At 43.9% G+C, this 144,179-nt stretch overlaps 1 long non-coding RNA gene across 10 annotated transcripts; it reads right to left on the bottom strand.

The window, feature by feature from the left end:
- Positions 1-30,957: 30,957 nt before the first annotated feature.
- On the bottom strand, positions 30,958-115,942 carry LOC139747922 (uncharacterized). Of its 10 annotated transcripts, XR_011712469.1 has the most exons (7): positions 115,780-115,896; positions 114,016-114,115; positions 107,109-107,208; positions 77,729-77,828; positions 37,627-37,788; positions 35,621-35,754; positions 33,716-33,847 (listed from the first exon to the last, which is right to left on the bottom strand). It is a non-coding gene; the product is annotated as an uncharacterized lncRNA (long non-coding RNA). The 10 variants fall into 10 exon arrangements; XR_011712475.1 differs by lacking the exon at positions 77,729-77,828; XR_011712472.1 differs by lacking the exons at positions 33,716-33,847; positions 35,621-35,754 and adding an exon at positions 36,071-36,586.
- Between the last annotated feature and the right edge of the window lie 28,237 nt (positions 115,943-144,179).

Genomic DNA, 144,179 nt, shown 5'->3' with positions numbered 1-144,179 from the left:
TATCCTAGAAAAACGATTCCTTATGTTTTCAGAGCTGTATTGACCGAAAAAAAATTGCCCTGAAATATTCCCTGCCATTTTTTTTTTTTAATGAAAGTTTTATTCCTTAAGAATTCCCTAACTTTTTTTCTTTCTCATTTTTCATATTTTAGAAAAACGATTCCTCATGTTTTAAGAGCTGTATTAATTAAAAATAATCCCTAAAAATTCCCTGCCTTTTTTGTCACTACGCGTAAAGATAGATCTTAAAAACGAACATTTTCCAATTTTACATCGTTTAATAGTGTTTAGAAAGTTGTATTGAAAACTATTTAGAAAGAATTCCATACGTCTTTTTGTTTCTCTTTAGCGGTAACAGATAATCTTAAAAACAATAATTCTTCATTTTCATATCCTAGAAAAAGGATTCCTTATGTCCTAAGAGCTGTATTGATCGAAAAAACGATTTCCCTGAAAAATTCCTTGCCATTTTTTTGTCGTTTTTTTGTAACATCTTAAAAACGAACATTCTCAATTTTCATATCATTTAATAGTGTTTTGAAAGCTGTATTGGAATCGATTTCAAAACTATATTTTATCCCTTAAGGATTCCCTGCGATTTGTTTTTCCTTTTTTACTGGTAATAGATAATCTTAAAAACAAAGATTTCATATCATGGAAAAACGATTCCTCATGTTTTAAGAGCTGTATTGATTGAAAAAAAAATTTCCCTGAAAAATTCCCTGCCATATTTGTCATTACTCGTAATGGAAGGTTTTAAAAACGAACATTCTCCATTTCTAAATCGTATAATAGTGTTTAGAAAGCTGTATTAAAATCTATTCAGAAAATATATTTTATCCTAGAAAAACAATTCCTCATGTTTTAATTGCTGTATTAATCGAAAAAAATTTTCCATGAAAAATTCCCTGCAATTATTTTTCATTACTCGTAACAGATCTTAAAAACGCACATTCTCCATTTCTATATCATTTAATAGTGTTTAGAAAATTGTATTTATTTCTATTTAGAAATATTTTATCCCTAAGGAATTCCCCACCATTTTTTTCTTACCCTTTTTCATTTTCATATCCCAGAAAAACGATTACTAATGTTTTAAGATATTGATATAAATAAAAAAGACTCCTGAAAAATTTCCTGACATTTTTTTTGTCATTACTCGTAACAGATCTTATAAACGAAAATTCTCTATTTAATAGTGTTTAGAAAACTGTATTCAAATCTACTTAGAAAGTATATTTTATTCTTAAACAATTCATTACTTATTTTCCTTTCTCTTTATCGGTTATAGATAATCTTCAAAACGGACATTCTCCATTCTTACATCATTTAGTACTGTTTAAAAAGTTGAATTAAAACCTATTCAGAAAGCATATTTTATCTAAAGAATTTCCTGCCATTTTTTTCTTTGTCTTTAACAAAGATTCTTCATTTTCATATCTTAGAAAAACGATTCCTCATGTTTTTCAGAGCTGTATTGACCGAAAAAAAAAATTGCCCTGCCATTTTCTGTTATTACTCGTAATGGTTCTTAAAATTGAACATTTCCCATCATTTAATTATGGTTTAGAAAGCTGTATTGAAAGTATGTTTCATTCCTAAGAAATTCCATAATTTTTTTTCTTTCTCTAGCGGTAATAGATCGTCTTAAAAACAAAGATTCTTCATTTTCATATTCTAGAAAACCGATTCCACATGTTTTAAGAGCTGTATTGATAACAAAAAGTTTCCCAAAAAAATTCCCTGCCATTTTTTGTCATTAGTCGTAACGGAAGATCTTAAAAACGAACATTTTCCAATTTTACATCGTTTAATAGTGTTTAGAAAGTCGTATTGAAATCTATTTAGAAAGTTTATTTTATCCCTAAAGAATTCCACACCTCATTTCCTTTCTCTTTATCGGTAATAGATAATCTCAAAAACAAAGATTCTTCATTTTCATATCATGGAAATACGATTCCTCATGTTTTGAGATCTGTATTGATCGAAAAAAGAAAAAATTCCCTGAAAAATTCCCTGCCATTTTTTGTCATTACTCGTAACGGAAGATCTTAAAAACGAACATTCTTCATTTTTTACATCATACTTTCAGAAAGTATATTTTATCCCTAAAGAATTCCCTGCCTTGTTTTCTTTCTCTTTAGCGGTAATAGATCATCTTAAGAAGAAAGATTCTTCATTTCTATATCCTAGAAAAACGATTCCTCATATTTTTTAGAGCTGTATTGACCGAAAAAAATAATTGCCCTGAAATATTCCCTGCCATTTTTTTTTTTAATGAATCAATCTATTTAGAAAGTTTTATTCCTAAAGAATTCCCTAACTTTTTTTCTTTCTCATTTTTCATATTTTAGAAAAACGATTCCTCATGTTTTAAGAGCTGTATTAATTAAAAAAAATCCCTAAAAATTCCCTGCCTTTTTTGTCACTACGCGTAAGATAGATCTTAAAAACGAACATTTTCCAATTTTACATCGTTTAATAGTGTTTAGAAAGTTGTATTGAAAACTATTTAGAAAGAATTCCATACGTCTTTTTGTTTCTCTTTAGCGGTAACAGATAATCTTAAAAACAATAATTCTTCATTTTCATATCCTAGAAAAAGGATTCCTTATGTCTTAAGAGCTGTATTGATCGAAAAAACGATTTCCCTGAAAAATTCCTTGCCATTTTTTTGTCGTTTTTTTGTAACATCTTAAAAACGAACATTCTCAATTTTCATATCATTTAATAGTGTTTAGAAAGCTGTATTGGAATCGATTTCAAAACTATATTTTATCCCTTAAGAATTCCCTGCGATTTGTTTTTCCTTTTTTACTGGTAATAGATAATCTTAAAAACAAAGATTTCATATCATGGAAAAACGATTCCTCATGTTTTAAGAGCTGTATTGATTGAAAAAAAAATTTCCCTGAAAAATTCCCTGCCATATTTGTCATTACTCGTAATGGAAGGTTTTAAAAACGAACATTCTCCATTTCTAAATCGTATAATAGTGTTTAGAAAGCTGTATTAAAATCTATTCAGAAAATATATTTTATCCTAGAAAAACAATTCCTCATGTTTTAATTGCTGTATTAATCGAAAAAAATTTTCCATGAAAAATTCCCTGCAATTATTTTTCATTACTCGTAACAGATCTTAAAAACGCACATTCTCCATTTCTATATCATTTAATAGTGTTTAGAAAATTGTATTTATTTCTATTTAGAAATATTTTATCCCTAAGGAATTCCCCACCATTTTTTTCTTACCCTTTTTCATTTTCATATCCCAGAAAAACGATTACTAATGTTTTAAGATATTGATATAAATAAAAAAGACTCCTGAAAAATTTCCTGACATTTTTTTTGTCATTACTCGTAACAGATCTTATAAACGAAAATTCTCTATTTAATAGTGTTTAGAAAACTGTATTCAAATCTACTTAGAAAGTATATTTTATTCTTAAACAATTCATTACTTATTTTCCTTTCTCTTTATCGGTTATAGATAATCTTCAAAACGGACATTCTCCATTCTTACATCATTTAGTACTGTTTAAAAAGTTGAATTAAAACCTATTCAGAAAGCATATTTTATCTAAAGAATTTCCTGCCATTTTTTTCTTTGTCTTTAACAAAGATTCTTCATTTTCATATCTTAGAAAAACGATTCCTCATGTTTTTCAGAGCTGTATTGACCGAAAAAAAAAATTGCCCTGCGATTTTCTGTTATTACTCGTAATGGTTCTTAAAATTGAACATTTCCCATCATTTAATTATGGTTTAGAAAGCTGTATTGAAAGTATGTTTCATTCCTAAGAAATTCCATAATTTTTTTTCTTTCTCTAGCGGTAATAGATCGTCTTAAAAACAAAGATTCTTCATTTTCATATTCTAGAAAACCGATTCCACATGTTTTAAGAGCTGTATTGATAACAAAAAGTTTCCCAAAAAAATTCCCTGCCATTTTTTGTCATTAGTCGTAACGGAAGATCTTAAAAACGAACATTTTCCAATTTTACATCGTTTAATAGTGTTTAAAAGTCGTATTGAAATCTATTTAGAAAGTTTATTTTATCCCTAAAGAATTCCACACCTCATTTCCTTTCTCTTTATCGGTAATAGATAATCTCAAAAACAAAGATTCTTCATTTTCATATCATGGAAATACGATTCCTCATGTTTTGAGATCTGTATTGATCGAAAAAAGAAAAAATTCCCTGAAAAATTCCCTGCCATTTTTTGTCATTACTCGTAACGGAAGATCTTAAAAACGAACATTCTTCATTTTTTACATCATACTTTCAGAAAGTATATTTTATCCCTAAAGAATTCCCTGCCTTGTTTTCTTTCTCTTTAGCGGTAATAGATCATCTTAAGAAGATTCTTCATTTCTATATCCTAGAAAAACGACTCCTCATATTTTTTAGAGCTGTATTGACTGAAAAAAATAATTGCCCTGAAATATTCCCTGCCATTTTTTTTTTTAATGAAAGTTTTATTCCTAAAGAATTCCCTAACTTTTTTTCTTTCTCATTTTTCATATTTTAGAAAAACGATTCCTCATGTTTTAAGAGCTGTATTAATTAAAAATAATCCCTAAAAATTCCCTGCCTTTTTTGTCACTACGCGTAAAGATAGATCTTAAAAACGAACATTTTCCAATTTTACATCGTTTAATAGTGTTTAGAAAGTTGTATTGAAAACTATTTAGAAAGAATTCCATACGTCTTTTTGTTTCTCTTTAGCGGTAACAGATAATCTTAAAAACAATAATTCTTCATTTTCATATCCTAGAAAAAGGATTCCTTATGTCTTAAGAGCTGTATTGATCGAAAAAACGATTTCCCTGAAAAATTCCTTGCCATTTTTTTGTCGTTTTTTTGTAACATCTTAAAAACGAACATTCTCAATTTTCATATCATTTAATAGTGTTTAGAAAGCTGTATTGGAATCGATTTCAAAACTATATTTTATCCCTTAAGAATTCCCTGCGATTTGTTTTTCCTTTTTTACTGGTAATAGATAATCTTAAAAACAAAGATTTCATATCATGGAAAAACGATTCCTCATGTTTTAAGAGCTGTATTGATTGAAAAAAAAATTTCCCTGAAAAATTCCCTGCCATATTTGTCATTACTCGTAATGGAAGGTTTTAAAAACGAACATTCTCCATTTCTAAATCGTATAATAGTGTTTAGAAAGCTGTATTAAAATCTATTCAGAAAATATATTTTATCCTAGAAAAACAATTCCTCATGTTTTAATTGCTGTATTAATCGAAAAAAATTTTCCATGAAAAATTCCCTGCAATTATTTTTCATTACTCGTAACAGATCTTAAAAACGCACATTCTCCATTTCTATATCATTTAATAGTGTTTAGAAAATTGTATTTATTTCTATTTAGAAATATTTTATCCCTAAGGAATTCCCCACCATTTTTTTCTTACCCTTTTTCATTTTCATATCCCAGAAAAACGATTACTAATGTTTTAAGATATTGATATAAATAAAAAGACTCCTGAAAAATTTCCTGACATTTTTTTTGTCATTACTCGTAACAGATCTTATAAACGAAAATTCTCCATTTAATAGTGTTTAGAAAACTGTATTCAAATCTACTTAGAAAGTATATTTTATTCTTAAACAATTCCCTACTTATTTTCCTTTCTCTTTATCGGTTATAGATAATCTTAAAAACAAAGATTCTTCATTTTCATATCATGGGAAAACGATTCCTTATGTTTTAAGAGCTGTATTGATCGAAAAAAAAACGAACATTCTCCATTTTTACATCGTTTAATAGTGCTTAGAAAGCTGTATTGAAAGCTATTTAGAAAGTATATTTAATCCCTAAAGAAATCCCTACCTTTTTTAAAGATTCTTCATTTTCATATCCTAGAAAAATGATTTTCCCTGAAAAATTCCCTGCCATTGTTTGTCATTACTCGTAATAGAAGATCTTACAAATGAACATTCGCAATTTTCTCATATCGTTTGATACTGTTAACAAAGCTGTATTGAAATCTATTTAGAACGTATATTTCATCCCTAAAGAATTCCCTGATTTTTTTTCTCTTTAGCGGTAATAAAACAAAGATTCTTCATTTTCACATCCTAGAAAAACGGTTCCTCATGTTTTAAGATCTGTATTGTTCGAAAAAACAATTTCCCTGAAAAATTCCCTGCCATTTTTTGTCATTACTCGTAACGGAAGATCTTAAAAACGAACATTTTCCAATTTTATATCGTTTAATAGCTTAAAAGTTGTATTGAAATCTATTTAGAAAGTTTATTTTGTCCCTAAAGAATTCCACACCTCTTTTTCTTTCTCTTTATCGGTGATACATAACCTCAAAAAACAGATTCTTTTATTTCATATCATAGAAAAGCGATTCCTCATGTTTTGACAGCTCTATTGATCGAAAAAAAATTCCCTGCCATTTTTTGTCATTACTCGTAAGGAAAAATCTTCAAAACGAACATTCTCCATTCTTACATCATTTAGTACTGTTTAAAAAGTTGAATTAAAACCTATTCAGAAAGCATATTTTATCTAAAGAATTTCCTGCCATTTTTTCTTTGTCTTTAACAAAGATTCTTCATTTTCATATCTTAGAAAAACGATTCCTCATGTTTTTCAGAGCTGTATTGACCGAAAAAAAAAATTGCCCTGCCATTTTTGTTATTACTCGTAATGGTTCTTAAAATTGAACATTTCCCATCATTTAATTATGGTTTAGAAAGCTGTATTGAAAGTATGTTTCATTCCTAAGAAATTCCATAATTTTTTTCTTTCTCTAGCGGTAATAGATCGTCTTAAAAACAAAGATTCTTCATTTTCATATTCTAGAAAACCGATTCCACATGTTTTAAGAGCTGTATTGATAACAAAAAGTTTCCCCAAAAAATTCCCTGCCATTTTTTGTCATTAGTCGTAACGGAAGATCTTAAAAACGAACATTTTCCAATTTTACATCGTTTAATAGTGTTTAAAAGTCGTATTGAAATCTATTTAGAAAGTTTATTTTATCCCTAAAGAATTCCACACCTCATTTCCTTTCTCTTTATCGGTAATAGATAATCTCAAAAACAAAGATTCTTCATTTTCATATCATGGAAATACGATTCCTCATGTTTTGAGATCTGTATTGATCGAAAAAAAAAATTCCCTGAAAAATTCCCTGCCATTTTTTGTCATTACTCGTAACGGAAGATCTTAAAAACGAACATTCTTCATTTTTTACATCATACTTTCAGAAAGTATATTTTATCCCTAAAGAATTCCCTGCCTTGTTTTCTTTCTCTTTAGCGGTAATAGATCATCTTAAGAAGAAAGATTCTTCATTTCTATATCCTAGAAAAACGATTCCTCATATTTTTTAGAGCTGTATTGACCGAAAAAAATAATTGCCCTGAAATATTCCCTGCCATTTTTTTTTTAATGAATCAATCTATTTAGAAAGTTTTATTCCTAAAGAATTCCCTAACTTTTTTTCTTTCTCATTTTTCATATTTTAGAAAAACGATTCCTCATGTTTTAAGAGCTGTATTAATTAAAAAAAATCCCTAAAAATTCCCTGCCTTTTTTGTCACTACGCGTAAAGATAGATCTTAAAAACGAACATTTTCCAATTTTACATCGTTTAATAGTGTTTAGAAAGTTGTATTGAAAACTATTTAGAAAGAATTCCATACGTCTTTTTGTTTCTCTTTAGCGGTAACAGATAATCTTAAAAACAATAATTCTTCATTTTCATATCCTAGAAAAAGGATTCCTTATGTCTTAAGAGCTGTATTGATCGAAAAAACGATTTCCCTGAAAAATTCCTTGCCATTTTTTTGTCGTTTTTTTGTAACATCTTAAAAACGAACATTCTCAATTTTCATATCATTTAATAGTGTTTAGAAAGCTGTATTGGAATCGATTTCAAAACTATATTTTATCCCTTAAGAATTCCCTGCGATTTGTTTTTCCTTTTTTACTGGTAATAGATAATCTTAAAAACAAAGATTTCATATCATGGAAAAACGATTCCTCATGTTTTAAGAGCTGTATTGATTGAAAAAAAAATTTCCCTGAAAAATTCCCTGCCATATTTGTCATTACTCGTAATGGAAGGTTTTAAAAACGAACATTCTCCATTTCTAAATCGTATAATAGTGTTTAGAAAGCTGTATTAAAATCTATTCAGAAAATATATTTTATCCTAGAAAAACAATTCCTCATGTTTTAATTGCTGTATTAATCGAAAAAAATTTTCCATGAAAAATTCCCTGCAATTTTTTGTCATTACTCGTAACAGATCTTAAAAACGCACATTCTCCATTTCTATATCATTTAATAGTGTTTAGAAAGTTGTATTTATTTCTATTTAGAAATATTTTATCCCTAAGGAATTCCCTACCATTTTTTCTTACCCTTTTTCATTTTCATATCCCAGAAAAACGATTACTAATGTTTTAAGATATTGATAAATAAAAAAGACTCCTGAAAAATTTCCTGACATTTTTTTTGTCATTACTCGTAACAGATCTTATAAACGAAAATTCTCCATTTAATAGTGTTTAGAAAACTGTATTCAAATCTACTTAGAAAGTATATTTTATCTTAACAATTCATTAATTATTTTCCTTGCTCTTTTTGGTTATGATATATCTTAAAAAAAAAGATTCTTCATTTTCAATTATGGGAAATCCGGATTCCTCATGTTTTGAGAGCTGTATTGATCTAAAAAAAATTTCCCTGAAAAATTCCCTGCCATTTTTTTTTTATCATTTCTCGTAACAGATGATCTTAAAAACGAACATTCTCCATTTTCATATCATTTAATAGTGTTTAGAGAACTGTATTTATCTATTTAGAAAGTATATTTCATCCATTAAGAATTCCCTACCTTTTCTCTTCCTCTTTATCGGTAATACATAATCTCAAAAAACATATTCTTTTTTTTTCATATAGAAAAGCGATTCCTCATGTTTTGACAGCTCTATTGATCGAAAAAAAATTCCCTGAACAACTCCCTGCCATTTTTTGTCATTACTCGTAACAAAAAATCTTCAAAACGAACATTCTCTATCATTTAGTACTGTTTAGAAAGTTGAATTAAAACCTCAGAAAGTATATTTTATCTAAAGAATTTCCTGCCATTTTTTCTTTGTCTTTAGCGGTATTAGATCTTAAAAACAAAGATTCTTCATTTTCATATCCTAGAAAAACGATTCCTCATGTTTTTAAGAGCTGTATTGACCGAAAAAAAAATTGCCCTGCCATTTTTTATTACTCATAACGGTTCTTAAAATCGAACATTTCCCATTTAATAATGGTTTAGAAAGCTGTATTGAAATCTATTTAGAAAGTATGTTTCATTCCTAAAGAATTCCATAATTTTTTTCTTTCTCTTTAGCGGTAATAGATCGTCTTAAAAACAAAGATTCTTCATTTTCATACTCTAGAAAACCGATTCCACATGTTTTAAGAGCTGTATTGATAAAAAGAAGTTTCCCCCCAAAAATTCCCTGCCATTTTTTGTCATTAGTCGTAACGGAAGATCTTAAAAACGAACATTTTCCAATTTTACATCGTTTAATAGTGGTTAGAAAGTTGCATTGAAATCTATCTAGAAAGGTTATTTCATCCCCAATAATAATGGTATTGAAATCTATTTAGAAAGTATGCTTCATTCCTAAAGAATTCCATAATTTTTTTTCTCTTTAGCGGTAATAGATCGTCTTAAAAACAAAGATTCTTCATTTTCATACTCTAGAAAACCGATTCCACATGTTTTAAGAGCTGTATTGATAAAAAAAAATTTCCCCAGAAAATTCAACGCCATTTTTCTCATTACTCGAAAAGGAAGATCTTAAAAACGAACATTATTTTCATCTTTAACAGTTTAAAGTGTTTTGAAAGTTTATTGAAATTGTTTATCCTGAAAAAAAATTATCCAAAAATTCCTGCCACATTGTTTTCTTACTCGTAATAGATTTAAAGAAATTCGCTAATCTATACGTTTTCTATTAAAAAGTAGATTTATCCTGATCTCTTTTTCTCTCTATAGTGCAATAGAAAATCTTAAAAACAAAGATTCTTCATTTTCATATCCTAGAAAATTCCTGAAAATTCCCTGCCATTTTTTGTCATTAGTCGTAACGGATGTTAAAAACAAGCATTCTCCATTTTCATATCCTTTAATAGTGTTTAGAAAGCTGTATTGAAATCTAATTTGAAAGTATATTTATCCTAATACTTAATCGGTAATACATAATCTCAAACAACAAAGATTCTTCATTTTCATATCATGGAAAAGCGATTCCTCAAGTTTTGACAGCGCTGTTGATCGGAAAAAAAATTCTCTAAAAAATTCCCTGCCATTTTTTATCATTACTCGTAACGGAAGATCCTAGAAACGAACGTTCTCCATTTTTATATCATTTGATAGTGTTTAGAAACGTATTAAAATTTATTCAGAAAGTATATTTTATCCCTAAAGAATTCTCTGCCTTTTTTTCTTTCTCTTTAGCGGTAATAGATCATCTTAAAAACGAAGATTCTTCATTTTCATATCCTAGAAAAACGATTCCTCATGTTTTTCAGAGCTGTATTGACCGAAAAAAACATTGCCCTGAAATATTCCCTGCCATTTTTCATTACTCGTAACGGAGGTTCGTAAAATCGAACATTGTCCATTTTTACATCATTTAATAATGGTTTAGAAAGTTGTATTGAAATCTATTTAGAAAGTATGTTTTATTCCCTACCTCATTTTCTTTCTCTTTAGTGGTAATATATAATCTTAAAAACAAAGATTCTTCATTTTCCACATGTTTTAAGAGCTTTTTTTTTTTTTTTTATACTATTCGCCATTTCCCTTTGAGGGAATATCCTCACCTGGCCCCCTTCTCTGTTCCTTCTTTTGGAAAATTAAAAAAAAAACGAGAGGGGAGGATTTCCAGCCCCCCGCTCCTTTCCCTTTTAGTCGCCTTGTACGACACGCAGGGAATACGTGGGAAGTATTCTTAATCCCCTATCCCCAGGGTTTTAAGAGCTGTATTGATAAAAAAAAATTTCCCCAAAAATTCCCTTCCATCTTTCGTTGTATTTAAGAAAGGTTATTTTATCCCTACAGAAGTCCATACCTCTTTTTCTTTCTCTTTAGCGGTAACATATAATCTTAAAAACAATGATTCTTCATTTTCATATCCCAGAAAAACGATTCCTCATTTTTTTAATATCTGTATTGATCCCTGCGATTTTTTTGTCGTTTCTCATAGCAGATTTTAAGAACGAACATTCTCCATTTTTACATCGTTTAATAGTGTTTAGAAAGCTGTATTAAAATCTATTCTTATCCTTAAAGAATTTCCTACCTTTATTTCTTTCTCTTTAAGCGTAATAGATAATCTTAAAAACAAAGATTCTTCACTTTCATATCCTAGAAAAAATGATTCCTCATGTTTTAAGAGCTGTATTCATCGGAAAAAAATTTCCCTGAAATATTTTCTGCCATTTTTTGTCATTACTCTTAATGGAAGATCTTAAAATCGAACAATCTCCATTTTCACATCGTTTAATAATGGTTTAGAAAGCTGTATTGAAATTTATTTAGAAGGGATATTTTATCCCTAAAGTATTTCCTATCTTTTTTTCAATCTTAAAAAAACTCATTTTCATAAATAACGCCCTACCTTTTTTTCTTTCTCTTTAGCGGTAATAGATATTCTTCCAAAGAAAGATTCTTCATTTTAATATCTTAAAAAACGATTCCATATGTTTTAAGACGTGTATTAATAAAAAAGAAATTTCCCTAAAAAATTCACTGCCTATTTTGTCATTACTCGTAACGGAAGATCGTTAAATGAACATTCTCCATTCTTACATCGTTTAAAGAAAGCTGTATTGAAATCTATTTTGAAAGTATATTTTATTCCTAAGAAATTCCCTACCTTTTTTCTTTCTCTTTAGCGGTAATGAATAATCGTAAAAACAAAGATTCCTCAATTTCAAATCCTTGAAAAACGATTCCTCATATTTCAAAATCTGTATTGATTGAAAAAAAAATTCCCATTTTTCGTCATTACTCGTAACAGATCTTAAAAACGCACTTCTCCATTTTTATATCATTTAATAGTGTTTAAAAAGTATTTAATTCTATTTAGAAATGATATTTTATCCCTAAAGAATTCCCTATCTTTTTTTCTTTTCCTTTAGTGGTAATAGATTTTTCATTTCCATGTCCCAAAAACGATCACTAATGTTTTAAGAGCTTTATTGATAAAAAGTGAAAAATTCCATGCCATTTTTTCCCCATTACTCGTAACAGATCTTATAAACGAACATTCTCCATTTAATAGTGTTTAGAGAACTGTATTCAAATCTATATAGAAAGTATATTCTATCCTTAAACAATTCCTTAATTATTTTCCTTTCTCTTTGTCGGTAATAGATAATCTTTAAAACAAAAATTCTTCATTTTCATGTCACGTTTTAAGAGCTTGTTGATAAAAAAAATTTCCCTGAAAAATTCTGCCATTTTTTGTCATTACTCGTAACGGAAAAACTTAAAAACGAACATTCTCCATTTTTACATCGTTTAATAGTGCTTAGAGAGCTGTATTGAAAGCTATTTAGAAAGTATCCTTAAAGAATTTTCTACCTTTTTCAGTCTTAAAAACAAAGATTATTCATTTTTATACCCTAGAGAAATGATTCCTCCTGTTTTAAGATCTGTATTAATCGGAAAAAAATTTCCCTGAAAAATTCCCTGCCATTGTTTGGCATTACTCGTAATTTTCATATCGTTTAATACTGTTGACAAAGCTCTATTGAAATCTATTTAAAAATAATATATTTCTTCATTTTCATATCCTAGAAAAACGATTCATATTCTAAGAGCTGTATTGATCGAAAAAAAAAATTCCCAAAAAATTCCCTGCCATTTTTTTAATTAGTCGTAACGGAAGATCTTAAAAACAAACATTCTCCATTTTATCCCTAAAAGAATTCTATTAGTATTTTTCCTCCTATCGGTATAGATAATCTTAAAAACAAGATTCTCATTTGTACCTAGAAATACGATTCCTCGCGTTTTAAGATCAATATTGATCGAAAAAAAAATTTCCCTAAAAAATTCTCTGCCATTGTTTTGCACGGAAAATCTTTAAAACGAACATTTTCCATTTTTACAATCGTTTAATAGTCTTTAGAAAGTTGTATTGAAATCTATTTAGAAAGATTCTCAGAAAGATTCTTCATTTTCATATCATAGAAAAACGATTCCTCTTGTCAAAAAGCTGTCAAAAAATTCCCTGAAAAAATTCCCTGCCATTTTTTTTTGTCGTTTCTTGTAACAGATTTTAAAAACGAGCATTCTCCATTTTCATATCGTTTAATAGTGTTTAGAAAGTATATTTCATCCCTTAAGAATTTCCTACCTTTTCTTTTCCTCTTTATCGGTAATACATAAACTCATAAAAACAAAGATTTTTTCATTTTCATATTCAAAAACGATTCCTCATGTTTTAAGAGCTGTATTGAACGAAACAAAATTTCCCTCAAAAATTCCCTGCCATTTTTATTTTTTTGTCATTACTGGTAACGGAAGAACTTGAAAACGAACATTCTCCATTTTTATATCGTTTAATAGTGCTTAGAAACCTTTATTGAATGCTATTTAGAAAGTATATTTTATCCCTAAAGAATTTCCTACCCTTTTTTTGAATCTTAAAAAGAATGAAAATGATATCCTAGAAAAACGATTTCTCATGCTTTAAGATTTGTATTGATCGGAAAAAAATTTCCCTGAAAAATTCCTTCGTAATTACTCCTAATAGATCTTACAAATGAACACTCGCAATTTTCATATCGTTTAATACTGTTAACAAAGCTGTATTAGAATTTCTTAAAAACAAAGATTCTTCATTTTCATATCTTAGAAAAACGATTCCTCGTTTCCCTAAATTTCCCTAAAAATTTCCCTAAGAATTCCCTGCCATTTTTTGTCATTAGTCGTAACGGAAGATCTTAAAAACGAACATTCTCCATTTTTACATCGTTTGATAGAGTTTAGAAAGCAGTATTGAAATCTATTTAGAATGTATATATCATCCCTAAGGAATTCCCTACCTTTAGCGGTAATAGATAATCTTAAAAACAAAGATTCTTCATTTTCATATCCTAGGAAAACGATTCCTCACGTTTTAAGATCTGTATTGATAAAAAAAAAAAAGAATTTCTCTGAAAAATTCGATGCCATTGTTTTGCCATTACTAGCAACGGAAAATCTTAAAAACGAACATTTTCCATTTTTACATCGTTTAATAGTGTTTAGAAAGTTGTTTTGAAATCTATTTAGAAAGTTTATTTTATCCCTAAAGAATTCCATACCTCTTTTTCTTTCTCTTTAGTGGTAATAGATAATCGTAAAAACATTCATTTTCATATCCTAGAAAAAGGATTCCTCATGTTTTCAGAGCTGTGTATTGATCAAAAATAAATTTCCCTGAAAAATTCCCTGTCATTTTGTTGCCATTTCCCGCAATGTACCATAAAAACGAACATTCTCTATTATCATTTAGTTTGTGTATTCTGAAATCTAATTCGAAAGTGTTTATTGAAATCTATTTTTTCCAAATAGATTTCAATAAACACTTTCATCCCTTTATACGTAATACATAATCTCAAACAACAAAAATTCTTTATTTTGATATCATGGAAAAGCGATTCCTCATATTTTGACAGCTGTATTGATCAAAAAAAAAAAAATTCCCTGAAAAATTTCCTGCCATTTTTTGTCATTACACGTGACGGAAGATCTTAGAAGTGAAAATTCTCCATTTTTACATCATTTGATAGTGTTTAGAAAGTTGTATTAAAATTTATTCAGAAAGTATATTTTACCCCTAAAGAATTCCCTGCCTTTTTTTCTTTCTCTTTAGCGGTAATAGATAATCTTAAAAACAAAGATTCTTCATTTTCATATCATAGAAAAACGATTCCTCATGTTTTTCAGAGCTGTATTGGTCGGAAAAAAATTCCCCTAAAAATTCCCTGCCATCGTTTGTCATTCCTCGTAATTACACTTACAGATGAGCAATCGCAATTTTCATATCGTTTAATACTGTTAACAAAGCTCTATTGAAATCTATTTAAAAAGTATATTTTAGTTTTTAGTCTTTCTCCTTAGTGGGAATAGAAAATCTTAAAAGCAAAGATTCTTCATTTTCATATCCTAGAAAAACGATTTCTCATGTTTTAAGGAGCTGTATTCATCGGAAAAAATAATTTCCCTAAAAATTCCCTACCATTTTTTGTCCTTTAGAAGATCGTATATCTTATCCCTAAGAATTCCCTTTTTTTTCTCTCTAGATAGTCTTAAAAACAAAGATTCTTGATTTTCATATCCTACTAAAACGATTCCTCACGTTTTAAGATCTGTATTGATCGAAAAAAAATTTCCCTGAAAAAATTCTCTGCTATTTTCCCATTACTCGTAACGGAAAATCTTAAAAACGAACATTTTCCATTTTTACATCGTTAAGAAAGTTGTATTGAAATCTATTTAGAAAGTTTATTTTATCCCTAAAGAATTGCATACCTCTTTTTCGTTCTCTTTATCGGTAACAGATAATCTCAAAAACAAAGATTCTTCATTTTCATATCATGGAAAAACGATCGAGAAAAAAATTTCCCCGAAAAATTCCCCGCCATTTTTTTTGTCGTTTAATATTTAGAAAGTATATTTCATCCATTAAGTATTCCGTAAATACATAATCTCAGAAAACAAAGATTTTTCATTTTCATGTCATGCAAAAACGATTCCTTATGTATTGATCGAAAAAAAATTCCCTGAAAAATTCCCTACCATTTTTTGTCATTACTCGAACTTGAAAACGAACATTCTCCATTTTACATCGTTTAATAGTGCTTAGAAAGCTGTATTGAAAGCTATTTAGAAAGTACATTTTATCCCTAAATAATTTCTTATCTTTTTTTTCAATCTTAAAAACAAAGATTCTTCATTTTCATTTCCTAGAAAAAGGATTCCTCATGTTTTAAAATCTGTATTGATCGGAAAAAAAATTTCCCTGAAAAATTCCCTGCCATTGTTAGTCATTACTCGTAATAGAAGACCTTACAAATGAACATTCGCAATTTTTATATCGTTTAATACTATTAACAAAGTTGTATTGTAATCTATTTAAAAAGTATATTTTTCCCTAAAGAATTCCCTACCTCTTTTTCTTTTTCTTTAGTGGGAAGGGAAAATCTTAAAAATAAAGATTCTTCATTTTCATATCCTAGAAAAACGATTCCTCATGTTTGAAGAGCTTAATTGATCGAAAAAAATTTCTAAAAATTACCAGCCATTTTTTGGCATTAGTTGTAACGGAAATCTTAAAAGCGAACATTCTCCATTTTTACATCGTTTAATAGAAAGAATTTCATACCACTTTTTCTTTCTTTAGTGGTAATAGATAATCTTAAAAATAATGATTCTTCATTTTCATATCACAGAAAAACGATTCCTCATGTTTTAAGAGCTGTATTAATCGAAGAAACAATTTCCCTGAAAAATTCCCTGCCATTTTTTTGTCGTTTCTCGTAACAGATCTTAAAAAAGAACATTCTCCATTTATACATCGTTTAATAATATTTAGAAAGCTGTATTAAAATCTATTTAGAAAGTATATTTTATCCCTAAAGAATTCCCTACCTTTATTTCTTTCTCTTTAGCGATAATATATAATCTTAAAAAAAGATTCCTTATTTTAATATCTTAGAAAAACGATTCTGCATGTTTTAAGAGCAATATTGATAAAAAAGAAATTTTCCTAAAAAAAATTCCCTGCCATTTTTTGTCATTACTCGCAACGGAAGATCGTTGAAATGAACATCCTCCATTTTTTACATCGTTTAATAGTGTTTAGAAGGCTGTATTAAAATCTATTTTGAAAGGATATTTTAATCCTAAAGAATTTCCTACCTTTTTTTCTTTCTAACGGTAACAGATAATCATAAAAACAAAGATTCTTCATATTTTAAGATCTGTATTGATTGAAAAAAAATTTCCCTGATAAACTTCCTGCCATTTTTTGTCATTACTCGTAACATCTTCAAAACGCACATTCTCCATTTTTATATCCTTTAATAGTGTTTAGAAAGTTGTATTTAATTCTATTTAGAAAGAATTCCTACCTATTCTTCACTTTTTTTCTCTTTTTATCGGTAATAGATAATCTTAAAAACAAAGATTTTTCATTTTCATATCCCAGAAAAACGCTGTATTGATAAAAATAAAAGACAAAAATTCTCTGCCATGTTTTTGTCGTTACTCGTAGCAGATCTTATAAACGAACATTCTCCATTTAATAGTGTTTAGAGAACTGTATTCAAATCTATTCAGAAAGTATATTCCCTACTTATTTTCCTTTTTCTATCGATCATAGATATTCTCAAAAACATTCTTCATTTTCGTATCATGTTTTAAGAGCTGCATTGATCGAAAACAAATTTCCCTGAAAAATTCCCTGCCATTCTTTGTCATTACTCGGAACGGAATTTAAAAACGAACATTCTCCATTTTTACATCGTTTAATAGTGCTTAGAAAGCCGTATTGAAAGCTATTTAGAAAGTATATTTTATCCCTAAAGAATTTCCTACCTTTTTTGAATCTTAAAGACAAAGATTCTTCATTTTCATATCCTAGAAAAACGATTCCTCATGTTTTAAGATCTGTATTGATCGGAAAAAAATTTCCCTGAAAAATTCCTTGCTGTTAACAAAGCTGTATTGAAATCTATTTAAAAATTATATCTTATCCCTAAAGAATCCCTTACCTCTTTTTATCTCTTTAGTAGTAAAAGAAAATGATTCTTCATTTTCATATCCTAGAAGAACGATTTCTCATGTTTGAAGATGTATTCATCGAACAAAAATTTCCCTAAAAATTCCCTGCCATTTTTTGTCATTATTTGTAACGAAAGATCTTAAAAACAAACATTCTCCATTTTCACATCGTTTAATCGCATTTAGGAAGCAGTATTGAAATCTGTTTAGAACGTATATTTTATCCCTAAAGAATTGCCTACCTTTTTTTCTCTCTTTAGCGGTAATAGATAATCTTAAAAACAATGATTGTTCATTTTCATATCCTAGAAAAACGATTCCTCACGTTTTAAGATCGAAAAAAAAATTTCCCTACCATTGTTTTCCCATTACCCGTAACGGAAAATCTTAAAAATGAACATTTTCAATTTTCACCTCATTTACTAGTGTTTAGAAAGTTTTATTGAAATATCTAAAAAGCTTATCTTATCCTTAAAGAATTGCATACCTCTTTTTCTTTCTTTTTATCGGTAATAAATAATTTCTAAAACAAAGATTCTTCATTTTCATATCATGGAAAAACGATTCCTCATGTTTTAAGAGCTGCATTGATCGAAAACAAATTTCCCTGAAAAATTCCCTGCCATTCTTTGTCATTACTCGGGACGGAACTTAAAAACGAACATTCTCCATTTTTACATCGTTTAATAGTGCTTAGAAAGCTGTATTGAAAGCTATTTAGAAAGTATATTTTATCCCTAAAGAATTTCCTACCTTTTTTGAATCTTAAAGACAAAGATTCTTCATTTTCATATCCCTGAAAAATTCCTTGCTGTTAACAAAGCTGTATTGAAATCTATTTAAAAATTATATCATCCCTTACCTCTTTTTTTATCTCTTTAGTGGTAAAAGAAAATGATTCTTCATTTTCATATCCTAGAAAAACGATTCCTCATGTTTTAAGGTGTATTCATCGAACAAAAATTTCCCTAAAAATTCCCTACCATTTTTTGTCATTATTTGTAACGGAAGATCTTAAAAACAAACATTCTCCATTTTTACGTCGTTTAATCACATTTAGGAAGCAGTATTGAAATCTAATTAGAACGTATATTTTTTCTCTCTTTAGCGGTAATAGATAATCTTAAAAACAACGATTGTTCATTTTCATATCCTAGAAAAACGATTCCTCACGTTTTAAGATCTGTATTGATCGGAAAAAAATATCCCTGAAAAACTCCCAGCCATTGTTATTCTTCATTTTTATATCCTAGAAAAACGATTCTTCGTTTTAAGAGCTGTATTGATCGAAAAAAAAATTTCCCTAAAAATTCCCTGCCATTCTTTGTCATTAGTCGTAAAGGAAGATCTTAAAAACCAACTCTCAATTTTTACATCGTTTGAATATTTTTAGAAAGCAGTATTATAATCTATTTAGAACATATTTTCTCCCTAAAGAATTCCCCCTTTTTTTTCTTTTAGATACTAGATAATCTTAAAAACATATCCTAGAGAAACGATTCTTCACGATCAAGATGTATTCATCAAAAAAAAAATTATCCTGAAAAATTACTGTATTACTGTATTAAAATCTTCCTTTTCAAGATGTATTACTGATGCATCTTGAGATGTATCGGTAATACAGCTCTTAAAACGATTCCTCATGTTTTAAGATGTGTATTGATCGAAAAAAAAATTTCCCTGAATAATTCCTTGCCAATTTTTATTTATTTGTCATTTTTACATCGTTTAATAGTGCTTAGAAAGCTGTATTGAAAGCTATTTAAAAAATATATTTTATCCCTAAAGAATTTCCTACCTTTTTTTCAATTTTAAAAACAAAGATTCTTCATTTTCATATCCCTGAAAAATTCCTTGCCATTGTTTGTCATTACTCGTAATAGATGATCTTACAAATGAACATTCACAATTTTCATATCGTTTTATACTATTACCAAAGTAATATTGAAATATATTTAAAAAGTATATCTTATCCCTAAAGAATTCCCTACCTCTTCTTCCTCTTTAGTGGGAATAGAAAATCTTAAAAACAAAGATTCTTCATTTTCATATCCTAGAAAAACGATTCCTTACGATCAAAAAAAAAAATTTCCCAGAAAAATTCCGTCATTTTGTGTCATTACTCGTAACGGAAGATCTTAAAATCGAACATTCTCCATTTTTCCTTCGTCTAATAATGGTTAAGAAAGCTGTATTGAAATCTATTTAGAAGTATGTTTTATTCGTAAAGAATTCCCTACCTTTTTTTCTTTCTTTTAGCGGGAGTGGATAATCTTAAAGTCAAAGATATTTCATTTTCATATGTATGGACGATGATTACACATGTTTTAACAGCTGTATTGAAAAACAAAAAAATTCCCCCCCAAATTTGTTGTCATTTTTTGTCATTGCTCGCGACAGATCTCAAAAACGAACTTTTTCCATTTTTAAATCGTTTTTTAAGATATATTTAAAGAATATTTTATCTCTAAAGAATTCCATACTTCTAGTTCTTTCTCTTTAGCGGTAATAGATAATCTTAAAAACAATGAATCTTCATTTTCTTATCATAGAAAAATGATTCCTCATATTTTGAGAGTTGTATTGATCGAAAAAGCAAAATTGCCTGCCATTCTTTTTTTTGTTTATCGTAACAGATCTTGAAAATGAACATTCTCCATTTTCATATCTGTATTTAGAACGTATATTTTATCCCTTAAGAATTCCCTACGATTTGTTCTTCCTCTTTATCGGTTATATATAATCTTAAAAACAAAGATTCTTCATTTTCATGTCATAGAAAACGATTCCTCGTATTCCTGTATTCCTGTATTAATCAGAAAAACAATTTACCTGAAAAATTCCGTTATTTTTTATTACTCGTAACGGAAGATCTTAAAATCGAACATTCTCCATTTTAACCGTTTAATAATGGTTTAGAAAGCTGTTTTTAAATCTATTAAGAAAGTATATTTTATCCTTAAAGAATTTCCTACCTTTTTTTCTTTCTCATTAGCGGAAATAAATAATCTTAAAAACAAAGATTCTTCATTTTCATATCATGGAAAAACGATTGAAAAAAAATTTCCTTGAAAAATTCCCTGCCATTTTGTCATTACTCGTAACAGAAGACCTTAAAAACGAATATTCTCCATATATACATCGTATAATTCTGTATTCAATTCTATTTAGAAAGTATATTTTATCCTTATAGAGTTCCCTAACCTATTTTCTTTCTCTTTAGCGGTTAATTGGTAATCTTAAAAGGAAAGATTCTTCATTTTCATATCCTAGAAAAACGATTCCTCGTCTTTTAAGAGCTGTATTCATCGGAAAAAAAGATTTCCCTGAAAAATTCCCTGCCATTTTTTGACATTACCCGTAACGGAAGTATTGAAAGCTATTTAGAAAGTATATTTTATCCCTAAAGAATTTCCTACCTTTTTTCAATCTTAAAAGAGATTTTTTATTTTCATATCTTAGAAAAACGATTCCTCATGTTTTAATATCTGTATTGATCGGAAAAAAAATTTCCCTGAAAAAGACCTGCCATTTTTTTTCATTACTCGTAACGAAAGTTCTTAAATTCGAACATTATCCATTTCTACATCGTTTAATGATGGTTTAAAAAGCTGTGTTGAAATCTATTTAGAAAGTATGTTTTATTCATTTTTCTTTCTCTTTATCTGTAATAGATAATCTTAAAAACAATGATTCTTTTTTTCATATCCTAGAAAAACGATTCCTCATGTTTTAAAAGCTGTATTGATGGAAAAAAAAATTTCCCTTAAAAATTCCCTGCCATTTTTTTGTTTCTGGTAACATCTTAAAAACGAGCTCTCAATTTTCATATCATTTAATAGTGTTTAGAAAGCTGTATTAGAATGTATTTAGAAACTATATTTTATCCCTTAAGAATCCCCTACGACTTTTTCTTTCTCTCTCTTCATTTTCATATCCTAGAAAAACGATTCCTCATGTTTTTCAGAGCTGTATTCCCCGAAAAAAAAAATTGCCCTGAAATAATCCCTGAGATTTTTTGTCATTACTCGTAATGGAAGTTCTTAAAATCGAACATTCTCCATTTTTATGTAGTTTAAGAATGGTTTAGAAAGTTGTGTTGAAATCTATTCAGAAAGTATGTTTCATTCCTAAAAAATTCCGTACCTTTTTTCTTTCTCTTCAGCGTTAACAGATAATCTTAAAAACAAAAATTCTTCATTTTCATATCCAAGAAAAACGATTCCACAAAAAAATTTCCATATAAAAAATTCCCTGGCATTTTTTGTAATTATTCGCAATGGAAAATTCAAAAACGAACATTCCATGGTTTAATGGTTTAATAGCCCTATTGAAATCTATTTAGAAATGTTATTTCATCACTAAAGAATTCCCTGCTTTTTTTTCTTTCTCTAGCTGAAATAGATAATCTTAAAAACAAAGATTCCTCATTTTCATATCATGGAAAAACGATTGAAAAAAAAATTTCCTTGAAAAATTCCGTGCCATTTTGTCATTACTCGTAACAGATCTTAAAAACGAACATTCTCCATGTTTACATCGTATAATTCTGTATTCAATTCTATTTTTTCTTTCTCAGCGGTTAATGGGTAATCTTAAAAGGAAAGATTCTTCATTTGCATATCTTAGAAAAACGATTCCTTGTTTTTTAAGAGCTGTATTCATCGGAAAAAAAAATTTCCATGAAAAATTCCATACCATTTTTATGTCATTACTCGTAACGAAGTTTTTAAAATCGAACATCGTCCATCGTGTTGAAATCTATTCAGAAAGTGTTTTATTCCTAAGAAATTCCGCACCTATTTTTCTTTCTCTTTATCGGCAATAGATAATCTTAAAAACAATGATTCTTCATTTTCGTATCCAAGAAAACGATTCCTCATGTTTTAATTTCTGTATTGATGGAAAAAACAATTTCCCTTTAAAATTCCCTGCCATTTTTTTGTAGTTTAGAATGCTGTATTGGAATGTATTTAGAAACTATATTTTATCCCTTAAGAATTCCCTGCGACTTTTTCTTTCTCTTTACTGGTAATGAATAATCTTAAAACCAAAGATGCTATATTTTCATATCATGGAAAAACGATTCCTCATGTTTTAAGAGCTCTATTGATTAAGGAAAAAAATTCCCTGAAAAATTCCCTAGAATTTTTGGTCATTACTCGTAACGGAAGGTCTTAAAAACGAACATTCTACATTTTTACATCGAATAATAGTGTTTCGAAAGATGTATTAAAATCTATTCAGAAAGTATATTTCATGGTTAAAGAATTCCCTAACTTTATCTCTTTCGCTTTAGCCGTAAAAGATTCTTCATTTTTCATATCATGAAAAAAAGATTCCTCACGTTTCAATTGTTGTATTGTTCGAAAAAAATTTCCATGAAAAATTCCCTGCCATTTTTTGTCATTACTCGTAACGGAACGTCTTAAAAACGAACATTCTCCATTTTTACATGGTTTAATAGTGTTTAGAAAGCTGTATTAAATTCTATTCAGATGGAATATCTTATTTTAAAAGAATTCCTTATCTTTCTTTCTTTCTATTTAGCGGTAATAGAAAATCTTAAAAACAAAGATTCTTCATTTTCGTATCCTAGAGAAACGATTCCTCGTGTTGAATTGACCGAATAAAAAAATTTCCCTGAAAAATTTCTTGCCATTTTTTGTCATTACTCTTAACAGAAGGTCTTAAAAACGAATTTTTCTCCATTTTTACATCGTTTAATAGCTTTCTTAAAATCTCTTTAGAAAGAATTCTTTACGTTTTTTTCTTTCTCTCTAGCCGTAATAGGTAATCTTAAAAGGAAAGATTCTTCATTTTCATATCCTAGAAAAACGATTCCAAATGTTTTAAAAGCTTTTTTTTTTATCAATATTTCACAAAAAAATTCCCTAACATTCTTTGTCTTTATTCGTAACGGAAGATCGTCAAAATGAACATTCTCCATTTCTACATCGTTTAATAGTTATTAGAAAGTTGTATTGAAATCTATTTTGAAAGTATATTTTTTTCCTAAAGAATTCCCTACCTTTTTCCTTTCTCTTCAGTAAAAAGAAAGATTCTTCATTTTTATATGGTAGAAAAACGAATCCTCATATATGGAGATCTGTATTGATTGAAAAAAATTTCCCTGATAAAAACTGATAATGGTTTAGAAAGTATCTTTTATTCATAAAGAATTCCCTACCTTTTTTCTTTCTCTTTAGTGGTAATAGATAATCTTAAAAACAAAGATTCTTCATTTTCATATCATGGAAAAACGATCAATTGATCGAAAATAAATTGTCCTAAAAAATTCCCTGCCATTTTTTTGTCATTGCTCGTAACAGGTCTTCGAAACTAACATTCTCCATTTTTACATCGTTTGATAATGTTTAGAAAGCTGTATTCAAATCTATTTAGAAAGTATATTTCATCCTTAAACATTTCCCTACTTATTGGTAATAGATAAACAAAGATTCTTCATTTTCATATCATGAGAAAACGATTCCTCATTAATTATTCATTGATAATGAACATCTGTCTCTTGAAACTACTTTACGATGAGATAATTGATTAACAAGCCAACTACCATTGCCTTGCCTTGCACAATGTCACTACGCGTGTAGAATCATGGCTACCTCCGCTAAGGCTTGACTAACTTTGGCGTCTAGTTATTTTTATACAGACAAATAATAAAGTATTTCTTACATTTAAAAAAACACTTTTCACTGTTAACACTTTGAGTAAAAACACTCCTGCAAGTTAGTTAGTTAGTAGACAAATTTTCAAGGCTACAAGAAACAGCACTTAACATATATTTACACTGAGAAACATAAACCAAAAATAATCATATATTAATAATCCAAAGAAAGTAAAGTAAAATGGCATCCAAGCTAGAAGTGCAATTCTTCCTAGAACATTTGTATAGGAGAAAGGCATATAGACAATGCAATGTCGCAAAATAGTCAGACTTACCGAAAAGACATCAGAGGACATACAGAGCATAAGAACACATCCGTCTTTGGAGACGACACATACAAGACTAAATACAAATGGCGGCCATGATCAAGTAAAACAAATACAAAGAAACGCAATTAAAAGAATTTGTGATGCTTGCAATAACGCCATCTGGAAGAGCAATTGGAAAACGGGAAATGTCTTATCCATCAAAGAAACGGTAATTTTCTTTTAGGTATTCAAATGTGCCATAATATTTGCAGGGAACAAAGTTCTTTCTTTTACTTTGTCTAGTATTAATGTTATCTTTTGCTTTAGCAAATGACAGAATTCTCTTCAAGAAAGATATGTTTCTTATTTTCGTTGCTAGATCATATTTAGTAATTTAGATGTCCGTACATTTCACTTTAATTCTAAATAATGTAATAAAATGACACAAATGATGGTGCAATACTTTATTGATCATATCCAGTACAAGCAGTCACATATCTACCACGTCTTTAAAGAACGTCAAAACGATATAAAATAATGAGCAAGTCTTCAAAATAAATCTTTTAAAACTGATATAAAAAGAGTATTTCTATCTACATGGAAATATATTGTCACAATCGTTGAAAATGAAAACAAGCAATATAAAACAATAGAATAATATCAAATAATAATAATATCAAACATATCCAAAATTGATATTGAAATAATTGAAGACATATCATTTACGATTTTAAATTGTAAAAATCACAAATCTGTTCAAAGACCAGAATCAAAGTCTTCACTGTTCATTCGTAGCTTTGTCCCTTTTCTCGTGCAAAATTCGCCCATTACCCAGAGGAGGGATGTTTTACGCCCTTCACGTTGCCTGTGCCGCTCATGTTCTCTGCCAAAAATAAAACAAAACCATCTTTACAGGGAATAGACACATTTGCCTAAAATGAAAACTTGAATTTCAATTATCAATCATATACATAATGTACAATGAAATTCTACATGATGGATATAGTGTGTAGATACATTACCTAATCTGATACAGGTATTTTTATTCTTTACGCATAATTCATCTTTGTTGCACGTTTAAGTGCTATCAGCTTTCACAGTCAGCATGAAGAAACCAGTGATATGTTAGTCTGTATATTTCAAACTTAAAGCAAAAAACGTCATTCTAATGAGCTGAATCATCAATTTAGTAAAACCATGTGAAGCTGTAACCTGAGTGAATAGTAATATACTTTGAAGTCTCTATACCGATTTCAACGGATCTCCTTACTAAAGGAATGGTTTTCTTGTAATAAATGTATGAAGTATATCCAGCGATGACCAATTGCCCAGTTGGTAGTCTGGTCATCACGATTCCCACAACAATTCTTCAGAAGAAACTACTTTACGATGAGATAATTGATTAACAAGCCAACTACCATTGCCTTGCCTTGCACAGTGTCACTGCTCATGTAGTTATGGTTACCTCCGCTAAGGAGGAGTGGTGGCTTGACTAACTTGGCGTTTATACAGACAAATAATAAAGTATTGTATTACATTTAAAAAAAACACTTTTCACTGTTAACAGTTTGAGTGAAAAACACTCCTGCAAACACTAAATCATTGTTAATAGACAAATTTTCAAGGCTACAAGAAACAGCACTTAACATATATTTACAACGATAAACATAAACCAAAAATAATTATAGTAGAATGGCATCCAAGTTAGAGGTGCAATCCTTCCCAGCACACTTGTATATGAGAAAGGCATATAGACAATGCAATGTCGCTAAATAGTCTGTCTTACCGAAAAGACATCAGAGGACAGAGTAAGAAATTCAAAGCGTAAGAATCCATCTGTCTTCGAAGACGACACATACAAGACTAAATAGAAATCGCGGCCATGATCATGTAAAACAAATACAAAGAAACGTAATTAAATGAATTTGTGATGCTTGCAATAGCGCCATCTGGAAGAGCGAAAACGGGAAATGTCTTATCCATCAAAATAAACGGTAATTTTCTTTTAGCTATTCAAATGTGCCATAATATTTGCAGGGAACAGTTCTTTCTTTTACTTTTTGTGGTATTTATGTTATCTTTTGCTTTAGCAAATGACAGAATTCTCTTCATGGTTCGACATATATCTTTCAAGAAAGATGTTTCTTATTTTCGTTGCTAGGTCATATATATAGTAATTTAGATTTTTATTTACATTTGACTTTAATTCTAAATAATGTAATAAAAGGAAACAAATGATGGTGCAATACTTTATTGATCATATTTTGTTTTCACCTTATAGTAGACATTTAGAAAAGCATGCATTTTGATAGTCACATGCAAGTACAAGCAGTCACATATCTACCACGTCTTTAAAGAATGTCAAAAAGGATATAAAATACTGAGCAAGTCTTCAAAATAAATCTTTTAAAATTCAATAACCTGATATAAAAAGAGTATTTCTATCTACATGGAAACATTATTGTCACACTCGTTGAAAATGAAAACAAGCAATATGAAACAATCGAAGACAACTATTAATAATATCAAACATATCCAAAATTGATATTGAAATAATTGAAGACATATCATTTACGATTTTAAATTGTAATAATCACATCTCTGTTCAAAGACCAGAATCAAAGTCTCACTTCAGTGTTTATTCGTAACTTGTCTGTCCCTTTTCTCGTACAAAATTCGCTTATTACCCAGAGAAGGGACGTTTTATGCCCTTCACGTTGCCTATGCCGCTCATGTTCTCTGCCAAAAATAAAACAAAACCATCTTTACAAGGAATAGACATTTTCTTAAAATGAAAATTTGAATTTCGATAATCAATCATATACATTATGTACAATGAAATTCTACATGATTGATATAGTGTCCAGATACATTACCTAATTTGATACAGGTATTTCATTCTTTGCGCATAATTCATCTTTGTTGCACGTTTAAGTGCTGTCAGCTTTCACTGGCAGCAAAGAGAAACCGGTGATCTGTTACTCTTTGTATATTTCACACTTAAAACAAAAAGCGTCATCCTAATGATCTAAATCATCAATTTAGTAAAACCATGTGAACTGTAATAACATTCCACGATGAACAATCATAAGCTGTGACCTGAGTAATATACCTTCATGTCTCTCTATACTGATTTCAACGGTTCTCCTAACTAAAGTAATTTTTTTCTTGTAATAAATGTACGAAGTATATCCGGCGATGACGAGGATACACCAATTGCCGAGTTGTTGGTCATCGATATCCGATACAATTCTTCAGAAGTGAGGCTGGCATTGATCATTATATCGACCACTTGTTCCTTACTGGCGTCTGCCCATATACTTATTCATTGTTAATGAACATCTAAGTCTCCTGAAACTACTTTACGATGAGATAATTGTCACTGCGCATGTAGTTATGGCTACCTCCTATCATTGTTTATACAGAGAAATAATAAAGTGTTGCATCACTTTGAGTGAAAAACACTCCTGCAAACACTACTTTATAGTACACAATATATTTTCCAGGCTACAAGAAGCATTACTTAACATATATTTGACACTGGTAAACCTAAACCAAGAATAATTATAGATGAATAATCCAAAGAAAGTAAAGTAAAATGGTATCCAAGCTACAAGTGTAATCCCCCCAGCACACTTGTCTAGGAAAAAGGTAGATAGACAATGCAATATCGCTAAATAGTCAGACTTACCGAAAAGACACATAAAAGACTAAATACAAATGGCGGCCGTGCTCAAGAGAAATGAATACAAAGAAGCATTAACATCATCTGCAAGAGCGATTGAAAACTATTAGAAAACGGGAAATATCCTTCAAAGAAAAGGGGAAATTTTTTTCTTAACTATTCAAATGTGCTATAATATTTGCATGGAAGAGAGTCCTTTGTTTTTCGTTGTGTGGAATTAATGTTATCTTTTCCTTTAGCAAATGACAGAATTCTCTTCATGGTTCAAGATATATATCTTTCAAGAAAGCTATATGTTTCTTATTTTCGTTGCTAGGTCATATATAGTAATCTAAATGATGTGATAAGAGACAAATTATGGTGCAATGCTTTATTGATTAATAAAGCATTAATCGTATGGAGGACAGAAAAACATACTTTTTGATAGTCATATGCAAGTACAAGCAGTCTTTAAATAATGTCAAAAGGATGTAAAATAATGAAAATTTAAAAACCTGATATACAAGAGTATTTCTATCTAAATGGAAATATATTCAGTCACACTCGTTGAAAATGAAAACAAGCAATAATATGATACAAGAGAAGACATTAATGATATCAAACATAGCCAAAATTGATACTGAAATAATTGAAGACATATCATTTACGATTTTAAATTGTAAAAATCAAATCTCTGTGAACACTGCTTCAGACCATAATCAGAGTCTCACTTCAGTGTTCATTCGTAGCTTGTGTGTCCTTTTTTAAGTGCAAAATTCGCCTATTACCCAGAGGAGGGACGTTTTATGCCTTTCACGTTGCCTCTGCCGCTCATGTTCTCTTCCAAAAATAAAACAAAGCCATCTTAAAATGAAAATTTCAATTTCGATTATCAATCATTTACATAATGTACAATGAAATTGTACATATTTGATGATATGTCCAGACACATTGCCTCATTCTTTAAGCATAATTCTTCATTCTAGCCGCGTTTAACTGCTGTCAGCTTTCACTGGCAGAATGAAGTTGTAAAAGAAACCGGTGGTCTGTTACTGTTTGTATATTTCATACTTAAAACAAAAAGCGTCATACTAATGAGCTAAATCATCAATTTAGGAAAACCATGTGAACGATGAACAATCATAAGCTGTAACCTGAGTGAATATGTAACCTGAGTGAACTCTAATAATTTTCACTTAACCTGGGTGAATTTATTTTCAAGTCTATATAGAGTTCAACGGTTCTCTACGTTTAATGCAGCGATGACGAGGATACACCAATTGCCAAGTTGTTTGTAGTCCGGTCATCACGATTTCCACAACAATTCTTAAGAAGAATGAGTATGGTATTAATCATTATATCAACCATTTGCTCCTTACTGGCATCTGCCCATATACTTATTCATTGATAATGAACATCTAAGTCTCCTAAAACAACTACCATTGCCTTGCCTTGCGCAATGTCACTGCGCATGTAGTTATCGCTACCTCTGCTTGACTAACTTAGCGTCTATCATTATGTTTATACAGACAAATAATAAAGTATTGCATTACATTTAAAAAAAACACTTCTACTGTTTACACTTTGATTGAAAAAAAAAACACTCATGCAAACACTACTTCATAGTTAGTAGACAATAAATTTTCAAAGCCACAAGAAACATTTTACACTGATAAACATAAACCAAAATTAATTATATACGAATAATCCAAAGAAAGTAAAGTAAAGTAAAGTGTAATCCTTTCCTTGTCTTGAAATATTGCTAAAAGGTCAGACTTACTGAAAAGACATCAGAGGACATCCGTCTTCGGAGACGACACATACAAATGGCGGCCGTGCTCAAGAGAAATAAATACAAAGAAGCGCAATTGAAAGAACTTGTGATGGTTGCATTAACACAATCTGCAAGAGCGATTGAAAACTATTAGAAAACGGGAAATGTCATCCTTCAAAGAAAACGGGAAATTTTTTTTTAGCTACTTAAATATGCCATAATATTTGCATGGAAGAGATTCCTTTGTGTGGTATTAATGTTATCTTTTCCTTTGGCAAATGACAGAATTCTCTTCATGGTTCAACATATATATCTTTTAAGAAAGATATATATATTTCTTATTTTCGTTACTAGGTCATATATAGTAATCTAGATTTTCCAAATACTCTTATATTTCACTTCATTTCTAAATGATGTGATAAAAGGAGACAAATTACTTTTTTGATTATTAAAGCATTCATCGTAGAAAAATATTCTTTTTGATAGTCACATGCAAGTACAAACAGTCTTTAAAGAATGCCAAAAGGATGTAAAAGTCTTTTCAAAATAAACCTTTTAAAAACTTAAAAACCTGATATACAAGAGTATAAAAACAAGCAATAATATGAAACAAGAGAAGACATATTAATGATATCAAACATAGCCAAAATTGATACTGAAATAATTGAAGACGATTTTAAATTGTATAAATCAAATCTCGGTGAACACTGCTTCAGACCATAATGAAAGTCTCACTTCAGTGTTCATTCGTGGCTTGTGTGTCCTTTCTCACGTGCAAAATTCGCCTATTACCCAGAGGAGGGACGTTTTATGCCCTTCACGTTGCCTCTGCCGCTCATGTTCTCTTCCAAAAATAAAACAAAGCCATCTTTATAAGGAATATACACTCATTTGCTTAAAATGAAAATTTCAATTTCGATTATCAATCATTTACATAATATGATATAATATGTCCAGATACATTGCCTCAATTTTACGCATAATTCATCACTCTTGCCACGTTTAACTGCTGTCAGCTTTCACTGGCAGCATGAAGTTATAAAAGAAACCGGTGGTCTGTTACTGTTTGTATATTTTACACTTTAATACAAAAAGCGTCATACTAATCAGCTAAAACATCAATTTAGGAAAACCATGTGCACTGTAATAACGTTCGACGATGAACAATCATAAGCTGTAACCTTAGTGAATATGTAACCTGAGTGAACTCTAATAACATTCACGTAACTTGGGTGAATATATCGAGTTCAATGGTTCTCTACGTTTCATGGGTGTGGAATGTATTTCTTGCAATAAATCTATCAAGTATATGCAGCGATGACGAAGATACACCAATTTGCACAACAATTCTTAAGAAGAGTGAGGAAGGCATTAATCATTATATCAACCATTTGCCCCTTACTGGCATCCGATAATTAACATCTGTCTCCTGAAACAACTTTACGATTAAATAATTGATTAACAATTGCCTTGCTTTGCGCAATGTCACTGCGAATGTAGTTATGGCTACCTCTGCTTGACTGACTTAGCGTCTATCATTATGTTTATACAGACAAATAATAAAATATTGCATTACATTTAAAAAAACACTTCCACTGTTAACACTTTGAGTGAAAAACACTTCTGCAAACATTACTTCATAGTAGACAATAAATTTTCAATACCACAAGAAACAGCACTTAACATACATTTAATACTGATAATAAAATTAATTATATACGAATAATCCAAAGAAAGTAAACTTAAATGGCTAGAAGTGTAATCCTTTCCTTGTCTTGGTAAAAGGCAGATAGACAATGCAATATCGCTAAATAGTCAGACTTACCGAAAAGACATCAGAGGACATCCGTCTTCGAAGACGACATATACAAGACTAAATACAAATGGTGGCTGTGGTCAAGAGAAACAAATACAAAGAAGCGCAATTAAAAGAATTTGTGATGCTTGCAGTAACGCAATCTGGAAGAAAGATTGAAAACTACTAGAAAACGGGAAATGTCATCCATGAAAGAAAACGGGAAGTTTTTCTTAGCTATTCAAATGGGCCTTTGTTCTACTTTGTGTGGTATTAATGTTTTTTTTGCTTTAGCAAATAGATTTCTCAAGATATATATATATATATATTTCAAGAAAGATATGTTTCTCATTTTCGTTGCTAGGTCATATATAGTAATTTAGATTTTCCTAATACTCTTAAATTTCACTTCATTTCTAAATGATGTGATAAAAGGATTGTGCAACACTTTATTGATAAACATATACCAGGACATTTTGTTTTCATCGTATAGTAGACAGTTAGAAAAACATGCATTTTGATAGTCACATGCAAGTACAGCTAAAGAATGACAAAAGGATGTAAAATAATGAGCAAGTCTTTTCAAAAATAAATCTTTTAAAACGTAAAAACCTGATATGCAAGGGTATTTCTATGTACATGTGAATATATTTAGTCACACTCGTTGAAAATGAAAACAAGAGAAGACACCTATTAATGATATCAAACATAGCCAAATTGATATTGATATAATTGAAGACATCATTTACGATTTTAAATTGTAATCACATCTCTGTGAACACTGCTTCAGACCAGAATCAAAGTCTCGCTACAGTAATCATTCGTAACTTGTGTGTCCTTTTTCTCGTGCAAAATTTGCCTGTTACCCAGAGGAGGGACGTTTTATGCCCTTCACGTTGTCTCTGCTGCTCATGTTCTCTTCCAAAAAAAAAACAAAATCATCTTTACAAGGAATAGACACGTTTGCCTGAAATAAAAATTTCAATTTCAATTATCAATCATTTACATAATGTATAGTGAAATTTTACATGATTGATATAATATGTCCAGATACATTGCCTAATCCGGTACAGGTATTTCATTCTTGCCACGTTTTAAGTCTCTCTATACCGAGGTCAACGGTTCTCTATGTTTTTCTTGTAATAAATGTATCAAGTATATCCGGCGAAGACAAGGATACACCAATTGCACAACAATTCCACAACAATTCTTAAGAAGAGTGAGGCTGGCATTGATCATTATTTCAACCATTTGCTCCTTACTGGCGTCTGCTCATATACTTATTCATTGATAATGAACATCTAAATCTACTGAAACTACTTTACGATGAGATAATTGATTAACAAGCCAACTACCATTGCCTTGCCTTGCGCAATGTCACTGCGCATGTAATTATGGCTACCTCCGCTAGGGAACAGTGTTGGCTTGACTAACTTGGTGTCTATCATTATGTTTATACAGACAAATGATAAAAATAACAATTCACTTTGAGTGAAAAACACTCCTGGAAACACTACTTCAGAGTTAGTAGACAATATATATTCAAGGCTCCAAGAAACAGCACTTAACATATATTTAACACATAAATATACTGCCATTTAATAATCCAAAGAAATTAAAGGCATCCAAGCAAGAATCGTAATCCTTCCCAGCCTACTTGTGTAGGAAAAAGGCAGATAGACAATGCAATATCGCTAAATAGTCAGACTTACCGAAAAGACATCAGAGGACATCTGTCTTCGGGGACGACACATACAAGACTAAATACAAATGGCGGCTGTGCTCAAGAGAAACAAATACAAAGAAGCGCAATTAAAAGAATTTGTGATGCTTGCAGTAACGCCATCTCGCCATCAATGAAACTATTGGAAAACGGGAAATGTCTTATCCATCAAATAAAACGGGAAATTTTTCTTACCTATTCAAATATGCCATAATATTTACAGGAAATAGAGTCCTTTGTTCTACTTTGTGTGGTATTAATGTTATCTTTTGCTTTAGCAAACGACAGAATTCTCTTCATGGTTTAGTATATATATCTTTCATGAAAGATATGTTTCTTATTTTCGTTGCTAGGTCATATATAGTAATTTAGATTTTCCTACTGCTCTTGCATTCACTTAATTTCCAAACGATTTGATAAAAGGAAACAAATGATGGTGCAATACTTTATTGATAAATATATATATGGACATTTTGTTTTCATCTTATAGTAGACAGTTAGAAAAACATGCATTTTGATAGTCACATAGCAGTCACATATCTACCACGCCTTTAAAGAATTTAAAAAGGATGTAAAATAATGAGCGTCTTTTCAAAATTAATCTTTTAAAACTGAAAAACCTGATATACAAGAGTATTTCAATCTATATGGAAATATATTGTCACACTCGTTGAAATTGAAATCATACAATAAAATGAAACAGGTGAAGACACCTATTAATAATATCAAACATAGCCAAAATTGATATTCAAATAATTGGAGATATCATTTACGATTTTGAATTGTAAAAATCACATCTCTGTGAACACTGCTTCAGACCAGTAAGACTTCAGTAATCATTCGTAGCTTGTGTGTCCTTTTTCTCGTGCAAAATTCGCCTATTACCCAGAGGAGGGACGTTTTATGTCCTTCACGTTGCCTCTGCCGCTCATGTTCTCTTTCAAAAATAAACAAAACCATCATTACAGGGAATAAACACTCGTTTGCCTGAAATGAAAATTTCAATTTCAATTATCAATCATTTACATTGCCTAATCTAATTCAGGTATTTCATTCTTTACGCATAATTCATCATTCTTGCCGCGTTTAACTGCTGTCAGCTTTCACTGGCAGCATGAAGTTTTAAAAGAAACTGGTGGTCTGTTACTGTTTGTATATTTCACACTTAAAACAAAAAGCGTCATACTAATGAGCTAAATCATCAATTTAGGAAAACCATGTGAACTGTAATAACGTTCGACGATGAACAATCATAAGCTGTAACCTAAGTGAATAGTAATATACTTTCAAGTCTCTCTATACCGAGGTCAACGGTTCTCTACGTTTAATAGGTGTGGTCTTTACATCTAACTAAAGGAATGTTTTTCTTGTAATAAATGTATCAAGTATATCCGGCGATGACAAGGATATACCAATTGCACAACACCAATTCCACAACAATTCTTAAGAAGAGTGAGGCTAGCATTGATCATTGTATCAACCATTTGCTCCTTACTGACGTCTGACTTATTCATTGATAATGACCATCTAAGTCTCATTGCCTTCCGCAATGTCACTGTGCATGTAAATATGCAGTCAAGTAGTGGTGGCTTGACTAACTTGGCGTCTATCATGTTTATACAGACAAATAATAAAGTATTGCATTACATTTAAAAAAACACTTCCACTGTTAACAACTTTGATTGAAAAGCACTCCTGCAAACACTACTTCATAGTTAGTAGACAATATATATTCAAGGCTACAAGAAACAGCACTTAACATATTTAACACTGATAAACATGAACCAAAATTAATTATATATGAATAATCCAAAGAAAGTAAAGTTAAATGGCATCCAAGCAAGAAGCGGAATCCTTCCCAGCCCACTTGTCTAGGAAAAAGGCAGATAGACTTACCGAAAAGCCATCAGAGGACATCCGTCTTCGGAGACGACACATACAAGACTAAATACAAATGGCGGCCGTGCTCAAGAGAAACAAATACAAAGAAGAGCAATTAAAAGAATTTGTGATGCTTGCAGTAACGCCATCTGGAAGAGCGATTGAAAACTATTAGAAAACGGGAAATGTCTTATTCATCAAAGAAAACGGGAAATTTTTCTTAGCTATTCAAATGTGCCATAATATTTGCAGGAAATAGAGTCCGTTGTTTTACTTTGTGTGGTATTAATGTTATCTTTTGCTTTAGCAAATGACAGAATTCTCTTCATGGTTCGATATATATCTTTCATGAAAGATATGTTTCTTATTTTCGTTGCTAGGTCATATATAGTAAATTAGATTTTCCTACTCTTACATTTCACTTCATTTCTAAATGATGTGATAAAAGGAAACAAATGATGGTGCAATACTTTATTGATAAATATATATCAGAACATTTTGTTTTCATCTTATAGTAGAGTTAGAAAAACATGCATTTTGATAGTCACATGCAAGTACAAGCAGTCACATATCTACCACGTCTTTAAAGAATGTAAAAAGGATGTAAAATAATGAGCAAGTCTTTTCAAAATAAATCTTTTAAAACTTAAAAACCTGATATACAAGAGTATTTCTATCTATATGGGAATATATTCATTCACACTCGTTGAAAATGAAAACAAGCAATAATATGAAACAAGAGAACAGCCATCAATAATATCAAACATAGCCAAGATTATATCTAAATGATTGAAGACATATCATTTATGATTTTAAATTGTGAAAATCACATCTCTGTGAACACTGCTTCGGACCAGAATCAAAGTCTCACTTCAGTAATCATTCGTAGCTTGTGTGTACCTTTTTCTCTTGCAAAATTCGCCTGTTACCCAGAGGAGGGACGTTTTATACTCTTCACGTTGCCTATGCCGCTCATGTTCTCTTCCAAAATTAAAACAAAACCATCGTTACAAGGAATAGACACTCATTTGCCTAAAATTTCAATTTCAATTTCAATTATCAATCATTTACATAATGTACAATGAAATTGTACATGATTGATATAATGTGTCCAGATACATAACCAAATTTGATACAGGTATTTCATTCTTTACGCATAATTCATCATTGTTGCCACGTTTAACTGCTGTGAGCTTTCACTGGCAGAATGAAGTTTTAAATGAAACCGGTGGTCTGTTACTGTTTGTATATTTCACACTTAAAACAAAAAGCGTCATTCTAATGAGCTAAATCATCAATTTAGGAAAACCATGTGAACGTTCGACGATGAACAATCATAGGCTGCAACCTGAATGAATAGTAATATACTTTCAAGTCTCTCTATACCGAGTTCAACGGTTCTCTACGTTTAATGGCTGTGGTCTTTACTTCTAACTAAAGGAATAAACATTCCTTTAGTCATCCGGCGATGACGAGGATACACCAATTGCCAAGTTGTTGGTAGTCCGTTCAACACGATTTCCACTACAATTCTTCAGAAGAGTGAGGCAGGCATTGATCATTAATCAACCATTTGTTCCTTACTGGCGTCTGCCCATATACTTATTCATTGATAATGAACATCTAAGTCTCCTGAAACTACTTTACGATGAAATAATTGATTAACAAGCCAACTACCATTGCCTTGCCTTGCGCAATGTCTGCGAATGTAGTTATGGCTACCTCCGCTAGGGAGCAGTGGTGACGTCTATCAATATATAGACAAATAATAAAGTATTGCATTACATTTAAAAAAACACTTCCACTGTTAACACTTTGATTGAAAAGCACTCCTGCAAACAATACTTCATAGTTAGTAGACAATAAATTTTCAAGGCTACAAGAAACACTGATAAACATAGACCAAAATTAATTATATGTGAATAATCCAAAGAAAGTATAGTTAAAAGCATCGTTCCCAACCCACTTGTCTTGGAAAATGGCAAATAGACAATGCAATATCTCTAAATAGTCAGACTTACCGAAAAGACATCAGAGGACAGACTTGAAATACAGAGCGTAAGAACACTTCCGTCTTTGGAGACGACACATATAAGACTAATTACAAATGTCGGCATTGCTCAAGAGAAACAAATACAAAGAAGCTCAATTAAAAGAATTTGTGATGCTTGCAGCAACGCCATCTGGAAGAGCGATTGAAAACTATTAGAAAACGGGAAATTTCTTATCCATCAGAGAAAACGGGAAATTTTTCTTAGCTATTCAAATGTGCCATAATATTTACAGGGAATATCTTTGGCTTTAGCAAATGGCAGAATTCTCTTCATGATTCAAGATATATATTTAAAAAAGATATATATGTTTCTTATTTTCGTTTCTAGGTCAAATATAGTAATTTAGATTTTCCTTATACTTCATTTTATTGATATATACATCATGACATTTTGTTTTCATCTTATAATAGAAAGTTAGAAAAACGTGCAAGTACAAGCAGTCACATATCTACTACTGAAGGCTTGACGACGAGGGTGGGGACAGCCTGAAGGTGATGGTGTGTGAGGAAAACGGATGAAAGCGAAGGATGAAAGGAAGGCGGAAGGCTGGACTCAAGTGGGTGCTATGTGCCTGAAGGCACAATGGCGAGGATGGGATGGCCAGAAGGCATAGGTGGGATGGGATGGATGAGATGGCTGATTGGTTTTGACGAGGGTCGGCTGGGTAAGAAGGCGAGGTCATGCGAGGGCAGAATGCGAATGAGAGTTGTGAGTGAAGGCGATGGTAGGCTGGGACTGAAAACGAGAGTAGGTTAGGGCAAATAGCGTAGGGATGCAGGTCTGAATATGTGGGTGGGATGAGGGTAAAATGAGCTTTTAAGTGGGATGGGCCAAAAGGCAAGGGTTGTATAGGCTTGAAGGCGAGGGTGGGATTGGGTTTGAAATGAAGGGTGTGATGGCTCTTACTGCGAGTTTGGACGGAGCGGCGAAGGTAGGCTAGGCATGAAGGCGAGGGCTATCTAGGACTGAAGGCGTAATGGCCTGAAGGTGTAATGGACCAAAATACGATAGCAGTATAGGCTTGAAGTCGGGGACAGGCCGGTCTTGAAGTAGAGGGTGGGGTGAGTCTAAAGGTGAGATTGTGCTTGGCCTGAAGGCAAAGGTGGTATGGGCCAAAAAATGATGGTGGAATGCGTTTGAAAAAGAGGGTAGGATAGCCTTGAGGTGAGGGTAGGCTGGGCCTGAAGGGGAGGATGAGCTTGGGGATTGGCCAGAATATGATGGAATTTGCTTGAAGGTGAGGATGGAATGGTCTAGAGGGTTAGGGTGAGTTTGGACGGAAAGTGAATGTGGGATGGGTCTGATGGCGTGGGTGTTACGAGCCCGACTCTTAGGGAGAAGTGGGACACAAGGCGAGGTGAGTTTGATCTGAAGGCGAGGGTGAGATGGGTATGAAGTTGAGGCTGAGATGGGACAGAAGATGGAGGTGAAGGCAAAGGTTAAATGGTCCTCAAGGAGAGTGTGGGCTGTTTCTAATGAGGTTGCGCTTGGCCTAAAGGCGAGGTTGGGATGGGCCTGAAATTGGTGGTGTGCACGGCCTGAAGACGATGATGGACTGGGTCAGAAGGCAAGGATGGAATGGGCCTGAAGGCAAGGTTGAGCTAGGTTTGAAGGCAAGAGTGGGATGGGTCGGAATGAAAGGGTGGGGTGATTTGAGCATGAACACAAGGGTGAGATAGTACAAACATGAGGGTGAGATGAGCCTGAATGCTAGTGTGAGGTGAGCCTGAAATCGAGGGTGATTTGGGCCTGAATACGAGGGTGGGATAGGACAAAATATGAGAGTGAGCTCAAACCAAGGGCGAGACTGGAATAAGTAAGAAAGTGAGGGTGAGCTAGGCTTGAAGGAGAGAGTGAGCTGCGCCTGAAGATAGGAATGAGCTGAGCCAGAAGGCGAGGTGGAATGGGCGTGAAAGCAAGGGCAGTGTACTGGGCCAGAAGGCGTTGATGGAACTGGTCAGAAAGCAAGGGTGGGATGGGTTTGAAGGCGAGGTTGAGCTAGGTTTGAAGGTAAAAGTGGGATGGGCTTGAAGGTGAGGGTGAGATAGGCTTGACGTGGATTGTAGGCTTGGCCTTAAGGCGAAGATGGGCTGTCCTTGAAGGTGATTATGGGCTGGAACTGAAAGCGAGAGTGAGCCGAGCCAGAAGACTAGTGTGGGTGGGATTTTCCTGAGGACGACTGAAGGATGAGCTTGTATGCGAGGGTTGGATTAGGCATAAAGAGAGGATGGGATGGTGCGATTAGCCAGAATGCGATGGTGAGGTGGTATACGCTGGACGGCGAGGGTGATTTGGGCATGAACACGAGGGTGTTCTGGAACTGACGGCAAGACTGGAATGCAAGGGTGAGCTAGGTTTGAAGGAGAGAGTGAACTGTGCCTGAAGATTAGGATGAGCTGGGCATGAAGGCTAAGGTGGGATTAGCCAAAAGGGGAAGGCATGCTGGGCCTGGAGGCCCTTGATGCGAGGGTGGGTGGGCCTTAAGGGGAGGGTCACATAGGCCTATAGGCTTGTGTGAGCTACGCCTGAAATGGGGAGGGGTGGGCCGTCAAAAGGCAAAAATAGATGTGGCCTGAATACGAGGTTGAGCTAGGCGATGGTGGGATGTGCCTGAAGGCGAGTTGGCCTAGGCCTTAAGGCGATGATGGGCTGTGCTAGATGGCGAAGGTGTGTTGGGTTTGCAAGTGAGGAATACCTGGATCTGAAGGCGAGAGTGAGCTTAGCTTGTCGGTGAGGTGGGGATGGGAGGAGTAGGAGATAATGAGTTGGCCCTAATGGCGAAGTTGGTATGAGATAGAAGTCAAAGGTGGGATGGTGAGTTGGGCCTGACAGAGTCAAATGGGACTTCAGGGGATGGTGAGCTTGACCTGAAGGCGAAGGCGAGTTGGTCCTGAAGGTGTGGCTAGGATGTTCTAGAAGGTGAAGGTAAGATGGGGCTGATGACGAGGGTAGAATGGACCTGAAGGCGATGGTGGGCTGGTTCCAATAGCGAGGGTGTGCTTGTCATGATGAGAGTTGGGTTGGCCTGAAGGCGTGGATGTGCTGAGCAAGGGTGGGATGGGCCTGAAGGCAAGGTAAATCTAGGTTTGAAGGCAAGAGTGTGATGCGCCAAAAGGCCATGGTGGGATGGACATGGAGACGAGGGTGGGCAGAGCTTGATGGCGAGGTTTGATGTTTGTGGGCTGGGGACATGAGGACGAGGATGGGATTGGCCTAAGGTGATTGTGAGATTGTTTTTTAGGCGAAGATGGGATGGGCCAGAAGGCGTGGGTAGGATATGTTAAATTCGAGAGTGGGATGGACTTCAAAAAAAAGGATGGGCTTGATATGAAGGAGAGGTTGGGTGGGACTGTGGGCTATGACTGAAAGTGGCAGTGGGCTGGGCTAGAAGGCGAAAAGGGGGCGGGCCTAAAGGGGTGAATGGAAAGGGCCTGAAGGCGAGGGTGAGATGGTCTTGCAGGTGAGGGTTGGATGGGCATAAAAGTGAGGCTTGGATGGTCCAGAAGGCGAGGGTGAGGTGGGTCTGAAGGCGAAGGTTGAATAGTCCTGAAGACGATGGTGGGCTGATCTAATTGCAAAGGTGTGCTTATCATGACGACGAGGGTGGGATGGGCCTGAAGGGGTGGTTAGTTGGGCCTGAAATGAAAGGTGGGCTGAGCAAGAAAGTGAAGATGGACTAGGCCTGAAGGCGAGGTGGAACTCGGTTTGAAGGCATGGGCCTGAAGACGAGTGTGGTCAGGGTAAGAAGAGCATTGGCTGGGTCAGAATTCGGAAGAGGATTGGGCCTGTAGACGAGGATGAGCTGGGCCTGAAGGGGAGTGTCAGCTTGACATGAAGGCGAAGATGGGATGGGCCAGAAGGCAAAGGTGGGATGGGCCAAAAGTCATGGGTGGGATATGATGAATGCGAGGTTTGACGGGGTTGAAGAGGGTAGGTTGCCTATAAAGGCGAGTTTGGGTGGGGGCAGAAGGCGAATGTGGGTTGGGAGTGAAGTTGTTGTTGGGCTAGGTCTGAAAACTAGATTGCGCCAGAGGGCGAAGGGGGGTGGGTCAGAATATAAGGATGTGATGGGCCTGAAGGCGAGGGTAAGGTGGGTCAAAATATAATGGTGAGATGGTCTTGAAGGTGAAGGTGAAGTCGAGGGTGAGATGAGTAAAGTTGTGATTGTGCTTGGCCTGAAGGCGAGGGTGGTATGGGCAAGAAGGTAATGGTGTAATGGGATTGATGAAGAGGGTTGGGCCTGAAGGCGAGGATGAGCTTGGCTTGTCATCGCGGTAGGAGATAATGGAATGGGCTTGAAGGCGAGGGTGGGATGGGCCAGAGGTTGAGAGTGAGTTGAGATTGAAAGCTAGTGTCGGATGGTTTTGAAAGCGAGGGTGATCTGTTAAGAAGAGATGGAACAGAAGGCGAGGTGAACTTGACCTGAAGGCAATGGTGAGCTAGGCCTGAAGTCGATGGTGAACTGGGCCTGAAGTTGAGGCTGAGATGGGGAGAGGATGGGGAGCTGGGGGTGAAGTCGAAGGTGAAATGGACCTTAAGGAGAATGTGGGCTGGTTATAATAACGAGGTTTTGCTTGGCCTGAAGGCGAGGTTGGGATGGGCCTGAAGTAGTGGGTGGGCTGTGCCTGAAATGGATGGTGTGCTGGGTCAGAGAGCAAGGGTGGGATGGGTGTCAAGTGGAGGGTGAGCTAGGTTTGAAGGCAAGACTGGCATGGACTTGAGCTGGTCCCTAAGGAGGCGAGCTGTCCTAGAAGGCGATTGTTTGTTGTGACTGAAAGCGAGAGTGGGCCGAGAAAGAGGTGAAGAGGGGTGGGCCTGAAGGAGTGGGTGGGATAGTCCTGCAGGCGAGTGCGAGATGAGCTTGTAGGTAAGGTCAAAAGGCAAGGATGGGATGGTCTTGAATGCGAGGGTGGGATAGGCCAAAACGTGATGGTGAGGTGCACCGGAATGTGAGGGTGAGGTGGGCCTGAAGTTTAGGGCAGGATGCGCTAGAAAGTGCGGATGATTTGGGCCTGAACACGAGGGTTGGATGGGCCAGAGGTAAAGGTGGGCTCGAAGGCGTGGGTTAGATGGGCCTGAAGGCGAAGTTGGTCGGGGCCAGAAGGCTAAGATAGGTTGGTATTAAAGGTGAAGTTGGGCGAGGCCAGAAGGCTAAGGTGGGCTGGTACTGGAGGCAAGGGTTAGCAAGGCGTAAAGGCGAAGGTAAGATGGGCCAAAAGACAATAGTGGGATGGGCTTGAAGGTGAGGGCGTGCCGATCGTGCAGATCTAAAGACGTGGGTCGGCTACGCCTGAGACGAGGATGGTATTGGCTAGAAGTCGATGGTGATATGGCCTTGATGGTGAGGGTAGGCTGGGCCTGAAAGCGATGATGAGCTTGGCTTGTTGGTGAGGTGAGGATGAGAGATAGTGGAAAGAGCCTGAAGGCAATTTTTGTATGGACTAGAAGGTAAAGGTGAGATGGGCTTGAAAGCGAGGAAGAGCTTGACATAAAGGCGAGGGTGAGCTGGGCCTGAAGGCGAGGATGAGCTGGGATGGTCTAGAAGGCAAGGGTGAGGTAGGGCTGAAGGCAAGGGTGGAATGGGAATGAAAACGATGTTGGGCTGATCTAATTACGACGGCGTGTTTTTTAGGACGGCGAAGGTGACGTGAGACTGACAGTGTGGTTGACGGCCTGAAATGGAGGGTGAGCTGGGCAAGACTGACTAAGCCTGATGACAAGGGTGGGATGGGCCTGAACGTGACGTTGAGCTAAGTTTGAAAGTAGTAGCAGGATGGACCTGGAGGGAAAATTGATACGTTCCTGAAGACGAGGATGGGCTGGGCCAGAAAGCGAGCATTGGTTGGGTCAGAAATCGAGGATGGGTTGGGCCTGTAGACGAAGATGAGCATTGTCTGAAGGGGAATGTGAGCTTGACGTGAAGGCTAACGTGGGATGGTCCAGAAGGCGAAGAGGGGATGGGCCTGACGACGAGGTTTGGCAGAGCCTGAAGGTGAGATTGTGATATGTTTGAAGGCAATGGGACGGGCCAGAAGACGAGTGAGGGCAGAGCCTGAGGGCAATGATGGTTTGTTTTGAAGCTGAATGTGAAATGCAACCGGAAGCGAAAGTGGGCTGGGACAGGAGTAGTGGGAGGGTTGTACTGAAGTCGGGTGGGATGGACTTAAATGTGAGGGAGAGAGAGTGTAGTAGACGAGGCTTTGATGGGCAGAAGGCGCGGTTGGGATGGCATGAGTGCAAGGGACGGACTGTCTTGAACAGGGTGGGCTGGGTATGAAGGCGAGGTTGGGCGTGTGCAGAAGGCGCATGTGGGGTGGGAGTAAAGCCGAAGGTGGGCTGGGACTGAAAGCAAAGGTAGCCTGGTCCAGAGGCCGAAGGGGGACGGGCCTGAATATGTGGGTGGGATCGGTCTGAAGGCGAGGGTAAGTTGGACTTATAGGCGAGGGTGGGTTGGGCCCGAGGGCAAGAGTGGGTTGAGCTTCAAGGAGAGGGTGGTATGGGCCCCAAGGCGTGGTTGGGCGGAGCTAGAAGGTGAGGGTGGGCTAGGTGTGAAGGCGAGGGCAAGCTAGGCCTGAAGGCGCGGGTGTAATGGTCCAAAATACGATGGTGGGATGGGCATGAAGTCGATGATGAGCCGGTCTTAAAGTCGAAGGTGGGATGGGTTTAAAGGAGAGATTGTGCTTGGCCTGAAGGCGAGGGTGGGATGGGCCAAAAGGTGATGGTGGAATGGGCTTGAAAAAGAGGGTTCGATAGCCTTGACGGTGAGGGTAGGCTGGGCTTGAAGGCGAGGATGATCATGGTCTGTCATCGAGGTGGGGATGGGCCAGGAGATGATGGAATGGGCTTGAAGGCGAGGGTGGGATGGAAAAGAGGGTGAGAGTGAATGGGGACTGAAAGAGTGTGTGGGATGGGTCTGAAGGCAAGGGTGATCTGGGCCTGACTGTTAGGGAGAAATGGGACAATGCGAGGTGAGCTTGACATGAATGCGAAGGCGAGCTGAGCCTGAAGGCGAGGGTGAGCTGGGCCTGAAGTTGTGGCTGAGATGGGACAGAATGCGGGTAGTGAGCAGGGGGTGAAGGCGAAGGTTGAATTGGCCTGAAGGAGAGTGTTGGCTGGTTCTAATGACGAGGTTGTGCTTGGATTGAAGGTGAGGTTGGGATGGGCCTGAAGGAGTGGGTGGGCTGTGCCTGAAATGGATGGTGTGCTGGGCTAGAGGGCGATGATGGTCTGGGTAAGAAGGCAAGGATGGGATGGGCCTGAAGGCGCAGGTTTGAGGCCAGAGTTGAAGGGCAAGAAGGCAAGGGTTGGATGAGCTTTAAGGTGATTGTGGATGGGCTTTAGGTTTCAGGGTGGGCTGAGCTTGAAGTTGAGGGTGGGTTTGGGGCCTTAAGCGGAGGTGGGCTTGTTCAGAAGGAATAGATGGGCCTGTACTGAAGGCGATTGTGTGGCTAGTACTGAATGCGTGTGTGAGACGAAGCCAGATGATTAAGAGTTAAGAAGTTTGTAGAAGTATGAAGGTAGTCGGTGGGGGGGTGGAGGGTTGTGTTTGTGATGGGTAGATTTGTGTGTGTGGTGGGGTGTGGTTAGGGCAGAAGAAAAAGTTGTGGGTTGTTTGTTAAGAAGAGAGAAGGAGTGGCGGTTATAAAGAGAAGGAAGGAAAGAGTCAGAGAGTGGGTTTTAGATGTTGAAGAAAAGATTTAGGCGAGAAGCGAGAGTTGAATTAGGGTGATAGTGATAGAAGTGATTTGAGAGTCGAGCCGAGCCAGGAAAAAGAGAACCGAGCCAGTAGGGAGTGGGGTTTGTGATGAAATAGATGAAGAAAGAAGAGGAGAGTGATAGTGAGGGTAAGTAGGAGTGTTACGAGTAGGAATTGTTTGAAGAGGTGCAAAGGGAGTGTTTGGAGGAGTTGAGAGCCGACGCCAAGGAAAGGTGTGGGATCATGAAGACTATAGACGAGAGTGGATGATGTGGGTTAGTTGGTAAGGATATTTAGATGGTTTTTAGTTTGGGGTTAGAGTGAGAGCTGATAGAGTGGGGGTTTTGTATGTTAGATGTTGTTTTGTTTAAGTGTGGGGAAGAAAGCGAAAGCCAGATAATGTGTGGGTCTTGTGATTGCAGGACAAGATTGAGGTGGGGTTGTGTGTAGCTGGGGGTTTTGTTGTTTGCGTAGATAGGAAAGCAGTTAATAGAAATGAGAAGAGACAAAGTAAGAGGAGATTAGGAGAGAAAGAAGAAGTATGAAGATGGAAAGATGGATGAGGCGTGGGGGAACAAGAGAGTAAGGGGGGGTGTATTTCCTTGATGGTTTTGGGGCGTTAGATGAGTGGTTTTTGGGGAGATTGATATAGTGTGGGTTTTTGGTTTTTTAGAGGGAAGTAAGTAGAGTGGGTGTGTTAGATGGGTTTAGATGGTTGGTTGGTTTGGTTTCAGTATGTAGCGAGAGAGAGTGAGAGAGAAAGAGTGATGAGTGTAGCCGGCCGAGGAGCTAAAAGGGAAGGATAGAAAGAGAAGAGTGGGGGTTAGTAGTCGAATGGTTTTTATGTGTTAGAGGGGTTAGTATTTGTTCTTATAAGCAGCCAAGAAGAGGTTAAGAAGGAAAAGTAAGAGGTGCGGTTTTCGAGAGCAGAAAAAGAGTGATAACAGATGAAAGAAAAGAGGGAGAAGAAGAGTGTTAACCCGAGACCAGAAGATGTGGGGTTATTCATAGAGTACCATGGAGGAAGGAGAGAAGAGTGGGTGTTTAGTGGTTGTTTAGATAGATCGTGGGTTGTTTGCTTGAGTGGGGTTTAGGTTGTTTTGTTTGGTTTTTTTTTTTTTAGTTAGAAGAGTGGGTTTGAAAAAGACGGAGCTACGGTTGGGGAGTAGAGTGAAGCCGACGCGATGAGAAAGTGACAGTGAGCGAGCCAGATAGAGAAGGTAGAAGACTAAAAGAGAAAGAAGGTATAGAAGAGAAGAGGTGGAAGAGAAGAGAAAGAAGGTGGGGTGTTAGTTTTAGATGGTTTAGAGTTCAGGGAAGACGAGTGAGTGAGAGAGTGAAGGGCCGGAGGAAGCCCAGAACGAACAGAAGTGTGGGTTTATTAGTTTGGTTAGATGTGTTAGAGCAAGAAATGAGTGAGAGAATGTACAGAAGAGGTGGGTTAGATTGGGGTGTTGGTTTTAGTAGAAAGCGAAGAGTTTGCGAGCACAGAGAAGAAAGAAGTGGGGTTGTTTTTTTTTTAGTGGTTTCTTGAGGAATCTACGAGAGGGACTCGTGCTCTGAGATTAGATTTTTATGTGAACAAGCGGAGGAATAAGATCGGCATTTGAAAATGAGGAGGGATTGTTGACCTTCCCTTTTTTGTTTCGTTCTTGAATATTTATTGCAGGGGTCGGGATTATTAATGGGGATTGGGGATAATTTGTTTGTTATCTTCCTCTTGATTATTTCATTTCTTGTTGGATTGATTTTCCTTGAATGATTGTAGGGGAGGGGAATAAGCCAGGGAGGGGAAGCCAGCAGCAGAAAAGGGATATGCGGCGAATGGTGAGGATAATAAATGGTGTTGTTAAGAGAAATGGAATATCAGGAGGATTGCGGGATATAGAGGGGGGAAAGGAGAAGGGAGAAGCAGAATCAGGGGAACAGAGAGAATGAGGGGAATTGCGGGAAGACCGGGGGAACAGCGGAAACTGCGAGATTGGTGAGGTGGAGGGTGTGAGTGGTGGGGGGGTGGTGTTGGATGAGAGTGAGGGTGGGGGTGCTGGTGAGGTGGGTCTGTGATCATATATCTATGGTGCGTGGTTTGGTGCGTGGGTTCTGAGTCTTGACTCTGAAGTCTGAAGGCGAGGGTGGTGGGCCTGAAAATTCTGAAAATGATCCACTGAATGAGCTGAATTCCTGAAACCATGAATGTGAATGAACTGAAACTGTCTGAAAATCTCTGTGATGCTGAAAATTTTGGTGAAATGGAAACCTGTATGAGGAATGACTGAAATTGGGGTCCCTGGAAAAATTGGAGTGAAAACTGTGGAACCTGAAATTTAGGAAATGGTGGGTCAGACGAAGGCGAGGTGGGGGCCCTGAATGATGGAGGTTTGGGCCTGGATTTTTTTGGATGGGGAGGATGTTTTGCGCTAGACTAGGATGAAGGGCAGGCGGCGAGCGGAGCGGTTGTTTTTTCGAGGGTTGTGGGTGATCTGGTGTGTGGCCGATGGGTGTTTGGATTGGTCGGTGGCTTGCCAGGGAGGTGTGCTGGAGGTGCGAGGGTAGGGTTGTGATCTGGGGGGGACTGGAAAAAAAAACGAGGGGGGTTTGGGGGCTCCTGGGACTGAAAAGAGGGGGGGTGGTTGGGGTATTGTGGTATGGGACAAAAGATTTGAGGGGTTGAGTGAGATGAAAAATGATGATTGAGGGGTTGTGTGTTGAGGGGGTTGAGGTGGGTATGAGGGTGAGGTTGCGGCTTGAAAGAGGGACGGTTTTGGTTTTTTTTTGTGTGGTTTTGTTTTTAGGTGAGTTGTTAAATTGGTTCGGGTGGCGCGGTGAGAGGTGGTGGGCTTGTGTGAATGGGGGCTTGAAGACGGTGATTCCCGCCTGGGAAGGCACGAGAGGGAGTAGGTCGTGGGAGGGATGATGGATGGGGGGAGAAAAAGAAAAAAGGAAATAAGAAATAAGTGAGGTGAACTGAAAACTGCGATAGGAGAGGAGGACTAGGAACATGGGCCAACAAAAAAATGCAAGGGAAAAAAGGGTGGGTGGGCTAGGGCGGGGAGAAGAAGGGAGAAAGAAAAGGGGAAAATAGCTGTTGATTTTGTGCCTGTTTGATCAGGATGATGAGCTAGGATTTAAGGCTAGGGTTGGAATGACGCCCCCGCCAAAAGGCGTAGGTTATGCTGGGACATGTGGGGGCGAGGGTTTGGAGAGTGTGGTGTGGTTGTTGGGAAATGGCCTGTGCTGAATGCTCATAGGATGATGTATAGGAAGGATTGATATGGGCCTTAAGTAGAGGAGGTTGTCTCTGCAGACGATGGGTGCGGGCATGGTGGGCCTAGGGCATGGAGTGCATGGGTCTTAAGGTTGAGGAAAGGGCCCCCCGCCCGCCCCGGCGCCGCCCGGCCAGATGGCAAAGTGGTTTTGCTTGGGCCTTGTAGGGCGGAGGATGAGATGGACCTATAGAGAGAATGAGCTACCAGCTTTTTCTCGGTAAGGTTGGGGATGGGATAGAAGATGACGGGTTTGTTGGTGTGGTGGACCTCATAGGCGAAGTGTGGGATGGGTTAGATGGGAATAAAGGAGGGCCTGGGCTTTTTAAAGGCGAAGGAGAGGATGGGCCTTCCGCCTTTGCCTTGTCAAATACAGTTGAAGTGGAATGGTTAGGGGAAAGGTGAGCGTGACCCGAGGCAAAAGGTGTGGGAAGTAGAGGAGGCCGAGGGATGGAGAGGGGTTTTGGGATGGATTGGACTATGGAGGACGATGGTGGGCTGGGCTTCTGGGGATAATGGCCACGGGCGTATGCTCGTTCATAAAGTTCGAGAGAGGATGGACATTGTTTTGGATGGGTAAGTACGGGCTGAAGGGCGTAGATGGCCTTGGTCTGAAGGCAAGGGTGGGTTTTTGGGGTAGCCCGAAGCGCCGACGCCCGACCCCGGTCCGCCGACCGAAGGCGAAGTTGAGATATATTTGAAGAGAGGAAGCAAGATGGGCCTCTCAAAAGAAGGGTTGTGGCGATGTTTGTGCCTGAAGACGAGGGATGAGCTGGGCAAAAGAAGGCGAGCATGGGGATGGGGCAGAAGTTGATGAATCCGAACGTATCCTTTGAGGTATGGGGTGGGTTGGGTCTGTTGACGAGGATGAGCTGGTTGAAGGGGAGTCGTGAGCCTGACATGAGGCTTATGGTGGGATGTGCTAAAAAAGAGGTATGGGCAGAGCTAGCTTGAAAAACAGGAATGGCAGAGGCCAGACGGCGGATGGTTGAATTTAAGCTGGAGACGAGTTGTGGTCTTCAGGGCATAGATAAGGGGGGGGGGGGGGGGGGGGGGGGGGGGGGGGGGGGGGGGGGGGGGGGGGGGGGGGGGAGGGGGGGGGGGGGGGGAAAGAGAGGATGGTCTCGGCTGGAAGCGGAGGTAGAGGTTATGCCTGTAGCCGTGAGGATGGATAGCTCGGCCTGGCTCTGGATGAATGTTGTGAGCTTGATCTGTAGGCTAAGGTCGTATGGGCCAGAAGGCGATAGTGGGATAGGTTGAACACGTAGACGAGTGTGGAATACGAATGAAACCGAAGAGGATCTGGGGACAGGGGGGGGGTGGAGGAGAGGGGAGGCGTAGGGGAAGAAGGGTTTAGATATGAATTCCTGGATTAGGACGGCCTGCATGACGAGGCAAAAAACACAATACAAAAGTTAGGCCAGAACAGGAAGGCAAGGCAAGGTTTAGATGGATGGATTTGAAGGTTGCGGGTTGGATGGATGGAATGAAGAGTTGGGATTTTCTTTTAAGGCAAACACAAAGTTGGATGGAGCTTAAAAGGCCTTGAGGGGGTCTGCTGCTGCATTTGTCTGAGGTTTGAGGATGTGATGGGCCAAAACTATTATGGGTCAGGGATGGGCTTTAAAGGCGGGGTACAGGTGGGGTTTTTGTCTTGTTGAAGTTCTCGAGGGTGGGATGTGACATGGTGTTTGGCCTTGGAAGGCCGAGGGTGTGATGGACCAGAAGGCTTGATGGTGGAATTGGAATGTACTGGAATGTGCATTGTGGGTTGGAATGAGCTTGAAAAAGGAGGGTTGGATAGACTTGCTTTGACGGTCAGTGAGGTTTGAGGGTAGGCTGGGTCCCTGAAGGCAAAGGAAAAGGATGAGCTTGCCTCCTGTCTATCGATGGGTGGGATGGGGATGGTTGCAGAAGGAGTCTATGGAATGGGCTCTTGCTGGGGGGGAGGGTGAGGGTGAGGTTATGTGGAAGGGAGGGTTGGTAATTGGTGCTCTCTGTGGGTTTGAGGGTGCGTTGAGCTCATGGGTGATTGTTAGATGAGGGTGAGTTGGGGAAATGAGTGCGGTGAAAGTGAGTTGTTGGGATGGGATGCGTTATATCTCTTCTCTGAAGGTTTTTTCTCGAGGGTGGGGTGATTTGAGGCCTCCTCTGACTGTAATAAAGAAGAAATGGGACAGAAACAAGAACAGACAGTCGAGGTGAACTCTTACTGAAAGCACAAGGTGTGAGTGGGGGGGCCTCTCTTTAGATTGAGATTAAATAGGGAGGTAGGTTTTGAGCTTGTGGGTGGTTGAGTGAAAGGCGCGAAGTTTATATGGGCTCTGCTCTGAATATGGAAAGTGTTTGTGGGTTGGTTTGGTTCTAATGACGAGCGAGGTTTTGCGCTCTTGGCCTGGAAGGCGAGGAGGGAAGGCGAGGAAATTGTGGAGGAAGGAATGGGTAATGGGGGCCTGATAAAAGGTTTTTATTAGATGGGCTTTTAGGATGGGATGGGCCGATACCCAGGCGCGGGGCGTTTAGGCTTATAGGTTAAGGCTTGAATAGGCCTTGAAAAGGGTTATGTACTGGGACCAAAGATGGAGATGCATGGATAGTGGTCACAAAGGCAAAAGGTGGGGAAGGCGGATGGGCCTGACTGATGAAAACTGCTGGTGCTGGAAAGCGAGGTTAGAGGTCTAGAGCTGGGTTAGAGTAGTGTTGTGAAGGCCAAGATGGTGTGGGATGGGACAGAAGGACAAGGGTTGTGGGATTTGGCCTTTTTTTTTGATATGAGGGTGGGGGTGGGTATTTGGGGGGGCTTGATGGTAAGGGTGGGATGGGTGGATGGGCTCCTCAAAGTAGTGAGGAGGGTTTTTTTGTTGAAGGGTTTTTGGTTTTGGTGGGCCTTTGGGCGAAGGCTGTTCTGGGGTATTCCAGAAGGAGGAAGATGGATTGTTCCTGAATTCGAATTGTGGTCCGAGACTGAAAAGCGATTGAGAGTGCCGAGCCATAGGGCGAAAGTAAGGTGGGCCTCTCCTTCAGGCAGTGGATGGGTATTGACATGGTCCTCCTATCCTAATGGACGTAATTGTGCTTGAGGAGCTTTGTGCGTAGGTGAGGGTGGGATTGACCAGAAGTCAGGGTGGGATTTTCTAGACATGCGAGGGCGGTCGGGATCGGGAGATAAGCCAGCGTGCGATGGTGAGGTGAGCCTTATGTGAGGGTGGGGTGGGCCTTGAATGACTGATGAAATTTGAATTTTTATGGCTTGGGATGCCGCCAGTAAGGTGTGAGGGTGATTTGATCTATGAAAACACGAGGATGGGTTGGGACAATGGGACGGCGACGAGAGAGATTCGGAGATTAGATGTGCCTTGCCTTGATGGGGGTGGGGGGGGTGGGGTGTTTGCGGGGGGTGCTGCATTCATGGGGGTGCTTTGCATTTTTGGGGGGGTGCGATGAAGGCGATTGATGGTTGTTAATTTGGGCTGAAGAACGAGATTATTCCGGATGGGCAGGAGTCGAGGTTTTTTTTGGAAATGGAAAACATTATAAACGACATTTTGTTTATTTGAATTCTCTTCTGGTTTAAGACAGTTTGAGGAAAGAGAAACATACATATTGATAAGTCAACATGCTAAGTACAGGCAGTTAAGTCACATATTTACCATGACTTTAAAGAATGTAAAAAATGATTTTTTTTATTTCGATAATGAGCAAGTCTTTTCAAAAAATATAAATCTTTTTTGATATACCCTTGATAATACAAGGAGTATCTATCTACATGGAAATAATATTCAGTCACACTCGTTGAAAATGAAAACAAGGAATAATATGAAACAAGAGAAGAGGAAACGCCTATTTTAATATAAATACATAGCCAAATTGATTATTGAATATTCAAGACGCAACACATGCCATTTACGATTTTAAATTGTAACATATCTCATCTTCTTCTTTGAACACTGCTTTAGACCAGAATCAATTGTCTCTCACTTCGGTGTTTCATTCGTTAGCTTTTCTATTGCAAAAATTCGCCTATTTCCAGAGGAGATGACGTTTATTGCCCGTCTCGTTACCTCTGCCGCTCTTGTTCTCTCTGCCAACAATAAAACAAACCATTATTACAAGGATTTGAAGATGGACATCATTTGCCTATAATGAAAAATTTCAATTTCAGATTTTCAATCTTTTACATAATGTACATGAAAATTGTAATAAATTAGATATAAGGGTGTCAGATACATTGTTGCTCTTATCTGATACATCGGTATTTATCTTTACGCATCATTTATCATTCTTGCCCACATTTGTTACTGGTGTCAGCTTTGTCAATGGCTAGCAAAGAAAGGAATTTCTAAAGGGAGGAACGGTTTGGTTGCTACTGTTTTTGTATATTGCACACTTAAAAGAAAATGCGTCATTCAAATGAGCTAATAATCAATTTAGTAAAAACCATGTGAACTGTAATAATGTTCCAGCTGTACCTGAGTGTATGGTATATCTTCCAAGTTTCTGTCTTTTCAGATTTCAATGGTTCTCCAAGTTTTATGGTTGTGGTCTTTACATCTAACTAAAAGAATGTTTTTTCTTGTAATAAATGTATCAAGTAATCCGGCGATGAGGATACACACACTGCCGAGTTGTTGAGTTAGTTCCGGTCATCACAATTTCCACTACACATTGTTTCAGAGAGTGAGGCTGGCATTGAGATGGGCTGACAGTGAAATGAAACAGTGGCTGCAGATTGACCTGAAGAAGAGGGTGGGATATGACAGATGATGAGGATGAGCTGGAACTGACGGAGAGACTGGGATGGGCAAGAAGGCGAGGGTGAGCTAGGCTTGCAGGAGAGAGTGAGCTGTGCCTGATGATCAGGATGAACTGGGCCTGAAGGCTAGGGTGGAATGGTCCAAAAGGCGAAGGTATGTTGAGCCTGAAGGCGAGGATGGAATAGGCGTGAAGGCGAGGGTGAGATGGGTCTGAAGGCGTGTGTTGGCTGAGCCTGAAATGGGGGGTAGGCTGGGCCAGAAGGCGAAGATGGACTTTTCCTGATGGCATGGTTGGAATGGGCCTGAAGGCGAGGTTGAGTTAGGTTTGAAGGCAAGTGTGGGATGGGCCAGAAGGCGTTGGGGGGGGAGGGTGTGCCTGAAATCTAGGTAGCCTAAGCCTTAAGGCGAGGATTGGCTAGGCCAGAAGGCAAAGGTGGGTTGGACCTGTGGGCAAGGACTAGCTGGGCCTGAAGGCGAGAATGAGTTTGGCTTTTCTGTGAGGTGGGAATGGAAAAGAAGATGATGGGTTGGGCCTAAAGGCGGAGTTGGGATGTGTTAGAAGGCAAAGGTGGGATGGGCTTGAAGGCGAGCGAGGGTGAGCTGGGCCAGACAGTGAAATGAGACAGAAGGCGAGATTGAGCTTGACCTGAAGGCAAAGGTAAGTTGGGCCTGAAGGTGAGGCTGGGATGGTCCAGAAGGTGAGGGTAAGGTGGGGCTGATGGCGAGGGTGGAATGGAGCTGATGGCGATGGTTGGCTGGTTCTAATGGCGAGGGTGTGCTCGTCATGAGGGCAAGAGTGGGACGGGCCTGAAGGCGTGGATGGGCTGAGCCAGAAGGCGAAGATGGACCTGGCCTGAAGGCAAAGGTGGGATGGGCCTGAAGGCGAGGTTGAGCTAGATTTGAAAGGAAGAGTGTGATGGGCCAGAAGGCGATGGTGGGAAGGGCTTGAAGACGAGGGTGGGCAGAGCTTGATGGCGAGGGTGGAATTGTTTGAAGTCGTTTGTGGAATGCGACTGAAAGCAAAAGTAGACCGGGACAAGAGGAGAAATAAGGTCGGCATGAAGTCGTGAGTGGGATGGGCCTAAAGGCGAGAATAAGATAGGCTTGTGGGCGAGGGTGGGATGGGCCAAAGGGCATGGGTGGAATGGGTTGAAGGTGAGCGTGGAATTGGCTGGGTATGAAGGAGAGGTTGGGAGAGGTTAGGTGAAGGTGGGCTGGGACTGAAGGCGAGGGTGGGCTAGCCAGAAGGCGAAAGGGGGCGGTCCTAAAGGAGTGGGTGGGACGGGCCTGAAGGCGAGGGTGAGATGGTCTTGCAGGTCAGCGCGAGCTTGACATAAAGGCGAAAGTGAGCTGGGCCTGAAGGCGACAGTGAGCTGGGCTTGAAGGCGACGGTGAGCTAGCCCTGAAAGTGAGACTGGGATGGTCTAGAAGGCGAGGGTGACGTGTTGCTGAAGAGAGGGTGTGCTTTTCATGACGGCGAGGGTCGGATGGGCCTGAAGGCATAGTTGGCTAGGCCTGAAATGGAATGTGGGCTGGGCAAGAAGGTGAAGATGGACTTGGCCTGAAGGCAATGGTGGGATGGGTCAGAAGGCAAGGTTGACCTAGGTTTGAAGGCAGGAGCAAGATGGGCCTGAATGGAATTGTGGGATGTGCCTGAAGACGAGGGTGGGCAGGGCCAGATGGCGAAGGTGTGATGGGCTTGACGAGGGTGAGCTGGGCCAGAAGGCGAGCAGGGGCTGGGTCAGAAGTCGAAGGTGTGTTGGGCCTGTAGACGAGGATGAGCTGGGCCTGGAGGAGAGTGTGAGCTCGACATGAAGGCTAAGGTTTGATGGGCCAGAAGGCGAAGGTGGGATAAGCCTGAAGACGAGGGTGGGCAGAGCCTGAAAGCGAGATTGAGCTAGGTTTGAAGGCAAGAATAGTTTGGGCCAGAAGGCGATGGTGGGATGTGCCTGACGACGAGTGTGGTCAGGGTAAGAATGCGAGGATGGGTTTGGCTGGAAGGGAAAGGTGGTTTGTGTGTGCAGAAGAGGATGAGCTGGACCTGAAGGCCAGTGAGCTTGACCTGAAGGGTAAGGTCTGATCGGCCAGAAGGCGATGGTGGGATGGGCTTGAAGACGAGGGTGGGCAGAGCCTGAGGGTGATGGTGAGATGGACTGAAGGAGTGTGTGGAAAGCGACTGAAAGCGAAAGTTGGGTGGGACAGAAGGAAGGAGGAGGGTTGGACTGAAGTGGGTGCTATGTGCCTGAAGGCAATGGTAAGGAACGCTAATGGCGAGGGTGGGATGGCCAGAAGGCATAGGTGGGATGGGATGGATGAGAGGTTGATTGGTTTTGACGAGAGTCGGCTGGGTAAGAAGGCGAGGTTATGCGGGGGCAGAATGCGAATGTGAGTTGGGAGTGAAGGCGATGGTAGGCTGGGACTGAAAACGAGAGTAGGCTAGGTCAAAGGGCGAAGGGGGGCGGGCCTGAATATGTGGGTGGGATGAGCCTAAAGGTGAGGGTAAGATGAGCTTTTAGGCGAGGGTGGGATGGGCCAGAAGGCAAGGGTTGTATGGGCTTGAAGGCGAGGGTGGGATTGGGTTTGAAATGAAGAGTGGGATGGCCCTTAATGCGAGTTTGGATAGGAGCTAGAAGGCGAAGGTAGGCTAGGGGTGAAGGCGAGGGCAAGCTTAGACTTGAAGACGAGGGCTATCTAGGACTGAAGGCGAGGGTGTAATGGACCAAAATACGATGGCAGGATAGGCTTGAAGGCGAGGACGGGCCAGTCTTGAAGTAGAGGGTGGGATGGGTCTAAAGGTGAGATCGTGCTTGGCCTGAAGGCCAAGGATGGTATGGGCCAAAAAGTGATGGTGGAAGGAGTTTGAAAAAGAGGATGGGATAGCCTTGAGGTGAGGGGAGGCTGGGACTGAAGGCGAGGATGAGCTTGGCCTGTCATCGAGTTGGGGATGGGCCAGAAGTTGATGGAATTTGCTTGTAGGCGAGAGTTGGATGGTCCATAGGGTTAGGGCGAGTTTGGACTGAAAGTGAATGTGGGATGGGTCTGATGGCGTGGGTGATAAGAGCCCGACTTTTAGGGAGAAATGGGACGCAAGGCGAGGTGAGCTTGACCTGAAGGCGAGGGTGAGCTGGGTCTGAAGTTGAGGCTGAGATGGGACAGAAGACGGAGGTGAGATGGGGGTGAAGGCAAAGGTTAAATGGTCCTCAAGGAGAGTGTGGGCTGGTTCTAATGACGAGGTTGCGCTTGGCCTAAAGGCGAGGTTGGGATGGGACTGAAGGCTCGGGTGGGATGGGCCTGAAATGGGTGGTGTGCACGGCCAGAAGACGATGATGGACTGGGTCAGAAGGCAAGGGTGGGATGGGCCTGAAGGCAAGGTTGAGCTAGGTTTGAAGGCAAGAGTGGGATGGGTCTGAAGGAAAGGGTGGGGTGATTTGAGCATGAACACGAGGGTGAGATAGTACAAAGATGAGGGTGAGATGAGCCTGAATGCTAGTGTGAGGTGGGCCTGAAATCGAGGGTGATTTGGGCCTGAATACGAGGGTGGGATAGGACAAAATATGAGAGTGAGCTGAAACCGAGGGCGAGACTGGAATAAGTAAGAAAGTGAGGGTGAGCTAGGCTTGAAGGAGAGAGTGAGCTGCGCCTGAAGATAGGGATGAGCTGAGCCTGAAGGCTAGTGTTGAATGAGCCAGAAGGCGAGGATGGAACGGGCGTGAAAGCAAGGGTGGTGTGCTGGGCCAGAAGGCGATGATGGAACTAGTCAGAAAGCAAGGGTGGAGTGGGTTTGAAGGCGAGGTTGAGCTAGGTTTGAAGGTAAGAGTGGGATGGGCTTGAAGGTGAGGGTGAGATAGGCTTGAAGTGGCTTGTGGGCTGGGCCTTAAGGCGAAGATGGGCTGGCCCAGAAGAAGATGGGCTGTCCTTGAAGGCGATTATGGGCTGGAACTGAAAGCGAGAGTGAGCCGAGCCAGAAGACGAATGGGGGTGGGCCTGAAGAGTGGGTGGGATTTTCCTGAAGACGAGTGAAAGATGAGCTTGTATGTGAGGGTTGGATTGGGTAGAAGGAGAGGATGGGATGGTCTTGAATGCGAGGGTGCGATTAGCCAGAATGCGATGGTGAGGTGGGCCTGAAGGTGAGGGTGAGGTGAGCCTGAGGTTTACGGTGGTATACGCTGGACGGCGAGGGTGATTTGGGCATGAACACGAGGGTGGGATGGGACAAAGGTGAGGGTGAGCTGGAACTGACGGCAAGACTGGGATGGGCAAGAATGCAAGGGTGAGCTAGGCTTGAAGGAGAGAGTGAACTGTGCCTGAAGATCAGGATGAGCTGGGCATGAAGGCTAGGGAGGGATTAGCCAAAAGGGGAAGGCATGCTGGGCCTGGAGGCGAGGTTGGAATGGGCCTGAAGGCAAGGATGAGATGGACCTTGATGCGAGGGTGGGTGGGCCTTAAGGGGAGGGTGACATGGGCCTAAAGGCTTGTGTGGGCTGCGCCCTGAAATGGGGGAGGGGTGGGTTAGGTCAAAAGGCGAAAATAGATGTGGCCTGAATACGAGGTTGAGCTAGGTTTGAAGACAGGATGCGATGGGCCTGAAGGCGATGGTGGGATGTGCCTGAAGGAGAGTTGGCCTGGGCCTTAAGGCGATGATGGGCTGGGCTAGATGGCGAAGGTGGGTTGGGTTTGCAAGTGAGGAATACCTGGATCTGAAGGCGAGAGTGAGCTTAGCTTGTCGGTGAGGTGGGGATGGGAGGAGGAGGAGATAATGAGTTGGCCCTGATGGCGAAGTTGGTATGAGATAGAAGGCAAAGGTGGGATGGGCTTGAAGGAGAGGGTGAGTTGGGCCTGACAATTAGAGTGAAATGGGACTTCAGGCGAAGGTGAGCTTGACCTGAAGGCGAAGGCGAGTTGGTCTGAAGGTGTGGCTAGGATGTTCTAGAAGGTGAAGGTAAGGTGGGGCTGATGACGAGGGTAGAATGGACCTGAAGGCGATGGTGGGCTGGTTCCAATAGCGAGGGTGTGCTTGTCATGATGAGAGTTGGGTTGGCCTGAAGGCGTGGATGTGCTGAGCCAGAAGGCGAAGATGGATTTGGCCTGAAAGCAAGGGTGGGATGGGCCTGAAGGCAAGGTAGATCTAGGTTTGAAGGCAAGAGTGTGATGGGCCAGAAGGCCATGGTGGGATGGACATGGAGACGAGGGTGGGCAGAGCTTGATGGCGAGGTTTGATGTTTGTGGGCTGGGGACATGAGGACGAGGGTGGGACTAAAGTTGTGGGTGGGATGGGCCTAAGGTGATTGTGAGATTGGTTTGTAGGCGAAGGTGGGATGGGCCAGAAGGCGTGGGTGGGATGTGTTAAAAGCGAGAGTGGGATGGGCTTGAAAAACAGGATGGGCTGGATATGAAGGAGAGGTTGGGCGGGACCAGAAGGTAAAGGTAGGATGGTACTGCAGGCGAGTGTGGGCTATGACTGAAAGTGGCAGTGGGCTGGGCTAGAAGGCGAAAGGGGGGCGGGCCTAAAGGGGTGGGTGGAAGGGGCCTGAAGGCGAGGGTGAGATGGTCTTGCAGGTGAGGGTTGGATGGGCTTGAAGGTGAGGCTGGGATGGTCCAGAAGGCGAGGATGAGGTGGGTCTGAAGGCGAGGGTTGAATAGGCCTGAAGACGATGGTGGGCTGATCTAATTGCAAAGGTGTGCTTATCATGACGACGAGGGTGGGATGGGCCTGAAGGGGTGGTTGGTTGGGCCTGAAATGGAAGGTGGGCTGAGCAAGAAGGTGAAGATGGACTAGGCCTGAAGGCGAGGTGGAACTCGGTTTGAAGGCATGGGCCTGAAGACGAGTGTGGTCAGGGTAAGAAGAGCATGGGCTGGGTCAGAATTGGAGGAGGATTGGGCCTGTAGACGAGGATGAGCTGGGCCTGAAGGGGAGTGTGAGCTTGACATGAAGGCGAAGATGGGATGGGCCAGAAGGCAAAGGTGGGATGGGCCAGAAGTCATAGGTGGGATATGATGAATGCGAGGGTTGACGGGGTTGAAGAGGTGGGTTGCCTATAAAGGCGAGTTTGGGCGGGGGCAGAAGGCGAATGTGGGTTGGGAGTGAAGTTGTTGGTGGGCTGGGTCTGAAAACGAGAGTAGATTGCGCCAGAGGGCGAAGGGGGGCGGGCCAGAATATAAGGATGTGATGGGCCTGAAGGCGAGGGTAAGGTGGGTCAAAATATAATGGTGAGATGGGCTTGAAGGTGAAGGTGGGCCGGTCTTGAAGTCGAGGGTGAGATGAGTCTAAAGGTGTGATTGTGCTTGGCCTGAAGGCGAGGATGGGATGGGCAAGAAGGTAATGGTGTAATGGGATTGATGAAGAGGGTTGGATAGTCTTGACGGTGAGGGTAGGCTGGGCCTGAAGGCGAGGATGAGCTTGGCTTGTCATCGCGGTAGGGATGGGCCAGGAGATAATGGAATGGGCTTGAAGGCGAGGTTGGGATGGGCCAGAGGTTGAGGGTGAGTTGAGATTGAAAGCTACGTTAGGATGGCTTTGAAAGCGAGGCTGATCTGGGCTGACTGTTAGGAAGAGATGGAACAGAAGGCGAGGTGAACTTGACCTGAAGGCAATGGTGAGCTAGGCCTGAAGTCGAGGGTGAACTGGGCCTGAAGTTGAGGCTGAGATGGGACAGAATACTGGGGGGGAGAGGAGGGGGAGCTGGGGGTGAAGGCGAAGGTTAAATGGACCTTAAGGAAAATGTGGGCTGGTTATAATAACGAGGTTGTGCTTGGCCTGAAGGCGAGGTTGGGATGGGCGTGAAGGAGTGGGTGGGCTGTGCCTGAAATGGATGGTGTGCTGGGTCAGAAAGCAAGGGTGGGATGGGTGTCAAGTGGAGGGTGAGCTAGGTTTGAAGGCAAGACTGGAATGGACTTGAAGTGGGGGGCTTAAGGCGACCATGAGCTAGTCCAGAAGGAGGCGAGCTGTCCTAGAAGGCGATTGTGTGTTGTGACTGAAAGCGAGAGTGGGCCGAGCAAGAAGGTGAAGAGGGGTGGGCCTGAAGGAGTGGGTGGGATAGTCCTGGAGGCGAGTGTGAGATGATCTTGTAGGTGAGGGTGGGATTGGTCAAAAGGCAAGGGTGGGATGGTCTTGAATGGGAGGGTGGGATAGGCCAGAATGTGATGGTGAGGTGCACCGGAATGTGAGGGTGAGGTGGGCCTGAAGTTTAGGGCGGGATGCGCTAGAAGGTGCGGATGATATGGGCCTGAACACGAGGGTGGGATGGGCCAGAGGTAAGGGTTTGATCGGCTTGAAGGCGAGGGTGGGATGGGCCTGAAGGCGAAGTTGGGCGGGGCCAGAAGGCTAAGGTGGGCTGGTACTGGAGGCAAGGGTTAGCAAGGCGTAAAGGCGAAGGTAAGACGGGCCAAAAGACAATAGTGGGATGGGCTTGAAGGTGAGGGTGGGCCGATCTTGAAGGTGAGGGCGGCATGTGTCTAATGACGTGGGTCGGCTACGCCTGAGACGAGGATGGTATTGGCTAAAAGTCGATGGTGATATAGACTTGATGGTGAGGGTAGGCTGGGACTGAAAGCGATGATGGGCTTGGATTGCCGGCGAGATGAGGATGAGAGATAGTAGGCAGAACCTGAAGGCAGTTTTTGTATGGGCTAGAAGGTAAAGGTGAGATGGGGTTGAAGGCGAGGGAGAGCTTGACATAAAGGCGAGGGTGAGCTGGGCCTGAAGGCGAGGATGAGCTGGTCCTGAAGGTAAGGCTGGGATGGTCCAGAAGGCAAGGGTGAGGTGGGGCTGAAGGCGAGGGTGGAATGGGCATGAAAGCGACGTTGGGATGATCTAATTACGACGGCGTGCTTTTTAGGACGGCGAAGGTGAGATGGGAATGAAGGTGTGGTTGGCTCGGCCTGAAATGGAGGGTGAGCTGGGCAAGATGGTGAAGATTGACTTGGCCTGATGGCAAGGGTGGGATCGGCCTGAAGCTGAGGTTGAGCTAAGTTTGAAGGTAGTTGCAGGATGGGCCTGGAGTGAAAATTGGTACGTTTCTGAAGACGAGGATGGGCTGGGCCAGAAGGTGAACATGGGATGGGTCAGAAATCGAAGATGTGTTGGGCCTGTAGACGAAGATGAGCATTATCTGAAGGGGAGTGTGAGCTTGACGTGAAGGCTAACGTGCGATGGTCCAGAAGGCGAAGGTGGGATGGGCCTGAGGACGAGGTTGGGCAGAGCCTGAAGGTGAGATTGTGATATGTTTGAAGGCAAAAGTGGGATGGGCCAGAAGGCGATGGTGGGATGTGCCTGAAGACGAGTGTGGGCAGAGCCTGAAGGCAATGATGGTTTGGGTTGAAGCCGTGTGTGAAATGCAACCGAAAGCGAAAGTGGGCTGGGACAGGACTAGTGGTAGAATTGTATTGAAGTAGGGTGGGATGGGCTTGAATGTGAGGGAGAGACAGTCTAGTAGGCGAGGCTTTGATGGGCAGGAGGCACGGTTGGGATGGCATGAGTGCAAGGGACGGACTGGCTTGAACAGGGTGGGCTGGGACTGAAGGCGAGGGTGGGCTTGCCAGAAGGCGAAAGGGACGATGGTCCTAAAGGATTGGGTGGGACGGGCCTGAAGGCGAGGGTGAGATGGTCTTGCAGGTCAGCGCGAGCTTGACATAAAGGCGAAAGTGAGCTGGGCTGGAAGGCAACAGTGAGCTGGCTTGAAGGCGACGGTGAGCTAGCCCTGAAAGTGAGACTGGGATGGTCTAGAAGGCGAGGGTGACGTGTTGCTGAAGGAGAGGGTGTGCTTTTCATGACGGCGATGGTCGAATGGGCCTGAAGGCATAGTTGGCTAGGCCTGAAATGGAATGTGGGCTGGGCAAGAAGGTGAAGATGGACTTGGCCTGAAGGCAATGGTGGGATGGGTCAGAAGCAAGGTTGACCTAGGTTTGAAGGCAGGAGCAAGATGGGCCTGAATGGAATTGTGGGATGTACTGAAGACGATGGTGGGCAGGGCCAGATGGTGGTGTGGATGGGCTTGACGAAGGTGAGCTGGGCCAGAAGGCGAGCAGGGGCTGGGTCAGAAGTCGAAGGTGTGTTGGGCCTGTAGAAGAGGATGAGCTGGGCTTGGAGGGGAGTGTGTGAGCTCGACATGAAGGCTAAGGTTTGATGGGCCAGAAGGCGAAGGTGGGATAAGCCTGAAGACGAGGGTGGGCTGAGCATGAAAGCGAGATTAAGTTAGGTTTGAAGGCAAGAATAGTTTGGGCCAAAAGGCAATGGTGGGATGTACCTGACGACGAGTGTGGTCAGGGTAAGAATGCGAAGATGGGTTTGGCTGGAAGGGAAAGGTGGTTTGTGTGTGCAGAAGAGGATGAGCCCGGACCTGAAGGCAGTGAGCTTGACCTGAAGGCGATGGTGGGATGGGCTTGAAGACGAGGGTGGGCAGAGCCTGAAGGTGATGGTGTGTGTGGAAAGCGGCTGAAAGCGAAAGTTGGGTGGGACAGAAGGAAGGCGGAGGGTTGGACTGAAGTGGGTGCTATGTGCCTGAAGGCAATGGCAAGGAACGCTAATGGCGAGGGTGGGATGGCCAGAAAGGCATAGGTGGGATTGATGGATGAGAGGGTTGATTGGCTTTGACGAGGGTGGGCTGGGTAAGAAGGCGAGGTTATGCGAGTGCAGAATGCGAATGTGAGTTGGGAGTGAAGGCGATGGTAGGCTGGGACTGAAAACGAGAGTAGGCTAGGTCAAAGGGCGAAGGGGTTCGGGGCTGAATATGTGGGTGGGATGAGCCTAAAGGTGAGGGTAAGATGAGCTTTTAAGCGAGAGTGGGATGGGCCAGAAGGCAAGGGTTGTATGGGCTTGAAGGCGAGGTGGGATTGGTTTGAAATGAAGGGCGGGATGGCCCTTACTGCGAGTTTGGGACGGAGCTAGAAGGCGAAGGTAGGCTAGGCGTGAAGGCGAGGGCTATCTAGGACTGAAGGCGAGGGTGTAATGGACCAAAAACGATGGCAGGATAGGCTTTAAGGCGTGGACGGGCCGGTCTTAAAGTAGAGGGTGGGATGGGTCTAAAGGTGAGATTGTGCTTAGCCTAAAGGCACGGGTGGTATGGGCCAAAAAGTGATGGTGGAATGCGTTTGAAAAAGAGGGTGGGATAGCTTGAGGTGAGGGAAGGCTGGGCCTGAAGGCGAGGATGAGCTTGGCCTGTCATCGAGTTGGGGATGGGCCAGAATATGATGGAATTTGCTTGAAGGTGAGAGTGGGATGGTCTAGAGGGTTAGGGCGAGTTTGGACGGAAAGTGAATGTGGGATGGGTCTGATGGCGTGGGTGATACGAGCCCGACTGTTAGGGAGAAATGGGACACAAGGCGAGGTGAGTTTGATCTGAAGGCGAGGATGAGTGGTCTGAAGGTGAGGCTGAGGTGGGACAGAAGACGGAGGTGAGATGGCGGTGAAGGCAAAGGTTAAATGGTCCTCAAGGAGAGTGTGGGCTGTTTCTAATGACGAGGTTGCGCTTGGCCTAAAGGCGAGGTTGTGATGGGACTAAAGGCTCGGGTGGGATGGGCCTGAAATTGGTGGTGTGCACGGCCTGAAGACGATGATGGACTGGGTCAGAAGGCAAGGATGGGATGGGCCAGAAGGCAAGGATGAGCTAGGTTTGAAGGCAAGAGTGGGATGGGTCTGAAGGAAAAGGTGGGGTGATTTGAGCATGAACGCAAGGGTGAGATAGTACAAAGATGTGGGTGAGATGAGCCTGAATGCTAGTGTGAGGTGAGCCTGAAATCGAGGTGTTTTGGGGCCTGAATACGAGGGTGGGATAGGACAAAATATGAGAGTGAGCTCAAACCGAGGGCGAGACTGGAATAAGTTAGAAAGTGAGGGTGAGCTAGGCTTGAAGGAGAGAGTTAGCTACGCCTGAAGATAGGGATGAGCTGAGCCTGAAGGATAGTGTTGAATGACCCAGAAGGCTGAGGGTGGAACATGCGTGAAAGCAAGGGTAGTGTACTGGGCCAGAAGGCGATGATGGTACTGGTCAGAAAGCAAGGGTGGGATAGGATTGAAGGCGAGGTTGAGCTAGGTTTGAAGGTAGAGTGGTATGGACTTGAAGGTGAAGGTGAGATAGGCTTGAATTGGATTGTGGGCTTGGCCTTAAGGCGAAGTGGGCTGGCCCAGAAGAAGATGGGCTGTCCTTGAAGGCGATTATGGGCTGGAACTGAAAGCGAGAGTGTGCCGAGCCAGAAGACGAATGGGGGTGGCCCTGAAGGAGTGGGTGGGATATTTTCCTGAGGACGAGTGAAAGATGAGCTTGTAAGCGAGGATTGGATTAGGTAGAAAGAGAGGATGGGATGGTCTTGAATGCGAGGGTGCGATTAGCCAGAATGCGATGGTGAGGTGGGCCTGAAGGTGTGGGTGAGATGGGCCTGGAGTTTACGGTGGTACACGCTGGACGGCGAGGGTGATTTGGGCTTTGAACACGAGGGTGGGATGGGTGAGCTGGAACTGACGGCAAGACTGGGATGGGCAAGAATGCAAGGGTGAGCTAGGCTTGAAGGAGAGAGTGAACTGTGCCTGAAGATTAGGATGAGCTGGGCATGAAAGCTAAGGTGGGGATTAGCCAAAAGGGGAAGGCATGCTGGGCCTGGAGGCGAGGTTGGAATGGGCCTGAAGACAAGGATGAGATGGACCTTGATGCGAGGGTGGGTGGGCCTTAAGGGGAGGGTGACATGGGCCTATAGGCTTGTGTGGGCTGCGCCTGAAGTGGGGGAGGGGTGGGCCAAATCAAAACGGCGAAAATAGATGTGGCCTGAATACGAGGTTGAGCTGAGCGATGGTGGGATGTGGGCTGAAGGCGATGTTGGCCTGGGCCTTAAGGCGATGATGGGCTGTGCTAGATGGCGAAGGTGTGTGTTGGGTTTGTAAGTGAGGAATACCTTGGATCTGAAGGCGAGAGTGAGCTTAGCCTATCGGTGAGGTGGGGATGGGAGGAGGAGGAGATAATGAGTTGACCCTAATGGCGAAGTTGGTATGAGATAGAAGGCAAAGGTGGGATGGTCTTAAAGACGAGGGTGAGCTGGGTTGACAATTAGAGTGAAATGGGACTTCAGGCGGTGAGCTTGACCTGAAGGCGAAGGCGAGTTGGTCCTGAAGGTGTGGCTAGGATGTTCTAGAAGGTGAAGGTAAGATAGGGCTGATGACGAGGGTAGAATGGACCTGAAGGCGATGGTGGGCTGGTTCCAATAGCGAGGCTGTGCTTGTCATGATGATAGTTGGGTTGGTCTGACGTCGTGGATGTGCTGAGCCAGAAGGCGAAGATGGATTTGGCCTGAAAGCAAGGGTGGGATGGGCCTGAAGGCAAGGTAGATTTAGGTTTGAAGGCAAGAGTGTGATGCGCCGAAAGGCCATGGTGGGATGGACATGGAGACGAGGGTGGGCAGAGCTTGATGGCAAGGTTTGACGTTTGTGGGCTGGGGACATGAGGACGAGGATGGGACTAAAGTTGTGGGTGGGATGGGCCTAAGGTGATTGTGAGATTGGTTTGTAGGCGAAGGTGGGATGGGTCAGAAGGCGTGGTTGGGATATGTTAAATTCGAGAGTGGATGGGCTTGAAAAACAGGATGGGCTTGATATGAAGGAGAGGTTGGGCGGGACTGTGGGCTATGACTGAAAGTGGCAATGGGCTGGGCTAGAAGGCGAAAAGGGGGCGGGCCTAAAGGGGTGAATGGAAGGGGCCTGAAGGCGAGGGTGAGATGGTCTTGCAGGTGAGGGTTGAATGGGCTTAAGGAGAGGCTTGGATGGTCCAGAAGGCGACGATGAGGTGGGTCTGAAGGCGAGGGTTGAATAGGCCTGAAGATGATGGTGGGCTGATCTAACAGCAAAGGTGTGCTTATCACGACGACGAGGGTGGGATGGGCCTGAAGGGGTGGTTAGTTGGGCCTGAAATGAAAGGTGGGCTGGGCAAGAAGGTGAAGATGGACTAGGCCTGAAGGCGAGGTGGAACTCGGTTTGAAGGCATGGGCCTGAAGACGAGTGTGGTCAGGGTAAGAAGAAGAGCATGGGCTGGGTCAGAATTCGGAAGAGGATTGGGCCTGTAGACGAGGATGAGCTGGGCCTGAAGGGGAGTGTCAGCTTGACATGAAGGCGAAGATGGGATGGGCCAGACGGCAAAGGTGGGATGGGCCAGAAGTCATGGGTGGGATATGATGAATGCAAGGGTTGACGGGGTTGAAGAGGGTGGGTTGCTATAAAGGCGAGTTTGGGTGGGGGCAGAAGGCGAATGTGGGTTGGGAGTGAAGTTGTTGTTGGGCTGGGGTCTGAAAACTAAAGCAGATTGCGCCAGAGGGCGAAGGGGGGTGGGTCAGAATATAAGGATGTGATGGGCCTGAAGGCGAGGGTGAGGTGGGTCAAAATATAATGGTGAGATGGTCTTGAAGGTGAAGGGGGGCGGGTCTTGAAGTCGAGGGTGAGATGAGTCTAAAGTTGTGATTGTGCTAGCCTGAAGGCGAGGGTGGGATGGGAAAAGAAGGTAATGGTTGTAAGGGGTTGGGCCTGAAGGCGAGGATGAGCTTGACTTGTCATCGCGGTAGGAGATAATGGAATGGCTTGAAGGCGAGGGTGGGATGGGCCAGAGGTTGAGAGTGAGTTGAGATTGAAAGCTATGTAGGATGGCTTTGAAAGCGAGGGTTATCTGGGGCTGACTGTTAGGAAGAGATGGAACAGAAGGCGAGGTGAACTTGACCTGAAGGCAATGGTGAGCTAGGCCTGAAGTCGATGGTGAACTGGCCTGAAGTTGAGGCTGAGATGGGACAGAATACTGGTGGGGAAAGGAGGGGGGAGCTGGGGGTGAAGTCGAAGGTTTAAATGGCTGGTTATAAACGAGGTTGTGCTTGGCCTGAAGGCGAGGATGGGATGGGCGTGAAGAGTGGGTGGGCTGTGCCTGAAATGGATGGTGTGCTGGGTCAGAAAGCAAGGGTGGGATGGGTGTCAAGTGGAGGGGTGAGCTAGGTTTGAGGGCAAGACTGGAATGGACTTGAGCTAGTCCAGAAGGAGGCGAGCTGTCCTGGAAGGCGATTGTGTGTTGTGACTGAAAGCGAGAGTGGGCCGAGCAAGAAGGTGAAAAGGGGTGGGCCTGATGGAGTGGGTGGGATAGTCCTGGAGGCGAGTGCGAGGTGAGCTTGTAGAGGAGGGTGGAATTGGTCAAAAGGCAAGGGTGGGATGGTCTTGAATGCGAGGGTGGGATCGGACAAATGTGATGATGAGGTGCACCGGAATGTGAGGGTGAGGTGGGCCTGAGGTTTAGGGTGGGATGCGCTAGAAAAACGGATGATTTGGGCCTGAACATGAGGGTGGGATGGGCCAGAGGTAAGGGTTGGGCTTGAGGCGTGGGTGGGATGGACCTGAAGGCGAAGTTGGGCGGGGCCAGAAGGCTAAGATGGGCTGGTATTAAAGGAGAAGTTGGGCGGGGCCAGAGGGCTAAGGTGGGCTGGTACTGAAGGCAAGGGTTGCAAGGCGTAAAGGCGAAGGTAAGATGGGCAAAAAGACAATAGTGGGATGGGCTTGAAGGTGAGGGTGGGCCGATCGTGAAGGTGAGGGCGGGATGGGTCTAAAGACGTGGGTCGGCTACGCCTGAGACGAGGATGGTATTGGCTAAAGTCGATGGTGATATGGCCTTGAGGTGAGGGTAGGCTGGGCCTGAAGGCGAGGATGAGCTTGGGGATTGGCCAGAATATGATGGAATTTGCTTGAAGGTGAGAATGGAATGGTCTAGAGGGTTAGGGTGAGTTTGGACGGAAAGTGAATGTGGGATGGGTCTGATGGCGTGGGTGATACGAGCCCGACTCTTAGGGAGAAATGGGACAAAAGGAGAGGTGAGTTTGATCTGAAGGCGAGGGTGAGATGGGTATGAAGTTGAGGCTGAGATGAGACAGAAGACGGAGGAGAGATGGGGTGAAGGCAAAGGTTAAATGGTCCTCAAGGAGAGTGTGGGCTGTTTCTAATGAGGTTGCGCTTGGCCTAAAGGCGAGGTTGGGATGGGCCTGAAATTGGTGGTGTGCACGGCCTGAAGACGATGATGGACTGGGTCAAAAGGCAAGGATGGAATGGGCCTGAAGGGAAGGTTGAGCTAAGTTTGAAGGCAAGAGTGGGATGGGTCGGAATGAAAGGGTGGGGTGATTTGAGCATGAACACAAGGGTGAGATAGTACAAACATGAGGGTGAGATGAACCTGAATGCTAGTGTGAGGTGAGCCTGAAATCGAGGGTGATTTGGGCCTGAATACGAGGGTGGGATAGGACAAAATATGAGAGTGAGCTCAAACCAAGGGCGAGACTGGAATAAGTAAGAAAGTGAAGGAGAGAGTGAGCTGCGCCTGAAGATAGGAACGAGCTGAGCCAGAAGGTGAGGGTGGAATGGGCGTGAAAGCAAGGGCAGTGTACTGGGCCAGAAGGCGTTGATGGAACTGGTCAGAAAGCAAGGGTGGGATGGGTTTGAAGGCGAGGTTGAGCTAGGTTTGACGGTAAAAGTGGGATGGGCTTGAAGGTGAGGGTGAGATAGGCTTGACGTGGATTGCAGGCTTGGCCTTAAGGCGAAGATGGGCTGTCCTTGAAGGCGATTATGGGCTGGAACTGAAAGCGAGAGTGAGCCGAGCTAGAAAACGAGTGTGGGTGGGCCTGAAGGAGTGGGTGGGATTTGCCTGGGAGCTTGTATGCGAGGGTTGGATTAGGCAGAAAGAGAGGATGGGATGGTGCGATAAGCCAGACTGCGATGGTGAGGTGGGCCTGAAGGTGAGGGTGAGGTAGGCCTGGAGTTGACGGTGGTATACGCTGGACGGCGAGGGTGATTTGGGCATGAACACGAGGGTGTTCTGGAACTGACGGTAAGACTGGGATGGGCAAGAATGCAAGGGTGAGCTAGGCTTGAAGGAGAGAGTGAACTGTGCCTGAAGATTAGGATGAGCTGGGCATGAAGGCTAAGGTGGGATTAGCCAAAAGGGGAAGGCATGCTGGGCCTGGAGGCGAGGTTGGAATGGGCCTAAGATGGACCTTGATGCGAGGGTGGGTGGGCCTTAAGGGGAGGGTCACATAGGCCTATAGGCTTGTGTGAGCTGCGCCTGAAATGGGGAGGGGTGGGCCGGCAAAAGGCAAAAATAGATGTGGCCTGAATACGAGGTTGAGCTAGGCGATGGTGGGATGTGCCTGAAGGCGAGTTGGCTTGGGCCTTAAGGCGATGATGGGCTGTGCTAGATGGCGAAGGTGTGTTGGGTTTGCAAGTGAGGAATACCTGGGTCTGAAGGCGAGAGTGAGCTTAGCTTGTCGGTGAGGTGGGGATGGGAGGAGTAGGAGATAATGAGTTGGGCCTAATGGCGAAGTTGGTATGAGATAGAAGTCAAAGGTGGGATGGTGAGTTGGGCCTGACAGAGTCAAATGGGACTTCTGGGGATGGTGAGCTTGACCTGAAGGCGAAGGCGAGTTGGTCCTGAAGGTGTGGCTAGGATGTTCTAGAAGGTGAAGGTAAGATGGGGCTGATGACGAGGGTAGAATGGACCTGAAGGCGATGGTGGGCTGGTTCCAATAGCGAGGGTGTGCTTGTCATGATGAGAGTTGGGTTGGCCTGAAGGCGTGGATGTGCTGAGCTAGAAGGCGAAGATGGATTTGGCCTGAAAGCAAGGGTGGGATGGGCCTGAAGGCAAGGTAAATCTAGGTTTGAAGGCAAGAGTGTGATGCGCCAAAAGGCCATGGTGGGTTGGACATGGAGACGAGGGTGGGCAGAGCTTGATGGCGAGGTTTGATGTTTGTGGGCTGGGGACATGAGGACGAGGATGGGATTGGCCTAAGGTGATTGTGAGATTGTTTTTTAGGCGAAGATGGGATGGGCCAGAAGGCGTGGGTAGGATATGTTAAATTCGAGAGTGGGATGGACTTGAAAAAAGGATGGGCTTGATATGAAGGAGAGGTTGGGCGGGACTGTGGGCTATGACTGAAAGTGGCAGTGGGCTGGGCTAGAAGGCGAAAAGGGGGCGGGCCTAAAGGGGTGAATGGAAGGGGCCTGAAGGCGAGGGTGAGATGGTCTTGCAGGTGAGGGTTGGATGGGCATAAAAGTGAGGCTTGGATGGTCCAGAAGGCGAGGGTGAGGTGGGTCTGAAGGCGAAGGTTGAATAGGACTGAAGACGATGGTGGGCTGATCTAATTGCAAATGTGTGCTTATCATGACGACGAGGGTGGGATGGGCCTAAAGGGGTGGTTAGTTGGGCCTGAAATGAAAGGTGGGCTGAGCAAGAAAGTGAAGATGGACTAGGCCTGAAGGCGAGGTGGAACTCGGTTTGAAGGCATGGGCCTGAAGACGAGTGTGGTCAGGGTAAGAAGAGCATTGGCTGGGTCAGAATTCGGAAGAGGATTGGGCCTGTAGACGAGGATGAGCTGGGCCTGAAGGGGAGTGTCAGCTTGACATGAAGGCGAAGATGGGATGGGCCAGAAGGCAAAGGGGGGATGGGCCAAAAGTCATGGGTGGGATATGATGAATGCGAGGTTTGACGGGGTTGAAGAGGGTGGGTTGCCTATAAAGGCGAGTTTGGGTGGGGGCAGAAGGCGAATGTGGGTTGGGAGTGAAGTTGTTGTTGGGCTAGGTCTGAAAACTAGATTGCGCCAGAGGGCGAAGGGGGGTGGGTCAGAATATAAGGATGTGATGGGCCTGAAGGCGAGGGTAAGGTGGGTCAAAATATAATGGTGAGATGGTCTTGAAGGTGAAGGTGAAGTCGAGGGTGAGATGAGTAAAGTTGTGATTGTGCTTGGCCTGAAGGCGAGGATGGGATGGGCAAGAAGGTAATGGTGTAATGGGATTGATGAAGAGGGTTGGGCCTGAAGGCGAGGATGAGCTTGGCTTGTCATCGCGGTAGGAGATAATGGAATGGGCTTGAAGGCGAGGGTGGGATGGGCCAGAGGTTGAGAGTGAGTTGAGATTGAAAGCTAGTGTCGGATGGCTTTGAAAGCGAGGGAGATCTGGGGCTGACTGTTAAGAAAAGATGGAACAGAAGGCGAGGTGAACTTGACCTGAAGGCAATGGTGAGCTAGGCCTGAAGTCGATGGTGAACTGGGCCTGAAGTTGAGGCTGAGATGGGGAGAGGATGGGGAGCTGGGGGTGAAGTCGAAGGTGAAATGGACCTTAAGGAGAATGTGGGCTGGTTATAATAACGAGGTTTTGCTTGGCCTGAAGGCGAGGTTGGGATGGGCCTGAAGTAGTGGGTGGGCTGTGCCTGAAATGGATGGTGTGCTGGGTCAGAAAGCAAGGGTGGGATGGGTGTCAAGTGGAGGGTGAGCTAGGTTTGAAGGCAAGACTGGCATGGACTTGAGCTAGTCCAGAAGGAGGCGAGCTGTCCTAGAAGGCGATTGTTTGTTGTGACTGAAAGCGAGAGTGGGCCGAGAAAGAGGTGAAGAGGGGTGGGCGGGATAGTCCTGAAGGCGAGTGCGAGATGAGCTTGTAAATGAGGGTGAAATTGGTCAAAAGGCAAGGGTGGGATGTTCTTGAATTCGAGGGTGGGATAGGCCAGAATATGATGGTGAGGTGCACCGGAATGTGAGGGTGAGGTGGGCCTGAAGTTTAGGGCAGGATGCGCTAGAAAGTGCGGATGATTTGGGCCTGAACACGAGGGTTGGATGGGCCAGAGGCGTGGGTGGGATGGGCCTGAAGGCGAAGTTGGGCGGGGCCAGAAGGCTAAGATAGGCTGGTATTAAAGGTGAAGTTGGGCGAGGCCAGAAGGCTAAGGTGGGCTGGTACTGGAGGCAAGGGTTAGCAAGGCGTAAAGGCGAAGGTAAGATGGGCCAAAAGACAATAGTGGGATGGGCTTGAAGGTGAGGGCGTGCCGATCGTGAAGATCTAAAGACATGGGTCGGCTACGCCTGAGACGAGGATGGTATTGGCTAGATGTCGATGGTGATATGGCCTTGATGGTGAGGGTAGGCTGGGCCTGAAAGCGATGATGAGCTTGGCTTGTTGGTGAGGTGAGGATGAGAGATAGTGGAAAGAGCCTGAAGGCAATTTTTGTATGGACTAGAAGGTAAAGGTGAGATTGGCTTGAAGGCGAGGGAGAGCTTGACATAAAGGCGAGGGTGAGCTGGGCCTGAAGGCGAGGATGAGCTGGGATGGTCCAGAAGGCAAGGGTGAGGTAGGGCTGAAGGCAAGGGTGGAATGGGAATGAAAACGATGTTGGGCTGATCTAATTACGACGGCGTGTTTTTTAGGACGGCGAAGGTGACGTGAGACTGACAGTGTGGTTGACGGCCTGAAATGGAGGGTGAGCTGGGCAAGACTGACTAAGCCTGATGACAAGGGTGGGATGGGCCTGAACGTGACGTTGAGCTAAGTTTGAAAGTAGTAGCAGGATGGACCTGGAGGGAAAATTGATACGTTCCTGAAGACGAGGATGGGCTGGGCCAGAAGGCGAGCATGGGTTGGGTCAGAAATCGAGGATGGGTTGGGCCTGTAGACGAAGATGAGCATTGTCTGAAGGGGAATGTGAGCTTGACGTGAAGGCTAACGTGGGATGGTCCAGAAGGCGAAGAGGGGATGGGCCTGACGACGAGGTTTGGCAGAGCCTGAAGGTGAGATTGTGATATGTTTGAAGGCAATGGGACGGGCCAGAAGACGAGTGAGGGCAGAGCCTGAAGGCAATGATGGTTTGTTTTGAAGCTGAATGTGAAATGCAACCGGAAGCGAAAGTGGGCTGGGACAGGAGTAGTGGGAGGGTTGTACTGAAGTCGGGTGGGATGGACTTAAATGTGAGGGAGAGAGAGTGTAGTAGACGAGGCTTTGATGGGCAGAAGGCGCGGTTGGGATGGCATGAGTGCAAGGGACGGACTGTCTTGAACAGGGTGGGCTGGGTATGAAGGCGAGGTCGGGCGTGTGCAGAAGGCGCATGTGGGGTGGGAGTAAAGCCGAAGGTGGGCTGGGACTGAAAGCAAAGGTAGCCTGGTCGAGAGGCCGAAGGGGGACGGGCCTGAATATGTGGGTGGGATCGGTCTGAAATCGAGGGTAAGGTGGACGTATAGGCGAAGGTGGGTTGGGCCCGAGGGCAAGAGTAGGTTGAGCTTCAAGGAGAGGGTGGTATGGGCCCCAAGGCGTGGTTGGGCGGAGCTAGAAGGTGAAGGTGGGCTAGGCATGAAGGCGAGGGCAAGCTAGGCCTGAAGGCGCGGGTGTAATGGTCCAAAATACGATGGTGTGATGGGCATGAAGTCGATGATGGGCCGGTCTTGATGTCGAAGGTGGGATGGGTTTAAAGGAGAGATTGTGCTTGGCCTGAAGGCGAGGGTGGGATGGGCCAAAAGGCGATGATGGAATGGGCTTGAAAAAGAGTGTTTGATAGCCTTGACGGTGAGGGTAGGCTAGGCTTGAAGGCGAGGATGATCATGGTCTATTATCGAGGTGGGGATGGGCCAGGAGATGATGTAATGGGCTTGAAGGCGAGGGTGTGATGGAAAAGAGGGTGAGAGTGAATGGGGACTAAAAGAGTGTGTGGGATGGGTCTGAAGGCAAGGGTGATCTGGGCATGACTGTTAGGGAGAAATGGGACAATGCGAGGTGAGCTTGACATGAATGCGAAGGCGAGCTGAGCCTGAAGGCGAGGGTGAGCTGGGCCTGAAGTTGTGGCTGAGATGGGACAGAATGCGGGTAGTGAGCAGGGGGTGAAGGCGAAGGTTGAATTGGCCTGAAGGAGAGTGTTGGCTGGTTCTAATAACGAGGTTGTGCTTGGATTGAAGGTGAGGTTGGGTTGGGCCTGAAGGAGTAGGTGGGCTGTGCCTGAAATGGATGGTGTGCTGGGCTAGAGGGCGATGATGGTCTGGGTAAGAAGGCAAGGATGGGATGGGCCTGAAGGCGAGGTTGAGCCAGGTTTGAAGGCAAGAGTGGAATGGGCCAGAAGGCAAGGGTTGGATGAGCTTTAAGGTGATTGTGGGATGGGCTTTAAGGTCAGGGTGGGATGAGCTTGAAGTTGAGGGTGGGCTTGGGCTTAAGGCGAGGATGGGCTAGTCCAGAAGGAAAAGATGGGCTGTCCTTGAAGGCGATTGTGGGCTAGTACTGAAAGCGAGAGTGAGCCGAGCCAGAAGAGTGGGTTAGATGGTTCTGAGGACGTGCTCGAGATAAGCTTTTATGTGACAAGCGGAAGATGGCCTTGAATGAGAGGGTGGGATAAGCCAGAATGCGATGGTGAGGTGGGCCTGAAGGCGAGGTGGGCCTGAAATTTAGGATGGGATGCGCTAGAAGGCGAGGGTGATCTGGGACTGAAAACGAGGGTGGTATGGGACAAAGATGAGGGTGAGATGAAACTGAAGATGAGGGTGAGGTGGGCTTGAAGACGAAGGTGACTTCCGCCTGAAGGCGAGGGAGGGATGGGAAAGAAAGTGAGGGTGAACTGGAACTGACGGAGAGACTAGGATGGGCAAAAAGGGAAGGGTGAGCTAGGGCGTGGAGAAAATAAGCTGTGCCTGATGATCAGGATGAGCTAGGCCTTAAGGCTAGGGTGGAATGAGCCAAAAGGCGAAGGTATGCTGGACCTGAGGGCGAGGGTGGAATGGGCCTGAATGCAAGGGTGATATGGGCCTTAAGTAGAGGATGTGTCTGCAGACGAGTGGCGGGCATGGGTCTTAAGGTGAGGAAGGGCCCGGCCAGAAGGCAAAGGTGCTTGGGCCTGTAGGCGAGGATTAGCTGGACCTATAGGAGAAAATGAGCTCAGCTTTACGGTAAGGTGGGGATGGGATAGAAGATGACGGGTTGGACCTCAAGGCGAAGTTGGGATGGGTTAGAAGGGAAAGGAGGGCTGGGCTTAAAGGCGAAGGAGAGATGGGCCTGTCAAATACAGTGAAGTGGAATGGTAGGAAAAGGTGAGCTTGACCCGAAGGCAAAGGTGAGGGACGTGAGGAGGCGAGGATGGAGAGGGTGGAGTGGACCTGAGGACGATGGTGGGCTGGTATTAATGGCCACGGGCGTGCTCGTCATAACGTCGAGAGATGGATGGACCTGATGGCATGGGTATGTACGGCCTGAAGGCGAAGATGGCCTTGGTCTGAAGGCAAGGGTGGGGTAGGCCCGAAGGCGAAGTTGAGCTATATTTGAAGAGAGGAGTAAGATGGGCCTCAAAAGAAGGGTGCGATGTGCCTGAAGACGAGGATGAGCTGGGCAAGAAGGCGAGCATGGGATGGGTCAGAAGTTGAAGGTGGGTTGGGTCTGTTGACGAGGATGAGCTGGGCTTGAAGGGGAGTGTGAGCCTGACATGAGGCTAAGGTGGGATGTGCCTAAAAACGAGGATGGGCAGAGCCTAGCTTGAAAGCAGGAATGGCAGAGGCCAGAAGGCGATGGTTGAATATGCCTGGAGACGAGTGTGGTCAGGGCAAGAAAGAGAGGATGGTCTCGGCTGGAAGCGGAAGGTAGGTTATGCCTGTAGCCGAGGATGAGCTCGGCCTGGATGAATGTGTGAGCTTGATCTGAAGGCTAAGGTCGTATGGGCCAGAAGGCGATAGTGGGATAGGTTGAACACGAGTGTGGAATACGAATGAAACCGAAAGAGGACTGGGACAGGGGGTGGAGGAGGAGGAGTAGGAGAAGGGTTAGATTGAAGTCCTGGATAGGACGGGCCTGAAGACGAGGCAAAAATAGGCCAGAAGGCAAGGTTAGGATGGATTTGAAGGTGAGGGTGGGATGGACTGGAAATGGAGAGTGGGATTTTCTTTAAGGCAAAGTTGGATGGAGCTAAAAGGCCTGAGGGTGAGGATGTGATGGGCCAAACTATTATGGTGGGATGGGCTTAAAGGCGGGGTGGGTTTGTCTTGAAGTCGAGGGTGGGATGTGACATTGTGTTTGGCCTGAAGGCGAGGGTGTGATGGACCAGAAGGCGATGGTGGAATGAGCTTGAAAAAGAGGGTTGGATAGCCTTGACGGTGAGGGTAGGCTGGGTCTGAAGGCAAGGATGAGCTTGGCCTGACATCGAGGAGGGGATGGGTCAGAAGGAGATTATGGAATGGGCTTGCAGGGGAGGGTGGTATGGGCTAGAGGGTGAGGGTGAGTTGGGAATGAAAGCGAGTGTGGGATGGGTCTGAAGGTGAGGGTGATCTGGGCCTGACTGTTAAAGAGAAATGGGACAGAAGTCGAGGTGAACTTTACCTGAAAGCAAAGGTGAGCTGGGCCTTTAGATTGAGATTAAATAGGAGGTGAGCTGGTGGTGAAGGCGAAGTTTAAATGGGCCTGAAGGAGAGTGTGGGTTGGTTCTAATGACGAGGTTGCGCTTGGCCTGAAGGCGAGGATGGGATGGGCCTGAAGGCTAGGATGGGATGGGCCTAAAGGCGCGGGTAGGCTAGGCTTGAAATGGGTTATGTACTGGGCCAGATGGAGATGATGGACTGGGTCAAAAGGCAAAGGTGGGAAGGGCCTGAAAGCGAGGTAGAGCTAGTGTTGAAGGCAAGAGTGGGATGGGCCAGAAGACAAGGGTGGGATGGCCTTGAAGATGAGGGTGGGGTGGGCTTGAAGGTGAGGGTGGGATGGGCTCAAAGTGGAGGGTTGGCTGGGCCTTAAGGCGAGGCTGGGGTATTCCAGAAGGAGAAGATGGATTGTCCTTGAAGTCGATTGTGGTCCGAGACTGAAAGCGAGAGAGTGCCGAGCCATAGGGCGAAGTAGGTGGGCCTTCAGGAGTGGATGGGATGGTCCTAATGACGTGTGCTTGATGAGCTTGTAGGTGAGGGTGGGATTGGCCAGAAGACAAGGGTGGGATGGTCTCGAATGCGAGGGTGGGATAGGCCAGCGTGCGATGGTGAGGTGGGCCTGATGCTGAGGGTGAGGTGGGCCTGAAATTTATGGTGGGATGCGCTAGAAGGTGAGGGTGATTTGATCATGAACACGAGGGTGGGATGGGACAAATGTGACGGCGAGATGAGCCTGAAGGTGGGTGGGGGGGGGGTGCATGAAGGCGATGGTAATTTGGGCCTGAAGACGAGATTCGGATGGGCAGAAGTCGAGGTTTAGGAATGGAAAACATTATAAACGACATTTTGTTAATTGAATTCTCTTCATGGTTCAGACAGTTTGAGAAACATACATATTGATAGTCACATGCAAGTACAGGCAGTCACATATCTACCATGACTTTAAAGAATGTAAAAATGATTTAAGATAATGAGCAAGTCTTTTCAAAATAAATCTTTTAGAAATACCTGATATACAAGAGTATTTCTATCTACATGGAAATATATTCAGTCACATTCGTTGAAAATGAAAACAAGGAATAATATGAAACAAGAGAGGACGCCTATTAATAATATAAAACATAGCCAAAATTGATATTGAAATAATTCAAGACGCACATTCCATTTACGATTTTAAATTGTAAAAATCACATCTCTTTGAACACTGCTTTAGACCAGAATCAAAGTCTCACTTCGGTGTTCATTCGTAGCTTTTCTCGTGCAAAATTCGCCTATTGCCCAGAGGAGAGACGTTTTATGCCCTTCACGTTACCTCTGCCGCTCATGTTCTCTCTGCCAACAATAAAACAAAACCATCTTTACAAGGAATGGACACTCATTTGCCTAAAATGAAAATTTCAATTTCAATTATCAATCATTTACATAATGTACAATGAAATTGTACATAATTGATATAATGTGTCCAGATACATTGCCTAATCTGATACAGGTATTTCATTCTTTACGCATCATTTATCATTCTTGCCACATTTAACTGGTGTCAGCTTTCACTGGCAGCAAGAATTTCTAAAGGGAACCGGTGGTCTGCTACTGTTTTGTATATTGCACACTTAAAACAAAAAGCGTCATTCAAATGAGCTAAATAATCAATTTAGTAAAACCATGTGAACTGTAATAATGTTCCAGCTGTAACCTGAGGGAATGGTAATATACTTCCAAGTCTCTGTCTACAGAGTTCAATGGTTCTCCACGTTTTATGGTTGTGGTCTTTACATCTAACTAAAAGAATGTTTTTGTTGTAATAAATGTATCAAGTATATCCGGCGATGAGGAGGATACACACACTGCCGAGTTGTTGGTAGTCCGGTCATCACAATTTCCACTACCATTGTTCAGAAGAGTGAGGCTGGCATTGAGCTGGGCTAGACAGTGAAATGAAACAGAAGGCGAGATTGACCTGAAGAGGGTGAGATATGACAGATGATGAGGATGAGCTGGAACTGACGAAGAGACTGAGATGGGCAAGAAGGCGAGGGTGAGCTAGGCTTGCAGGAGAGAGTGAGCTGTGCCTGATAATCAGGATGAACTGGGCCCGAAGGCTAGGGTGGAATGGTCCAAAAGGCGAAGGTATGCTGAGCCTGAAGGCGAAGATGGAATAGGTGTGAAGGCGAGGGTGAGATGGGTTTGAAGGCGTGTGTTAGCTGAGCCTGAAATGTGGGGAAGGCTGGGCCAGAAGGCGAAGATGGACTTTTCCTGATGGCATGGTTGGAATGGGCCTGAAGGCAAATGTGGGATGAGCCAGAAGGCGTTTGGGTGAGTGGGAGGGGGGGGGGGGAATGTTCCTGAAATCTAGGTGGCCAAAACCTTAAGGCGAGGATTGACTAGGCCAGAAGGCAAAGTTGTGTTGGACCTTTGGGCAAGGACTAGCTGGGCCTGAAGGTGAGAATGAGCTTGACTTGTCGGTGAGGTGAGAATGGAAAAGATGATGGGTTGGGCCTAAAGGCGGAGTTGGGATGTGTTAGAAGGCAAAGGTGGGATGGGCTTGAAGGCGAGCGAGGGTGAGCTGGGCTAGACAGTGAAATGAGACAGAAGGCGAGATTGAGCTTGACCTGAAGGGAAAGGTAAGTTGGGCCTGAAGGTGAGGCTGGGATGATCCAGAAGGTGAGGGTAAGGTGGGGCTGATTGCAAGGGTGGAATGGAGCTGATGTCGATGGTTGGCTGGTTCTAATGGCGAGGGTGTGCTCGTCATGAGTGCAAGAGTGGTACGGGCCTGAAGGTGTGGATGGGCTGAGCCAGAAGGCGAAGATGGACCTGGACTGAAGGCGAAGTTGAGCTAGATTTGAAAGGAAGAGTGTGATGGGCCAGAAGGCGATGGTGGGAAGGGCTTGAAGACGAGGGTGGGCAGAGCTTGATGGCGAGTGTGGAATTGTTTGAAGTCGTTTGTGGAATGCGACTGAAAGCAAAGGTAGACCGGGACAAGAGGAGAAATAAGGTCGGCATGAAGTCGTGTGTGAGATGGGCCTAAAGGCGAGAATAAGGTAGGCTTGTGGGCGAGGGTGGGATGGGCCAGAAGGCATGGGTGGAATGAGTTGAAAGTGAGCGTGGAATTGGCTGGGTATGAAGGAGAGGTTGGGAAAGGTTAGGTGAAAGTGGGCTGGGACTGAAGGCGAGGGTGGGCTTGCCAGAAGGCGAAAGGGACGATGGTCCTAAAGGATTGGGTGGGACGGGCCTGAAGGCGAGGGTGAGATGGTCTTGCAGGTCAGCGCGAGCTTGACATAAAGGCGAAAGTGAGCTGGGCCTGAAGGCAACAGTGAGCTGGGCTTGAAGGCGACGGTGAGCTAGCCCTGAAAGTGAGACTGGGATGGTCTAGAAGGCGAGGGTGACGTGTTGCTGAAGGAGAGGGTGTGCTTTTCATGACGGCGATGGTCGAATGGGCCTGAAGGCATAGTTGGCTAGGCCTGAAATGGAATGTGGGCTGGGCAAGAAGGTGAAGATGGACTTGGCCTGAAGGCAATGGTGGGATGGGTCAGAAGGCAAGGTTGACCTAGGTTTGAAGGCAGGAGCAAGATGGGCCTGAATGGAATTGTGGGATGTACCTGAAGACGATGGTGGGCAGGGCCAGATGGTGGTGTGATGGGCTTGACGAAGGTGAGCTGGGCCAGAAGGCGAGCAGGGGCTGGGTCAGAAGTCGAAGGTGTGTTGGGCCTGTAGAAGAGGATGAGCTGGGCTTGGAGGGGAGTGTGTGAGCTCGACATGAAGGCTAAGGTTTGATGGGCCAGAAGGCGAAGGTGGGATAAGCCTGAAGACGAGGGTGGGCTGAGCATGAAAGCGAGATTAAGTTAGGTTTGAAGGCAAGAATAGTTTGGGCCAAAAGGCAATGGTGGGATGTACCTGACGACGAGTGTGGTCAGGGTAAGAATGCGAAGATGGGTTTGGCTGGAAGGGAAAGGTGGTTTGTGTGTGCAGAAGAGGATGAGCTGGACCTGAAGGCCAGTGAGCTTGACCTGAAGGCGATGGTGGGATGGGCTTGAAGACGAGGGTGGGCAGAGCCTGAAGGTGATGGTGTGTGTGGAAAGCGGCTGAAAGCGAAAGTTGGGTGGGACAGAAGGAAGGCGGAGGGTTGGACTGAAGTGGGTGCTATGTGCCTGAAGGCAATGGCAAGGAACGCTAATGGCGAGGGTGGGATGGCCAGAAGGCATAGGTGGGATTGATGGATGAGAGGGTTGATTGGCTTTGACGAGGGTGGGCTGGGTAAGAAGGCGAGGTTATGCGAGTGCAGAATGCGAATGTGAGTTGGGAGTGAAGGCGATGGTAGGCTGGGACTGAAAACGAGAGTAGGCTAGGTCAAAGGGCGAAGGGGTTCGGGGCTGAATATGTGGGTGGGATGAGCCTAAAGGTGAGGGTAAGATGAGCTTTTAAGCGAGAGTGGGATGGGCCAGAAGGCAAGGGTTGTATGGGCTTGAAGGCGAGGGTGGGATTGGGTTTGAAATGAAGGGCGGGATGGCCCTTACTGCGAGTTTGGACGGAGCTAGAAGGCGAAGGTAGGCTAGGCGTGAAGGCGAGGGCTATCTAGGACTGAAGGCGAGGGTGTAATGGACCAAAATACGATGGCAGGATAGGCTTGAAGGCGTGGACGGGCCGGTCTTAAAGTAGAGGGTGGGATGGGTCTAAAGGTGAGATTGTGCTTAGCCTAAAGGCACGGGTGGTATGGGCCAAAAAGTGATGGTGGAATGCGTTTGAAAAAGAGGGTGGGATAGCCTTGAGGTGAGGGTAGGCTGGGCCTGAAGGCGAGGATGAGCTTGGCCTGTCATCGAGTTGGGGATGGGCCAGAATATGATGGAATTTGCTTGAAGGTGAGAGTGGGATGGTCTAGAGGGTTAGGGCGAGTTTGGACGGAAAGTGAATGTGGGATGGGTCTGATGGCGTGGGTGATACGAGCCCGACTGTTAGGGAGAAATGGGACACAAGGCGAGGTGAGTTTGATCTGAAGGCGAGGATGAGCTGGGTCTGAAGGTGAGGCTGAGGTGGGACAGAAGACGGAGGTGAGATGGCGGTGAAGGCAAAGGTTAAATGGTCCTCAAGGAGAGTGTGGGCTGTTTCTAATGACGAGGTTGCGCTTGGCCTAAAGGCGAGGTTGTGATGGGACTAAAGGCTCGGGTGGGATGGGCCTGAAATTGGTGGTGTGCACGGCCAGAAGACGATGATGGACTGGGTCAGAAGGCAAGGATGGGGGGCCTGAAGGCAAGGATGAGCTAGGTTTGAAGGCAAGAGTGGAATGGGTCTGAAGGAAAAGGTGGGGTGATTTGAGCATGAACGCAAGGGTGAGATAGTACAAAGATGTGGGTGAGATGAGCCTGAATGCTAGTGTGAGGTGAGCCTGAAATCGAGGGTGATTTGGGCCTGAATACGAGGGTGGGATAGGACAAAATATGAGAGTGAGCTCAAACCGAGGGCGAGACTGGAATAAGTTAGAAAGTGAGGGTGAGCTAGGCTTGAAGGAGAGAGTTAGCTACGCCTGAAGATAGGGATGAGCTGAGCCTGAAGGATAGTGTTGAATGAGCCAGAAGGCGAGGGTGGAAACATGCGTGAAAGCAAGGGTAGTGTACTGGGCCAGAAGGCGATGATGGTACTGGTCAGAAAGCAAGGGTGGGATAGGATTGAAGGCGAGGTTGAGCTAGGTTTGAAGGTAAGAGTGGTATGGACTTGAAGGTGAAGGTGAGATAGGCTTGAATTGGATTGTGGGCTTGGCCTTAAGGCGAAGATGGGCTGGCCCAGAAGAAGATGGGCTGTCCTTGAAGGCGATTATGGGCTGGAACTGAAAGCGAGAGTGAGCCGAGCCAGAAGACGAATGGGGGTGGCCCTGAAGGAGTGGGTGGGATTTTCCTGAGGACGAGTGAAAGATGAGCTTGTAAGCGAGGATTGGATTAGGTAGAAAGAGAGGATGGGATGGTCTTGAATGCGAGGGTGCGATTAGCCAGAATGCGATGGTGAGGTGGGCCTGAAGGTGTGGGTGAGATGGGCCTGGAGTTTACGGTGGTACACGCTGGACGGCGAGGGTGATTTGGGCATGAACACGAGGGTGGGATGGGTGAGCTGGAACTGACGGCAAGACTGGGATGGGCAAGAATGCAAGGGTGAGCTAGGCTTGAAGGAGAGAGTGAACTGTGCCTGAAGATTAGGATGAGCTGGGCATGAAAGCTAAGGTGGGGATTAGCCAAAAGGGGAAGGCATGCTGGGCCTGGAGGCGAGGTTGGAATGGGCCTGAAGACAAGGATGAGATGGACCTTGATGCGAGGGTGGGTGGGCCTTAAGGGGAGGGTGACATGGGCCTATAGGCTTGTGTGGGCTGCGCCTGAAGTGGGGGAGGGGTGGGCCAAATCAAAACGCGAAAATAGATGTGGCCTGAATACGAGGTTGAGCTGAGCGATGGTGGGATGTGCCTGAAGGCGAGTTGGCCTGGGCCTTAAGGCGATGATGGGCTGTGCTAGATGGCGAAGGTGTGTTGGGTTTGTAAGTGAGGAATACTTGGATCTGAAGGCGAGAGTGAGCTTAGCCTATCGGTGAGGTGGGGATGGGAGGAGGAGGAGATAATGAGTTGACCCTAATGGCGAAGTTGGTATGAGATAGAAGGCAAAGGTGGGATGGGCTTGTAGGAGAGGGTGAGTTGGGCCTGACAATTAGAGTGAAATGGGACTTCAGGCGGTGAGCTTGACCTGAAGGCGAAGGCGAGTTGGTCCTGAAGGTGTGGCTAGGATGTTCTAGAAGGTGAAGGTAAGATAGGGCTGATGACGAGGGTAGAATGGACCTGAAGGCGATGGTGGGCTGGTTCCAATAGCGAGGCTGTGCTTGTCATGATGATAGTTGGGTTGGTCTGACGTCGTGGATGTGCTGAGCCAGAAGGCGAAGATGGATTTGGCCTGAAAGCAAGGGTGGGATGGGCCTGAAGGCAAGGTAGATTTAGGTTTGAAGGCAAGAGTGTGATGCGCCGAAAGGCCATGGTGGGATGGACATGGAGACGAGGGTGGGCAGAGCTTGATGGCAAGGTTTGACGTTTGTGGGCTGGGGACATGAGGACGAGGATGGGACTAAAGTTGTGGGTGGGATGGGCCTAAGGTGATTGTGAGATTGGTTTGTAGGCGAAGGTGGGATGGGTCAGAAGGCGTGGTTGGGATATGTTAAATTCGAGAGTGGATGGGCTTGAAAAACAGGATGGGCTTGATATGAAGGAGAGGTTGGGCGGGACTGTGGGCTATGACTGAAAGTGGCAATGGGCTGGGCTAGAAGGCGAAAAGGGGGCGGGCCTAAAGGGGTGAATGGAAGGGGCCTGAAGGCGAGGGTGAGATGGTCTTGCAGGTGAGGGTTGAATGGGCTTAAAGGAGAGGCTTGGATGGTCCAGAAGGCGACGATGAGGTGGGTCTGAAGGCGAGGGTTGAATAGGCCTGAAGATGATGGTGGGCTGATCTAACAGCAAAGGTGTGCTTATCACGACGACGAGGGTGGGATGGGCCTGAAGGGGTGGTTAGTTGGGCCTGAAATGAAAGGTGGGCTGGGCAAGAAGGTGAAGATGGACTAGGCCTGAAGGCGAGGTGGAACTCGGTTTGAAGGCATGGGCCTGAAGACGAGTGTGGTCAGGGTAAGAAGAAGAGCATGGGCTGGGTCAGAATTCGGAAGAGGATTGGGCCTGTAGACGAGGATGAGCTGGGCCTGAAGGGGAGTGTCAGCTTGACATGAAGGCGAAGATGGGATGGGCCAGACGGCAAAGGTGGGATGGGCCAGAAGTCATGGGTGGGATATGATGAATGCAAGGGTTGACGGGGTTGAAGAGGGTGGGTTGCCTATAAAGGCGAGTTTGGGTGGGGGCAGAAGGCGAATGTGGGTTGGGAGTGAAGTTGTTGTTGGGCTGGGTCTGAAAACTAAAGCAGATTGCGCCAGAGGGCGAAGGGGGGTGGGTCAGAATATAAGGATGTGATGGGCCTGAAGGCGAGGGTGAGGTGGGTCAAAATATAATGGTGAGATGGTCTTGAAGGTGAAGGTGGGCGGGTCTTGAAGTCGAGGGTGAGATGAGTCTAAAGTTGTGATTGTGCCTAGCCTGAAGGCGAGGGTGGGATGGGAAAGAAGGTAATGGTGTAAGGGGTTGGGCCTGAAGGCGAGGATGAGCTTGACTTGTCATCGCGGTAGGAGATAATGGAATGGGCTTGAAGGCGAGGGTGGGATGGGCCAGAGGTTGAGAGTGAGTTGAGATTGAAAGCTAGTGTAGGATGGCTTTGAAAGCGAGGGTTATCTGGGGCTGACTGTTAGGAAGAGATGGAACAGAAGGCGAGGTGAACTTGACCTGAAGGCAATGGTGAGCTAGGCCTGAAGTCGATGGTGAACTGAGCCTGAAGTTGAGGCTGAGATGGGACAGAATACTGGTGGGGAAAGGAGGGGGGAGCTGGGGGTGAAGTCGAAGGTTAAATGGCTGGTTATAATAACGAGGTTGTGCTTGGCCTGAAGGCGAGGATGGGATGGGCGTGAATGAGTGGGTGGGCTGTGCCTGAAATGGATGGTGTGCTGGGTCAGAAAGCAAGGGTGGGATGGGTGTCAAGTGGAGGGTGAGCTAGGTTTGAGGGCAAGACTGGAATGGACTTGAGCTAGTCCAGAAGGAGGCGAGCTGTCCTGGAAGGCGATTGTGTGTTGTGACTGAAAGCGAGAGTGGGCCGAGCAAGAAGGTGAAAAGGGGTGGGCCTGATGGAGTGGGTGGGATAGTCCTGGAGGCGAGTGCGAGGTGAGCTTGTAGGTGAGGGTGGGATTGGTCAAAAGGCAAGGGTGGGATGGTCTTGAATGCGAGGGTGGGATCGGACAAAATGTGATGATGAGGTGCACCGGAATGTGAGGGTGAGGTGGGCCTGAGGTTTAGGGTGGGATGCGCTAGAAAAACGGATGATTTGGGCCTGAACATGAGGGTGGGATGGGCCAGAGGTAAGGGTGGGCTTGAGGCGTGGGTGGGATGGACCTGAAGGCGAAGTTGGGCGGGGCCAGAAGGCTAAGATGGGCTGGTATTAAAGGAGAAGTTGGGCGGGGCCAGAGGGCTAAGGTGGGCTGGTACTGAAGGCAAGGGTTAGCAAGGCGTAAAGGCGAAGGTAAGATGGGCAAAAAGACAATAGTGGGATGGGCTTGAAGGTGAGGGTGGGCCGATCGTGAAGGTGAGGGCGGGATGGGTCTAAAGACGTGGGTCGGCTACGCCTGAGACGAGGATGGTATTGGCTAAAAGTCGATGGTGATATGGCCTTGATGGTGAGGGTAGGCTGGGCCTGAAAGCGATGATGAGCTTGGCTTGGCGGTGAGGTGAAGATGAGAGATAGTGGGCAGAGCCTGAAGGCAATTTTTGTATGGGCTAGAAGGTAAAGGTGAGATGCGCTTGAAGGCGAGGGAGAGCTTGACAAAGGCGAGGGTGAGCTGGGCCTGAAGGCGAGGATGAGCTGGTCCTGAAGGTAAGGCTGGGATGGTCCAGAAGGCAAGGGTGAGGTGGGGCTGAAGGCAAGGGTGGAATGGGCATGAAAGCGATGTTTGGCTGATCCTCTAATTACGACGGCGTGCTTTTTAGGACGGCGAAGGTGACATGAGACTGAAAGAGTGGTTGACTCGGCCTGAAATGGATGGTGAGCTGGGCAAGATTGACTTGGCCTGATGACAAGGGTGCGATGGGCCTGAAGGTGAGGTTGAGCTAAGTTTGAAGGTAGTAGCAGGATGGACCTGCTGAAGACGTTGCTGAAGACGAGGATGGGCTGGGCCAGAAGGCGAGCATGGGATGGGTCAGAAATCGAAGATGGCTTGGGCCTGTAGACGAAGATGAGCTTTGTCTGAAGGGGAGTGTGAGCTTGACGTGAAGGCTAACGTGGGATGGTCCAGAAGGCGAAGAGGGGATGGGCCTGACGACGAGGTTGGGCAGAGCCTGAAGGTGAGATTGTGATATGTTTGAAGGCAAAAGTGGGACGGGCCAGAAGACGAGTGAGGGCAGAGCCTGAAGGCAATGATGGTTTGTTTTGAAGCTGAATGTGAAATGTAACCGGAAGCGAAAGTGGGCTGGGACAGGAGTAGTGGGAGGATTGTACTGAAGTCGGGTGGGATGGACTTAAATGTGATGGAGAGAGAGTGTAGTAGACGAGGCTTTGATGGGCAGGAGGCACGGTTGGGATGGCATGAGTGCAAGGGACGGACTGGCTTGAACAGGGTGGGCTGGGACTGAAGGCGAGGGTGGGCTTGCCAGAAGGCGAAAGGGACGATGGTCCTAAAGGATTGGGTGGGACGGGCCTGAAGGCGAGGGTGAGATGGTCTTGCAGGTCAGCGCGAGCTTGACATAAAGGCGAAAGTGAGCTGGGCCTGAAGGCAACAGTGAGCTGGGCTTGAAGGCGACGGTGAGCTAGCCCTGAAAGTGAGACTGGGATGGTCTAGAAGGCGAGGGTGACGTGTTGCTGAAGGAGAGGGTGTGCTTTTCATGACTGTGAGGGTCGGATGGGCTTGAAGGCATAGTTGGCTAGGCCTCAAATGTAATGTGGGCTGGGCAAGAAGGTGAAGATGGACTTGGCCTGAAGGCAATTGTGGGATGGGTCAGAAGGCAAGGTTGACCTAGGTTTGAAGGCAGGAGCAAAATGGGCCTGAATGGAGTTGTGGGATGTGCCTGAAGACGAGGGTGGGCAGGGCCAGATGGTGAAGGTGTGATGGGCTTGACGAGGGTGAGCTGGGCCAGAAGGCGATCAGGGGCTGGGTCAGAAGTCGAAGGTGTGTTAGACCTGTAGACGAGGATGAACTGGGCCTGGAGGAGAGTGTGAGCTCTACATGAAGGCTAAGGTTTGATGGGCCAGAAGGCGAAGGTGGGATAAGCCTGAAGACGAGGGTGGGCAGAGCCTGAAAGCGAGATTGAGCTAGGTTTGAAGGCAAGAATAGCTTTGGCTAGAAGGCGATGGTGGATGTGCCTGACGACGAGTGTGGTCACGGTAAGAATGCGAGGATGGGTTTGGCTGGAAGGGAAAGGCGGGTCGCACGTGCAGAAGAGGATGAGCTGGACCTGTAGGCCAGTGAGCTTGACCTGAAGGGAAAGGTCTAATCGGCCAGAAGGCGATGGTGGGATGGGCTTGAAGACGAGGGTGGGCAGAGCCTGAAGGTGATGGTGGGATGGATTGAAGGAGTGTGTGGAAAGCGACAGAAAGTGAAAGTTGGGTGGAACAGAAGGAAGGAGGAGGGTTGGAATGAAGTGGGTGCTATGTGCCCGTAGGCAATGGTAAGGAACACAATTGGCGAGGGTAGGATGGCAAGAAGGCATAGGTAGGATGGGATGGATGAGAGGGTTGTTTGGTTTTGCGAGAGTCGGCTGGGTAAGAAGGCGAGGTTATGCGGGGGCAGAATGCGAATGTGAGTTGGGAGTGAGGACGATGGTAGGCCTGGACTGAAAACGAGAGAAGGCTAGGTCAAAGGGCGAAGGGGGGCGGGCCTGAATATGTGGGTGGGATGAGCCTAAATGTGAGGGTAAGATGAGCTTTTAGGCGAGGGTGGGATGGGCCAGAAGGCAAGGGTTGTATGTGCTTGAAGGCGAGGGTGGGATTGTATTTGAAATGAAGGGTGGGAACGCCCTTAATGCGAGTTTGTTTGGAGCTAGTAGGCAAAGGTAGGCTAGGCGTGAAGGCGAGGGCAAGCTTAGACTTGAAGGCGAGGGTGTAATGGACCAACATACGATGGCAGGATAGGCTTGAAGGCGAGGACGGGCCGGTCTTGAGGTAGTGGGTGGGATGGGTCTAAAGGTGAGATTGTAATTGGCCTGAAGGCAAGGGTGGTATGGGCCAAAAAGTGATGGTGGAAGGGGTTTGAAAAAGAGGGTGGGATAGCCTTGAGGTGAGGGTAGGCTGGGCCTGAAGGCGAGGATGAGCTTGGCCTGTCATCGAGTTGGGGATGGGCCAGAAGATGATGGAATTTGCTTGAAGGCGAGAGTGGGATGGTCCAGAGGGTTAGGGCGAGTTTGGACTGAAAGTGAATGTGGGATGGGTCTGATGGCGTGGGTGATACGAGCCCGACTGTTAGGGAGAAATGGGACACAAGGCGAGGTGAGCTTGACCTGAAGGCGAGGGTGAGCTGGGTCTGAAGTTGAGGCTGAGATGGGACAGAAGACGGAGGTGAGATGGGGGTGAAGGCAAAGGTTAAATGGTCCTCAAGGAGAGTGTGGGCTTGGTTCTAATGACGAGGTTGCGCTTGGCCTAAAGGCGAGGTTGGGATGGGACTGAAGGCTCGGGTGGGATGGGCCTGAAATGGGTGGTGTGCACGGCCAGAAGACGATGATGGACTGGGTCAGAAGGCAAGGGTAGAATGAGCCTGAAGGCAAGGTTGAGCTACGTTTAAAGGCAAGAGTGGGATGGGTCTGAAGTAAAGGGTGGGATGATTTGAGCATGAACACGAGGGCGCGACATTACAAAGATGAGGGTGAGATGAGCCTGAATGCTAGTGTGGAGTAGGCCTGAAATTGAGTGTGATTTGGGCCTGAATACGAGGGTGGGATAGGACAAAATATGAGAGTGAGTTGAAACCGAGGGCGAGACTTGAATAAGTAAGAAAGTGAGGGTGAGCTAGGCTTGAAGGAGAGAGTGAGCTGCAGATAGGGATGGGCTGAGCCTGAAGGCTAGTGTTGAATGAGCCAGAAGGCGAGGGTGGAATGGGCGTGAAAGCAAGGGTGGTGTGCTGGGCCAGAAGGCGATGATGGAACTGGTCAGAAAGCAAGGGTGGGATGGGTTTGAAGGCGAGGTTTGAAGGTAAGAGTGGGATGGGCTTGAAGGTGAGGGTGAGATAGGATTGAGGTGGATTGTGGGCTGGGCCTTAAGGCGAAGATGGGCTGGCCCAGAAGAAGATGGGCTGTCCTTGAAGGCGATTATGGGCTGGAACTGAAAGCGAGAGTGAGCCGAGCCAGAAGACGAATGGGGGTGGGCCTGAAGGAGTGGGTGGGATTTTCCTGAGGACGAGTGAAAGATGAGCTTGTATGTGAGGGTTGGATTAGGTAGAAGGAGAGGATGGGATGGTCTTGAATGCGAGGGTGCGATTAGCCAGAATGCGATGGTGAGGTGGGCCTGAAGGTGTGGGTGAGATGGGCCTGGAGTTTACGGTGGTACACGCTGGACGGCGAGGGTGATTTGGGCATGAACACGAGGGTGGGATGGGTGAGCTGGAACTGACGGCAAGACTGGGATGGGCAAGAATGCAAGGGTGAGCTAGGCTTGAAGGAGTGAGTGAAGTGTGCCTAAAGATCAGGATGAGCTGGGCATGAAGGCTAGAGTGGGATTAGCCAAAAGGAGAAGGCATGCTGGGCCTGGAGGCGAAGTTGGAATGGGCCTGAAGGCAAGGATGAGATGAGCCTTGATGCGAGGGTGGGTGGGCCTTAAGGGGAGGGTGACATGGGCCTAAAGGCTTGTGTGGGCTGCGCCTGAAATGGGGGAGGGGTGGGCTAGGTCAAAAGGCGAAAATAGATGTGGCCTGAATACGAGGTTGAGCTAGGTTTGAAGACAGGATGCGATGGGCCTAATGGCGATGGTGGGATGTTCCTGAAGGAGAGTTGGCCTGGGCCTTAAGGCGATGATGGGCTGGGCTAGATGGCGAAGGTGGGTTGGGTTTGCAAGTGAGGAATACCTGGATCTGAAGGCGAGAGTGAGCTTAGCTTGTCGGTGAGGTGGGGATGGGAGGAGGAGGAGATAATGAGTTGGCCCTGATGGCGAAGTTGGTATGAGATAGAAGGCAAAGGTGGGATGGGCTTGAAGGAGAGGGTGAGTTGGTTCTGACAATTAGAGTGAAATGGGACTTAAGGCGCAGGTGAGCTTGACCTGAGGGCGAAGGCGAGTTGGTCCTGAAGGTGTGGCTAGGATGTTCTAGAAGGTGAGGGTAAGGTGGGGCTGATGACGAGGGTAGAATGGACCTGAAGGCGATGGTGGGCTGGTTCCAAGAGGGAGGGTGCGCTTGTCATGATGAGTTGGGTTGGCCTGAAGGCGTGGATGTGCTGAGCCAGAAGGCGAAGATGGATTTGGCCTGAAAGCAAGGTTGGGATGTGCCTGAAGGCAGGGTAGATCTAGGTTTGAAGGCAAGAGTTAGATGGCCAGAAGGCCATGGTGGGATGGACATGGAGACGAGGGTGGGCAGAGCTTGATGGCGAGGTTTGATGTTTGTGGGCTGGGGACATGAGGAAGAGGATGGGACTAAAGTTGTGGGTGGGATGGGCCTAAGGTGATTGTGAAATTGGTTTGTAGGTGAAGGTGGGATGGGCCAGAAGGTGTGGGTGGGATGTGTTAAATTCGAGAGTGGGATGGGCTTGAAAAACAGAATGGGCTGGATATGAAGGAGAGGTTGGGCGGGACCAGAAGGTAAAGGTAGGATGGTACCGCAGGCGAGTGTGGGCTATGACAAAGTGACAGTGGGCAGGGCTAGAAGGCGAAAGAGGGGCGGGCCTAAAGGGGTGGGTGGAAGGGGCCTGGAGGCGAGGGTGAGATGGTCTTGCAGGTGAGGGTTGCATGGGCTTGAAGGTGAGGCTGGGATGGTCCAGAAGGCGAGGATGAGGTGGGTCTGAAGGCGAGGGTTGAATAGGCCTGAAGACGATGGTGGGCTGATCTAATTGCAAAGGTGTGCTTATCATGACGACGAGGGTGTGATGGGCCTGAAGGGGTAGTTGGTTGGGCCTGAAATGTAGGGTGGGGTGATCAAGAAGGTGAAGATGGACTAGGCGTGAAGGCGAGGTGGAACTCGGTTTGAAGGCAGGAGTAGGATGGGCCTGAAGACGAGTGTGGTCAGGGTAAGAAGAAGAGCATGGGCTGGGTCAGAATTCGGAGGAGGATTGGGCCTGTAGACGAGGATGAGCTGGGCCTGAAGGGGAGTGTGAGCTTGACATGAAGGCGAAGATGGGATGGGCCAGAAGGCAAAGGTGGGATGGGCCAGAAGTCATGGGTGGGATATGATGAATGCAAGGGTTGACGGGGTTGAAGAGGGTGGGTTGCCTATAAAGGCGAGTTTGGGTGGGGGCAGAAGGCGAATGTGGGTTGGGAGTGAAGTTGTTGTTGGGCTGGGTCTGAAAACTAAAGCAGATTGCGCCAGAGGGCGAAGGGGGGTGGGTCAGAATATAAGGATGTGATGGGCCTGAAGGCGAGGGTGAGGTGGGTCAAAATATAATGGTGAGATGGTCTTGAAGGTGAAGGTGGGCGGGTCTTGAAGTCGAGGGTGAGATGAGTCTAAAGTTGTGATTGTGCTTAGCCTGAAGGCGAGGGTGGGATGGGAAAGAAGGTAATGGTGTAAGGGGTTGGGCCTGAAGGCGAGGATGAGCTTGACTTGTCATCGCGGTAAGAGATAATGGAATGGGCTTGAAGGCGAGGGTGGGATGGGCCAGAGGTTGAGAGTGAGTTGAGATTGAAAGCTAGTGTAGGATGGCTTTGAAAGCGAGGGTCATCTGGGGCTGACTGTTAGGAAGAGATGGAACAGAAGGCGAGGTGAACTTGACCTGAAGGCAATGGTGAGCTAGGCCTGAAGTCGATGGTGAACTGGGCCTGAAGTTGAGGCTGAGATAGGACAGAATACTGGTGGGGAAAGGAGGGGGGAGCTGGGGGTGAAGTCGAAGGTTAAATGGCTGTGCTTGGCCTGAAGGCGAGGATGGGATGGGCGTGAATGAGTGGGTGGGCTGTGCCTGAAATGGATGGTGTGCTAGGTCAGAAAGCAAGGGTGGGATGGGTGTCAAGTGGAGGGTGAGCTAGGTTTGAGGGCAAGACTGGAATGGACTTGAGCTAGTCCAGAAGGAGGCGAGCTGTCCTGGAAGGCGATTGTGTGTTGTGACTGAAAGCGAGAGTGGGCCGAGCAAGAAGGTGAAGAGGGGTGGGCCTGATGGAGTGGGTGGGATAGTCCTGGAGGCGAGTGCGAGGTGAGCTTGTAGGTGAGGGTGGGATTGGTCAAAAGGCAAGGGTGGGATGGTCTTGAATGCGAGGGTGGGATCGGACAAAATGTGATGATGAGGTGCACCGGAATGTGAGGGTGAGGTGGGCCTGAGGTTTAGGGTGGGATGCGCTAGAAAAACGGATGATTTGGGCCTGAACACGAGGGTGGGATGGGCCAGAGGTAAGGGTGGGCTTGAGGCGTGGGTGGGATGGACCTGAAGGCGAAGTTGGGCGGGGCCAGAAGGCTAAGATGGGCTGGTATTAAAGGCGAAGTTGGGCGGGGCCAGAAGGCTAAGGTGGGCTGGTACTGGAGGCGAGGGTTAGCAAGGCGTAAAGGCGAAGGTAAGATGGGCCAAAAGACAATAGTGGGATGGGCTTGAAGGTGAGGGTGGGCCAATCTTGAAGGTGAGGGCGGGATGGGTCTAAAGACGTGGGTCGGCTACGCCTGAGACGAGGATGGTATTGGCTAAAACTCAATGGTGATACGGCCTTGATGGTGAGGGTATGCTGGGCCTGAAAGCGATGATGAGCTTGGCTTGTCGGTGAGGTGAGGATGAAAGATAGTGGGCAGAGCCAGAAGGCAGTTTCTGTATGGGCTAGAAGGTAAAGGTGAGATGGGCTTGAAGGCGAGGGAGAGCTTGACATAAAGGCGAGAGTGAGGTGGGCCTGAAGGCGAGGATGAGCTGGGATGGTCCAGAAGGCAAGGGTGAGGTGGGGCTGAAGGCGAGGGTGGAATGGGCATGAAAGTGACGTTGGGCTGATCTTGTTCCGACGGCGTGCTTTTTAGGACGGCGAAGGTGACATAGGACTGAAGGTATGGTTGGCTCGGCCTGAAATGGAGGGTGAGCTGGGCAAGATGGTGAAGATTGACTTGGCCTGAGGGCAAGGGTGGGATGGGTCTGAAGCTGAGGTTGAGCTAAGTTTGAAGGTAGTTGCAGGATGGGCCTGGAAGGAAAATTGGTACGTTCCTGTAGACGAGGATGGGCTGGGCCAGAAGGCGAGCCTGGGATGGGTGAGAAATCGAAGATGGGTTGGGCCTGTAGACGAAGATGAGCATTTTCTGAAGGGGAGTGTGAGCTTGACGTGAAGGCTAACGTGGGATGGTCCAGAAGGCGAAGGTGGGATGGGCTTGAAGACGAGGTTGGGCAGAGCCTGAAGGTGAGATTGTGATATGTTTGAAGGCAAAAGTGGGATTGGCCAGAAGGCGATGGTGGGATGTGCCTGAGGACGAGTGTGGGCAGAGCCTGAAGGCAATGATGGTTTGGGTTGAAGGCGAGTGTGAAATGCAACCGAAAGCGAAAATGGGCTGGGACAGGAGTAGTGGGAGGATTGTACTGAAGTCGGGTGGGATGGGCTTAAATGTGAGGGAGAGAGAGTCTAGTAGGCGAGGCTTTGATGGGCAGAAGGCACGGGTGGGATGGCATGAGTGCGAGGGACGGACTGGCTTGAACAGGGTGGGCTGGGTATGAAGGAGAGGTTGGGCGTGGGCAGAAGGCGCATGTGGGGTGGAAGTAAAGCCGAAGGTGGGCTGGGACTGAAAACAAAGGTAGCCTGGTCCAGAGGCCGAAGGGGGACGGGCCTGAATATGTGGGTGGGATTGGTCTGAAGGCGAGGGTAAGTTGGACTTATAGGCGAGGTTGGGTTGGGCCCGAGGGCAAGAGTGGGTTGAGCTTCAAGGAGAGGGCGGGATGGGCCTCAAGGCGTGGTTGGGCGGAGCTAGAAGGTGAAGGTGGGCTAGGCATGAAGGCGAGGGCAAGCTAGGCCTGAAGGCGAGGGTGCAATGGTCCAAAATACGATGGTGGGATGGGCATGAGGTCGATGATGGGTCGGTCTTGAAGTCGAGGTTGGGATGGGTTTAAAGGAGAGATTGTGCTTGGCCTGAAGGAGAGGGTGGGATGGGCCAAAAGGCGATGGTGGAATGCGCTTGAAAAAAAGGGTTCAATAGCCTTGACGATAAGGGTAGGCTGGGCTTGAAGACGAGGATAATCATGGTCTGTCATCGAGGTGGGGATGGGCCAGGAGATGATGGAATTGGCTTGAAGGCGATGGTGGGATGGAAAAGAGGGTGAGGGTTAATAGGGACTGAAAGAGTGTGTGGGATGGATATGAAGGCAAGGGTGATCTGGGCCTGACTGTTAGGGAGAAATGGGACAATGCGAGGTGAGCTTGACATGAATGCGAAGGCGAGCTGAGCCTCAAGGCAAGGGCGAGTAGGGCCTGAAGTTCTGGCTGAAATGGGACAGATTACGGGTAGTGAGCAGGGGGTGAAGGCGAAGGTTAAATTGGCCTGAAGGAGAGTGTTGGCTGGTTCTAATGACGAGGTTGTGCTTAGATTGAAGGTGAGGTTGGGATGGACCGGAAGGAGTGGGTGGGCTGTGCCTGAAATGGATGGTGTGCTGGGCTAGAAGGCGATGATGGTCTGGGTAAGAAGTCAAGGATGGGATGGGCCTGAGGGCGAGGTTGAGCCAGGTTTGAAGGCAAGAGTGGGATGAACTTTAAGGTGAGGGTGGGATGGGCTTTAAGGTGAGGATGGGATGGGCTTGAAATTGAGGTTGGGCTGGGCCTTAAGGCGAGGATGGGCTAGTCCAAAAGGAAAAGATGGGCTGTCCTTGAAGGCGATTGTGGGCTAGGACTGAAAGCGAGAGTGAGCCGAGCCAGAAGACTAAGGGGTGTGATGAAGGAGTGGGTAAGATGGTTCTGAGGACGAGTGCGAGATAAGCTTGTATGTGAGGGTTGGATTGGCCAGAAGACAAGCGTGGGATGGCCTTGAATGAGAGGGTGGAATAAGCCAGAATGCGATGGTGAGGTAGGCCTGAAGGGGAGGTGGGCCTGAAATTTAGAATGAGATGCACTAGAAGGCGAGGGTGACCTGGGACTGAAAACGAGGGTGGGATGGGACAAAGATGAAGGTGAGATGAACCTGAAGATGAGGGTGAGGTGGGCCTGAAGGCGAAGGTGACTTCCGGCTGAAGGCGAGGGAGGGATGGGAAAGAAGGTGAGGGTGAACTGGAACTGACGGAGAGACTAGGATGGGCAAAAAGGCGAGGGTGAGCTAGGGCGTGGAGAAAGTAAGCTGTGCCTGATGATCAGGATGAGCTGGGCCTGAAGGCTAGGGTGGAATGAGCCAAAAGGCGAAGGTATGCTGGACCTGAGGGCGAGGGTGGAATGGGCCTGAATGCAAGGGTGAAATGGGCCTTAAGTAGAGGGTGGGTGGGCCTGAAGGCGAAGATGAGATGGGCCTAAAGGCTTGTGTGGGCTATGCCTGAAACGTATGTGTGTGTGTGTGTGTGTGTGTGTGTGGCGGGGGGGGGGGGGGGGGGAGGTGGGGGAGCAGTGCTAGAAGGCGAAGATGTACTTGGCTTGAAGGCGAAGCTGAGCTAGGTTTGAAGGCAAGTATGGATATGCCAGAGGGCGATTGTGGGATGTGTCTGCAGACGAGGGGCGGGCATGGGTCTTAAGGCGAGGAAGGGCTGGGCCAGAAGGCAAAGGTGTTTGGGCCTGTAGGCGAGGATTAGCTGGACCTATAAGAGAGAATGAGCTTAGCTTTACGGTGAGGTGGGGATGGGATAGAAGATGATGGGTTGGACCTGAAGGCGAAGTTGGGATGGGCTAGAAGGGAAAGGAGGGATGGGCTTAAAGGCGAAGGTGAGCTGGGCCTGACAATTACAGTGAAGTGGAATGGAAGGAAAAGGTGAGCTTGACCCGAAGGCAAAGGTGAGGGACGTGAGGAGGGGCTGATGGAGAGGGTGGAATGGACCTGAGGACGATGGTGGGCTGGTTTCAATGTCGAGGGCGTGCTTGTCATGACGTCGAGAGATGGATGGGCCTGATGGCATGGGTATGTAGGGCCTGAAGGCGAAGATGGCCTTGGTCTGAAGGCAAGGGTGGGGTAGGCCTGAAGGCGAAGTTGAGCTATATTTGAAGACAGGAGTAAGATGGGCCTCAAAAGAAGGGTGCGATGTGCCTGAAGACGAGGATGAGCTGGGCAAGAACGCGAGCATGGGATGGGTTAGAAGTTGAAGTCTGTTGACGATGATGAGCTGGGCTTGAAGGGGAGTGTGGGATGTGCCTAAAAACGAGGATGGGCAGAGCCAGGTTTGAAAGCAGGAGTGGCAGAGGCCAGAAGGCGATGGTTGAATATGCCTGAAGACGAGTGTGGTCAGGGTAAGAAAGCGAGGATGGGCTCGGCTGGAAGAGGAAGGTGGGTTATGCCTGTAGACGAGGATGAGCTCGGCCTGGATGAATGTGTGAGCTTGATCTGAAGGCTAAGGTCGGATGGGCCAGAAGGCGATAGTGGGATAGGTTGAACACGAGTGTGGAATGCGAATGAAACCGAAAGAGGACTGGGACAGGAGGAGGAGGAGGAGGAGGAGGAGGAGGGTTAGATTGAAGTCGTGGATAGGACGGGCCTGAAGACGAGGCAAAAATGGGCCAGAAGGCAAGGTTAGGATGGAAATGAAGGTGAGGGTGGGATGAATTGAAAATGGAGAGTGTAATGGGCCTTAAGGCGAAGTTGGACGGAGCTAAAAGGCCTGAGGGCAAGGATGTGATGGGCCAAACTATGATGGTGGGATGGGCTTGAAGGCGAGGGTGGGCTTGTCTTGAAGTCGAGGGTGGGATGGGTCTAAATGTGATATTGTGCTTGGCCTGAAGGCGAGGGTGGGATGGACCAGAAGGCGATGGTGGAATGAGCTTGAAAAAGAGGGTTGGATAGCGTTGACGGTGAGGGTAGGCTGGGTCTGAAGGCAAGGATGAGCTTGGCCTGACATCGAGGACGGGATGGGTCAGAAGGAGATTATGGAATGGGCTTGCAGGGAAGGGTGGTATGGGCTAGAGGGTGAGGGTGAGTTGGGAATGAAAGAGAGTGTGGGATGGGTCTGAAGGTGAGGGTGACCTTGGCCTGACTGTTAAAGAGAAATGGGACAGAGGTCGAGGTGAACTTTACCTAAAAGCGAAGGTGAGCTGGGCCTAAATTTGAGGTTGAGATGAGATAGAATACGGAAGGCGAAGTTTAAATGGGCCTGAAGGAGAGTGTGGGCTGGTTCTAATGACGAGGTTGCGCTTGACCTGAAGGCGAGGATGGGATGGGCCTGAAGGCTAGGATGGGATGGGCCTAAAGGCGCGGGTAGTCTAGGCTTGAAATGGGTTATGTACTGGGCCAGATGGCGATGATGGACTGGGTCAAAAGGCAAGGGTGGGAAGGGCCTGAAAGCGAGGTAGAGCTAGTGTTGAAGGCAAGAGTGGGATGGGCCAGAAGACAAGGGTGGGATGGCCTTGAAGATGAGGGTGGGGTGGGCTTGAAGGTGAGGGTGGGATGGGCTCAAAGTGGAGGGTTTGCTGGGCCTTAAGGCGAGGCTGGGGTATTCCAGGAGAAGATGGACTGTCCTTGAAGGCGATTGTGGTCTGAGACTGAAAGCGAGAGAGGGCCGAGCCAGAGGGCGAAGGGGATGGGCCTTCAGGAGTGGATGGGATGGTCCTAAAGACGTGTGCTTGATGAGCTTGTAGGTGAGGGTGGGATTGGCCAGAAGACAAGGGTGGGATGGTCTCGAATGCGACAGTGGTATAGGCCAGCGTGCGATGGTGAGGTGGGCCTGATGCTGAGGGTGAGGTGGGTCTGAAATTTATGGTGGGATACGCTAGAAGGTGAGGATGATTTGATCATGAACACGAGGGCGGGATGAGACAAATGTGAGAAGAGCCTGAAGGTAGGTGGGTGGGTGGGTGGCATGAAATCGATGGTAATTTGGGCCTGAAGACGAGATCCGGATGGGCAGAAGTCGAGGGTGAGCTGAAACTGAGTTCGAGACTAGGATGGACAAGAAGGCGAGGGTGAGCTATGCTTCAAGGAGAGAGTGAGCTGTGCCTGAAGATCAGGATGAATTGGGTCTGAAGGCTAGAATGGAGTGAGGCAAAAGGCGAGGGTGGAATTCGCCTGTAGGCTAGGGTGTTATGGTCCATAAGCCTTGTGTTGTGGGCCTGAAGGCGAGGGAGAGATGGGCCTAGATGCTTGTGTGGGCTGGACTTGAAATTGGAGGGGGAGGGGGGGGCGCAGAAGGCGAAAATGAATTTGCCCTGAAGGCAAGAGTGGAATGGGCCTGAAGGCGAAGTTGGGCGGGGCCAGAAGGCGAAGGTGGGCTGGTATTGAAGGCGAGGGTTAGCTAGGCCTAAAGTCGTAGGTGGTTTGGGGCCAAAAGACGATGGTGGGATGGGCTTGAAGGCGAGGATGGGCCGGTCTTGAAGGCGAGGAAGGGATGGATCTAAAGATGTGGGTCGGCTGCGCCTGAAAGCAAGGGTGGGTTGGGCCAGAAGGCGATGGTGGGATGGCCTTGACGGTGAGGGTAGGCTGGTCATGATGACGAGGATGAGCTTGGCTTCTCGGGAAGGTGGAGATGAGAGAGAGGAGATGAGGGGTTGGGCCTGAATGCGAATTTTGTTTGGGCTAGAAAGGAAAGGCGAGATGGGTCTGAATGCGAGGGAGAGCTTGGGCTGAAGGCGAGGATGAGCTATCACTGAAGGTGAGGCTGGGATGGTCCAGAGGGCGTGGGTGAAGTGGGGCTGAAGGCGAGAGTGGAATGGGATTAAAGGCTATGGTAGGCTGATCTAATTGCGAGGGTGAGATGGTCTGAAAGCGTGGTTTGCTGGACCTGAAACGGAGGGATTGCTGGGCAAGAAGATGAAGATGGACTTGGCCTGAAGGCAAGGGTGGGATGGGCCTGAAGGCGAAGTTGAGCTAGGTTTGAAGGCAAGAGTGGGATGGGCCTAAAGGGAATGGTGGGATGAGCCTAAAGACGAGGATGGGCTGGGCCAGAAGGCGAGCAGGGGCTGGGTCAGGTATCGAAGGTGGGTTAGGCATGTAGACGTGGATGAGCTGCGCCTGAAGGGGAGTGTGAGCTTGACATGAAGGCTAATGTCGGATGGGCCAGAAGGCGATTGTGGGATGGGCTTGAAGACGAGGGTGGGCAGAGCCTGGAGGCGATGGTCGGATGGGTTGAATGCGAGTGTAGAATGCGACTAAAAGAGAAAGTGGACTGGGACAGGAGGAGGAGGAGGGTTGTACTAAAATCATGGATAGGATGGGCCTAAAGGCGAGGGTGAGATAGGCTAGTAGGCGAGGATGGGATGGGCCAGAAAGGCATGGGTGGGATAGGATGAATGCGAGTGTTGATGGGCTTTTAGAGGGTGGGCAGGGTATGAAGACAAGGTAGGGCGGTAGCAGAAGGCGATGGTGGGCTGGGACTGAAAGCGAGAGTCGGCAGAGGTTGAAGGAGAATGGGGGCAGGCCGGCAGGAGTGGGTGGGATGGTCGTGAAGGCAAATGAGCAATAAATTGTAGGCGAAGGTTTGATTGGCCAGAATGCAAGGTTGGGATGGCCAGAATGCGATTGTGAGGTGGACCTGGAGTTTAGAGTGGGATGCGTTAGAAGGCGAGGGTGATTTGGGCCTGAAAACGAGGGTTCGATGAAAAAAAAAAATATGAGGGTGAGATGGGTCAATGTGAGGGTGAGATGGGCCTGAAGGCGAGGGTGATTTGGACATGAAGACGAGGGTGGGATGAGACAGATGAGGGTGAGCAAGGCTTGAAGAAGAAAGTGAGCTGTGCCTGAAGATCAGGATGATCTGGGCCTGAAGGCTAGGTTGCAATGAGCCAAAAGGAGAAGGTATGCTGGACCTGATGGCGATGGTGGAATGGGCTTGAAGGCGAAGAGTGAGCTGTGCCTGACAATTAGAGTGAAATGGGATGTAAGGCGAGGGTAAGCTTGACCTGAAGGCAAAGGTGGGCTGAGCCTGAAGGTGAGGCTGGGATAGTCCAGAAAGGTGATGGTAAGGTGGTGCCGATGGCGAGCGTGGAATGGACCTAAAGGCGTGGGTGGGCTAAGCCAGAAGGTAAAGATGGATTTGGCCTGAATGAAAGGGTGGGATGGGTTTGAATGCGAGGTTGAGCTAGGTTTGAAGGAAGGAGTGTGATGGGCCAGAGGGTGATAGTAGGAATGTCTTGAAGACGAGGGTGGGCAGAGCTTGATGGCGAGGGTGAGATTGTTTGAAGTCGCTTGTGGAATGCGACTGAAAGCGAAAGTCGGCTAGGACAGTAGAAGTATGGTCGGGCTGAACGCGTTGTTGGGATGGGCCTAAAAGCAATGATGAGATAGGCTTGTAGGAAAGGGTGGTATGGCCCAGAAGGCGTGGATGGGATGGGTTTAACGGGAGCTTGGGATACGCTTGAACAAGTGGGTGGGCTGGGTATGAAGGAGAGGTTGGGCGGGATCACAATCTGAAGGTTGGATGAAATTGAAGGCGAGAGTGTGCTAGGACTGAAAGTGGGAGTGGGCTGTGTGAGAAGGAGAAAAGGGGGCGGGCCTAAAGGCGTGGGTGGGAGGGGCCTGAAGGCGAGGGTGAGATGGTCTTGCAGGCCAGAGTGGGATGGGCCAGAATATAAGGGTGGGATGAGCGTGAAGGTGAAGTTTGGAGGAGTCAGAAGGCGAAGTTTTTCGGGGCCAGAAATGTGGGCTTGTATTGAAGACGAGGGTTAGCTAGGCCTAAAGGTGAAGGTGGGCTGGGCTAAAAGACTATGGTGGCATGTGCTTGAAAGCAAAGGTGGGCCGGTCTTAAAGGCGATTGAGGGATGGGTCTAAAGATGTGGGTCTCCTGCGCCTGAAGGATATGGTGGGATGGGCATGAAGGAGATGATAGGATAGCCTTGATGGTGAGGGTAGGCTTGGCCTGAAGGCGAGAATGAGCTTGGCTTGCCGGTGAGGTCGGGGTGAGAGAGAGATGATAGGTTCGAGCAGAAGGCAAAGGTAAGATGGGCTTGAAGGCGAGGAGAGCTTGATATGAAGGCGAGGGTGATGTGGGCCTGAAGGCGAGGGTTAACTGGATCTGAAGGAGAGGGTGAACTGGGTCTGAAGGAGAGGGTGGGATGGTCCAGAAGGCGAGGGTGAGGTGGAGATGAAGGCGAGGGTGCAATGGGCCTGAAGGCTATGGTTTGCCGGTCTAATTGCGAGGGTGTGCTTTTCATGAGGGCGAGAGTCGGGTGGGCCTGAAGGCGTAGTTGGCTGGGCCTGAAATGGAGGGTAGGTTGGGCAATAAGATGGAGATGGACTTGGCCTGAATGGAAGAATGTGATGGGGCTGAGGGCGAGGTTGAGGTAGGTTTGAAGGCAGCCGCAGGATGAGCCTGAATGGAATGGTGGGATGTGTCTGAAGACGAAGGTGGGCTGGGCCAGAAGGTGTGCATGGGTGGGTCAGAAGTCTAAGGTCGGTTAGGCCTGTAGACGAGAATGAACTGGGCCTCAAGGGATTGTGAGCTTGACATGGAGGCTAAGGTGGGATGGGTCAGAAGGCGAAGGTGGGATTGGCCTGAAGACGAGGGTTGGCAGAGCCTGAAGTAAAGGCTGAGCTAGGTATGAGGGCAAGAGTGGCATGGGCCAGAAGGCGATGGTGGGATGTGACGGAAAACGAATGTGGTCAAGGTAAGAATGCGAGAATGGGTTCGGCTGGAAGGGAAAGGTGGGTTGTGCCTGTAGATGAGGATGAGTTGGGCCTGAAGGAAAGTGTGAGCTTAACCTGCAGACTAAGGTCGGATGTGCCAGATGGTGATGGTGGGATTGGTTGAAGGCCAGTGTGGAAGGAGGATGGGGGGTTGGACTGAAGTCGTAGGTGGGATGTGCCTAAAGGCGAGGGTGAGAAAAGCTAGTAGGCGAGAGTGGGATGGGCCAGAAGGCAAGGGTGGGATGGGCTTAAAGGTGATCTTGACATAGATTTGAAATGCATGGTGGAATTGGCCTTAAGGAGAGGTTGCACAGAGATAGGCGAAGGTGGGCTAGGCCTAAAGGTGAAGGCAAGCTTTGAGTTGAAAGTGAGGACTTGTTAGGCCTGAAGTCAAGGGTGTGATGGGCCAAAATAAGGTTGTGGGATGAGCTTGAAGGCATGGGTGGATCGGTCTTGAAGTTAAGGGTAGGATGGATCTAAAGGCCAGATTTTGCTTGGCCTTAAGGCGAGGGAGGGATGGGCCAGATGGTGATGGTGGAATAGGGCTGGAAAGGATTATTGGATAGCCTTGACGGTGAGCGTAGATTTCGATTGAAGGCGAGGGTAGGATGGTGCCAGAGGGTGAGGGTGAGTTGGGACAAAAAGCGTGTGTGGGATGGGCCTGACTGTTAAGGAGAGATGGGAGAGAAGGCAAGGTGAGCATGACGTGAAGGCGAAGGTGAGCTGGGCATGAAGGCGAAGGTGAGCTGGGCCTTAAGTCGAGGCTGATATGGGAGAGAATACTGGGGTAAAGGCGAAAGTTAGATGGGCCTGAAGGAGAGTGTGGGCTGGTTTTAATAAAGAGATTGGGCTTAGCCTGAAGGCGTAGGAGGGCTGGTCCTGAAATGGGTGGTGTGCTGGGCCAGAAGGCGAAGGATGGAATGGGCCTGAAGGCGAGGTTGAGATAGGTTTAAAGGCAAGAGTGGGATGGGCCAGAAGGCAATGGTGAGATGGCCTTTAAGGTGTGGATGGGATGGGCTTGAAGGTGAGGGAGGGAGGGAGGGGCTTGAAGGTGAGGGAAGGATGGGCCTTAAGGAGAGGTTGGGCTAGTCCAGTGGTAGAAGATGGGTTGTCGTTCAAGGTGATTGTGTGCTGGAACTGAAAGCGAGTATGGGCCGAACCAGAGGACTAGGTGATGGGGAGGGGTGGGGGGGTAGGGGGTGGCTTAAGGAGTGGATGGGATGGTCCTGAAGGTGAGTGCGAGATGAGCTTGTAGGTGAGGTTGGGATGGTCTTGAATGCGAGGGTGGTGTAAGGAATGCTATGTTGTTGTGGTCCTGAAAGTGATTGTGAGGTGGGCCTGAAGTTTAGGGTGGGCTGGACCTGAAAATGGGGGTGGGCTGCACCTGAAGGAGAAGATGTACTGGGCCTGAAGGCAAGAGTTGGATGGGACTGAAGGTGAGGTTTATCTAGGTTTCAATAAAAGAGTGGGATGGACCAGAAGGAGATTTTGGGATGTGCCTGAATACGAGGGTGGGCAGGTCCTTAAGGCGAAGTTTTGCTGGGCCAGGTGAAGGTGGGTTGGGCCTGTAGGCAGGGTATGCAGGGGCTGAAGGCTAAGTAGGGACTGGCGAGAAAGTGACGATGAGATGGGACTATGGGCCAGTGTAAGCTGGAACTGTAGGCTAAGGTGAGATGGGCCAGAAAACGAGGTGGGATATGCCTGAAAACGAAGGTGGGGTGGCCTGATGGCGAGGCTGGGATGGGCCTAAAGTCGACTCTGAGCTGGACCGAAAGCTTAAGGTGCGATGCGCAAGAAGGCGAGGGTACAATGGGGCTGAAGGTGAGCAAGGCCTGAAGGGGGAGGTAAGCTGGGCTTGACAGTTAGGATGAAATGTGACAGAAGGCGAATGTGTGCTGGGCCTGAAGCCAAGGCTAGGTTAGGCCAGAAAGCAAGGGTGAGCTCGAGCTGAAAGCGAGTTTGGAATGGGCCTGATAGTGAGGGTGAGCTGTTCTAATGGCGAGGGTGTGCTTGGCCTGAATGCTAGATTGGGATGGGCCTGAAGTCGTACGTGAGTTGGAGATGAAATTGGGGACTGTCTTTCCATGAAGGCAATGATGGACTGAGCTGAGCCTGAAGGCAAGGGTGCGATGGGGCCTGAAGGCGTGTTTGTGTTGGGTTTGAAGCAAGAATGGGATGGGCCAGAAGGCGTTGGTGGGATGTGACTGGAGACGATTGTGGACTGGGCCTTAAGCCGATGGTGGGATGTGACTTAAGACGACGGTGGGCTGGGCCTTAAGGCGAGGATGGTCTGGGTTAGAATTCGAAGGTGGGCTGGGCTTGTAGGAGGGTGTGCTGGACCCGAAAGCTAAGGAGGGAAGGGTCAGAAGGCGAGATGGAATGAACCTGAAGACGAGGGTAGGCTGAGCCTGTAGGCGAGGCTGAGACGGGCCTGAATGAGAGAGTGCGACCTTGACGTGAGGGTTAATGTGGAATGCGCCAGACGACGAGGTTGGGATGGCCCTGAAGGCGAGGGTGAGGTGGACGTGAGGGCGAGGATGCGATGCTCTAAAAAGTGAGGTTGATCTGGGCCTGAAGTCGAGGTTGAGATGGAACTGACGGCGAGACTGGGATGGGCCAAAAGGCGAGAGTGAGCTAGGCGTGAAGGCATGAGTAAGCTGGGCCTGAAGGCGTAGGTGGTTTGGCCAGAAGAAGAGGGTAGGATGGGCTTGAGGGCGAGGGTTAGCTAGGCCTGAAGGCGAGGTTGCGATGGGTCAAAAGGTAAGGGTAGGCTGGACTTGAAGGAGGAGGGATTGGGCTGAAAGGGATTGTTGGTTGCGCGTGAGGGGTAGGGCGGGATGGGCCGGGCGGCGACGGTTTAATGGACTTGAAGACGATGGCCTTGACGGTGAAGGTGGTTTTGGCTTGAATACTAGGGTGAATTTGGCCTGTAGGCAAGGGTGGTATGGACCAAAAAGCGATGTTGAACTGAGGCGAGAATGGGATGGTCCAGAAGCCGAGGGCGAGCTGAGCCTAATAGGGAGTGTGGGATGAGCCGGAAGCCGAGTCTGAGCTTGGTATGAAGGCGACAGTGAGGTGGGCCTGATAGGTTAGATGAAATGGGCCAAAAGGCGAGGATGGGATTGGCGAAAAATGCAAGGGTAAGCTGGACCTGAAGGCGAGGGTGGGCTGGAACTGAAGGATAGGGTGATATGGGCAACAAGGTAAGGGTGGGTTGGGCTTGAAGACGAGGGTTGGCTGGTTCAGAAGGAAAGATTAGGATGGTCTGAAGCGAGGGTGGACTGGGATTAAATGCGAGGGCGAGCTGGGCCTGAAGGTGAGGGTGGGATGGGACAAAAGGTGAGTATGGAAAGGGGCTTAAGAAAAGGGTAAGAAAGGGTTACTGGGGACTAAAGACAAGGGCGAGCTTTGCTTTTAGGTGAGGGTGAGCTGGCCTGAAGGCGACGGAGGAATGAGCCAGAAGACGAGGGTGTGCTCGGCCTTGATTGGTGGAATGGGCCTGAAGCTGAGCGTGGGATAGCTAGAAGGTAAGGGCCTGAAGGAGAGTATAACTGAGATATACAGTCATGAGGGAAAGCATTTCTGCAAACGAAAGACTGGTTTTTATTCTTCGTCAATTGGTTACGGGAAGAAATTCCGCAGATCAACAGTTTATATACGCCAAAGAAATTTCTCATATGCAATAGTTCTTATCTTTTCTCATAACGATCTCTACGCACACCCCCACAGCTCTGGTAACTCTCTGTATAAAGAAATGAATTGTTGCAATAAATTTTTTCGGTCTTGTTTCTCCAAATTTTTCTGATATTGTGACTTATGTTTCACATGGCTGTGATAATACTGATGGGAATGACAGTAACGCGAACAGACGATCGGTAATTAGTCATTTCTTAGGCTCCGCCCACATACTGACGCCTGGATTTCAACATTTTTGAAAATCTATCATTACGAATTTTCGGCATTGACAGTACACCGGTACGAGACACACACCATTAGCAATACTGTCAGTACAGAAGATACCGACAGAAATACTAATCTTGTGTACCGTGCTTTACGTTAGGATAAGACGGTGGTGCATTTCTGCGTATACATATTTCTACTCCAGCGTTTACCCAACCATCTCACCCACCCACTTTGTTGGGAATTTAGAATTCTTTAACACAATTTGTTTTTACGTCCTCTCAGTATCTATACAAGAAGGGAATTGCTCTGGGTAGTTATTATAATAATGCGTAATTACACCTAGGAATAACTATAACAGGTTTATAATGGTTTAAAGTGTTTACAGATTGCACACACGAGGTTCCTACTTACAATCTTTAACATGTAGATTTCAATTATGACAAGAAAACCTCGCGACAGATGCAATTGTTTTTTAACGTCCTGCGCTTTATGGCAACTGGTGAGGCAGCTGTGTGGTGTTTCCCTCTACGAGTTAATACATGTGATGTGTTCTAGCAGAGCACAGAAAGGAGGTAATGGAAAAAATATATCTAAAAGGATTTTGCTATTGTACATGAAATCCTGTGTGTTATATTCAATGGCTTGGAATATCTTATATAGTTAACTGTTATTTTCATTTTCACAAAGACATATGGCTTCCAAGCGCTCTTGCAGCAATGGACCGGACGATTTCTGCAACGAAAACGTGTTACGACGAAACCACAAGCAAGAAATATCACGGCTAGTGAAAATAGTGTACCATTTATATTTTGGTTTGAAGATGGAAGAACAATATAAATAGTGGGCATCGCACGTTGTATACCATCCTTATGTTATATTTTCTGTGAATAACCATGAATAAACTGCGATCGTAGATTACTGTATAATTTTTCTTTGGGAGTTACACATGTATATCAAAATAGTAGTAACGTTTGCAATCAACTTGTCCCTTGCATAAAATAATGACGTACTACATGATTTGGAAAGCTAGTTTTGGATTCAGCACATCAAGATCAGTCAGAAAAAGCAGTTTATTTTAAAGAAAATAGTTTCATCGTAATTACCCAAATGACTTGCCACCCAGCTACAGAAGGATAAACATTCGGCGGAAAAATCACCACCGAATTATTGAAATAAAGTTAAAAGAAAAATACATAATATAAAAGAAAAGCGCCTTTATGCGTGAGCAACAGAAGAAAAATATCCTCAAGATAATCAAAAGCCTCATCAGCAAATAAACATTTCGTAGAATACATGCAAGGATCTTACCTTGACATGGGCAGAACTCTAGGATGAGGAATCAACAGAAACGTTCGAGTAATACGAAGACAGACGACCGTCACACGAAAATATTGTATACAAACCATACCTGAAATAGAAAAAAATATTCCGAATCAAGAAAAATATACATTCTCTTGAAAAGTTACTTGTATTGGTAAGAAAAAAATTTGACAAGGAAACAATGATTTTGGTCTACTTTCTGAAATGTGTATTCAAAATAAAGAAATACTAGATAATCGTATACACACAAATACATCTTGGAGGTGGTGCAAGTCAAAGACATGGCTAACCTTTCCTTATACGACCTAAGGTAAATAATTCTTCTATAGAATTTGTAATATTGTTTGTCAAACTCCGTGTGACATGTGAACAAGCACCAATACTTTTAGTAAATTCTCCATAATATGAAAATATTAACTCAGATTGGTTATCTAAGTATTTAATGCAGTATACATTTCCATCATAGCATTCACGTAAATAGTTCAAGCCCAATCTGTTCAATCATCAGTAAATCACGGACCAGCTACATCCTGCAACGAACACGAGTCCTGGTAATGGCTGATGTAAATACCAGTAAAAAATTCCTATCGCTTAAGCTGTTGTCAGTACATGTTCTTTGCACGCTTCCACTCGACAACGTATTTCCCACAGCAGTGCAGTTCCAATATACTATTCGAGTTACACAAGTATATCAAAATAGTAGTAACGTTAGTCTTGTTCTCTTTCTTATTTCCATGGTTGGAAGAGGATGTGGTGTTGGCATAGGATTTTTTGTGGGCTTTGGTTGGAGAAATTGATATAGGGCTAGGTGGAGCTGGGCTCTTGGCACTGGCGGTCGGCGTGTCACAAGAAGTTTGCGTCGAGATCGTTCGTATAACCGGCTTACATTTCAGAGCCGAGGCGTAGGATTAATTATGTTTAGGAGTCTCATGAGACTCCTTAACCTTCCTCCTACCCTCGCCATACGAGATGTTGTTTTCAGTCTCAGTTGTGCACACTTCTTTCTCAAACTGGGGACACGCCCGGTCCGAACTTGGGTGGTTGGCATTATAGTTGACACGCAACATTGTTATTCGTACAATCTTCCGCAGTATGACCCTCCTCAGCACACTTTGAAGGGTGACCAAATTTCTGGCATTTAAAGCAAGGTAGGAGATTCGGAATATATGGACGAACTTGACAACGCATGTAACCAATAGAGATATTATCAGGTAAACGAGATTTTCCGAAATATAGGTTTATCAGGGGAGTTCTAAGTCGTTAGCCATTGATAAATTTAGTGATGAATCTGGCAGCGATAACGTCCTCGTTTGCCAGTTCCTTCACAATGTCGTCCTCTGACATATCCATGACATCAGTGCAGTAGATGATTCCTCTGCATGAATTCATGGAAACGGGTATAGAAACCACAACATTACGAATATGGAATTTGGTCAACTTTAGTAGTTCCGCCACCTGATTCGTTGATTTTACTTTTACCAATAAGTCACCACTAGCCAGTTTCCTTACCGTTTCAACAGATCCAGACCATCCATCAATGATCTTCCTGATCAGGAAGGGATTGAGGGAGGCGAGGGTCGTTGCTCCGGTACCATGAGCCAAAACATAATTAGCGTTTCTATTTTTGATCGAAGGTCCGTCCCCACTACCCTTAGGGGGGCAGTGGATGGCTTACCTGGGTCCATCCTAGGGGCTTAACCCCAAAGTCTGGGGTGGCAGACCACTCGAGAAAGCCAAAAAAAAAACTAGCTAACCCCCCCCCCCAAAAAAAAAATCAATAAATTGCTCCATACAGAAAAAATTTTCGAGACTGACCCGGTCGCACAAGGTCAGGCGAAGTTTTGCGGACACCCGTCAATGAAATATCAATTTTGCACAAAATAACCTTATAAAGATACTGATGAACAATAGCTTCAGAAAAATTACCTTCAAAACAGAGTTAGGGTAGCGACAACGCAAGGGGGAATAGCTACAACCTATGTCTGAAAGACGACAGCAGCTCCGTACACGTCGGTAGCTGGCGTGCGACTGCGCTAACCTTATGACAAAACAAGGTTCCAAAAACTTCCTTCTGGACCACCGGCAGCAGCTATGGCCTTCTGAAAAGACTCCAGCTGCATCAATCATCGGGCAGAATGCTTTGTTTACATATACTGGACGACCTCGACTGTTCCAACCATCTCTTACCGTCACGATACAATCACATGGTAGTAAAGAAAAACATATCTTTATTCAGGAAATAAGGAGGAAAACCAAATAGCACATTTACTAGACAGCGTTCACATAGGACCCAGTTTTGGAGGAAAAAGAATCTTCCACCAGTGCAACATGGATGACGCCTAAACCACCCTGTCGTGTGTTGATTGGTACTTCAATACGCAGGGTGAACCAATAGAAAGATCTGACATGAATGTGTCTCTTACTTGTCGAGTTCATTATTGGCGCATAAATACGTACCATCACATCTTCTCATGTAGTATTAGTATTGAAAAAAAAAAATTGAACTTTGTTGTATATTGCATACAATAGCAAATTCTGACAGTGTTGAGCTTATTTTCCTCTTTTTCCCCTAAGTCCAGCCGCGAAACTCGGCCTTAGTGTCGGGTTCGCACAGTCAGCATTCCATCAATGACAGATGGCCAGACGGTGCCTTGAAGTGAGGTTGAGATGGGCTTGAAGGTGTGGATGGGATGGGCTTGAAGGTGAGGGCTTGAAGGTGAGGGAAGGATGGGCCTTAAGGAGAGGCTGGGCTAGTCCGGTGGTAGAAGATGGGTTGTCGTTAAAGGTGATTGTGGGCTGGAACTGAAAGCGAGCATGGGTCGAACGAGATGATGAGGTGATGGATAGGGGGGGGGGGTGGCTTAAGGAGTGAATGGGATGGTCCTGAAGGCGAGTGCGAGATGAGCTTGTAGGTGAGGTTGGGATGGTCCTGAAGGTGAGTGCGAGATGAGCTTGTAGGTGAGGTTGGGATGGTCTTGAATGCGAGGGTGGGGTAAGCCAGAATGCTATGTTGTTGTGGGCCTGAAAGTGATTGTGAGGTGGGCCTGAAGTTTAGGGTGGGCTGGACCTGAAAATGGGGGTGGGCTGCGCCTGAAGGAGAAGATGGACTGGGCCTGAAGGCAAGGGTTGGATGGGCCTGAAGGTGAGGTTTAGCTAGGTTTCAATGAAAGAGTGGGATGGACCAGAAGGCGATGTTGGGATGTGCCTGAATACGAGGGTGGGCGGGGCCTTAAGGCGAGGTTTTGCTGGGCCAGGTGAAGATGGGTTGGGCTTGTAGGCAGGGTATGCAGGGGCTGAAGGCTAAGTAGGGACTGGCGAGAAAGTGACGATGAGGTGGGACTATGGGCCAGTGTAAGCTGGAACTGAAGGCTAAGGTGGGATGGGCCAGAAGACGAGGTGGGATATGCCTGAAAACGAAGGTGGGGTGGCCTGATGGCGATGCTGGGATGGGCCTGAAGTAGACTGTGAGCTGGACCTGAAGCTTAAGGTGCGATGCGCAAGAAGGCGAGGGTGCAATGGGGCTGAAGGTGAGCAAGGCCTGAAGGAGGAGGTAAGATGGGCTTGACAGTTACGGTGAAATGTGACAGAAGGCGAAGGTGTGCTGAGCCTGAAGCCAAGGCTGGGTTAGGCCAGAAAGCAAGGGTGAGCTGGAGCTGAAAGCGAGGTTGGAATGGGCCTGATAGTGAGGGTGAGCTGGTTCTAATGGCGAGGGTGTGCTTGGCCTGAATGCTAGGTTGGGATGGGCCTGAAGTCGTAGGTGGGTTGTATATGAAATTGGGGACTGTGTTTCAATGAAGGCAAAGATGGACTGAGCCTGAAGGCAAGGGTGCGATGGGGCCTGAAGGCGTGTTTGAGTTGGGTTTGAAGCAAGAATGGGATGGGCCAGAAGGCGTTGGTGGGATGGGATGGAGACGAGGGTTGACTGGGCCTTAAGTGGATGGTGGGATGTGACTTAAGACGATTGTAGACTGAGCCTTATGGTGAGGATGGCCTGGGTTAGAAATCCAAGGTGGGCTGAGCTTGTAGGCAGGGTGTCCTGGACCCGAAAGCTAAGGAGTGAAGGGTCGGAAGGCGAGGTAGAATGAGCCTGAAGACGAGGGTAGGCTAAGCCTGTAGGCGAGGTTGAGATGACCTTGACGTGAGGGTTAATGTGGAATGCGCCAGACGACGAGATTGGAATGGCCCTGAAGGCGAGGGTGAGGTGGACGTGAGGGCGAGGATGCGACGCTCTAGAAGTTGAGGTTGATCTGGGCCTGAAGTACAGGTTGAGATGGAACTGACGGCGAGAGTGGGATGGGCTAAAAGGCGAGGGTGAGCTAGGCGTGAAGGCATGAGTGAGCTGGGCCTGAAGGCGTAGGTGGTTTGGCCAGAAGAGGGTAGGATGAGCTTGAGGGCGAGGGTTAGCTAGGCCTGAAGGCGAGGTTGCGATGGGTCAAAAGGTAAGGGTAGGCTGGACTTGAAGGAGAAGGAGGGATTGGGCTGAAAACGAGGCTGGGCTGCGCGTGAAGGGTATGGCGGGATGGGCCGGGCGGCGACAGTGGAATGGACTTGAAGACTATGGCCTTGACGGTGAAGGTGGTTTTGGCTTGAATACTAGGGTGAATTTGGCCTGTTGGCAAGGGTGGTATGGACCGAAAAGCGATGTTGAACTGAGGCGAGGATGGGATGGTCCAGAAGCCGAGGGCGAGCTGAGCCTAATAGGGAGTGTGGGATGAGCCGGAAGCCGAGTCTGAGCTTGGTATGAAGGCGACAGTGAGGTGGGCCTGATAGGTTAGATGAAATGGGCCAAAAGGCGAGAATGGAATTGGCGAAAAATGCAAGGGTAAGCTGGACCTGAAGACGAGGGTGGGCTGGAACTGAAGGATAGGGTGATATGGGCAACAAGGTAAGAGTGGGATGGGCTTGAAGACGAGGATTGGCTGGTTCAGAAGGAAAGATTAGGATGGTCTGAAGCGAGGGTGGACTGGGATTAAATGCGAGGGTGAGCTGGGCCTGAAGGCGAAGGTGGGATGGGACAAAAGGTGAGAATGGAAAGGGGCTGAAGGAAAGGGTAAGAAAGTGTTACTGGGGCCCAAAGACAAGGGCGAGCTTTGCTTTTAGGTGAGGGTGAGCTGGCCTGAAGGCGACGGAGGAGTGACCCAGAAGACGAGGGTGTGTTCGGTCTTGATTGATGGAATGGTCCTGAAGCCGAGCGTGGGATGGCTAGAAGGTAAGGGCCTGAAGGAGAGTATAACTAAGAGATATACAGTCATGAGGGAAAGCATTTCTGCAAACGAAAGACTGGTTTTTATTCTTCGTCATTTGGTTACGGGAAGAAATTTTGCAGACCAACAGTTTATATACACCAAAAAAATTTCTCATATGCAATAATTCTTATCTTTTCTCATAACGATCTCTACGCACACCCCACAGCTCTGGTAACTCTCTGTATAAAGAAATGAATTGTTGCAATAAAGCTTTTCGGTCTTGTTTCTCCAAATTTTTCTGACATTGTGACTGTGTTATGTTTCACATGGCTGTGATAATACTGATGGGAATGACAGTAAAGCGAACAGACGATCGGTAATTAGTCATTTCTTAGGCCCCGCCCACATACTGACGCCTGGATTTCAAAATGTTTGAAAATCTATCATTACGAATTTTCGGCATTGACAGTACACCGGTACGAGACACATATCATTAGCAATACTGACAGTACAGAAAATACCGACAGAAATACTAATCTTGTGTACCGTGCTTTACGTTAGGATAAGACGGTGGTGCATTTCTGCGTTTACATATTTCTACTCCAGCGTTTGCCTCACTTCTAAAGCCCAACCATCTCACCCACCCACTTTGTTGGGAATTTAGAATTCTTTAACACAATTTGTTTTTACGTCCTCTCAGTATTTATACAAGAAGGGAATATAATACTGCGTAGTTACACCTAGGAATAACTATATCAGGTTGATAATAACTAAAAGTGTTTACAGATTGCACACACGAGGTTCCTACTAACAATTTTTAACATTTAGACTTCAATTATGACAAGATAACATCGCGACAGGTGTAATTGTTTTTAACATGTCCTGCGCTTTATGGCAACTGGTGAGGCAGCTGTGTGGTGTTTCCCTCTACGGGTTCATACATGTGACGTGTTCTAGCAGCGCACAGAAAGGAGTTAATGGAAAAAATATATTTAAAAGGATTTTGCTATTGTACATGAAATCCTGTGTGCTATATTCAATGGCTTGGAGTAACTTATATAGATAAATGTTATTTTCATTTTCATCAAAGAAATATGGCTTCCAAGCGCTCTTGCAGCAATGGACCGGACGATTTCTGCAACGAAATTGTGTTACGACGAAACCACAAGTAAGAAATATCACGACTAGTGAAAATAGTGTACTATTTATATTTTGGCTTGAAGATGGAAGAACAATATAAATAGTGGGCATCGCACGTTGTATACCATCCTTATGTTATATTTTCTGTGAATAACCATGAATAAACTGCGATCGTGGATTACTGTATAATTTTTCTTTGGGAGTTACACAAGTATATCAAAATAGTAGTAACGTTTGCAATCAACTTGTGCCTTGCATAAAATAATGACGTACTACATGATTTGGAAAGCTAGTTTTGGATTCAGCACATCAGGATCAGTCAGAAAAAGCAGTTTATCCTAAAGAAAATAGTTTCATCGTAATTACCCAAATGACTTGCCACCCAGCTACAGAAGGATAAACATTCGGCGGAAAAATCACCACCGAATTATTGAAATAAAGTTAAAAGAAAAATATATAACAAAAGAAAAGCGCCTTCATGCATGAGCAACAGAAGAAAAATATCCTCAAGATAATCAAAAGCCTCCTCAGCAAATAAACATTTCGTAGAATACATGCAAGGATCTTACCTTGACATGGGCAGAACTCTAGGATGAGGAATCAACAGAAACGTTCGAGTAATACGAAGACAGACGATCGTCACACGAAAATATTGTATACAAACCATACCTGAAATAGAAAAAATATTCCGAATCAAGAAAAATACACATTCTCTTGAAAAGTTACTTGTATTGGTAATGAGAAAAAAATGTGACATGTGAACAAGCACCAATACTTTTAGTAAATTCTCCATAATATGAAAATATTAACCCAGATTGGTTATCTAAATATTTAACACAGTATACATTTCCATCATAGCATTCACGTAAATAGTTCGAGCCCAATCTGTTCAACCATCAGTAAATCACTGACCAGCTGCATCCTGCAACGAACACGAGTCCTGGTAATGGCTGATGTAAATACAAGTAAAAAATTCCTATCGCTTAAGCTGTTGTCAGTAAATGTTCTTTGCCCGCTTCCACTCGACAACGTATTTCCAACAGCAGTGCAGTTCCAATATACTTCTCGAGTTACACAAGTATATCAAAATAGTAGTAACGTTAGTCTTGTTCTCTTTCTTATCTTCATGGTTGGAAGAGGATGTGGTGTTGGCATAGGATTTTTTGTGGGCTTTGGTTGGAGAAATTGATATAGGGCTAGGTGGAGCTGGGCTCTTGGTAGTGGCGGTCGGGGTGTCACAAGAAGTTTGCGTCGAGATCGTTCGCATAACAGGCTTACATTTCAGAGCCGGGGCGTAGGATTAATTAGGTTTAGGAGTCTCATGAGACTCCTTAACCTTCCTCCTTGCATCGCCGTATGAGATGTTATTTTCAGTCTTAATTGTGCACACTTCTTTCTCAAACTGGAACCGGGGAGACGCCCGGTCCGAGCTTGTGTGGTTGCCATTACAGTTGACACGCAACATCCTGTTATTCGTACAATCTTCCGCACTATGACCCTCTTCAACACACTTTGAAGGGTGACTAAATTTCTGGCATTTAAAGCAAGGTAGGTGATTCGGAATATATGGACGAACTTGACAACGTATGTAACCAATAGAGATATTATCACGTAAACGAGATTTTCCGAAAGTTAGGTTTATCAGGGAAGTTGTAAGTCGTTCGCAATTGATAAATTTAGTGATGAATCTGGCAGCTATAACGTCCTCGTTTCCCAGTTCCTACACATTGTCGTCCTCTGATATATCATTGACATCAGTGCAGTTGATGATTCCCCTGCATGAATTCACGAAAACGGGTATAGAAACCACATTATCATGAGTATGGAATTTGGTCAACTTTAGTAGTTCCGCCACCTGATTCGTTGATTTTACTTTTACCAATAAGTCACCACTAGCCAGTTTCCTTACCGTTTCAACAGATCCAGACCATCCATCAATGACCTTCCTGATCAGGAAGGGATTGAGGGAGGCGAGGGTCGTTGCTCCGGTCGCATGAGCCAAATCAATCAGCGTTCTATTTTTGATCGAAGGTCCGTCCCCACTACCCCCTAGGGGGGCAGTGGATGGCTTACCTGGGTCCATCCTAGGGGCTTAACCCCAAAGTCTGGGGTGGCAGACCACCAAAGAAAGCGTAAAAAAAAAAAAAAAATAGCTACCTTCTCCTCCCTAAAAAAAAAAAAAAAATAAATTGCTCTATGCAGAAAAAATTTTCGAGGCGGAGCCGGTCGCACAAGGCCAGGCGAAGTTTTGCGGACACCCGTCAATGAAATATCAATTTTGCACAAAACAACCTTATAAAGATACTGATGAACGATAGCTTTAGAACAATTACCTTCAAAACAGAGTTAGGGTAGCGACAACGCAGGGGGGAATAGCTACAACCTATCTCTGAAAGACGACAGCAGCTCCGTACACGTCGGTAGCTGGTGTGCGACTGCGCTAACCTTATGGCAAAACAAGGTTCCAAAAACTTCCATCTGGACCACCGGCAGCAGCTATGGCCTTCTGAAAAGACTCCAGCTGCACCAATCATCGGGCAGAATGCTTTGTTTACATATACTGGACGACCTCGACAGTTCCAACCATCTCTTACCGTCACGATACAATCACATGGTAGTAAAGGAAAACATATCTTTATTCAGGAAATAAGGAGAAAAACCAAATAGCACATTTACTAGACAGCGTTCACATAGGACCCAGGTTTGGAGGAAAAAGAATCTTCCACCAGTGCAACATGGATGACGCCTAAACCACCCTGTCGTGTGTTGATTGGTACTTCAATACGCAGGGTGAACCAATAGAAAGATCCGACATGAATGTATCTCTTACTTGTTGAGTTCATTATTGGCGCATAAATACGTACCATCACAGCTTCTCATGTAGTATTAGTATTGAAAGAAAAAATTGAAATTTGTTGTATATTGCATGTAATAGCAAATTCTGACGGTATTGAGCTTATTTTCCTCTTTTTCCCCTAAGTCCAACCGCGAAACTCTGCCTTAGTGTTGGGTTCGCACAGTCAGCATTCCATCAATGACAGATGGCCAGACGGTGCCAAGCGAAGTCGCAAGCCTTAGTTCGAGTTCACTGCTTAAAGTTATCCAAAATCCCACTATGAACCTTGCTTCAGGTTCACTAATGAATTTCTGCGAAACTTGCTTCAGATTCACCGAAGTTTCCGTCATGAACCTTGCTTCAGATGTATTAAAGAACCTTGGTGCGAACTTTGTTTCAGGTTCACACTAGATCTAGCTATGACCTTCCTTCAGATGCACTAAAGAATAACACAAATGATTTCCAACTAACGTCAAGATTCATGAGTCCTGTATCTGATCCTCAGAGCTCCTCATATTCCTCTTCATGTCAAGAGAACGATATAGCAGAATACACAGTTACCTGTTCTTCAGTGAAAACCAGAGACCTGGCCATGACAAGGATTACAAGCAGCACAAATGAAACTCCTCCAGGCGATGCTCAACGTACAAGGATTAATATAGCTACGAATACAGTAATGACAATCATATTGCCAAGACTACTACTAGGAGAAATGGAAAACGATAAAGGTGGTGTGGTGTGGGCACTCAGAACGAACAAATTCCGGTGGACACCACCGTGCTGGTCAGACGTTACTCATCTTTCCCTCGGCAACAAGAGTTTCAATTTTCACCTGCTGTCTAAGCTTTGTACCATATCTAAGGCAAGTGGTGGGCAGAAACATGAGAAAAATTTGGCTAAGCAAGAAAAGATTGCACTAATAAATTACAAGCAGCCAAATCAGAAACAGATGAACCGCGACTGACAAAAATTATGACTTACGGTTTTCAATACGCGATTAGTAGGAGGGGAAAGAAGAGTAGGCGGATCTAATGGAGTAAAGCGAGGGAAGTGATAGTGACGAGATCCAGAACGATAGGAGGGAAAGAATAATTCGAGTGGGAACCGAACACAACAGGCTGGTGACAGAACCAATGTGACGAGCAACCCGGGTGGAGGAAACAGCTCAGGTCGGAGGAGGTTGAACTTTCCAAGTGACTTACGCATGATATTCTATGAGCGATTGCTGTGGGTTGCAAAGCTGGGAAGGCAGCATAAAAAGTTTGAGCCTCTGCTTAAGGAAGGTCGTAATAATTCCTATTTGACTGTAGCTGGGGATGAAGCAGTAAAACTTCTGACGAAGATATTAACGATACCGCAAGCCAAAGCACAGCACAACAATGTGACTGTATTCATGTATCCGGTTATACTGGATCCTGATTTCCTACTTGATGAAGGGAGACGTTCCGGAGAAGATATTCATCTCTGGAATAGAATATAGGAGAATTGCAAAGTTCATTGAACAGCCTGTTTTGTGTTACAAGTGTAGCAGGTGGGGCCATATTGTCTGGAAACGCCAAAGTCAATATCGTTGTCGTTACTGTGGAAAAAAATTCCGACTCTATGGAATGTGGAAATAAAATAAGGTCTCGGCAACGTGTTGTGCCGTCCTGTTGCAAATGTGACGGTGCGCATAGTGCAGGTTCACCAATTTGCAGTAGGAGACAATATGTGAGCGGCGCCCAATGGCAGACCATGGAGGAAGTGCAGCAGCGGGAATGGTAGGATGGACAAGGAGTTACAGAAAAAAACAACTATACCTTCAAGTGAGAACATGTGGGAGAAGAAAATGAAACAATGACACTTTGAAGGTAACAAGAAATAATGCAAGGGCTGCATAGAAAACTACTCCAGAAGATAATGTAAATGACAGTGATATGTATGGTTTAGTAGTTCAGCTGCGGCAAGAAATTCAGGCACTTAGGAAAAAAGTAGATGACAATCAGAATGTAATTGCTGGTCTTTGTGGATATAAAAGGTGGATGGGGAAAAAAGGAAGCTAAAACTAATATAGATAAAATGTTGACAAACCATCCTTGTTCTAGGGAAGCGGAAATGTGGACATTAGGAGAGAGATAACCCGCAGGTGGGCTGATATCCCTGAAGTATTATATGATAAGGTATTAACTCGAGTAAAAGATGTGATGGAACAATTTGTGAATGAAAGAGTATGGTCAGTTTCAGTTGTAAATAGGGAAAATGGAAGACCAAAAATTAAGTATCCTTTCATGGAATGTAAATAGCTTACGTACTCTGACCAAAGATGTGTATGCTTAGGCGCTGTTGTATAAGGTGGATGTTACAGCAATACAAGAAACGGGCACAGAGGATGGTAGTTTAATGACTTTGCGTGATTATCAATGTTTGCGTTTTCAGCTGATAAAAGAAATGATAAAGAAGGACTGTTAACTTATGTTCGGAATAATGTGTCGATTGAATTGGTCTTAGCTAACAAGTAGAATGGGGAGATCTATATATATTGTTTGGATATTAATGATATGCCGGAGTATTTACTTAGTAATGCCTGTGTCTTGGTTGGTGATATTAATGGAAGACATGAAGTTTTGGGTACTGTAGGACCCAGTATTATTAATGGTAGAAGATAGTAACACTTTTTAGGGGAGTTTGATTATGTTAAGATATTGGAATGAGGGCGAGTGCCGAGATAGTTGGGATTCGCTCAGTGATCACTTTGCTTTACGAATCATTGTACATGTCAATAGAATACAGAAAATCATCAAGTGTAAAAGGTATTGCTTGTTGGATGACATAACAGAAGAATTGATCGCTTCTGCACAGGATTGGTATGTACCAATCCTGTAGGTATAAAAGAGAAATGAATAATGAGAAACAATGTGTTAAAATATATTCTAAAGACAAGTTAGTACAGGGTTAGAATAAGTTACTTAGAAAGGCGCATTAAGATTGGAATGCAAATCCTAACTATAATGAAATTAGGGAAGCGCTGAAAGAGTACTATAATGTGTACTGAGGCGAAGCGAAAAGGTAGAAGTATTAGATGGACTTTTTGTAGAGAACTGGTAAACATAAAAGCTTGAGTGATGTCCGGAGGGAAGTAAATAAATTATTCATAAATGGGCTGAAGCGGCCAGTTTTGCAAACCTTCCTGCTTGTACAGTATAAAACGCTATATAGAAATACTGTACTTATTTTCACACAAATATACACACTGCCTTTAATCCATATATGCGTCGACTATGAATGATTTTCTTTTCTTGTGCATCATTATGCCTTAACATCGAAACTTGTGTATGATTTTATGGCAAAACAATATCAGTTATATGATACTGAATATTGGAAGATTTGATTTTCAAACTGTGCGCAAGCGCTTTCCATGCGTATTCGCAATGACTAACCGCCTTGACTATATGACGACTGCAAACTAATCATCTATTCAATTCATAACAATATTTAAAAAATACTTTTCCCATTTGCTTTTCATCACGAATAATGGCCATTCTTTTGGTTAAACAACAAGAAAAATACCAATTTCCTTATGCCAACCCTTCTGAGTTATCCACATGCTGCTGCCAACCTTTCAAAGTTATCAAACCCACTCCTGCCAACCCTTCGGAGTTATCAAAGCTAACGGTAGCCAACCCTTCGGTACCATTTGCAGTCGTCATATGGTCATGTCGTTTAGTTATGAATGCGCATGCGCAAGCGCTTGCGCAGTTTGTAAAATCATCTCATTCCATATTTAGTATTATCTAACTGATATTGTTTTCCCATAAAGTCCTACGCAAGTTTCGATGTAAAACATACATAAAAAAGAAAATTATTTACAGTCTACGTAAATATGGTTTGAAGGCAGTGTGTGTTTGTCTTTGATTAAGTACATTATTTCTTAATAGTTTTTCTGTTTATATCCAAGTCCTAAAGAAAAATGACCAACATATTCCCACAAAATGAAAAAGATAGCAGTATCTATACTCAATGTTTTCCATGAATTCACAAATTATTCAGAGGAAATTATTGAAAAAGATCGCTGTGTCATGTGAAACGTATCTGATTATTTCTTATGTATATTACTGACTTCTCATGATGTCTTCCTAAAAAGGAAACCACAACTTTTCCGTGATCAGGACCCACATAAAAGAAAAAATATATGCCCAGAGCGTTTTTACTTCCACGTTGAAACAAAGTATTTACTCTAATGTACTAGCACTATAGTTTATCAGTATAAATGTTCTAAATCTATCACACACTAGTGCAACTCTCCTGCCTCCTGCCATAAACAAGGTCAGAGGACTGAGGTGTGAAATTGTACCACAGCTTAGCGAGAAAAGATAACATATCATAACCGGCCGTTTGACAATCGAACTTTTCCTTTCACAAGCTTACTGCATAAAAGTAAATATATTTAGATCGGGGTTGGATTGTATCTCTCATACCAAGATCACAATATTTGCTCATTGGTTTTCATACACATAAACAAATGTCCGAAGCCTCAACGAACGTAAACATGTTTCTAAGTTGGCATATATACGCTTGAACGATGTCACTCAGCTGATATGGTGATGTGCGAAAAAATAATGTAAGCAAACATTTAAGCGAACATTATCAGAAAAAACGATGACATGTAATAAATTGGATCCCCTGTCTATGAAATCTTCCTCTCGAACAGTACAAATTGCAATTAAGAAATACTGTACATGATTACACGAAAAACATACATATTGTCTTAAAACCATAGAAACGTCGACTATGAAGAGTTTTCTTTATGTATAATGTTTAGCGCCGGAACTTGCACAGGAGCTAGTGGGAAAATAATATCAATTTAATAATACTGAATATGGGCAGGAGACATGATTATCAAACTTCTCAAGCGCTTACGCATTCATAATTAATCGCCATGACTATATGACGACTGCAAACTGAACATTTAGATTGACTAAACAAACAAGAAAATCATGTTTATGTTATTACTTTTTCAAATATTCTTCTTATCGTGAATCGTGCCCATTTTCTTGGGTTAAGCAAGAACAAAAATAACTATCCCACTCCCTTAACGTACCGTTTTATTCAGTCACTGATGCCAACCCTTCCAAGTTGTCCACTCATACTTCCCTACCCATCCGATTTATCCATATGCTGCTGCCAACCCTTCGCAGTTACCAAACCCACTGCTCCCAACCATTTGGTGATATCAAAGCCACGGCAGGAGTAATCAGTCCTACAGGAAACAACCTTCCGGAGTTTTTAGCCCACCTCTGCCAACCCTAGAGCCTTTTCTAACAACTGCTGGAAACCCTTCCCATGGGCCTGAAGGCGAAGTTGGGCAGTGCCAGAAGGAGAAGTTGGGCGGTGTCAGAAGGCGAAGGTGGTCTGGAAATGAAGGCAAAGGTTAACTAAGCTTAAAGGCGAGGGTGGGACTGGCCAAAAGACGATGGTGGGATGACCTTGACGGTGAGGGTGGGTTGGTCCTGAAGACTAGAATGACCTTGGCCTGTCGGTGAGGTGAGGATTGGAGAGAAGATGATGGTTTGGGCCTGAAGGTGAAGTTGACAGGGATTAGTAGGCAAAGGAGGGATGGGTTTGAAGGACTGAAGGAGAGGATGATCTGGGCCTGACAGTTAGGGTGAAATGGGAGAGAAGGAGAGGGTAAGCTTGATCTGAATGCGAGGGCGAGTTTGACCTGAAGACGGGGGTGAGCTTGGCCAAACGGCGAGGGTGAGCCTTCTGGGATGGTCCAGAAGTTGAGAGTGAAGTGGGGCTGAAGGAGAGGGTGGCTGGTTCTTATGGCGAGGGTGTGCTTGGAATGACGGCGAGAGTGGGATGGGCCTGAACTGGAGGGTGGGCTTGGCTAGAATGCTAAGATGGACCTGGCCTGAAGGCGATGGTGGGATGTGCCTGCAGATGAGTGTGGTCAGGGCAAGAAGGCGAGGATGAGCTCGGCTGGAGGGGGAGCCAAGTTCGAATGGGCCAGAAGGCAATGGTGGGATGGGCCTCAGGACGAGGGTGGATAGAGCCTGAAGGAGATGGAGGGACTGGTTGAAGGCGAGGTTGAAATGCAACAGAATGCGAAAGAGAGGTAGGACAGAAGGAAGAGGGGGTTGGACTGAAGTCGTGGGTGGGATGGATCTAAAGGCGAGGGTGATATTGGCCGGTTAAGCCAACCATAGCAAGTGAACCCCACCATGGTGTAAAGCCAGCCATAACCAATGAAACCCATCATGGTAAGTGAATCCCACAATGGTAATGAACCAACAGTGGCAAGTTAATTCCACTATAGTACAGAGCCAACCATGACAGATAAGCCTAAACATGGCACTAAACTAACCATAGCAAGTGAACCCCACGATGGTACGAAGCCAACCATAGCAATGGAACCAAAGCATGGTATTAAGACAGCCATAACAAGTGAACCCACCACAGTACTAAGTCAGCCTTATAAGTGAACCCCACCATGGTGCTAAGCTAGCCATAGCAAGTAAACCCCATCATGGAACCCCATCAAAGGAACCTTACCAAAGTACTAAGCCACGAATGGCTAGTGAACCCCTATCATGGTGCTAAGCCAGTCATAGCAATTGAACCCACCGTGGTGCTAAATCATCCATAACAATTGAACCCCACCATGATACAGAGCCAACTACAGTAAGTGAACCTCACCATGGTTTTAAACCAAGCAAAGCAAGTAATCCCCACCATGGTACTACGCCAGCCATAGCAAGTGAACCCCACCATGATACAAAGCCAACTACAGTAAGTGAACCTCACCATGGTTTTAAACCAAGCAAAGCAAGTAATCCCCACCATGGTACTACGCCAGCCATAGCAAGTGAACCCCACCATGATACAAAGCCAACTACAGTAAGTGAACCTCACCATGGTTTTAAACCAAGCAAAGCAAGTAATCCCCACCATGGTACTACGCCAGCCATAGCAAGTGAACCCCACCATGGTGCTAAGCCAACCATAGCAAGTGAATCCACCATGACCTTAAGCCAACCAAACCAAGTAAACCCCACCATGGGATTACGGCAGCCATAGGAAGTGAATCTCACCATGGTACTAAGCCAGCCATAGCAAGTGAACCCTATCATGGCATTATGCCAACCATAGCAAGTGAACTCCACCATGGTACTAAGCCAACCATAGAAAGGAAACCCCACCATGGCACAAAGCCAGCCATGGCAAGTGAACCCTACCATGATACTAAGCCAACTATAGCATTTGAACCCCACCATGGTACAAAGCCAGCCATAGCAAGTGAACCCCACCATGATGCTAAGCCAACCATAGATAGTAATCTCCCATAAGCCTGTCAGACATGGTATATAAAGTGTTTGTAAACAACAATCGTATACATACATAAAAGTATAAACACAAGTGTAAAACTTCTTCACCATACAAGGCATATACAGGAATATATGCTTGTTCACGGAAGTCCCAGGCGGCTTTCACTAAACTGTAGTAAGTTTCTCTCTTATACCTTCGGTTTTTAACCCTCTGCCTGACGTACGAAGTTATTACTAAACACCATCACGACAAATCATCAAGCATTGAAAATGCGACGCTGTTTTTTTACATATATTTAGTAAGTAGTTTATATCTAATACATGATGGGCAGAATGAATGAAAACTTTACTTATGGTACCGTAATGTACGATTTGTGGATGAAAGTCCGCTGAGCCACGGTGACGGTAACTTGACTTGGTTGTTGGGTCTTACGCCCAGCAACCTCTGAGGAAGGTCATCAGGCCTGCAACACTATTTAATATGTGATTTGAAATCATTCGACAAATCTATCTGAAATATATAAATGTAAAAACTAGAATAAATAGAAAAATTATGATTTTGATATCATGATAAAGATAAAAGACAATTAAAATGGAAAGAAAAGATCTTGTGGGTATTGAGCCAACGTGGCGAGAAACGCCGGTCGGCAGTTTCATTTTACCGAAAAGTGCGAAGAGATAGGACAGACGAGAGATAGTCCTCCACCACGTCATGCACATGGAATATGATAATTTATTCGGAGGTCCGCCGGCTCAAGCCAATAGCGCAACTGCCCGGTGGATAATGCTTTCCCTCCAGGCCGACTGTCTAATGTGTGGACATGTCCACCCACATGCGACCTGCCCAAGCAGGAGGAACCTCACCACAGAGACCTCAACCCACAAACCACTTTATATTATCTTAAATAATTCTGTTTCTCTGATGAAGACAATTAATTTGTCTATAGTATTCGAGTTGTCCCCGAGTACATTGATAATGTTAAAACAGGTGTTTTCCCTGTTGCAATAGTCCATTAGATTTCTTATGTTCCTTGGCGTTGTTAACAAGTTGGTAGAAAGCATTTGTTGATATGCGGCAGCATCATGTGAGTGATAAATATAGTTCATTCTGAGGCGGACCAGCACGACCTTCTCTCTTCTCTTCTTTCTAATCTTACATTAATGCTGGTTACTGTGACCCACGTCACCCCATCAAAATGCCTCATCATGTTATGCAACGTTCGTTCCCTAAGTGACAGGTATCCTCACAGTCGTCATAAGTGAAGTGTCCTAAACGTTGAGCTTATATATCTTTTACCATAAAATTACTTCTCCTAGAACTTTGTATGTGCTCTTATCATGCCCACACTATCTAATGATAAATCATAAAACACACACACACACACATACACACACACACACACATACACACACACACACGGATGGAGCCCCATGAGTATACAACTCCCTCCCCGTAATGAAGCTGAGGTAAATGTAATTATCTTTTTGTACTCTACGGGAAGAGAATCTTACAATCGTATACATACATAAAAGTATAAACACAAGTGTAAAACTTCTTCACCATACAGGGCAAATACGTAATTACACACACAGACACACAGACACACGCACAGATACACACACACACACACACACACACACACACACACACACACACACACACATTAAGGTCTTTCTAAGTAATATACTTTCAGGGTTATATGTGTACAGCATAAAGCATCACTGAGGTTTAGAGGCAGATGTAGTTAAAAGAACCAAAAAAAAGATAAACCAGTGTCATAGATAAGGTTGTCAACAGACCAAATAATATCCCTAGATAAATCTGAGGATGTTTATGGTACATGATTGGGTATTTGGAATGACAGTGGGGATCTTCTACCTGGGGCCGCTCCACCTTCTTCAAAGTATTTCTTTCTAGTACTAGTGAAGGCAATATCATCTTTTCATTACTTATGCTGCTACATTGTTCACTTTCTCTTGAAAACAAGTTTAATACTCTAAGATTTTCTTACTTAAATTCACCGCCTGTTGACTGATAATGCATACAAATCACCATCACATCTTTAAAGACCCTTTTATCATAAGACATGAGAGAAGGCATCCTATGGTAAACATCACATTTCCTTACACTAGTCTTCCCCAACCCACACGGCACGAAGTGTAAAACTCTCTCCCCGTAACACACAAGTTAATCATATTGGAACATAGTGAAAAAAGGCTTCGGCCCGATTATCATCCAGAGGAAAACTAAGTCACAAGAATAAGTTACGAAAATGGTATCTGAATTTACAATGCTGAACCAAGAGAAAGTAAGAGAGTGATGCGACTAAATGAACGTCAATATGAAGCGTATATCGCTCAAAACAGCAAAGAAACCCTAAAGAGTTTTACAAAAGTGTTAGAAGAAAGTCATTACCCAGCCAATACGTCCACTAGTAAAATATCCTCGTCTTCTTTTGAATAGTTTTCCTGAAAAGGAAAATATTATTCAACGCATTAAGGATTTTCCATTGAATGGAAAGTGTAGAATATCAAGAATGGAAGCAAACATAGTAGAATAAATAACAAAGGATATTGGATCATGTAGATTCCATTTTACTTATCTTGTGTTATCAACTAAGCTCTCCACTATTTTTGATTTTGTAGGGGTGACAAAATACACAAAGAATTGGTTAACTTGGTAACTTTATCTAAATTGGAGCTAGAATATGTAAGGAAGTTGTAAATGAACTTAGAGACAGCTTGACCTGTCAGAAACAGTTTTCTCGACAAAAATGATGGTTGAAATTGAAGCAATTATGCAAATGTGTTTACAAAATATGTTGGGTATCCATTGGTAAGCTTTATGTGCAAAAGCTGGCTTTAAGAAACTTCAAGATGTAAAGAAATTTGTTACAAAACTAACTATATCCATTTCTGCGCGTGCTAAGAAAAAAAAATTAGAATATACTGAGCAAGATGAACTCAGTGTACAAAGGACTACTTATGTACAGGTATCAATCTTCCTTGGGTCAGTCGAGGTTCTGTTATGAAACGATTTGTTGAATGTCTAGAAGAAATACGTATGCTCCTGACAAATGAAAAACTAGTTATTTGAAGAATTATATGACGGTGAGTTGATTTGTACACTGATTTTTTTTTTTTTCTTACGAATTTTCCTCGTATCAAATGATTTGGACACCAGGTTACAGGAGTTTGGCAAAACATTTGACGTTCTGTTTCATAACAAAAAAACCTTTGAAAAGAATTTTTCTTTTTTTTACCGTGATGTTGATAATGGCACATAGGTAATTCTCACCTACAAAAACACCAGAATGATCTTATAATCTATGAAGAAACAGACATTGAAGGCCTTCAAATGCAATTTTGGTTTATCTCTGATTCAACTATCTAGCAATTCACTTCAAGATTAACGAAGTTCTGGTCATTTAAAGAAAATGCAAATTTCATAAAATATGCAGACAATGTGATATTAGACAAATTGAATTTGGGAATGTTGCAATGACTTGAAAAATTCTAAGATACAATCCTTCTATTTACAAAGTAGCTTAATTTGAAGGTAAAAAAATGTAGACTTATGAGCTGAACTAGAAAATATTGAGAGAGTAGGTTTGAGACCGGATTACCACCGAGTGTCTCAAAACTGTAAGAATGGTAGTATCATCAATATGATAATCTACTTATTAATGTAATTTATTGTTTTCAGCGATGAATTTTGTGGAGAGAATATATATATAGGGTGGAGGAGGGGGTAAAAGTTTTGGGAGCATTGAAGAATGTGTAGAAGTCGAGAACGATATCTTGGAAAGCAAAAATGGGTAAGTTTGAAGGAATAGTGGTTCCAACAATGTTATATGGTTGCGAGGCGTGGGAGCGTTGAAGAATGTGTGGAAGTCGGGAACGATATCTTGGAAAGCAAAAATGGGTATGTTTGAAGGAATAGTGGTTCCTACAATGTTATATGGCTGCGAGGCGTGGGCTATAGATAGAGTTGTGCGGAGGAGGGGGGATGTGCTGGAAATGAGATGTTTGAGGACGATATGTGGTGTGAGGTGTTTTGATCGAGTAAGTAAAGAAAGGATAAGAGAGATATGTGGTAATAAATAGTGTGGTTGAGAGAGCAGAAGAGGGTGTTTTGAAATAGTTTGGTCACATGGAGAGAATGAGTGTGGAAAGATTGACCAAGAGGATATATGTGTCAGAGGTGGAGGGAACGAGGAGAAGTGGGAGACCAAATTGGAGGTGGAAAGATGGAGTGAAAAAGATTTTGAGTGATCGGGGCCTGAACATGCAGGAGGGTGAAAGGCGTGCAAGGAATAGAGTGAATTGGAACGATGTGGCATTAATGGATTGAACCAAGGTATGTGAAGCGTCTGGGGTAAATAATGGAAAGTTCTGTGGGGCCTGGATGTGGAAAGGTAGGTGTGGTTTCGGTGCATTATACATGACAGGTAGAGACTGAGTGTGAACGAATGTGGCCTTTGTTGTCTTTTCCTAGCACTACCTCGCGAACATGCGGGGGGAGGGGGTTGTTATTTCGTGTGTGGCGAGGTGGCGACGGGATGAATAAGGGCAGACAGTATGAATTACGTACATGTGTATATTTGTATGTCTGTGTGTGTATATATATGTATACGTTGAGATGTATAGGTATATATATGTGCGTGTGTGGACGTGTCTGTATATACATGTGTAAATAACGTGCGTAAGACAAGAGAACAAATGGGAACATCAGCGAAGCATGCGCGTGGGCAGGTAATAACAAGTAGTGATTTAGCGAGAAGGATATGAAGTGAGAAATTTGAAGGTTTGTTGATTGTTTTTGATGATTGAGTGGCAGACATCATTTGCTTTTGTCGGGATGGTGTGCGAAGTGAGAGGGTCAGGGAGAATGGTTTTGTAAACAGAGAAGAGGTAGTGAAAGCTTTGTGGAGGATGAAAGCCAGCAAGGCGGCTGGTTTGGATGGTACTGCAATGGAATGTATCAAAAAAAGGGGTGACTGTGTTGTGTATCGATTGGTAAGGATATTCAGTGTATGTATGGATCACGGTGAAGTGCCTGGCGATTGGAGGAATGCATGCATAATGCCATTGTACAAAGGCAAATGTGATAAAGGTGAGAGTTCAAAGTACAGATACATAAGTTTGTTGAGTATTCCTGGGAAACTATGTAGGAGGATATTGATTGAAAGGGTAAAAGCATGTAAAGAGCATCAGATTTGGGAAGCGCAGTGTAGTTTCAGAAATAGTAGAGGATGCATGGGTCATATGTTTGCTTTGAAAAATATATGTGAGAAATACTTAGAAAAGCAGATGGATTCATATGTAGCATCTATGGATCTGGAGAAGGCATATGATAGGGTTAATAGAGATGCTTTGTGGAAGGTTCTATAAGTGTAGGTGTGGGAAATCGCTAAAAGCAGTGAAAAGCTTTTACCAAGGATGTAAGGCATGTGTACGAGTAGGAAGAGAGGAAAGTGATTGGTTCCCAGTGGATGGTGGTTTTCGGCAGGGGCGTGTGATGTCCCCATGATTGTTTAATTTGTTTATGGATGGGGTCGTTAGGCAGGTAGATGCAAGAGTTTTGGAGAGAGGGGCGAGTGTGCAGTCTGCTAGGGATGAGAGGGCTTGGGAAGTGAGTCATTTGTTGTTTGCTGTTGATACAGTTGTGGTGGTTGATTCGGGTGAGAAAATGCAGAGGTTGGTGACGGAGTTTGGTAAATTGTGTGAAAGGAGAAAGTTGAGAGTAAATGCGAATAAGAGCAAGGTTATCAGGTTCAGCGGGGTTGAGGGACAAGTTAATTGGGAGATAAGTTTGAATGGAAAAAAATTTAGGTGAAGTGTTTTATATATCTGGGAGTGGACTTAGCAGCGGATGGAACCATGGAAGCGGAAGTGAGTCAAAGGGTGGGGTAAGCGGCGAAGGTTCAGGGAGCGATAAAGAATGCTTGGAAGGAGAAAACGTGATCTCGGAGAGCAAAAATGGGTATGTTTGAAGGACTAGTAGTTCCAACAATGTTATATGGATGCGAGGCATAGGCTATAGATAGGGTTATACGGAGGAAGATGGATGTGTTGGAAATGAAATGTTTGAGGACTATATGTGGTGTGAGGTGGTTTGATCGAGTAAGTAATGAAAGGCTAAGAGAGATGTGTGGTAATATAAAGAGTGTAGTTGAGAGAGCAGAAAGCGTATTGAAATCGTTTGGACATATGGAGAGAATGAGTGAGGAAAGATTGATAAAGAGGATATATGCGTCAGAGTTGGATGGAACGAGAAGTGGAAGAACAAACTGAAGGAGGAATGACGAAGTGAAAAAGATTTTGAGCGATCAGGGCCTGATAGCCTAGCGGTAGGATTCTCGCGTGTGGCACAGAAGTCACGGGTTCGATCCTGGCTGTTGGAGGTTTGAATGTTCTATGAAGGTGCGCGCTCATATATATATATATATATATATATATATATATATATATATATATATATTTCTTTCAAACTATTCGCCATTTCCCGCATTAGCGAGGTAGCGTTAAGAACAGAGGACTAGGCCTTTCAGGGAATACCCTCACTTGGCCCCCATCTCTGTTCCTTCTTTTGGAAAATAAAAAAAAGAAAAAAAACGAGAGGGGAGGATTTCCAGCTCCCCGCTCCCTCCCCTTTTAGTCGCCTTCTTCGACACGCAGGGAATACGTGGGAGGTATTCTTTCTCCCCTATCCCCAGGGATATATATATATATATATATATATATATATATATATATATATATATATATATTTTTTTTTTTTTTTTTTTTTTTTTATACTTTGTCGCTGTCTCCCGCGTTTGCGAGGTAGCGCAAGGAAACAGACGAAAGAAATGGCCCCCCCCCATACACATGTACATACACACGTCCACACACGCAAATATACATACCTACACAGCTTTCCATGGTTTACCCCAGACGCTTCACATGCCTTGCTTCAATCCACTGACAGCACGTCAACCCCTGTATACCACATGACTCCAATTCACTCTATTTCTTGCCCTCCTTTCACCCTCCTGCATGTTCAGGCCCCGATCACACAAAATCTTTTTCACTCCATCTTTCCACCTCCAATTTGGTCTCCCTCTTCTCCTCGTTCCCTCCACCTCCGACACATATATCCTCTTGGTCAATCTCTCCTCACTCATTCTCTCCATGTGCCCAAACCATTTCAAAACACCCTCTTCTGCTCTCTCAACCACGCTCTTTTTATTTCCACACATCTCTCTTACCCTTACGTTACTTACTCGATCAAACCACCTCACACCACACATTGTCCTCAAACATCTCATTTCCAGCACATCCATCCTCCTGCGCACATCTCTATCCATAGCCCACGCCTCGCAACCATACAACATTGTTGGAACCACTATTCCCTCAAACATACCCATTTTTGCTTTCCGAGATAATGTTCTCGACTTCCACACATTTTTCAAGGCTCCCAAAATTTTCGCCCCCTCCCCCACCCTATGATCCACTTCCGCTTCCATGGTTCCATCCGCTGACAGATCCACTCCCAGATATCTAAAACACTTCACTTCCTCCAGTTTTTCTCCATTCAAACTCACCTCCCAATTGACTTGACCCTCACCCCTACTGTACCTAATAACCTTGCTCTTATTCACATTTACTCTCAACTTTCTTCTTCCACACACTTTACCAAACTCAGTCACCAGCTTCTGCAGTTTCTCACATGAATCAGCCACCAGCGCTGTATCATCAGCGAACAACAACTGACTCACTTCCCAAGCTCTCTCATCCCCAACAGACTTCATACTTGCCCCTCTTTCCAGGACTCTTGCATTTACCTCCCTTACATATATATATATATATATATATATATATATATATATATATATATATATATATATATATATATATATATATATATATATATATATATATATATATATATATATATACATAAAATCACAAGTCTACACGTGATCAAGTATATTCCTATGAGTCTACGGGGAAAATTAAGCACGATAAATTCCCAAGTGCTCTTTAGTTAATAATAACATCATCAGAGGAGACACAAGAGAAAAATATAACGGTCAGTTGATATATAATGAAGAGACGTGGCTAGGACGCCATTTGGTGAATATACGATTGTCCAAGACAGACAACGAGCGTATCATGAACTTATCATTTTACAAATTTCATCAGCAATAAAGTCTTCTAATTTGTATAGACCATCATTAATATGAAGATTATATTTCTTTGTGTATTTAATAATGGAAGATTCAATGATATTTCGAGGTAATAAAGTTAGTGTTAATAACTGAGATGGTATTACTCCAGTCAATACAATGATCACAGTTTTTAACGTGATTAAAGTTAAATACCCTAGATTTTTCATTTATAAATCCCTTAAGTTAGCAAAGAAATCATTTTATAGGGTTGAGCCCAAACCTCCCATTGACACCAAGAATCTTTTAGTTCTCACTCTTAATGATAATTTTACTTTACTTCCCATGTTCCTTAAATCCTATGATGTAAATGTTGCCTTCAGCAAAAATAATACTCTGAAGAATATCTTAATCAGGAATTCACCAGAAAATTCTCCTGGGTGCATCTATAAAGTGCCATATAGAAATTGTGATAAGTTTCATGTTGGGCAGACTGGTGAGGATCTTTCTGTTAGACTTAAGCAACATGAATAAAGTATAAGGACGGAAAAACGGGACAAGAATCAAATGCCTTGATTAATCACGTTAAAAACTATGATCATTGTATTGACTGGAGTAATGCCATCTCAGTTATTAACTCTAACTCTATACGCTCGTTGTCTGTATTGGACGATCGCATATTTACCAAATGGCGTCCTAGCTACGTCTCTTCGTTGTATATCAACTGATTGTTATATCTTTCTCTTGTGTCTCCCCGATGATGTGATTTTACACTAAACTGCACTTGTGAACTTCTTATCATGTTCCATTTCCCCCGTGGACTCACAGGAATATATATATATATATATATATATATATATATATATATATATATATATATATATATATATATATATACATATATATATATATATATATATATATATATATATATATATATATATATATATATATATATATATATATATATATATATATATATATATGTATATATATATATATATATATATATATATATATATATATATATATATATATATATATATATATACATATATATATATATATGTATATATGTATGTATATATATATATATATATATATATATATACATATATATATATATATATATATATATATATATATATATATATATATATATATATATATATTATTTTTTTATCTTATTATACTTTGTCGCTGTCTCCCGCGTTTGCGAGGTAGCGCAAGGAAACAGACGAAAGAAATCGCACAACCCCCCCCCCCATACACATGTATATACATACGCCCACACACGCAAATATACATACCTACACAGCTTTCCATGGTTTACCCCAGACGCTTCACATGCCCTGATTCAATCCACTGACAGCACGTCAACCCCGGTATACCACATCGCTCCAATTCACTCTATTCCTTGCCCTCCTTTCACCCTCCTGCATGTTCAGGCCCCGATCACACAAAATCTTTTTCACTCCATCTTTCCACCTCCAATTTGGTCTCCCTCTTCTCCTTGTTCCCTCCACCTCCGACACATATATCCTCTTGGTCAATCTTTCCTCACTCATCCTCTCCATATGCCCAAACCACTTCAAAACACCCTCTTCTGCTCTCTCAACCACACTCTTTTTATTTCCACACATCTCTCTTACCCTTACGTTGCTCACTCTATCAAACCACCTCACACCACACATTGTCCTCAAACATCTCATTTCCAGCACATCCATCCTCCTGCGCACAACTCTATCCATAGCCCACGCCTCGCAACCATACAACATTGTTGGAACCACTATTCCTTCAAACATACCCATTTTTGCTTTCCGAGATAATGTTCTCGACTTCCACACATTCTTCAAGGCCCCAGGATTTTCACCCCCTCCCCAACCCTATGATCCACCTCCGCTTCCATGGTTCCATCCGCTGACAGATCCACTCCCAGATATCTAAAACACTTCACTTCCTCCAGTTTTTCTCCATTCAAACTCACCTCCCAATTGACTTGACCCTCAACCCTACTGTACCTAATAACCTTGCTCTTATTCACATTTACTCTTAACTTTCTTCTTCCACACACTTTTCCAAACTCAGTCACCAGCTTCTGCAGTTTCTCACATGAATCAGCCACCAGCGCTGTATCATCAGCGAACAACAACTGACTCACTTCCCAAGCTGTCTCATCCCCAACAGACTTTATACTTGCCCCTCTTTCCAAAACTCTTGCATTTACCTCCCTAACAACCCCATCCATAAACAAATTAAACAACCATGGAGACATCACACACCCCTGCCGCAAGCCTACATTCACTGAGAACCAATCACTTTCCTCTCTTCCTACACGTACACATGCCTTACATTCTCGATAAAAACTTTTCACTGCTTCTAACAACTTTCCTCCCACACCATATATTCTTAATACCTTCCACAGAGCATCTCTATCAACCCTATCATATGCCTTCTCCAGATCCATAAATGCTACATACAAATCCATTTGCTTTTCTAAGTATTTCTCACATACATTCTTCAAAGCAAACACCTGATCCACACATCCTCTACCACTTCTGAAACCACACTGCTCTTCCCCAATCTGATGCTCTGTACATGCCTTCACCCTCTCAATCAATACCCTCCCATATATTACCAGGAATACTCAACAAACTTATACCTCTGTAATTTGAGCACTCACTCTTATCCCCTTTGCCTTTGTACAATGGCACTATGCACGCATTCCGCCAATCCTCAGGCACCTCACCATGAGTCATACATACATTAAATAACCTTACCAACCAGTCAACAATACAGTCACCCCCTTTTTTAATAAATTCCACTGCAATACCATCCAAACCTGCTGCCTTGCCGGCTTTCATCTTCCGCAAAGCTTTCACTACCTCTTCTCTGTTTACCAAATCATTTTCCCTAACCCTCTCACTTTGCGCACCACCTCGACCAAAACACCCTATATCTGCCACTCTATCATCAAACACATTCAACAAACCTTCAAAATACTCACTAGGTATAGGGGAAAAAAAATACTTCCCATGCATTCCTCAGGTGTCGTAGAAGGCGACTAAAGGGGACGGGAGCCGGGGCTAGAAACCCTCCCCTCCTAGTATCTTAACTTTCTAAAAGGGGAAACAGAAGAAGGAGTCACGCGAAGAGTGCTCATCCTCCTCGAAGGCTCAGATTGGGGTGTCTAAATGTGTGTGGATGTAACCAAGATGAGAAAAAAGGAGTATGTTTGAGGAAAGGAACCTGGATGTTTTGGCCCTGAGTGAAACGAAGCTCAAGGGTAAAGGGGAAAAGTGGTTTGGAAATGTCTGGGGAGTAAACTTAGGGGTTAGTTAGAGGACAAGGGCAAGGAAAGGAGTAGCACTATTCCTGAAGCAAGAGTGGTAGGAGTATGTGATAAAGTGTAAGAAAGTAAACTCTAGAGTGATATGGGTAAAACTGAAAGTGGATGGAGAGATATGGGTGATTATAAGTGCATATGCATCTGGGCATGAGAAGAATGATCATGAGAGGCAAGTGTTTTGGAAGCAGCTGAGTGAGTGTGTTAATAGTTTTGATGCACGAGACCGGGTTATAGTGATGGGTGATTTGAATGCAAAGGTGAGTAATGTGACAGTTGAGGGAACAATTGGTGTACATGGGGTGTTCAGTGTTATAAATGGAAATGGTGAAGAGGTTGTAGATTTATGTGCTGGAAAAGGACTGGTGATTGGGAATAACTGGTTTAAAAAGAGAGATATACATAAGTATACGTATGTAACTAGGAGAGATGGCCAGAGAGCGTTAGTGGATTACGTGTTAATTGATAGGCGCGCGAAAGAGAGACTTTTGCATTTAATGTGCCGATAGGTGCAATTGGAGGGATGGTTGATCATTATCTTGTGGAGGCGAAAGTGAAGATTTGTAGAGGTTTTCATAAAAGAAGAGAGAATGTTGGGGTGAAGAGAGTTGTGAGAGTAAGTGAGCTTGGGAAGGAGACGTGTGTGATGAAGTACCAGGAGAGACTGAGTACAGAATGGAAAAAGGTGAGAACAAAGGACGTATGGGGAATGGGGGAGGAATGAGGTGTATTTAGGGAATCAGTGATGGATTGTGCAAAAGATGCTTGTGGCATGAGAAGCGTGGGAAGTGGGCAGATTAGAAAGGGTAGTGAGTGGTGGGATGAAGAAGTTAGATTATTAGTGAAAGAGAAGAGAGAGGCATTTGGACGATTTTTGCAGAGAAAAATGCAAATGAGTGGGAGATGTATAAAAGAAAGAGGCAGGAGGTCAAGAGTAAGGTGCAAGAGATGAAAAAGAGGGCAAATGAGAGTTTGGGTGAGAGAGTATCATTAAATTTTAGGGAGAATAAAATCATGTTTTGGAAGGAGGTAAATAAAGTGCGTAAGACAAGGGAACAAACAAGAACATCAGTGAAGAAGGCTAATGGGGAGGTGATAACAAGTAGTGGTGATATGAGAAAGAGGTAGAGTGAGTATTTTGAAGGTTTGCTGAATGTGTTTGATGATCGAGAGGCAGATATAGGGTGTTTTGGTCGAAATGATGTGTAAAGTGAGAAGGTTAGGGAGAATGATTTAGTAAACAGAGAAGAGGTAGTAAAAGCTTTACAGAGGATGAAAGCCGACAAGGTAGCGGGTTTGGATGGTATTGTAGTGGAATTTATGAAAAAAAGGGGGTGACTGTATTGTTGACTGGTTGGTAAGAATATTTAATGTATATATGATTCATGGTGAGGTGCCTGATGATTGGCGGAATGCTTAGATAGTGCCACTGTACAATGGCAAAGGGGATAAAAATTGGTGTTCAAATTACAGAGGTATAAGTTTGTTAAGTATTCCTGGGAATTTATGTGGGAGGGTATTGATTAAGAGGATGAAGGCATGTACAGAGCATCAGATTGGGGAAGAGCAGTGTGGTTTTAGAAGCAGTAGAGGATGTGTGGATCAGGTGTTTGCTTTGAAGAATGCATGTGAGAAATACTTAGAAAAGCAAATGGATTTGTATGTAGGATTTATGCATCTGGAGAAGGCATATAATAGAGTTGATAGAGATGCTCTGTGGAAGGTATTAAGAATATATGGTGTGGGAGGTAAGTTGTTAGAGGCAGTGAAAATTTTTATCGAGGATGTAAGGCATGTGTACGTGTAGGAAGAGAGGAAAGTGATTGGTTCTCCGTGAAAGTTGGTTTGCGGCAGGGGTGCGTCATGTCTCCATGGTTGTTTAATTTGTTTATGGATGGGGTTGTTAGGGAGGTGAATGCAAGAGTTTTGGAAAGAGGGGCAAGTATGCAGTCTGTTGTGGATGAGAGAGCTTGGAAAGTGAATCAGTTGTTGTTCGCTGATATACAGCGCTGGTGGCTGATTCGGGTGATAAACTGCAGAAGCTGGTGACTGAGTTTGGTAAAGTGCGTCAAAGGAGAAACCTGAGAGTAATTGTGAATAAGAGCAAGGTTATTAGGTACAGTATGGTTGAGGGAAAAGTCAACTGGGAGGTAAGTTTGAATGGAGAAAAACTGGAGGAAGTAAAGTGTTTTAGATATCTGGGAGTGGATCTGGCAGCGGATGGAACCATGGAAGCGGAAGTAGATCATAGGGTGGGGAAGGGGGCGAAAATCCTGGGAGCCTTGAAGAATGTGTGGAAGTCGAGAACATTATCTCGGAAAGCAAAAATGGGTATGTTTGAAGGAATAGTGGTTCCAACAATGTTGTATGGTTGCGAGGCATGGGCTATGGATAGAGTTGTGCGCAGGAGGATGGATGTGCTGGAAATGAGATGTTTTAGGACAATGTGTGGTGTGAGGTGGTTTGATCGAGTAAGTAACGTAAGGGTAAGAGAGATGTGTGGAAATAAAAAGAGCGTGGTTGAAAGAGCAGAAGAGGGTGTTTTGAAATGGTTTGGGCACATGGAGAGAATGAGTGAGGAAAGATTGACCAAGAGGATATACGTGTCGGAGGTGGAGGGAACGAGGAGAAGTGGGAGACCAAATTGGAGGTGGAAAGATGGAGTGGAAAAGATTTTGTGTGATCAGGGCCTGAACATGCAGGAGGGTGAAAGGAGGGCAAGGAATAGAGTGAATTGGATCGATGTGGTATACCGGGGTTGACGTGCTGTCAGTGGATTGAATCAGGGCATGTGAAGCGTCTGGGGTAAACCATGGAAAGCTGTGTAGGTATGTATATTTGCGTGTATGGGGGTGGGCTGGGCCATTTCTTTCGTCTGTTTCCTTGCGCTACCTCGCAAACGCGGGAGACAGCGACAAAGCAAAAAAAAAAAATATATATATATATATATATATATATATATATATATATATATATATATATATATATATATATATATAAAATAATATATAATAATAATAATAATAATAATAATAATAATAAGAGAGAGAGAGAGAGAGAGAGAGAGAGAGAGAGAGAGAGAGAGAGAGAGAGAGAGAGAGAGAGAGAGAGAGAGAGAGAGAGAGAGAGAGAGAGAGAGAGACTTTTGTGAGAAATTACTAGGAAAGACTGAGTGCAGAATGGGAAAAGGTGTAAACAAAGGACGTAAGGGGAGTGGGAGAGGAATGGGATGTATTCATGAAAGCAGTGATGGCTTGTGCAAAAGATGCTTGTGGTATGGGAAGCGTGGGAGGTGTGCAGATTAGATTATTAGATTAAAACATTAGTGAAAGAAAAGTCTGAGGCATTTGGACGAGTTTTGCAAGGAAATAGTGCAAATGAGTGGGATATGTATAAAAGAAAGAGGTAAGAGTTCAAGAGAAAGGTACAAAAGGTAAAAAAAGAGGGCAAGTGAGAGTTGGGTTGAGACAGTATCAGTACGTTTTAGGGAGAATAAAAAGATGTTTTGAAAGGAGGTAAACCACGTGCGTCAGACAAGAGAACAAATGTGAACATCGGCAAAGAGGTCTATTAGAGAGGTAATAACGAGTAGTGGTGATGTGAGGATGAGATGGAGTGAGTATTTTGAAGGTTTGTTGAATGTTTTAGATGATAGAGTGGCAGATATAGGATGTTTTGGTCGAGGTGATGTGCGAAGTGAGAATTTAAGCGAGAAGGATTTCGTAAACAAAGAAAAGGTAGTGAAGGCTTTGTGGAAGATGAAAGCTGGAAAGGCTGTGGGTTTGGATGGTATTGCAGTGGAATTTATTAAGAAAGTGGGTGACTATGGTGTTGACTGGCTGGTGAGGATATTAAATGTGTGTATGGCTCATGGTGAAGTGCCCTAGGATTGGCGGTATGCATGCATAATCCCATAGTACAAAGGCAAAGGGGATAAAGGTGAGTGTTCAAATTACAGAGGTATACGTTTGTTGAGTATTCCTGGGGAATTATATGGGAGGGTATTGATTGAGAGGGTGAAGGCATGTACAGAGTATCAAATTGGGGAAGAGCAGTGTTTTTCAGAAGTGGTAGTGGATGTGTGGATCAGATGTTTGCTTTGAAGAATATCTGCGAGAAATACTTAGAAAAACAAATGGATATGTATGTAGCATTTATGGATCTGTAAAAGGCATATGATAAGAGTCGATAGAGATGCTCTGAGGAAGGTATTAAGAGTATATGACGTGGGAGGCAAGTTGTTAGGATCAGTGAAAAGTTTTTATAGAGGATGTAAGGCATTTGTACGAGTAGGAAGCGAAGAATGTGAGTGGTTTTCAGTGAATGTCGGTTTGTGGTAGGGGTGTGTGATGTCTCCATGGTTGTGTAATTTCTTTATGGATGGAGTTGTTAGGGAGGTGAATGCAAGAGTTTTGGAGAGAGGAGCCAAGTATGCAGTCTGTTGTAAATGAGAGGGCTTGGGAAGTGAGTCAGTTCTTGTTCGCTGATGATACGGCGCTGGTGGCTGATTCAGGTGAGAAACTGTAGAAGCTGGTGACAGTTTGGTAAAGTGTGTGGAAGAAGAAAGCTGAGAGTAAATGTGAATAAGAGCAAGGTTCTTAGATACAGTAGGGTTGAGGGACGAGCAGGTGGGAGGTAACTTTGAATGTAGAGATACTGGAGGAAGTGAAGTGTTTTAGATATCTGGAAGTGGATTTCGCAGCCAATGGAACCATGGAAGCGAAAGTGAGTCACAGGTTGGGGGAGGGGGCGAACGTTCTGGGAGCGTGGAAAATGTGTTGACGGCGAGTACATTATCTCGGAAAGCAAAAATTGGTATGTTTGAAGGAACAGTCGTTCCAACAATGTTATATGGTTGCGAGGCGTGGCCTATAGATAGAGTTGTGCGGAGAAGGGTGGACGTGTTGGAAATGAGATGACTGAGAACAATATGTGGTGTGAGGTAGTTTGATCGAGTAAGTAATGAACTGGTAAGAGAGATGTGTGGTAATAAAATGAGTGTGATTGAGAAAGCTGAAGATGGTGTATTGAAATGGTTTGGTCACATGGAGAGAATGATTGAAGAAAGATTGACAAAGAGAATGTATGTGTTAGAGGTGGAGGGAACGAGAAGTTGGAGACCAAATTGGAGGTTGAAGGATGGAGTGAAAAAGATTTTGAGCGATCGAGGCCTGAACATGCAGGAATGTGAAAGGCTTGCAAGGAATAGAGTGAATTGGAACGATATGGTATACCGGTGTCGAGGTGCTATCAATTGATTGAACCAGGGCATGTAAAGCGTCTGGGGTAAACCGTGAAAGGCTTTGTGGGGCCTCTGTGTGGAAAGGGAGCTGTGGTTTCTGTGCAATATACATGACAGCTAGAGACTGAGAGTGAGCGAATGTGGCCTTTGTTGTCTTTTTCCTGGCGTTACCTCGCGCTCGTGCGGGGGGAGGGAGTTGTCATTTCATGTGTGGTGGGGTGGCGACGGGAATGATTAAAGGTAGCAAGTATGAATTATGTACATGTGTATATATGTATATGTCTGTGTGTATATATATATATACATATATATATATATATATATATATATATATATATATATATATATATATATATATATATATATATATATATATATATATATATATATATATATATATATATATATATATATATATATATATATATATATATATATATATATATATATATATATATATATATCTTTTCTTTTCTTTTAAACTATTCGCCATTTCCCGCGTTAGCGATGTAGCGTTAAGAACAGAGGACTGGGCGTTTTTTGGAATATCCTCACCTGGCCACCTCTGTTCCTTCTTTTGGAAAATTAAAAAAAAAACGAGAGGGGAGGATTTCCAGCCCCCCGCTCCCTCCCCTTTTAGTCGCCTTCTACAACACGCAGGGAATACGTGGGAAGTATTCTTAATCCCCTATCCCCAGGGTAAATTTATATATATATATATATATATATATATATATATATATATACATATCCACTATCACGGTAAAAAAAGATATTTTTTTCAAAGGCTTCTATAGTATCCAACAGAACGTCAAATGTTTATAAGGAAGGCCTGCTTTTATAGTATCCAACAGAACGTCAAATGTTTATAAGCAAGGCCTACTTTTATAGTATCCAACAGAACGTCAAATGTTTATAAGCAAGGTCTGCTTTTATAGTATCAAACAGAACGTCAAATGTTTATAAGCAAGGCCTGCTTTTATAGTATCGAACAGAACGTCAAATGTTTATAAGCAAGGCCTGCTTTTATAGTATCCAACAGAACGTCAATTGTTTATAAGCAAGGCCTGCTTTTATAGTATCGAACAGAACGTCAAATGTTTGTAAGCAAGGCCTGCTTTTATAGTATCGAACAGAACGTCAAATGTTTATAAGCAAGGCCTGCTTTTATAGTATCGAACAGAACGTCAAATGTTTATAAGCAAGGCCTGCTTTTATAGTATCGAACAGAACGTCAAATGTTTATAAGCAAGGCCTGCTTTTATAGTATCGAACAGAACGTCAATTGTTTGTAAGCAAGGCCTGCTTTTTTTTCCGGTCTTTAATTTCTACAAAAATGAGGTCGACATTCTCAACGGTTAGAACAGTTTTTACTACAAGGTTCAAATGATGTTTAACAAAGAGCAGAACACCAACGCCTACTTTGTTTGTCCTATCCCTATCAAACAGAGTGCACCCTGATACTGAGTATTCGCCCAGGAAATCTATTGCTGATATCTAACCAAGACTCACATATGGCAATCATATTATATTTTCCTGTTGCCGCTAACCCTGATACTTTATTTCGTATACTTCGAGCGTCAACAAGGAATATTTTTAGACGAAACTGAGACTTATTATATGGAAAGGTACTTACAAAGGGGTGCGGGTCTGCTCCACACATGATACGTTCTTTTACCAAAACACACGTGTAGACTCACTAAGGAACCTACCAAAACACACGTGTAGACTCACTAAGGAACCTACCAAAACACACGTGTAGACTCACTAAGGAACCTACCAAAACACACGTGTAGACTCACTAAGGAACCTACCAAAACACACGTGTAGACTCACTAAGGAACCTACCAAAACACACGTGTAGACTCACTAAGAAACCTACCAAAACACACGTGTAGACTCACTAAGGAACCTACCAAAACACACATGTAGACTCACTAAGGAACCTAGCAAAACGCGCAACTCCCAGTTTATTCAAGGTGTAGTCTGTCCTTCATAAACTTATCAGACAGCACGTAGAAATGCAGCCAGAAGATCACTTCTAAACCTTCTCTTTTCTAAGCTAAATAGATTCACGTCGTTTAATGGGTTTTCATAGGATCTTCCTCTCAGTCTGGGAATCTTTTGGTAGCTTGACCCTATCCATACGTTAATTCAAGATGGATGACCAAAAGTGAACACAGTGTTCAAGATAGGGGACGCATGAGTGAATTACAAAGCATAAGGATTTCTCTAGATTCATATCAGAAACCCTACTAATGAAACGAAGAATCGTGTTCGTTCTTTTTATTTCTTATACTCCTTACCTGGTTCTATGTCACCAGAAATTTTTACGCCCAAGTACATTTCCTAATTTACCTTTTGCAGTTCAAAAGAATTCACATCGGAGTCTACGGTTTCGTTTTTACTACCGGTATGTAAAACTTTGCTCTTATCGATACTTATATTCATTTACTGCCTGTGAATCCAGTCCATCAACTTTACTACGTTAGGGTGAAGCAGCAGACGCGGGCCCTTTATCAGCTCCAAGTGCTTCTTTATGTGCGGTAACTAGACTTGGGAAGCATATATATATATATATATATATATATATATATATATATATATATATATATATATATATATATATATATATATATATATATACCCAACAGTGAATTCCTCAACACAAGAACAAAGGAACTGGTGACGACAAGTGTGGGTCGTTGCCTCGTAAATGGTCCTCGTAACGACCCTGCCCAGCGCGGGGTAATACAGCTGTTGACATGGTCGCCACGGAGCTGGTGGACGTCAAGCAGCTCATCACCCACTGCTTCAAGTTCTAGGAGGATAGAAGGCGTATGAGACGTTGCGAGACGTGTGTGAGACCTCGAACTCGTGTGTTTGATGATTTTAGAGCACTGGAACGTGAAAAGAACAGAAAAGCGCGTTGAAACAGACAAAATGAGTGAGATGGCTACTGCTTGTGAATCGCCTCCAAAGAGTGTCCTTAAGTTTGATGATGACTCAGAATTTTCTCCAGTGTAAACAGTGCAGTTAGTATCTCTGGGACTTTCCCACAATTGAGAACATTTCTTCATGTCAGGTTTTGTGGGCTGAGAAGGCAGCTTATATTCAAATTATTGTTGCAAAACTATCTCAATAAATATCACCCAGATCTTTGTGATGAATGTTAAATACTGCAAGTGTAATGAGAGATTTTAACTATGTATAATGTTTCTTGTACATTAGAATATTACTGGGAAGATGTGCTGAAGACGAAGCAATATAAAGTTCAGTAATTTTAAGAAAATCAGTCTGTCCTGGTTGTCTTAGTTTTTTGATGCTTAACATTTGGTGAAGTAAGGCATTTACATCATATGCTTTGATTTAATGAAAGTATTTTCCTTATTTTCAGTAATTTAAGAATATTTTTATGGTACACATGAATTGATGTATATGACTGTGTATATACATATGTGTATGTGTGTGGCGACTAGAGGAGACGGGAGCGGGGGGCCAGAAATCCTCCCCTCCTTGTATTTTAACTTTCTAAAATGGGAAACAGAAGGAGTCACGCGGGGAGTGCTCATCCTCCTTGAAGGCTCAGACTGGGGTGTCTAAATATGTGTGGATGTAACCAAGATGTGAAAAAGGAGAGATAGGTAGTATGTTTGAGGAAAGGAACCTGGATGTTTTGGCTCTGAGTGAAACGAAGCTCAAGGGTAAAGGGGAAGAGTGGTTTGGGAATGTCTTGGGAGTAAAGTCAGGGGTTAGTGAGAGGACAAGAGCAAGGGAAGGAGTAGCACTACTCCTGAAACAGTTGTGGGAGTATGTGATAGAATGTAAGAAAGTAAATTCTGGATTAATATG

Source organism: Panulirus ornatus, chromosome 71 (assembly GCF_036320965.1).
Source record: "Panulirus ornatus isolate Po-2019 chromosome 71, ASM3632096v1, whole genome shotgun sequence".
Lineage (NCBI taxonomy): Eukaryota > Metazoa > Arthropoda > Malacostraca > Decapoda > Palinuridae > Panulirus > Panulirus ornatus.
This window is presented reverse-complemented; position numbering and strand designations above follow the sequence as displayed.